Source organism: Gouania willdenowi, chromosome 17 (assembly GCF_900634775.1).
Source record: "Gouania willdenowi chromosome 17, fGouWil2.1, whole genome shotgun sequence".
In the NCBI taxonomy this organism is placed as follows: domain Eukaryota; kingdom Metazoa; phylum Chordata; class Actinopteri; order Blenniiformes; family Gobiesocidae; genus Gouania; species Gouania willdenowi.
In genome coordinates, this window is record NC_041060.1 from 25017736 (window position 1) to 25160987 (window position 143252).

General features: G+C 40.3%; 8 protein-coding genes across 16 annotated transcripts; 4 read left to right on the top strand and 4 right to left on the bottom strand.

The window, feature by feature from the left end:
- Nucleotides 1-17037: 17037 nt before the first annotated feature.
- LOC114479031 (C-C motif chemokine 13-like) lies at nucleotides 17038-33454 on the top strand. Its single transcript, XM_028472448.1, has 6 exons — nucleotides 17038-17156; nucleotides 23606-23655; nucleotides 32768-32893; nucleotides 33000-33111; nucleotides 33189-33269; nucleotides 33366-33454. Exons 2-6 carry the CDS (start codon nucleotides 23631-23633, stop codon nucleotides 33373-33375), a joined length of 354 nt encoding a protein of 117 aa, XP_028328249.1. The 5' UTR covers nucleotides 17038-17156; nucleotides 23606-23630; the 3' UTR covers nucleotides 33376-33454.
- Nucleotides 33455-34740: 1286 nt separating this feature from the next.
- Nucleotides 34741-48186, top strand: capn10 (calpain 10). 6 transcript variants are annotated; one of them, XM_028472440.1, is made up of 13 exons: nucleotides 34741-35027; nucleotides 38201-38410; nucleotides 38575-38706; nucleotides 38791-38987; nucleotides 39093-39322; nucleotides 40175-40316; nucleotides 42640-42806; nucleotides 42879-43135; nucleotides 43206-43408; nucleotides 44447-44705; nucleotides 44791-44987; nucleotides 47214-47259; nucleotides 47404-48186. In XM_028472440.1, the coding sequence occupies exons 2-13, from the start codon at nucleotides 38270-38272 to the stop codon at nucleotides 47431-47433; spliced, it is 2001 nt and encodes a 666-aa protein (XP_028328241.1). In that variant the 5' UTR covers nucleotides 34741-35027; nucleotides 38201-38269; the 3' UTR covers nucleotides 47434-48186. The 6 variants fall into 6 exon arrangements, with proteins under 6 accessions (XP_028328241.1, XP_028328243.1, XP_028328242.1 ...); XM_028472442.1 differs by having other exon boundaries at nucleotides 44791-44877; XM_028472441.1 differs by lacking the exon at nucleotides 47214-47259.
- A 146-nt stretch (nucleotides 48187-48332) lies between these two features.
- Nucleotides 48333-58153, top strand: eif4e2 (eukaryotic translation initiation factor 4E family member 2). 3 transcript variants are annotated; one of them, XM_028472447.1, is made up of 8 exons: nucleotides 48333-48447; nucleotides 50472-50583; nucleotides 50656-50790; nucleotides 53442-53546; nucleotides 53952-54104; nucleotides 55052-55188; nucleotides 56979-57055; nucleotides 57142-58153. In XM_028472447.1, the coding sequence occupies exons 1-7, from the start codon at nucleotides 48428-48430 to the stop codon at nucleotides 57025-57027; spliced, it is 711 nt and encodes a 236-aa protein (XP_028328248.1). In that variant the 5' UTR covers nucleotides 48333-48427; the 3' UTR covers nucleotides 57028-57055; nucleotides 57142-58153. The 3 variants fall into 3 exon arrangements, with proteins under 3 accessions (XP_028328248.1, XP_028328247.1, XP_028328246.1); XM_028472446.1 differs by lacking the exon at nucleotides 48333-48447 and adding an exon at nucleotides 48515-48665 and having other exon boundaries at nucleotides 55052-55192; XM_028472445.1 differs by lacking the exon at nucleotides 48333-48447 and adding an exon at nucleotides 48515-48665.
- Nucleotides 58154-58283: 130 nt separating this feature from the next.
- Nucleotides 58284-76089, bottom strand: LOC114479029 (phospholipid scramblase family member 5). The gene is made up of 8 exons (XM_028472444.1): nucleotides 76070-76089; nucleotides 72823-73173; nucleotides 72662-72739; nucleotides 72395-72587; nucleotides 61182-61293; nucleotides 60969-61068; nucleotides 59127-59185; nucleotides 58284-58310 (listed from the first exon to the last, which is right to left on the bottom strand). The coding sequence occupies exons 2-8, from the start codon at nucleotides 73163-73165 to the stop codon at nucleotides 58284-58286; spliced, it is 912 nt and encodes a 303-aa protein (XP_028328245.1). The 5' UTR covers nucleotides 73166-73173; nucleotides 76070-76089.
- A 722-nt stretch (nucleotides 76090-76811) lies between these two features.
- On the bottom strand, nucleotides 76812-82147 carry chrng (cholinergic receptor, nicotinic, gamma). The gene is made up of 12 exons (XM_028472079.1): nucleotides 82023-82147; nucleotides 79774-79910; nucleotides 79656-79700; nucleotides 79417-79541; nucleotides 79047-79202; nucleotides 78540-78637; nucleotides 78261-78461; nucleotides 77970-78084; nucleotides 77780-77894; nucleotides 77445-77709; nucleotides 77236-77369; nucleotides 76812-77009 (listed from the first exon to the last, which is right to left on the bottom strand). The coding sequence occupies exons 1-12, from the start codon at nucleotides 82084-82086 to the stop codon at nucleotides 76812-76814; spliced, it is 1653 nt and encodes a 550-aa protein (XP_028327880.1). The 5' UTR covers nucleotides 82087-82147.
- A 1384-nt stretch (nucleotides 82148-83531) lies between these two features.
- prss56 (serine protease 56) lies at nucleotides 83532-93506 on the bottom strand. The gene is made up of 14 exons (XM_028473303.1): nucleotides 93370-93506; nucleotides 91473-91631; nucleotides 91137-91391; nucleotides 90846-91035; nucleotides 90644-90752; nucleotides 90385-90541; nucleotides 88729-88871; nucleotides 88429-88588; nucleotides 88149-88337; nucleotides 87853-88044; nucleotides 87547-87746; nucleotides 85993-86509; nucleotides 85756-85862; nucleotides 83532-83711 (listed from the first exon to the last, which is right to left on the bottom strand). The coding sequence occupies exons 1-14, from the start codon at nucleotides 93467-93469 to the stop codon at nucleotides 83538-83540; spliced, it is 2652 nt and encodes an 883-aa protein (XP_028329104.1). The 5' UTR covers nucleotides 93470-93506; the 3' UTR covers nucleotides 83532-83537.
- A 7984-nt stretch (nucleotides 93507-101490) lies between these two features.
- Nucleotides 101491-123781, top strand: vwa5b2 (von Willebrand factor A domain containing 5B2). Of its 2 annotated transcripts, XM_028473640.1 has the most exons (23): nucleotides 101491-101597; nucleotides 101835-102044; nucleotides 103299-103462; nucleotides 106027-106242; nucleotides 106511-106736; nucleotides 106916-107073; nucleotides 107272-107403; nucleotides 107478-107602; nucleotides 108783-108959; nucleotides 109051-109161; nucleotides 110207-110409; nucleotides 110877-110991; nucleotides 111971-112156; nucleotides 112230-112443; nucleotides 112530-112864; nucleotides 114824-115061; nucleotides 115142-115468; nucleotides 116105-116242; nucleotides 117366-117494; nucleotides 117570-117620; nucleotides 121613-121724; nucleotides 121960-122083; nucleotides 122825-123781. In XM_028473640.1, exons 3-23 carry the CDS (start codon nucleotides 103324-103326, stop codon nucleotides 123584-123586), a joined length of 4218 nt encoding a protein of 1405 aa, XP_028329441.1. In that variant the 5' UTR covers nucleotides 101491-101597; nucleotides 101835-102044; nucleotides 103299-103323; the 3' UTR covers nucleotides 123587-123781. The 2 variants fall into 2 exon arrangements, with proteins under 2 accessions (XP_028329441.1, XP_028329442.1); XM_028473641.1 differs by lacking the exon at nucleotides 117570-117620.
- Nucleotides 123782-124509: 728 nt separating this feature from the next.
- alg3 (ALG3 alpha-1,3- mannosyltransferase) lies at nucleotides 124510-135510 on the bottom strand. The gene is made up of 9 exons (XM_028472887.1): nucleotides 135312-135510; nucleotides 131363-131462; nucleotides 131128-131275; nucleotides 130216-130376; nucleotides 129952-130072; nucleotides 129654-129859; nucleotides 127741-127817; nucleotides 127411-127555; nucleotides 124510-125326 (listed from the first exon to the last, which is right to left on the bottom strand). The coding sequence occupies exons 1-9, from the start codon at nucleotides 135490-135492 to the stop codon at nucleotides 125146-125148; spliced, it is 1320 nt and encodes a 439-aa protein (XP_028328688.1). The 5' UTR covers nucleotides 135493-135510; the 3' UTR covers nucleotides 124510-125145.
- Nucleotides 135511-143252: the final 7742 nt, after the last annotated feature.

Below are 143252 nucleotides of genomic sequence, written 5' to 3' on the forward strand. Positions count from 1 at the left end.
TGAGACAAATGGAGAATTTAATTTTTTAAGTACTGTTATTATTCCCAAATGTTTATAATGCATGAGATTTAAAAAAAAAAAACAAAAGCAAATTTATTGTTCTAAGAAGGTGCTGATGCATACATCCTTTAAAGTATGTAATTATTGTTTCAATTATAAATTGGGAAGTAATTTATTTGAAAAATTACATCCATTAGGTAAAGGATAATTAATTGACACAATGCTAGGAAATAAAGAAAACAGAATATTTGTCCATATATGGCTGAGGTTAGGCATCGATGGTTGAATCTTTATTGACATGTAAGAAAACAATAACTCGTGTTTTGCTTGTTAAGGCTAGTTTATGATGTGGACAAAAGAAATTTGAGTTCATGTGACAGTTAACAAGCATTAATTCAGGAGCACAAGTAAATGAAGCGGGCCTGCGGACACGACAGGGGAGGATGGGAAGACGTGTGTACTGTACCACACACAACCATGCTTGGATGAGCATGTAGGCCATGCCAACAACAATGCATAATACAGCCTGTGGTGATGTGGGGGGATGGACAGTCACACACACACACATGCATACACACACATGCATACACAATGATGGGGCACGGAGCAGTTTATGCTCATATCAAAAGAAAGTCTTTGATCGGTGTGACAGGAAGGGCACTCGCCGCAAAGGAATTAGCCAACTATTGCCTTGCAAAGGCACATTCTGTATAAATCAAGCATGTTCGCAGAGGAGAGAAAGAGAGTGTGTCTGATATTTAACTTCATTAATATGCTAAATGTATGAATATGATTTGTTCCGGTTCACTGTCCAGAGTAGCATGTCCAGAGTGGCATGATAACTATAAAGAGCTGAATGTGCAGAAAATTAGGTTGCATGTATAATCCTCTCATTTAAACACTGTTATTCTCTACGAGTCATTTTTATATTACTTAGAAATTAGCACAACCCAAACGTATATTTCACAAAATCCAAACACTTCACTTATAGTTACACTCACAGCGACGACGAGGACACACACACTCTAGCAGCTGTGGTTGTTAGTATCTTCTCTGATCCTGATGAATATTATATGATTGTTCACTCCAGTATACATAGTGCTATCAAGGCTCCATACATTACAACATACAATATTTACGATGAATTCGAGGTTTTCAGAAAAGAAGAAGTCGTGTTCTCTATACACGGTGTCTCTGGACAAAATAAAAGCAGCCCTTTGAGCGTTTTCTTTTCATTTATTGCTTGCATTCATCAATTGTTGACAATAATTTTCAAATCATTTCAAAACAAGTTAATTGGATTAATGCCAATTACAAGTCAGTAATAAGTGTCAAGCGATAACATGAATTTTTCCAGATTAAACATGGAATCACTTTTTTTTGTCCTGATAACATGGAACAGCCTGCGGCCACAACACTTGTCACATACAGCCAAGGAACCAAAACTGAAAACAACCAGCAAGAAAGCCAATAAAATAAACCCAGGTGGACCAATGATCAGAAATGTGCATTCCTAATACTATGGGTTGATTTCCATTTAACTTTTTTTTGTCTCTGCATTTATCCAGACCTCCTCAGTCCAAACAAAAATAATGCATATCACACTTTGTTTTGTCTGAAAGTAAGGTACAACTGCCCTAAATACAAAATTGTAAAAAACAAATGATATTTAAAATCCTAGATTCACTTAAAGTGGTGCTGTTTAGCTTGAATACACGCTACATAAACATCGTCAGAAACAATTGCTATCAAGTTTAATCTAGTTAGTACACAAATATATTCAACCAACACAATTTGATAACCTTTCAATCTAATTTTCAATTTAATATTTACATTAATCTATTAAATTGAAAGCAAATCTAAAACTTTAATATTTTTTACTAATTAGTCCTAGGAAAGGGGCTTGAAAGAATGCAGACTTTATCAGAACAATTCTTAAACTTGATTCTCTTATCCGCTTACATTAAAGCAGCTTAACTTCACTCTAAAAAAATCACTTTCTGTATTAATATTAAAATATTAAAAGTAAAACTTTAACATAAAGCTCTAGTAGAGCTGCGTCTAAAATAAAAAGACGGGATGACAGAGCCTAATGGGGACTGCTTTAAAAGACGACAATGATGGTGATGGGTCTGGTTGCCGAAAACAATGAATTCAACCACCTCCTCTGTAATCCTTCCTGTCGCTTCACTCTGAAGGGAATTTGTCCTACTTTCTGAACACCAGAGTTTGTTGCAGAAGTCTTTTCTTTTGTTGTTTTTTGAAACGCACTTTACTCTGCTGCATGTTTAGTTCATGACTTTCTTGTGTTGAAAAACACTGATGCAATGGCCTCTTGAAACCTTTCCGCACCGCAGACATATTTACAAGCACTTTGGAGCAAATTTTCTTGAAGAATCTCTACATATTGTAGCTGTCATCGTACCCTCTATGCGACCTAGTCACCCAGTTCCTACAGCATGATGCTACCACCACCCTGCTTCACTGTAGGGATGGTGTTATTGAGCAGTGCCTTTTTTTCTTCAGATATGACGCTTGCCGTTCAGAACAAAAAGTCAGATTTTGGTTTCAGTAAACTACAGAATATTTTTCTTCATGTCTGAGAATCCTACAGGTGCCTTTAGGTCAACTCTAAGTTGGCTGCCATGTGCATTTTACTGAAAAGAGGCTTCCAACTGGCCAGTCTAACAAAAATGCCTAATTGTTGGAGTTCGTTAGCAGTGCTTGACTTTCTCAATGGTTCTCTTTCATAATATTTTGTTTGATGTCTCACTATGGGATGCATGCCCCTGCTGCAGCCCTCAGAAGCAACAATATCATTACACCAGTAACGATTGGCTGGTGAAACATATCCCTCCGCCGCAGGTAGTCCCACCTACCATAAGTAGTGGGGGCGGAGGATACAATGTCATTCAAACACCTCTTCTCACTCGGAGCATATCTCGCGTCTGACTAGTCAGCTTAACTGTCCGCAGACAGACCTTTTTTAGCCTCTGTCACCGGACGCTGCTAGTTGGATTCTTTTTTGCTTTTTGACCACACCAGGTTGACCAGTGCTTTCTTGCTCTCCACGCTTGGTTAGCACTGCCCTAGACGCCCCACCATGGCTGTCGAACACCAAGCGTTCACACACCTGTGAACGGCTTGGTCCAACTATGCGCTCAACGCCTCACCAAAGTGGTCAAGCCCCGGGCGTTAACACATCAGTTAACGGCCCGTTTCAGCACTGTCCTTGATGCCCCACTGTATGGCCGTCAGGCACCAGTTGTTGTTCTTTTTCCTAGGTTAGCACATCAGCTAACTGCTACGTGTTAGCGCGCTAGCTAACTGCCCTGTCTCTCTGCCTGCACACCAGCGCGTGAGAAATTGAGTGTAAAGCCCCTCACAGCAGGGGGTTCGGAGACTCCGAGGCAAGACACTGCCGCTGCGGGAACAAGATATTGGGCAAAGACACACACCAGGTTTCCTCGGGCTGCCTGGGGCTGGAACATGCCCGTCAGGCTCTTGATATCACCGGCTCTTGGTGACACTGTGTCATGTTCACGGTAAAGAGTCTCCGCAGACGGCTAGCACGCCAAGCTAGTCTGGACAGGACCCCTATCTCCCTTTGCACGGTGCTACCGTGATGGCGGGAGAAGAGACGGGGGCCTTCGTGGAGGCCACAGCGAGGTTTCAGCTGGGGCTCCCAACTTGACCTGACCGCTGTCCCTCCACACGAAGACAACGTCCTGGAACTGGACTGTGGGGGGAGATGAAGAAGAGGATGACATCTTTGTCACTCCAGGTCAAGCTACACAGCCGCTGCCTCTGGTACCTGTCAGGAGGGAGGTGAGGGAGCACATCAGCTTCTTCTCTCCTCGGCTTGGACATGCTCAACTTGTGCAAACGCGCTGCTGCCCAGCTGGCCATCCCCTGGCCCGCTGTCATGGCGGAGACCACCAGGTCCCGCTACAAGGGCAGTTTCTCACTGTCTTCTCGGAGCTGCTCAACGAGATGGTGCGTTTGTGGAAGGACAGCCCTTTCAGCAGCAGGAGCCCAGTGCCTCATGCCTCGACTGCGAGGCGATGAAGAGCCTGGGTCTGCTCTGTATGCCTCCGGTGGAGCCATTCGTTTCAGCGCACCTGTTTCCGTGGCTCCCTGCTTACAGCTTATCAGGCGGAGCTCTCTGAGAATTTTGGGCTGACTCAGGACCCGGCCAGGTGAGAGGAGATTTCCGTTGTAACCAACCTGTGCCTCCGCATCCCCGCAGCAAATAAAAAAAGCGGTGGGGCCCCCACGGGATGTCTCAGCTTCGTGCATGGCACGAGCGGTTTTGCTGTCCTGATTGAAACAGAGCTTCCCCTGTGTGCTGGTGTATGCGTGATAAGCTTGTCTGCAATACGAGAGCTACCACATCACATAGTGAGACATCGAACAAAATATAATGAAAGTGAAATTTAGGTTATTCACATAACTCCGGTTCTCTGATTGATATGAGTGTGATGTCTCCCCAGACAACCCTCCTTGCTTGGGAAAGTGAGAAGAGGTGCTTATTTTGAATGACGTAGTATCATCCGCCCGCGCTACTTATGATAGGTGGGACTACCTGCGGTGGATGGATACGTTTCACCAGCCAATCAGTATTAGCGTAATGAGATTGTGGCTTTTGAGGGCTGCAGCAGTGGCGTGCATCCCATTGTGAGACATCTCACTCATATTACTCATAGAACTGGGGTTATGTGAATAAACTGAAGTTCTCCTCGATCCCCAAGGTAACACAGGAGCTCAACCCCAGTGACTATTTTGTCCTTCTTCACCTCCTTCTTCCCGCTTCATCTTGGTTGAACGGGCAGTCCCAAGGAGGGTCTTGTTGGATCCAAACACCTTTTGTTTCTGAATGATCAAGACCACATTGCTGACTTTCACTGCCACTAAAATGCTTTTGTATCCTTCCCCAGATTTGTGCCTTGATACAATCTATGGCTTGCTAGGGAGTGAGTTTCAACCCCAGTTAGGTTTTATTTAGAACTATTTATTATTTAGATTTAGAACTTGTTTTTCTTGTGTTTTATTATTTACTGTCTAGTTTTTAGGTCTGTCTTGTTTGATATTGGAATCCAGCCTTTGTGTGATTCCAACAAAATCACTGTGAAACTGTCACCCGATTTCAAACCCCTGTTGCTCCTGTGAAAAGAAGGCCCTTGACCATTGCATGAAATGGAGTTATAGAAAACGATGGGGTCCAGCTGAGAAGAATGGGTTGGTTTGCATTAGGGCTAAGGAAAATGTTACGGATTCAGTGTTAGAGACTAAGGCTCTGTCCACATGGAGATAAAACGAAAACACTTTCCCTTAAAATGGGTAATTATGTGTGCATTCACACAAAAAGGTGGAAAAAATGTAGTAAATATACCAGGCCTGTATGTGGCACTGTACCGCTGCCACAGAAATACACCGAAACAGGGAAGAAGACACCGAGCATGCGCATAAAACTTGTGCGACACATAAACTGTACGTACAAAAGAAAAGTGGAAGGAGATACAGACAAAGACAAGAAATTAAATTTGCTTGTGGTCTGACGACAAATTAAATTAAACTGGGCTTTAAGCCTTTATTTATCATGTATATATGTTGTTACACATATATATTGAAATTTATCCTCTGCAATTTAACCCATCCCTGGGGAGCAGTCGGCAGCCATTTTGCAGCGCCTGGGGAGCTGTTCGGGGTTAAGGGACTTGCTCAACATCCCACAGTGATGGCCCAGGTGAGGCTTGAACCGGGAAGCCTCTGATTACAAGGCCAGTGTCCTTAACCACTAGGCCACCACTCCTAAGGTAGAGCTTACTTTATTCCTAATGCTAATTTAATTCTGAATTAAAGTTAATTCCGAATTAGGTGGCTGGTTAATTCCTCTTTCTAACAGTTAACAACACGCTTTAAGTTCATGCTGGTCGTTTTGCGCATGTGTGACTTGCGGCAATGACATGTTTGGTGACAACAGAATCCAACATGGCCGCCCGGACTACAATACGCGGATATAATGAAAAAAGGGGATGAACGGAGGCATAAATGTGCTGACATTAACACGAACACATGGACTGGCTTCACCAGAAGGGTGATACTAAAACCCGGAGACTGAGTAAATGCGTCCCCATACTGCTGCACAGGCTGGAATATCACCAAGTTTATCACTGTAACGGTTGTTAGAGCTACTATCTTTACCAGGGAGCAACTATTTATTCCTGGTTCCTATCTCTCTTCCGCTCCGTGGAGCAAAATGTGTTATTGTTGTACAGTTGCTTCAAAACTACAATCAAAATAAAGGTGAAAACAGCCGTCGGTGGTGGTTTGTTTTCCCGCTGACAATAAAAGGTTTGTTGTGTGTTTATCCCGATAGATGTGACACGTCTCCCCTGTCTAATCAGAGCCTTCCCAACCCCCAGACCTAAAGCAGAATTACCCAAAGCCGAATAAACCGGTTTTCCATGTAAACCTCAGTTCGGGAATTACTATTTCCATGTGAACACAAAGCAGTCAACACTTTAATTCTGAATAACTAATTCCGAATAAAAAAAACATCATGTAACCGTGGCCATTGTTACTGTTGTTGTTGTGGGGGTCAAGCATGTGAGTTAAAAGAGAGGTGGAGCTATGGCATCATTGTTTGCAGAGCATCCGTCCACATGGTGACCCAGCAGGTGGCGTTTATTTACAGCCTTTCCAACTCTGGGACCTGTTTTCAGAAGTTTTCGTATTTGGCTTCCAAATCCTCGTTGCCGTGTGGACGCGAGGCATAAATGATAAAAAACGACTGTTTACATTATAACCTGTTTCCGTGTGGATAGGGCCTAAACATAAAAGGCAACGGCAACAGGACATTTTTACTTACTACAATTACCTATTTTTTTCTGCTTGTTGATTGAAATAACTTCCAATTGAATATATACCTTTAAATAGTTGTAGTCTTTTAAAAAACATCTAATTGAAATTTGAATTTGAATTTTGCCAAGTGTCACAAAAAATTGTCCCAAGCAGCACTAAAAAACTGGAGAAATCGTGTGGCACGGACAAAACAATAGGTTGATTCATTGACATGACAGTTTCACAATCCCCAGAGAGACTGGGCTGGTATTTCACTCCCAGTCTTGTCAGTGTGTGTCTGTGCTGTGAGTGATTAGGCTCCTGCCTGCTTTGCACTCAGGTGTACTTAATTCTTAATCAGCCTCCCTCTCTGTTTAGATGAGTGTTTGGACATTGAATGGTTGCTGGTTCATTGTCACTGTAGCAGTTTGCCATCTCATGGTTAAAGGGCCCATGTTACGCTAAATGGACTTTTCTGTACGTTAAACATCATAAAGTACTATATGGGCTTCATACACATGCCCAAAGTGTTTTTTTCGTTGATTCCCTCAATCGTTGGTCAGAGGGTGATTTGCTCCTTTCTTACTGCAGGGTGATCCCAAACACCTCGCTCCAATTTGGTGACGCGTTCCCACTTTGATGACAAATTTGACGCGGCACTGAGTTGGAGGAGCCTCCAGGAAGCTGTCAATCTGTGATTGACATGTAAACAGACACGCCCAGGAAGGTGAACATCTCAGCATCCTTCACGCAGTGCTATGTATGTATTTTCTACAGTCTATGCATGTACCGGCGAATGCCCTGCCCCCACGCTCTGTTTCATGTTTATAAAGCAGCATGAGCTCAGCTACGGAATGGGCGGGCCATCCCCTGGCCCTACGTCACCGCGCGGGAAGGAGGAAGTCAGTGCCGTGTCTATAGACACGCCCACTCATGAATATGCATAAGTAGGCCGCAAATCAGCCTTTTTGTGTAGAGTTGCTCAGAAAGTGACTTTTCAGAGGCTAAAACTCTGGAAAACAGGCGAGTTTGGGAAAATAAACCTCAAATACTATGTTTTTGTGGTTCTTAGAATAAATGGAGATGGGTGAAAAATAGCGTGACATGGGACCTTTAAGTATAGTCTGGTTTTGTTTCCTTGTTGTATATTTTACTTTGTACAAAATAAAAAGAAGTAACATGGACTATATGAGTGCTATTCCTCACTGCTGCTTCTGCAAATGTGTCCTAACCTACACAAATCCTTTTTTGAGGTCCACAGACAAGTTCTTGGACCTCATTGTTTATATAGACAGGTGTGCGCCATTCCAAATCAAGGTTCATTCAAATGAATTCACCACAGTAGTGATAGGTTCATTTATGTTTAAATTTAAAAAAAAAAAAAAAGTTTTATCATTTACAAAAAGATAAAGATAAAATGTTCATTAAGGGCTGTTTTGGTGTAGTGTTAATAATTAAAGGAAACTATGCTAAAATCAGTTTTAGGATAACTGTAACTTACTAAAATGTGTAAAAAGTAAAAGGGGAGTGAATGCTTTCCTTTGGCACTTTAAATCTACTACTTTTGTTGCTCTTTTCTTCTGTCATTTGGAAAACAAATTCAGTTTGCAGCAGCTGCATGAAGAAAACTGTTAAATAACAAGACAATATCTCCATACCTTAAAATGAACTAATATTGACCCTGATCTGCTACAGCCAATCCTATGAGACACAGCTATCCTTTAACCAGTGATTACTCCTGAGTCCACTTTTCTTTGTTTCAGGCAATAATCCTAATTTGAGCTCATGACTGTTTAATCAGTGTTCAATATTAAGTTAGCGATCGGTTCTCTCTCTATTGTTAATAAATGGTCATTATTTTAAAGAGCCTCATTGCTTTTAAATAATTCTCACAATTGTGTTTTTCTATTAGGTTGTACTTTGCCTTTGCTGTAAACTCTCATTTCCTACACATATGTGATGCCAGCTTTCATGTCATCCCTCTATTTCTCTTTATTTCTTCATTTTTTCATCAGGTTGAATGTTTTGCAGAAGTCTCATATTCAAACTAAAGGAGCAATGAAAGGAGAGAATAGAAAACAGGCAGGAAAAGAAATGAGTTATAACCTGCATCGGGTGGGCAATAAACAGAACTAAAAGAATAAATGGATCCAATCTGGCTTCACGAATAGCTGCCCGTCCAAAAGTCATTGCCCAATTCAGCATGTCACTTTTGTCCATCTTTAAACCCTGCGGATGCTCTGCTTTTACAGCAGATGCACAAAACCAAAGGATGTGAGGCATGAAAGCAATGGGAAATTCATTACATATTCCTACCCCCCTCCGTTCACCATAATCACCACAATTAGCAGACATCTGCAGTGACTCGAAAGCTGCGAGTGTATTCAGGCAATCAGAGCAGCTTCAGCCGTGCCGCTGACTGTAGTACCCTCTGTGAAGGGCCTCATCCTGGAGGGAGGCTTTCCATTAAAAACTCGGCGATTAATTGAGACACAGAATTTGCTCCTGGCATCTAGTTTGAATGACTCCCAATGGGAGGCATTCACGATGGCAGTTGTTGGTGAAGGTGGCCCAGAGATGATGGCAATTGTGTTGATCTGGTGAAAGGAATCACTTACAATGAGGTTTACAATTATCTGCATGAGAATAGTGCGACGCAACTATTAAATGGAGGGTTTTGACCCATCAAGTAAACAAAACCTGCATGTGTCTGAGAATGAGCACATTTGATTACTTCCTGCAGCACTATCTGTTGCTCAATTTCACTTTCACTTTTGCCAGTTGAATTACTAGTAAACCATTGTAGGCATATTAGTTTACACAAAAAAAAAAAACATCGTGTCATTATGACTGTTGAAAAATGAAGTTATTTTAATTGATTATCTTCTAGTGAGCATTTTTTATTCATTTATTGGAGGAGTTTAACTACTCGGTCAGAGTATGTGCAGCTTTGTGATCAAACTGTTCACAGCAGACTGCAGCCATCAGTTTATAATGATAAGTAAGTGTCATGGATGCCAGGTTTAATATGAAAGATGAAAGCTGGCATTTTACAACGAAGAGCTCAGTTAGGTGGCTAGCACTTTTTCAGAAATGTCAGGAAATTGTAAGATCATGTCCAGGTTTGCCTCCAGCACACGCCGCCTATATACTGCCACTGCATAAAGTGACAGGTTAAGTAGGTTTTTAGAAATATGGGATTATTTCTTAAGAGTCCTTTTAAGAAATGTGATTTAGTGTGAATAGTTTTCTTTTACAGGCTTATTCAGACCTATTCACCACTGAAAGAAGCAACAATAGACAGGTGGTTATTGTATGTAATAGATTTTCTCTTACATCACATACGATGGCACCCTGATGCAGTGAGGATAAAGAAAATGCAGGTTGATAATCTGGACCAGTGGTTCTCAAACGCTTTTGGCTCAAGTACCCCTTTTCTCTTATTTCTGAATCCAAGTACCCCCCTTTGTCCGATTTCAACATTTTGCTCAAAATACTATGAAAAAACTACTGTAGAGCATAATGATGAAATGAATGAGTGATAACACACATTTAAAATAAACTCATTTAGTAAATAAGTGGAATTAAACAGTATTTAGTGGCTAGTGAATAGAATTATTTTTTTTTTTTATAGTTTTCAATCATTTCTGGTCATCTCTCCACCTGGTGTGGGACCAAGACTGACCTTTGTATTTTCAGTTAATTTTTCTAATCAAGATCATTTCCATCATCATTATTATGATTATTGTTTTTACCTAAAAATTAACGTTATGAAACCCCATGTTTTTTATCCTTTCATTTGTTAAGTTTCCACTTTCTCCCTCTCTCAAGTACCCTCTATAGTGCCATTGTGTAGAGTTAGTGTTACACAAACCCCCATTTGAGAAACACTGGAGAATGCTCTGCTGCAATTTTTGGGAATTTTTAAGAAATCCATTTGTTTAATGTGAACGGTGGTCGTATGCAGGGTTGGAGTCAATTCCATTTTTCAGTTACAATGACATTTTTAATTATTATGTTCAAGTGACCAGCATTTTTCCCAATTACAATTCAATTACAATAATTGTTTCATCCTCAGAAAGTCAATTACAATTATGTTCTCCATTAATAAAGTTAAATTGTAATTAATCACAATTACTGAGCCTGAAATAAAGAACCTAATAAAAGTTAACCTTCCTCTTGTGTTAGCTTTTTGTTAGCATCTCTGATGATAACAGGTCCTAAATCAGCTGTAAAATACACTAAAACCAAATATCTATCATATAATTTATTTTCTATGTATTGGTTACATTGTTAGGCTTCCTAATTAATAAAAATATTGATATAATTTTTTTTGTGTGGGTGTCTGAGCCTTTTTTGTGTCAGTATACCTCCAGATTTCATTTTTTTAAAGGGTGAAATGTGGGTAAACTTGATATGAAACATGTTTTAATAATTGTTAACTACATACGTGTAGAACATAGAACTGTAACATGGTTCCCCAGTTTTGCGTTAAATAATAATTGACCAATTTTATTGAATTTTCATGGCAACTACAATTACAGTCAGTTATCTAAACTCAATTACAATTTAATTACAATTACCACAGCGACAGATTTTCAAAATTACCATTTAATTTAGAATTACGCCATAATTGTAATGAAATATCAATTATGTCATTACACTTATAAAGGACCACAACCCTGGTCGCATGCAAACGTGACTGAAGAAGACTTTTTAAAGCGTTTCCAGGTTTGAAACAGATTTGCTCAAAATGTGTCAGTTTTCTTTATCCTAACTTTTCTTTTAGCCTCATCCATCCTTGTAACTGTTTGACTGATGTTGTTATCTTAAAATCATCATTTTTAAACCAATTTCTAGTACACACACTGTTTCACTGGTCAGTCCCTGACAAACACAGAAAATCTTATTACCAGAAGTGTCAAACGACTCCTTTAAACTGTTTCTGAGTGAATGATTATCAACAGTGTCGAGTGGATCTGTGTATATTTTCCATCTGTAGAGGATGTCAGCACGTTAGACAGCTCATTACTGAAGCAGTTGGAGATGTCACTCTTACTAGGCACAGTATGGCACAGGCTGCCATGGGTTTAAGCCTTAGCTTAATGCGTTGTCATGGAAATCCACAGTAACACATTGGACACTTTTCATTTGGGTCGGGTCCAAAGTTGGATCACACGCCGACATGAGTGTAAATACTGAAATCAGTCTCGCTTGCACAGACAGAGCAGTACATGATCCATGTCCTCAAAATGCCAACTTTGACAGACACGTTTCCACTCTGACAGACATAAGCCCACTCATTTTGTTAGTTCATTGGATGTATCTGCTGTGTGTACTCACTGGCATTATGTTTAGAGTGTTTACTACAATTTTTGTAATAAGGATGCATCCATTATTTACAATTATTACGGTAGTTTCCCTATGGTTTGTGTTTTGTTGCCAGGTAAGATGGAGTTGTTTATCATTCATAGCAACAATATTTAGCAGTAAAAAATATTCAAATCAAAGGTTGACCTTTAATCGATGAATCGAATTTGTAGATAAAAACGATTTTTATTTTGCAAATTTGAGTTTAAAAGAAAAAAAAAAAAATCATAATAATAATAATAATAATAATTTATTTTATTTTTTTAATTTTTTTTTTTCCACCACAGTTTTTTTGGACTTTTTTGCGTTCCAATGTGAGCCAGCCCCCTCTTTGTTTACATGTGTTTACCCTTTGAGTAGGCTATACAGTATGTGTGCCACAGGCATGTTAATGTTTAATTCGCACTATACTGAGATGCTTAGGGAAGAGTTTATTATTTTTTTTAATAATAATTTTATAGGTTATACAATATGTAGTTATCTGATTTCTTAATCAGAAAATTTAAGCTACTGTGAAGTTGCTGTTGAACTTTTACTTAAACCTGGGTTAAAATTGTTGAATGACAGAACCTCATTTACTTTTGATTTTGGGATTTTTCTCTACATTTTAACTCTTGAGGACAATCACAACAATCTGAGATTTTTTTTTTTTTTTAGGCAAAATCGCCCAGCTTTAGGTTGACTTACATATTTACAATGAGAGTTTAGCAGATGCACTGCACACTTTTATTATTTAATGCCATCGATGCACTGAATGGATTCCTTTTCTCACCCGAAACAATTTTCTAAATTCTATTGATTACTTTAAATTTCCTGCTGTTCTGACCTATCTCTTTTAACTTTATGGAACAAATGCGCAACTATTTGATCTCAAGTGGGCTGAAGCAGAAAAATTAAAGCACTTTTTAAAAATAATTTGGAATTTTTACAAATTAGTGGATCAATTTTGACACAATCACATGCTTTGTGATAGCCACTAATAGTTCCTAAAGTGTTAAGGTTCAATCTCATCAAATTATTACTAGGGGTGTTTCGATCCGATACTGATATCGGATATCGGTCCGATATCAGCCAGAAAACAGATATCAGATTTTATCAGACTGCATCTTAAATCTTCGATATAAGCTCTCCGATAAGTTTTTGTTGTTTTTGTCCCCGCCCTCATGTGTTCAATCACATACTGACAGTAAAAATAACTGAAGTGAACTTGAATTGCTGCCTATTGTTCTCTGTTTGTGTAACATCACTTGAGCCTTTTCTAACATTCCACACTACAAAATAAGTAATAAACGTATGTAGGATTTGTGCTGATATTGTATTGGCTCGATAACGGCCAATACTCAAAGCTGCAATATCGGTATCGTATCGGAAGTGAAAAAGTTGTATCGGGACATCCCTAATTATTACTGTGTTCCCTGTAATCGTCCAGTCGAATTTAGCAACAGATCCTCAAGTTTGACAGTCACGTCTTACATAACAGCATGAACAATAACATTTTGAATTAATTTGAGGAACATGAACCCTTTTATCCTTATAAGACTTTGTCAATTATATTGAAATGAAAGAAGACATTTTACGATAAATAAGATAAACATTGTGATTGTCCAATGAATGCAATGGCTGTACTGTATGCATATTCAAATCCATCTTCTTTATCCAGTGAGGCGACATAATCACTTTTTTTTCAAGGGGTCTGAAGTAGCTTTTTTTAGAGCAGAAGAAAAATATTGATGGAAATAATATATCAATATACAAATCCACCATCGTTATCCAGTGTTGTTAAGCCAGAAATATTGTCATTAAATCACCAATTATTGTCATAATTGATTTTTTTTTTTAACAATACATAATCGCTATTTTAAAGCGGTCTAAAGTAGCTTTTTATATATATAAAAAGAGGTCAATGGGGACAGATGGCCTTACACACATATATATATATTATGGAATACTAAAGGATTCGTCCGCATTTACGCTCCTAAAACCAATCTTTAGACTAGAAACATATATGATCTGTTGTCCTAAGGCAGGGGTCTGCATCCTGCGGTTCTGGAGCCTCATGTGGCTCTTTGACTCTTATGAAATGGCTCCCTATAGCTTTAAAAAAAACTATTGAAATAAATAGTTCTTTTTTTTTTTTTTTAACAGAGGCTATTAATGATTAATGAAAAATAAAATCAAGATATAACAATTTGTTAACCTAAAATAAATCATTGTGCAATGACTCAGCACCTTCCTACTTCACCTCCTGCAACATCTACAGACCATCAACTTTTCTTCCACCTGTGCCAAACCTTCAGTTTTAAATCCCTGGTAAAATAACTAAACCAACAAAAGCACTATTCTAGAAGAAAATAGATGTTTTAATTGTGGAGGAACAGATTCTTTTAACCACCAATGTGCAGGTTAAAAATGCATGTTTTATGTGTGACAAGAAATGAGTAATTAGCATGTGTTGACCACATGATCATGCATTATCAAATTTAAGTTACTTTTTGTAGTCTTTCAAATACATTAACTATAAAAAACTTCTTTATATAACATTGTGTTCATATAAACTGAGATGTGTAAGAATTTGAAGATGTAAGATACTGTTTTATTTCTTGATGTCAATTTATTTATTCTATTTTATTTTTAAGTTGCCATTTACATGATCAATATAAATCAAATTAAATTAAATCAAACATTATTCTATATAGTTTTAACTGTATAGAATTTAATACACTGTATTGTCTTCATTGAAAAGGTATTTTTTGGCTCCTGGAGGACTTTAATCCAGGTGAGATGAGGTTAAATGGTTCCTTGTAGAGTCAAGGTTGCAGACCCCTGACTTAAGGAGATGGACAAAAAACTTTAGGATCCCATAACAAAGAATTTAAGGTTATATTTTGCATCCCCTGTGAACAGAGATCTTAACCTAAAACAAAACAAGTGTAGGCACATAAATTACAAGGTCTTTTCAGCAGTAATTAACAATGTTTGCATCCTCAGTCAGATAAAGGATAGACGATGATATAGGTGATGAACTAAAAGCATCAGTTTAAAATGTGAGTCGAGCACGGGGTTGAGCTGTGTGCAGTTCAGAAGTAGAATTGGCAGGCAAAGTTATTTTCAAACACAGAATCCTTAAATGTCTTTCTAGCTTTGGCTAAACACTAAAAGTCAACTTTATTCAGAATGTGCAGCTATGTTTATGCAAAGCCTCAAAGAACTTTGTGACCCTTCAGCTGAAAAGTAAACATGCAGTGCACCCAGTGTGTAATTATAAGGTTATTGCATGACAGCAGTCATACACATAAACACCCACACTGTTAGATTGGTGGAAGAGCTGCGATTGAAGTTGCTGCTAAATTAAGAGGAAAGAGAGATTAGAAGCTTAAGGGAAATCAAGGCAAGGATGTTGCTCTCGTTTGGATGTTTGAAATTAGACTGAATAATGAATGAATAGGTGGCGTACATCTGAGAGCATCGTTCCCACCAGCTATGCAAATGAGGCCCCACGTTAACACAATAATAGAATGATGTGCTGCTTTGTGTGAGTTTGAGTGTGCTACCTTATTGATTTAATGGAGAGCGGAGCAAAAAAAAAAAAGGAGCTAATTTGTGGCCGGTGGCCTCCTTACTGTCGTAAAATTGTAGAGTAACAATGAAATGGGTGTGTGATCATGCACTTGGTGTTTCCTCCTTTCCATTGCAAGGGTCTGGGCCTAATAAAGGCCTGTGTGGTGTGGAGTAGACAGACAGCCTCTGCAGAGTGGAGAAATGTGTTCAATCACCATGGCTACCAGTCGGGGAAGAGCCCCCGCTGTGGTCGTTTGGATTTCTGTCTGTTCTGACCATCTTGGAGTGCATGCTGACACATCACAGTCCGTGCTATGAGCTGACTGTGTTTGTGTGCTCAGGAGGTCAAGGGTGACATCATATTCTAATCACCCAGCTTGTTAAGTTATTTGAGCATCCCTCTCCAGGAAAAAAGCAGCTGAAATGCATCGGCCTATGTCCTCTGCTGCCTGCAAACATGGCACTGATGTGAGAAGGGGGAACATGAGAAAGCTTTGAGCAATATTGATTCAGCCGAGCACTCTTTGAGCGACTACCAGAGGATCTGAAGAGAGAATTATCCATGCACCATTTCCTCCTTCACTCCTGTGTGGAAAATAGTGCTGTTACAGCTTTCTCTTAGCCTAGATACAAGCCAGGCACATATGAGCTACGTGCCTTTTTGCACAGACAGTCAGTCATGTGCACATAGTGCTGCAAAATAATAGTTGTTTGATTTATGGATAGTCATCCTGTCTCTCGCTGCATGTCTAAATATTCCAAAAATAGGACAGGGAGCACTTCAAAGAGACATTCACTGCAGTGATGGTGTGAGTATTCACATTTTGCTTGCACTGGTGTTGATAAATTAGCATTATGGGGTTGTTATGATGAAGCCCGTAGACTATATTAAATGCACTGAGGTCCTCTTAAGCAGCAAAAGCTCACACACTTGGGTTAAGTGCTCCAATTTGACTGCTAGACCACATGAAGGGATGATGGGAATCCATAAACTGCACTGGATTACTCCTTCATTGAAATCTGAATTTCTGAGACATGGGGCATTGTCTGCATATGCTGCCTTGCCCTGAGTTTATCTCTCCTCTGCTCCCCACCCGGCTTTTCCTCCTGAATAACACACAGCGGCCCCCTCCTCTCCCTGTTGGCCCTGCTGTCCAATGACTGAGGCGCATTTTTTATCAAGCTATCTCCTATGAGCCAATCCCAGTCATCCCAGTGATCCTTTTTAAACAGATGCCCTCCCTTTTTTGCCCCTCAATCAGACGTAGTCAGTGAATCAGAAAGGCAGGCGCTCACACGGAGTGGAGTCGGACTGGATTGAGGCGATGAGAGCACAAATGCAACGTGGGCGCAGCCGAGGACGCAGGGAGTGGAGAGGATGTCTTGTGAGTATGAAAACACACGAAATGCTTAAAGTATGCCCCGAAATATGGAGATAACGTCGTTTAGTTTACAACTACTATTACTACTACTACTACAACACTTAGGGTGTGAACGAGGGAGACGCGTTTGAAGATGTGGGTTGTGTAGTACCCATAAGAGACCACAGGATGACTGCGTGCGTAACTCTGACAGAGTTTGATGGATCGTGTAACACTTTAACACAAACTAATATTCCAGTTGCTCCGAGTCTCAAAATTCACCTAAAGTGAACTTTGCGTCATATATCTGTGGCGCTTCAGGGTAAATGTCTCCCGTTTCCGCCGATAAGAATGTCTCCCTCATTTGCGCACTTGAACTTTTCCTGTCCTCTTCCCTCGGAGTCAGCCAGTCGCTGGTACACGGTGTACAGACGCGCGCCGCGCTCCTTTATACTGGGAAAGTTTGGAGAGATCTCACCACAAGTCTTAAAAACCAGATAACTTTGATTTATTTCACTGTGCTGAACGTGCTCTGTTCACTCCCAGGGCACTGGGAGCCGGTGATAAATGGTGGCTATTATTTTCCCCCAAGCGAACAATGCGCACCGGCTTTGTTCCTGACCATCTGTCATCGCATCGACATTACAGCAAAACGAGACACCTGAAGAGCGCAAAACAGACGGCGATCACTCAGAGACACCACCCGAGTCTCACCCAGACCTGATTCATGGCGTGTGTGCGTAAAAACCCACCACAGTTATTACCTAGTGGTTTCAATGCACGTCTGCTAAATGCGCACATTGCATGGACAGACGAGAACGCGTCCTGATTTCTGGGAAACAGCCAGAGCGCGTGTGACTTCCTCTCTGAATTGTGGTCCATTCTGGACATGCATGGTGAAGCAGGCAGACTGCCATTTTCAGGGTGGGAACTGGGAGAGGATGCACAGCACACTGGATGAATTTAAAGCACCTCACTGTGGGTATGGGGCACATCTTCATGGACATGCATGCTATCAGTGCTGGACGCACGATTACGCACATCATTAGTTAAACGGGCGGTTTACGTCAATTCTGAGGGTCTGATCGGTCAAACATGCGGCCCGCGGACCAAATTTGGAACATCAGATAGTCCAGTTTGGCACTTATGTGGGCTTAACTCAACTATTCAACATTTTTCTTTGTGTGTGTGTGTGTGTGTGTGTGTGTGTGTGTGTGTGTGTTTTAATGCCAAATGTATGAAAATGTAATGCTTTATTAATGCAATTGATGTAGAAAGCTTCCAAATAACTATTTAAAATGAATACACTTTAAATAGCATGATTGATAAAAAAAATGTTTTATTTGCCTTTTGTCATCTTTCAGTTAATAGGTAAGTTATGATAAGAATACATTTTTGGAGTAGTTGAGACCTTTTTTTGTTTTGTATTTCTGTTATTTGCGAGTATAAAGGAAACATATAAAATGTGTGTTTTAGTTTTTTTTTTAAATTATATTTAAAAAAATATGTAATAAATTCTTGATTTGTAATTAATTTTTTAAATGGTTGGACTTTTCTTGTCCGCCTTACTCAAAGTTAAGTTTGGTTATTATTCTAGACACTTAGAGCAGCACTACTGCTAAATGCCAATGGTTTGTAAACAGCCTTTTTAATAAAAAAAAAAAAAAAAAAAGTACCTGCTATGTAAACTGCTGAAGCAAAACTGCACGCTTGTGTTTGCATTTTATTCAGAAACTACTCACTTCCTGTTAAATCCTCAACTAAGGAAGACCGTTGGGGTTCATGACGTGATTGGCTGTGATCTGGCCTCACTTCCCAAATCTCTCATTGCTGAGTTACACCTAATTCACATTAGCTTCATCTCTCCCGATTGGAAAACAGCAGCAACATTCTGCTCACTCACATTAATGTCCAAGTGCATATTGGTTCAATTCAGTTTGAAGTTGCGCTCAGAGAGTTATCAGGCTTAAACGTTCCTGCCTCTGTGTCGTGGGTGGCTAAATGTCGGCTTTTTCTCCGCTTCCTGCCAGAGCTATGATCATCATTCCTGTGCAGCTCATTATCACATGTGATGAGTTTCATCAGATGCACCGTGCAATTATGTTGAGAGGCTCGATTGTCCTTCATTATGCAGCATCGTCTCCACAGCACAAAATCTACACAACAGCTTGAAAGTCCACACAGCCGCAGTTGGGCTTTGGAAGTGAGACGGTACTGAAATTCCTACACATGATGCAAACATTATGGAGCACAAAAGTGACAAACTTTGCAAAAAGGATTCAGTTATTTCCATCTCAGCCTTTACGTGTGCTAAAGATTAGAATGACTCCATGTCGACCTAAACCTGTGCGTTTGTGCACCCGCCCCCCCCCCCCGCCTCAGGCATTGCAACATACTGCCTATCAAGATGGCGGATGACCTGTGACCCCTTGTCTAGCCAAAGGCTCGGGTCTGCTTGGGTCAAGCCAGGTGGCTTTCATGAGCCTATTGGTCCGTTCAGAAGCACATGACATTTGAACTCTTGCCACTTTGGGGCCAAATGCTCTCTTTTTGGGTTGATTAAGAAACCTTTACAGATTGTGTGTATGGTCTAAAATTTTAAGATCATCTATAGGAACTATACTAACTTTGGTCCTCACCTATTGTTGATGAAGCTGGACCGAGTTAAACTTTGGCTATTTTTAATGCAAGGTTCAAAGTAACTAAAACAAGAGTTTCAGGTGAGCCACCAGACTTCATCTCAGCTCATTTCTGTGATGGCTGCTCCATCACAAACAAAGCCTGATCGTGTCACAACTGAGAGAAGCGGCCTTGTCTTCATTGTGCGACAACATGCTTCCCATTTTTACGCCGTGATAAAAACTCCCCATGGAAATTTTGGAATCTTTCCCATTGTCCCGAAAGGAAAAAGGGGGCTTTCATATGGAAGTGGGGAACGCCAGGAAATGACAGGCATTCTTTGTGGACTGTTTAAAAATAAACTTGCGGGTCCTCGCTTCCCTCTCCACAACTAAGTAAAACTAGAAATAAAAAGGGTGTATAGTGCTTTTTACAACCCCTTCTCATATTTCTTGCTGCAATTTGTCCTCAAAGAATGTTTTTCTTATTCTGCGCACATGCAGTCAAGAGTTTCAGCTAAAGAGCTTTACTCGAGAGCTTTTCCCTTTTTCTAGAATTCCTACTTTCCTGCCTGTTTGTCCTTATTTCGCCTTATCTCCCTTTAGCTTTAAACACAGCCCCGCTGCTTCAGCTCTGCTTTATGAGGTGTGACAGTGTGGTCTGGCTGCTGAGGCGGGCTGCGTTGGCTGCAACGTATAGCTTTGCATTCATGCCGGGTGAATTTGGGTTCGGGGCGTGCTTAAACTCACTTCACCCCTATATGGTCCCTCGTATACAGGAACTGCCATCATTGTGCTGACTTGACATGAAATTGCAGGACTGGAAGGAGGGGAAAGGGAAGGAAAGCAGACATGCTTTGTCACAAGAAAAACTGGTGAACATTTTGTGAAAACTGTCATCAACTCATCATTGATAATCTTTCAAAAAAAACATTTGCAAACAAGATTAAATACATGTGTTTTATGAGTCATATACGTTTACCCTGTTCTTTATTTTTAAGTGAACTCTCTCTCTCTCTCGCCTTACCTCAGATTAACCCTCAGACCGTATCTGCCCTCCTCTAAATCAGCGTCTCACCCTCCTCCTCCTCCTGTTCTTATTGTTTTTCCTACCAGGCCAGTGGTAGTTCCCAGGTATTTGACCAGTGTAGCGTAGTCTGGAGGCTGGTTGTTCTGTCCACTGTGAGACAAAGGCAGCATGGCTCAAGGAGAGGGGATGAAAGGAAAAAGGGCCGTGCAACCACTTCTTTTTACAATGGGAAACCTCCTCAGTGAGGCTGTAGAGCAAATAACCACCTTCTCTCTTCCTTCTTTTAACAAGCTCCTGGACTGTGAGAGCATGTCTATGTTTTTTTTTTTTTTGTAGACGGAAGAGAGGGTCACATGTATTCAGACATGTGTGTAAAGAGGAAGGAGTATTTCCCCCCCCCCCTCAAAGCTTTCTCTTCCTTACACCTGCTTTTGAGTGGACAAAGGGCACCATTCTTTGTAAACATGCTTTCTGTCAAGATGTTTGTAGTTTTGTGGTTTAAACCTTGGAAAAATCCATGAAAAAGAAAAGATGTTTTTAAAGGAGCTGGAACTCATTAAATTGAAACAAGATATTTTGCTGATATTTTGATTATCGCTATCATCATCCTCTGAGTAGAGCAAAACTAACCCTATTTTAATTTGACTCGTAAAAAAATAGTCTGTGTGTATGTTGGAGCTTTCATTGATCATGCAAAGCATATTAATGTATTTTTAATGTATTTAGTTTTTCAAAAAAGTATAAATTAAGGTTTCTTTTTTTACTTCTTTATTTCTAGTGTCTTTGTATTAATTCTTATCATCAAAGTAGATTTTTATTTTTTCTCAGCGTCTCAGACATCGCTCACCCTTTAGTGTTATCATCCTCAGTGGTAGTCAGGGGGAGGGAGGGGAAACCCACAGGAGTCTTTTATGACTTCAGCTCCAGAGACAACCTGTTTTCAGGAACTTTTTTTTCCTGGCACTTTTTTATGACATCATAAATTCCTCCATTTCCTCTGACCAGCCCTAGGTGGGTATAAAGGACATACCTGGCCAGTAATTGTCTGTCTGGCTCTCTCATCTGTCAGATTCCTTATACTCACGCTGGCTTCCTCTGGAGCCAGACTCTTCAGCCTGGACACAGATACACAGATCTCTCAGATGTGGATAGCGGACTAGTAAAAAGAGGTTTATTTGAAGGGTGGTTGTGTTAAAAGAGGCTTTGATGCAATGGTTTTTTTTTCTTCTTAAGTCCTATTAACGGTAACTGTCTTGGCCCTTCAGGTCAGTGAGGTGGCCTCTCTGTTATTGGGGTCTTTCTTCAGACCGACAACAGCGACCTGCTCTCCGACCTGTTGATACCTTTTGTTTGTTGAAGTCTGCGGATTAAGAGCAGAAAAGAAAGGATTAGTAGAAGAAAGAGGAGGTTTTTTGTGGGGGTTAGGGAAGCCTTCAGCAACATTCAGCACTCGCGTTCATTTGATGCTCGTCTGGACTGGCCTCAGGGAGGCTGGAACAATACACGCACCAGCATGACAACATTCCTTGAGGGTAAAAAGGTAAGGGGTCACCCAGTGACTCAACCCTGCCAATCAGTCCCAGGGCTCTAACTCCACGCCTTTGTTTTTGCTTTATGTCCACGCACTTGTCGAACAGACTCTGCATCTTGTGTTACAATGTGCCCTTTGCTCTCTGATGGGTTAGATTGGCATAAGGCCTTATTATTCTTTAATGGTGCTAGTCAGGTCACTTCAGGCACACACGTTCAGCCCGTGTAAAGAAAATGTATTGTTTATCAAGTTTATGCATTTAAAAAAAAAAGCATAAATACTACAACAATTGAGCACGGTGAATGTATCAATAATGCACAAGCTGCACAGATTAAACTAAAATATACAATTTGAAATGTTGCCAATGGCTCTCAGCCAGATGTTTGCCAAGTCCAGACATATCTATGGTAGAAAAGGGAGCCACCGCAAAGCAGGCCAACTGTAATTATCCACCACATTTTAAATGAATCTATTATTTGATAAATGAGTCCCAAAATGGTAAATTATTAGTTTAACATTAGATGTACGACATAGATCCTTGCTCATATTTTCCTCTCGTTTGTGTAAAATCCACAGCGTACTTTAAAAAGTCCTGAAGGTCTACCATTAAAGTGAAGCATATGTATGTGTAGGCATGGGGTGGCATGTGAGGCCCCTTTAGGCAGACTGCAAGTCTGGTAGTCATTAGCAGTGAATGTACAGTATACACTGGAGTGGACGCGCAGCTACACCCACGGCTACATCAGACCACCCCAGAGATGCACCGCCGGCACTTCCGCCCGCTTCCACTGCTCAGCCTCCAGGGAAGCACGGCCTGGGACTTCCTGCTGGACGCAACGGACACTAATCATGTCCTTATAAGGGAACTTTGTAATGATTATGAAAATATTGAAGTTCAAAAGCCTGTTTGTGCTTTAGTGCAGGGGTTCTGAACTGGTGGGTCGGAGCCCAAAAGTGTGTCATGGACCTGTACTGGATGGGTCGTGGACAGCTGGTCAAAAATAAACAAATATTTAATGTCTCTCATGTGGGGCTTGTCTTTTATTTTGAAAGAAACTTTTGTTTTGACAGGCATGCTGTGAAATGCATGTTGCACAGGAAAATATTTAGATTTTTACTTTATAAATGATTATATATGTGTGTTTTCAACAGCTATATTTGAAAAACTAAATTTGGTTGGTTGAATTGTAAAAAAAAAAAAAAAGTGGGTCGCGATTTAATGACCGTGGAAAAACGTGTATCTCTTTAACTGTTTAGGTTTTTTTTTTTTACACTTTCTTTTGTTTTCTTTCAGGTTCTTGTGATAATGAAAGACTTTGATGCTGTGGGGACCATTTCAACCAGGTATACCAGCACAACATGGACAAAATATGAACACATTCCACACTATTTACCATGTGCCACATTCCTTTGTCCTCCTTGATGGAGAAGCATCATAGAAACTGTACATGGCCATTAAAAACATTTCTGATTCTGAATGATGACTCTAAACCCTCTGAATTATATCCCCCCACCCCCCCCCCCCCCCGGCTAAATCGGCTTACAGTGTGGGGAAGGAGACACGGCTCCCTATTAGTGTGCAGTCACAAATGAGAGCCTATATTGCTGCAGCTGTGAGGAAGCTACAAAGATTGGAGAACGTTTATTATAGAGAACAAATAGAGGCCTTTTTATTTTGTCTAGCAGCTGACGCCTCTCCCCACCCACTCCACCATAGCTGCTTTTGTCAGTAGCGTGGAGTGGCTTGCTCGAGCGGGAACAAGAGACCACGAGAGTTTGAGAGAGGAAAAAAAAACTTGGAGAGCGGAGTTTGCGATAGGCTCGTGAAGCAAAGGCCCGGCTGTTTGCCATATGGGGCAATTATCTGCAATTTCAAAAAGATTATCTCCCTCCGTCAATATAGAGTTTAAATGTACTTGTGTGTGTACATTAGTGTGTGTGTGGGGGGGGAGGATTTGATCTCTGGTCTGCACCCCAGATTCTGTGGTCTGTAGCTTTGCCTCCTGTTTAAGCCTGGGCTAGCTATGATCTCTAACCCCAATCCCTCCCCCCATGTGGTCCCTCTCACACACACATACGCACAGAATCTCTCAACACAAAAGAAATATTCAGCTGAAGAGAGGGGGGGGTCCTCTCAGAGGGCATGACATTGAACTGGAGGGGATTAAGGAGAAATGGCTGGCTGACACTGGGGTTGCCATGGCAAAGCCCCCTTTTCTCTGCTCCCTCGACCCTCCGCCTATTTTTCATTTTAGCTCTCATTGTGTGCGTGCGTGTGGGACGGCGTCAATGTAATACGGTATTGGATTTTTTTGTCTCCCCCCCCTTCTTTTTCCTTCACGAAAGCAGTCGGATCATTACTATGTCATTAACTAAATGACGGCTCACACAATACATTGTACTCAGATGATATTTACTCGTGTTATTTGTGCAGTTTTGCATATTTATGGGGGGGAAGAGCGTCACAGGAGAACACAGCATCAATAATTCAAGCGTCCAGCGTTCTCACGAGACAAAACCCAAATTGTCTGCTTTACGACCTTCTGAATTATTGCTGCAATAATGCAACACATTCTTCATTTGTTGTTGTGAGCCAGTTATCACGTTCACCCAAAGTTCGCCTCCCGGCCCTGGCAGAGTGATAGTGGATACATGGTCCAGCCATTTGATGACATCAGCACATGAGAGGATGAAATGGGTGCGGCCGACGACCGTAGATCAGCGTTTACTACGCTGACGTCAGTCTGAAGTGACACTGTGGCTCATTGTTCCTCAGTCACTGTCTGAACAAAACGCAACAATACACATGCTCAGATCTTTTACCAACTGACATCAGATGTAAATAAAATAAAGTGGAATATTTAGTTTCTGCTTTGTAAATGATTACATATAATTTATGCTCCATCAACATAATAAAGCCTTTATTGCGTGTATACACTGTACATGAGGGGAGTGCAGGAGGAGACACTACTGCCACTATTCATCAGTGTATTCTTCAATGCCCATAATATCAGTCTACCTAAGCTATAAAACATATACAGTATTTGCATTACAGGATTTGTTATTTCATTCATGATGGATGAATATAGTCTTTATTATTTTTGCACTGGCCAAAATTTTAATGTCATCCTGACTCTTTGTGAGACTTTTTAGGCTGATATTTTGCTCTAATTTGCTAAAGACAAATTAGTAAAGGAACATTAAGAAAACTGCAGCTCATAGGATATTTAAATGCAACTGTTCTGAAAAGGAGAACTAAACTATAATAAAGAAACCATTGGTAATGCGGTGTGGTGTTCTTGTTACATGACCATTTCTACATCCTTTGGTGACATATTTACTGTAATTGTGATTCTGTAGTTTCAAGCATAACCAAAACATTCACTCACATAGACAATTTTCCAAAGTATATGTAATATTTTGTTAGACTTTTAAATGTGTTTTTTTTTTCTTCTTCCAAGTATTAAAACTGACGATAGCTATAATATTAAGCCTTGAGTAAATTTCAGGTGATCTGATCGTTTTATGCCTGAAATGGGAAAACGTCCTGAAACTCAATAAAACCAAAGATCAAAGATTCTTCCCACTTTACTAGGTTAACATGCAGGTAGACTAAATATAAGGTTCCTTGTTCTTGTCACCCAAAGTGAATTCAACAGATCAGACACCCATGCAAAACTACAGACAGTGCTCTCTGCAGCTCTTAGATGTAGTTTTCATTGCAGAAATAAAATGTAAAAAAAGATGCTCCTGCAAATGTTTTTGCTGTTTTAATGAATACAATTTGTATTTGTAGCTGCGAGTGCCTAGATTTCCCTGTGGAGTGTTATCGCTACGGATCAAAGAGAAATCCTCTTCAAAAAGCAGGGCCTAAAGAGTCCATAACATTTAATTCTCCATGTCAAACACATATATCAGCTTTTGTAATTTTAGAGGAATTGATTCTTTCACGCTGCTGTGTTAACAGCTTCCCTTAATTATTTGTGTTTCAGATCCCGCTCTCTTCTGAGGTCTTGTTCAAGCTAAAACATGCTTCATGTTGTTTTTCATGTTCAACCTAATCAGAACTGTCAGTGCCCCGCAGACAGTGGACTCATTCTGCCACTGTCTCGTGTTGTTAAGTTCTCCTTGTTGCACAACCTGACCTCTGCGGTTTGAGCAGCGTGCTCAGCTGAGTGTGTGTCCTCGCTCCTATACGCCCTGAACTGTCCATCGGCTCCGCTCACAGTCAGCCCCCCGCTTGCCTCGATGAACATTCAACGCTGTCGGTGAGTTTGGATTACTTTAAAACCATCGACCGTTGACTGTGCCTTGTGGCTCGCAACGTCCAACATCCAACGAAGGGAAGATGAGAGCAAAATAACAAACTAACTGTGAGCGATAAACTAAAGGGCAAACGATGGCATGCAAATCCAGAGAGGGAAAAAATGCTCACACTTGTGCACAGAAGTGACATGCTCTTTCCGCTGCAGCTAAAGACCAAAGGTCACAATCAACATTCATTGCTGTCGCTGGGTTGGACTGTGTAGAAAAGCTCACTGAACAATGAGTGCAACTGTGGCCCGGATCTGCCCGACTCTAGCCTGAGCCAATCAGCCGACCGGATGTGAAGAACTCTGATTTCTTTATTTATATACTTCTTGTTTTTCTCTTCTATTTTCCTCTCTTTTCTTCTCTCTCCCTGGTGCTGGGAGACTTACGGGCAAGAGAGGGAAAGAAAGAGATAAAGACACAAATAGACTTCTGGCTGCCTGCTTGTCCTCATCCTCCTCTCCTTCTAATTGATGGTTATGTGTGCAGCAAAGGGGAAGGAAGCAGAGTGAATGTGTAATCATTTGGAGTCTCTTCTCCTTTAGATGTTTCATCCCTCTCTTCTTTGTTTGTCTAATTATACACTGAGCCCAGTTAACTCTGTGTTTACTGCTAACTGTGCTGGCAAGACAGGAACTGACAAACTGGGAGGAAGAGAACAGAAAACTGAGTCCAACGCTTTCTTTTAGATCCTGTTGTAGATGTCTGAGCATGTACGCGATGTTTAAGTACATATAAGAAGATCGATTAGGCTCTCTGACGGAGGAATTTTTATGAGAGCCTGTCCGGCTTCCTATGTGAGTGCGTATGCTGTGATAAAAGACCAGTCTGCAGCGTTCTCAGCACACTGTTATTTACAGTACCTGCTGTAGCTACTAAAGTCCTTCCTCTCCTGGGAAATGAAAACTTGTCTTTCTCTACGTCTGGGATCGGCCATCTCATTGTAGCTGCTCTGTAACGCCTTGTCCGGGGTCACTTGTTGCGAGGCTTGCGTAAGTGTTTGGGAGTTTCTCTGGTTAACTCAATAAAGCCAAATAAAACCAATGCATTGAAGTCTTTTTTCATTATTTCCTATATGGTTCCTATCACTCATCTTAGACTCATCCATCTTGTGTTTCTGTCACACGCTTGCCAACAGTGCGACCCCCCCCCCCCCTCCCCCCGTCATTTAGTAACATCACATTCCCCACTCTTGGGTATCTCTGTATTATTCATAGGAAAGCACTCTGTGCAGTGGTGCAGACGAGTGGAGGTGATGTAATCGTGCCTGTGAGCGTGGCCCGTCATTTGGGACGGATTCCTGTGACAGGAGAAAACGTTCAGTTCTGTCTGCTTTTGTTGGAGCCGATCACCGTAAAAGTCAATGATTGGTGTCGACTCGTACTAGGATTTAAAATGGTCATTTCCAATTCGGGAAAGGGTGATTAAAAAGTTCTGAAAGTCTCTCCAGCATTAGACTTTAATAGAATATTTGATTTAATTTATTTATTTATTTTTTATCTCAAACATGAAACAACATAAAACAATCATTGCTCCCTTAAAAGAGCCCCAGCAATGTTAAAGAAAGGGGCAGAAGGAAGCTTAACGCGTATCTAGTCCTTCCCCTACTTCCAAATTATTTCACAAAGAACATAATAACTGACATTTGGGCAAATGCATATATATATATATATATATACATATATAACAAAATTCACACAAATTTAAACAAAAACAAGCATTCATAGGCCTACCTAGACTTGCATAACATCAACATCCACATGTCCACCTACCCATCAGATTCTAGTCCTTGTACTGACTAATAAATTATATACATTCAATACAAATTCTGCACAAGTTTTATATATACTGTACATTTTATACATTCACATCAAACATATATACGTACGTACACACATATGCATACATACATGTCATGTACACAATGTTAATATGTTATTTCATATTTAAAACACAAATTCAATCAATTAAATTTAGAGTGGCAATATATAAATTAACACAAACCTTTTATCATGTTTAAGCATTAATATATATTATACCATTATATACATATTGTATATTATTGTTGTCCTAGGTAAAATTGTAATAATTCATGAATATGCATATTTAGCTCATTTGAGAGCTTTACTCACATTGGATGACAAATTGAAAGATAATCATAAAAAATGTTTTCCATCCATGGAAACTGGAAGTATCTGTGAGAACCCTGACAAGCATAGGAGAACATGCAAACTCCTCACTATATTTGCTACGTTTTGAAGCAAATTAGTGCCTGTACAGCACTTTTTATTCCCAGAAAGGGTGAATAAATACTCCTATTTGTCAATAGGGGGCAGTAGTTCACACCAAAGCTTACTAACCAGGGCTTTGCAAATATCTTACCGGTTATTTTTGTTATGTTGTTAATAGTCATGCACATCTGAACTTCCTCCAGTGTTTAATGCAGCAGTTACAATAGATTCAAGCTATTTATTCATTTAGTGACATGTTGGTCATTTAAGCACTTTAATGCAATTATAGAGTCATAGAACAATTTAGCATTGATGGGTTGGAATGATTACAAAAATGAGATGACTGGAATATTTTTCTGTTGTTATTTAAAGAAATTAATATTTTGTGCTGTTTAGGCATTAACTTTAAATCCCAATGGACGAATTCCCCATGCTCAGAATGGACAAAATGTAGTTTCATACAATTATGGTTATGGTATGTATAGATTAGGATTGTGATCAGGATTAGGGTTAGGTGGTTTCGATTGATTATCTCATCAATTGTTTCATGCAACTGAAGTAATGTAAATAAGGTGTTAAAATAATGATCAGGTGGTGGCATAATAGCAATAAAAAAATAGGAATACTGGGAATTTTGTCCACTTTTCTAAGAAGGGGGTGGATTTGTGTCCATTGTAATTTTGTCCAATGCAACCCTTATTCTTGCCTTTGTGTCTCATTTGATAATGTGGATATTTTATTATCAATTTCAACCTGCAAGACTCCCAGTGTGAAGGTATGGAAATAATAGTGATATTATGGGAGATCTTTTAAACAGTGCCTTATTTATTACAAAAATTACTATTCATCACATGGCAACGTACTGCTTTATTATTCAATTCATTTTAACTTTATTTATATAGCGCAAATTACAATAGTCATCTCAAAGCGCTATCAAACTATAAAATTCTTGAGAAAAATAAAAAAAAAACCCAGCAAATCAAAATGAACATGGATATACAATATATTGCCAAAGGACTTCATTCACCTGACCAAATCCTTGGATACAGGTGTTCCTACTGTACATCTCCATGCTCAAAGCTTGGGACGCAGACTTCAACAATTATTTATGAAATTAGTCGTGAATTTGACCATCTCTGGAACTCAGTGAACTCCAGCATGATGCCATGATTGGTTGACACCTGTAGACTGCATACATTCAGTTGTGAAATTCTCTTACATTCTAATGGATGAGCCGGAATAATTAAAGCCAACGTGCATTATTTTGGGAAGAAAAATGATGCGTTTTCAGGGAGATAATGCAGACTTGGTACATACTTTATGCAATCTGGATATTTTATTTGAGGCATAACGATTCAAAAACACTGATATTCCATCCATCCATCTATTTTCCAACCCACGTGCTCCTTTTGGGGGTCATAGGGGTCTGCCGGTACCTGACCTAGCTGTAAGACACTGATATTGTTGTGTTTAACATTGTTAATGTGCCATTGTACAACAAAACAATTGTTACAGTTTGCATAATGGCACAAAACTTGTGTTTACTTTACATCTGCACTCCAAATGAGATTCAGTACAAATATGTTCTGTCACCAAAGCTGGGGGAATGCAGTATTTCTACCATTTTAGACTGAGTAACTGGAACGAACTCTCTGAGCCCTAACTTTCCGGAACGTCTGTAATTTTGCATTGATGGAAAAAAATCAAGTGCGATAACAAGGAACTAACGATAAGGTGAACACATGACGTAGAAAGGACAATGTAAGAGACGTGCAATGTACCATTTTAGGAGTTTCTCTCTTATTTTTTAACAAAACATTGTAAAAACATCAAATATCTTTTAATTTTTTATTTTGCTTTCAGATTTGTGTCTGGGATTCCTTTTTCCTTACACTGATCAAAAAAAAGTTATGCACATAAAACATCAGAACTAAACATAATACAATCAATTTTTTAATGCAGACACTGCTTGGCACTGAGAAGTTCTTGATTGCAGTGAATGACATATTCATCAATTGTATAGAAAAATAAGGAGAGAATGGATTTTTTCTGCTGCAAAATCCAAGGAAATGATAGAATTAGTGGACAGTCGTACTTAAATTAGAATGAAATAACGGGAAACATCAGTTATAAGAACAACTGACTGATGTGCTTATGGTCAGTTTGTAAGTTTATGATTATAGAGAGATAACCTATTCAATGCCTATTGTTTGAGGGTACATCTTAGTATTTCAAACATAAAAGAACTTACAGGCAATGCTAATTATCTTTGAGTGTATTTGTCAGATGTCTGGCATTCTCCATATATTTAAACTACACCACCACATCATGAGTGTAACCTCATTTTATATGAATTGTTTGGTGATGATTATAAATACCGACCTTTCTGATTTATGAAACATTTTACAAGTGTGTGAGTTTCCCGTAAGTCACAAAACATCAAAAGATCTAAAAATAACTGGATTTTTTTTTTCCCCACTACTTGTTATTTTAAAGAGGTGGTGCACTTTAGGTTTCTAAAGAAGCTTTGTGAAAGGCTTGGTGTGGGCTGCAAAATTTGCTCACTCTGAGGTTATTTTTTTCAGGTCAATAGAACGCTTGTGTTACACCTAAGATCCGGTATACACCAAAGAAGAAGCACATATTCAAATGCACTAAAAAATACTATTTCAGATAAGCTTAATTTACCTTTATACATCATTGATAATTCCAAGGAGGTATAGATTTCTGACATACTAAGCCATTATGTCGCCCTATAAGCTATTACACAATATTTGTGCAAAATGATAGTTAATGATAACCAGTGATCATCTTAGTGTGGGTATGAAAATCAGCAATATGTTAATGTTTTATTTATTCAGACAACTGTTCTTCAGGAATTTTATTTTGATCTCCTGACATGTTTCGACTGTCAACTGCCAGTCTTCTTCAGAGGCGTCTGCTGATTGCTTTGATGTTTCCTTGACTTCAGTGTGATAACTCCAGCAAGTGTTTTTTGTCTTCTTTTTTAACAATATGTTAAGGTTTCATTTATTCAGACAACTGTTCTTCAGGAAATTTACTTTGATCTCCTGACATGTTTCAACTTTCAACTGCCAGCCTTCGTCAGATTGGTCTGCTGATCGCTTTGATGTTTCCTTGACCTCCGCGTAATAACTCCAACAAGCTCTATTTGTCTTCTTTTTGAACAATATGTTAAGGTTTCATTTATTCAGACAACTGTTCTTCAGAAAATGTACTTTGATCTCCTGACATGTTTCGACTGTCCACTGCCAGTCTTCTTCAGAGGCTTCTGCTGAATGTTTTGATGTTTCTTTGACTTCCGCGTAATAACTCCAACAAGCTCTATTTGTCTTCTTTTTGAACAATATGTTAAGGTTTCATTTATTCAGACAACTGTTCTTCAGAAAATGTACTTTGATCTCCTGACATGTTTCGACTGTCAACTGCCAGTCTTCTTCAGAGGCTTCTGCTGAATGTTTTGATGTTTCTTTGACTTCCGTGTAATAACTCCAGCAAGTTCTATTGGCTTCTTTTTTAACAATATGTTAAGGTTTCATTTATTCAGACAACTGTTCTTCAGGAAATTTACTTTGATCTCCTGACATGTTTCCTTAACATGGAAGGATGGATGGAAACACAACAACAGGTGTTTCATTATTTTATAATATTAAAAAGAACAATCTTGTCAATATCTGAAACACGGAGCAAACGATGTTTATTGTTTAAAGAACTGAAACCTGTACTTTGAAAGAAGGTGCTGATGGGTAACATTGGACGGGGGTTTTGTGACCCCATTGTGGGTGAAAGTACTGTGTCACTTTTCCCATTTGACCCAAATACGATATTGCAATGGCTTCATGGTTTGTGGTCACACATCTTTCCTTTCCTCTTCTGCTTTATTTAAACGACAGAGCCACACAAGCCCCCAATTAAATGTGTCCATTGTTGGAGAAGAAACACAACTGTGAAGATGGTGTCAAAGCTTGCTCTGAGTGTCCTGGTGATGACGGTGGTGCTGGTGGCTCTGAGTGAAAGCAGTGAGTATAGGAATACGCCTGTGTTGACTGATTTATGAAGTCCACATGATTTATTCAAACGACTGCTTTTTCTCACTGAGCTGTTTGTGATGTCGTTGCCCTGAAGGTCCCAAAAAAATGTGCTGCACAAGATATCAGAAGAAACAAGTCCAACTCAATAAGCTTAAAAGCTATGTGATCCAAGAGATTACAGGTTACTGCAATATGAAGGCAGTGATGTAAGGAAATATACATTTGCGACAAAATAAGTAAAGTAAAACTTGATTTGACGTTATTTAAATGTTTGTGTTTACAGATTTAGGACAGTAAAAAATAGGTGGTTCTGTGCTGATCCTAAGAAAAAGTGGGTGATTGAAGCCATGAAGTCTCTGCCAAAGTAAGTTGGTTCTTATTAGTTAGTATTTGCTGGAAAAAAAAGGAGAGATTTATGCTATGATGGATTTAATGTTTTCCTGTTACCTTGTCTTTGCAGAGAACGCTGAAAAACGGCAAGTTCATCGAAGGCTAATATTTTTCAAAATAAAAATTGAAAAAACACGGATGATGGAGGAAATGGGATGCAAAAAAAGTTTTGCACTTTTATTTGAAAAAGTATTTAATCTGTTTTAAGTCAATAAATACCTTGTTATCTAATAAAAAATCTTCTGAATGTTTTTTTTTTTTTCTTTTTTAATCAATGAGCTGCCAAGCAAGCATTATTGTTCTTTGTCCATAGAGCAGTGATTCTCAACTGGTGGGTTGGGACTCAAAAGGTGGGTCGCGGACAGCTGGTCAAAAATACATAAATACTTAAAATTAATTAAATTAATTAATAAATTACTTACTCACATGTTAGACGTGTCTTTTGACATGTGTATGTTGCACAGGAAAGCATATAGATTTATGTTTTTTTAAAAAAAAAAAAAAACATTATATGTGTGTTTTCAACAGCTATTTAAGAAAAACTAAATTTGGTTGGTTGAATTAAAAAAAAAAAAGGGTCACGATTTGGCAAAATGTGGGTCCCAGGGTGAGACCAGTTGAGAACCCCTGTCATAGAGCATATAATATGTTTACACATGATATTACATTATCATCTGAGTTACCTTCCAAAAAACTACAACAGTTAAAGTTGTGGGTCATTCCAGATCTGGAGGACATTTGGAAAAATGAACCTTCTCGTTTTCAGTTTCCTGTTATGTATTCATCATTAATAGGTATTAGGCATTAATGATTACAAGTTTTATTTGTTATTTGTTGTCTTATATACCATAATATCAAAGAAAGGGAACTGGAGTTGCTTTTTAAGTGTTTAAGTTGAGGTTCAATTTGGTCATCGAGGGGGTGGGACAAGAGAAAAATGCTATTTTAGGGGGTACTCCAGATACATTTGGTGTTCAAAAAATATTTTCAATCAAAAATTTTATTTCAAAAAGTTTATTTAGTTTTGGTGCCAGGACAAGTACAAGTTAAACTAATTGTTGTAAAAATGTGTGCATGGATTTGACGAAATGCAATGCCTGGGATGTAAAATCTCCTAAAATTCTGGAATATAAGTAAAAAATACTGAAACATTATACATTATATATATATATATATATATATATATATATATATATATATATATATATATATATATATATATATATATATATATATATATATATATATATATATAATTAATTTAATTTTTACCATATCATGTTTTGGGCTCCGTATTTATCTGCTGTGCCCTCTGTTATTGCTAGAATAAATGATTGTTATATTCTTATCTTCGCAGGACAGTAATATTTCCATGTGGGCCACACATTACAACCTGTAGTTCCGTGTACATACAGTGGGGGCAGTAATGAGCCACACAAGAAGGATTCACTCACTGCCTGTCACAGCTGCACTTTGCTTCCTGTCCGCCTCGGTTTTATTCCTAATTTGTAGCAAAAACCCGTTTGTGATTCACACAGAACCACGATAGGATGATACAGACCGTGTCATGGATACTGTTCGGATGGTCACATCACAATGAAGCGACACGGAGGGAGCAGCACACCTGAACATGTGTGCACTAGGAGCTAGCTGCTGCTAATGCTAACTGCTAGCTGTGTGCTGATGCTGACTGACAGCCTGAATGAGGAGAAGATGCTCAGAAACAGGTGAGAAATAACATCATAAATACTGCATTGTTTACATGTTCAGATACAGTAACTGTTTGTCGATGTGATTATGCTTATTGCTTATTATGATATGAGATATGGACCTAAACTCATATCAAAATATTTTTGCTCAAAATGGCGCGATATTAATCTCGATTTATTTATTTATTTATTTATTTTTTAACTCAATAAAGGTTTCATTTGCTGATGAAAAATGCCACATAGGCACATTTAAAAAAAAAAAAAAAACAAACAAAAAAAAACCAGTTGCACAATATGTGCTTTTTCTCCTCTAATGGACAGCATGTGTGAGTGAGTGAGTGAGTTCTGTAGTGTTGCTTGTTCATGCATTCGGTAATACAACAAGTGTGATTTTCAAGTGACAAAAGCAGTGACTCTTAAAGCGAGTATTTTAATCCAAAATATCCTATGAAAATATATATCTCAGAAATATGGGGAAACTGTAAAGAACACTGTTTGACTGTACTCTATGAATAATATTCAATACTTGCATGTTGTGATTTGTATTGTGTGATTGTATAAATAAAAGAAAGATTAAAAAAAAAAATAGGCAATATATTGTCATTTTCTATAGGCAGTGGCTATCGGTACGTAATACGTTCAATTGACTGGCGCTCTATGCATACGCAGCGCCCCTCATTGGCCAGTTTAGGTCACGTGATAGGTGCACCACGTGACTTGAAGTACCGTCAGTTTTATTTTAGCTCATATTTATTTTTAGCTACCCCGCTAACCCTTTAATTTTAGCCCTAACCCTATCCCTAACCCACTAAATACCCTAAAATGTTTATTTTTTTTCGTATATGTAATTTTAAAGGTGGAATTTGCCATGTTAAATATGTTAAAATAAGAAAATATATATGTCAAAAGTGGGATTCGAACCCACGGCAGCGGAAGGAAGAATCCTTGAGTAGGATAGACTGCTGGTATAGATACGTATTACGTACTAGAAGACACTTCCTTTTCTATATCGCTAAACTAGAAAATGAATCACCATATATTGCCCAGGTTTAATATATATATATATATATATACAGTATATGGGTGAATTAGAGACACAAATGCGGAAATGGTATCCGGGCCTGATACCTTTTAACACATTTTTTTCAGGGATATTTTTGAAATATCAAGTATATATTGCTTAATAAAGCTGAAGAATCTTAGCTTTCTATGACACAACTCTGGGTCCCACCATTGAAAGAGGAATGAACTTATTTGCATGCTATCTACGCATATAAGCCATTGTATTGTCTAGTATCACCATATGTTTGATGCACAAAAACTTCAATGTCATTTCACACTCAAAAAAAAAAGTAATTTTAGTTTGTGTCACAGAAAACCGGTTCCCCTCCGTTACCCTAATGAACTAAAAAAAAAAAGTAGCCCCTGGTAAAAAAAAAATAAATAGATTGTGTAACACCCATAGCTACGGACTCTGGAGCTTGTGTGCATGCACACAGCATGTCATGTATTTTTTCTATTTTAACCAGACAATAAGGTGGTATGCTTTTTCATTTACACTCTGTCATCATCAACCGTATCCATGGAAACCCTATTACAACAGGAACCATTGAGATGTACCTCAGTGTGGGATGGCTGTGACCCACTTTCATGTTGTCCATTCCACTCCGTTACCAAAACGATAACGGAGTGGAAAAATTCAGCACTGCTGCAGTTCCATGATTTTGAGCATCTCAAATGTGACCCTAATGAAAATTTCGCCCACGAATATATATATTTATATATGTATATTAGAGCCAGGACTTAAAATAACAGAGTTAATTGCTTTTTTTCTTTTCTTCGTAACCTTTCTCATTTCATTAGTCCCTTGTAGGGCTGGGCAAAAAAAAAAAATGATTTAATCAATTTATCGAATTTGTAGTTAAATGATTTTAATTTTTCAAATTCAAGTTTAAAAAAATAAATAATAATTGTTAAAAAATTTTATTTTTTTTCCCCCACAGTTTTTTTTGGACTTTTTCGCGTTCCATCCTTGTGGGTTACTGTAGCGTGATGTGAGCCCGCCCCCTCTTTGTTTACATGTGTTTACCTTTTGAGTAGCTACAGTATATGTGTGCCACAGGCATGTTTCATTTTTTATTTACACTCTATTGAGATGTTAAGAGAAGTGTTCATATTTTTTTTAATTGCAATGTTATATGTTATAAAATATGCAGTTATCTGGTTTATTAATCAGAAAAATTAAGCTACTGTGAAGTTGCTGTTGCACTTTTGCTTTAACCTGGGTTAAAGCTTGAAATTGTTGAATGACAGAGCCTCATTTACTTTTTATTTCAGGATTGTTCTATGCATTTTAACTCTTGACGACAATCACAGCAATAAAGTTGTACTTTTGACAATATATCTGATGTCTGTAGTCATTTTTAGTGCATTGAAAAAAATAAAAAAATCGAATTGAATTTTTAAAAATCTGAGATTTCTTTTTTAGGCAAAATCGCCCAGCCCTCCTGGTATACCCATAATAAATATATGTATATATACTAGGAATGTGACGATATCTTGATACGGCGATATATCTCGATTTTTTTTTTTTTTCTATATGTTTTTTCACTAAAATGTGCAGGTAGGTCTTCACAGAAATTTTGTCACCGTTTGTTGAAGGAACCAGTATATTGTTTACTGGAATATTGCACTATTATGGTGCCACTGGTAAGAAAGACCCTATTTTTTGTTTACAAAAAGCGCTATTGGAGATACTTATTTATAGAAATGTTGCACTAAAATAGTGTCACTGTTCATATGGACACTTTTTCAATTTATTGTCTTTCAGAGATATAAAATAAAAATTGTACTTTTTCACTTAGCCTTTTTTTTTGCTTGTCATGTCATAGATTATCATAGATTGATTTCTGACCAATATATCGATCATCGCAGTATCGTCATATCGTGAGATAATCGTTATGGTGAGCTTTGTATCGCGTATATCGTATCGTATTGTGAGATACCCAGGGGTTCCCACTGCTAATATATACTCTGGGAATATATGGAATGAAAGTCTGACTATACTGTATATGAAAGTTTGAATACATAATATAAAAGGTCAGAAGGAGCCTATCTCAGCTGACCCTGGGTTAGTTTTTAATATATATATATTTTAATCTTATTTTTTTTATTGTAATGTATTTGAACTGTTGACATACAGACAGTGGAGACATCTGGCTGAGGTTCACCTCCTGACTGGCTAGGCTAACTGAAGGCAGGCACCATGAAAGAGACTACTGCTGAGAGTGGAGCTTCAGCTCTGTTTGAGGACCCGGACTTTCCCTGTGAGGTCACGTCTCTGTTCTGTGACTGTTCCACGCCTATCGCTAAGCTAGAGGAGGACATCACATGGCACCGCCCACAGGTAAGACTGGGATATCAAATGGCACACTTATCTTTGCCTCTAAAACCCACTTTGTGTTTGTTTTTGTTGTATTTTTGCCGAATGCCATGATCTTGTGATTAGCTCAAGTCAAAGGTTTTTCTGAATTCAAAAGATTTGGTCTGGCCTCATTTTCCCACGTCAAGGTGATTTGTCCGTCACCAGCTCTTTTCCCTGGCAACATTAACGTGGGCCATGCCAGGCAGGGCTTACTTGGAGACTGCTGGTTCCTCTGTGCCTGCAGCTTTTTACTGAAGAACAAAAAGCTTTTAAACAAGGTATATTTATACCATTTGGTTCAGGCTGCAACCCATTCTGCCCATGTTTCCTCACCTCTGCTCTCCCACTTTGAACCAGTGCAGGTGTTGCCTCCAGACCAGCCTCAGTGGGGTGACAGCAGGTACAAAGGCTCGTTTGTGTTTTGCTTCTGGCGTCACGGACACTGGACGGAGGTGACCGTTGACGATCGGCTGCCCTGCATCGATATGAACCTCTGCTTCTCACGCTGCCACTCCCCTGGTGCCTTTTGGGTGGCCCTGTTGGAGAAGGCCTATGCTAAGTATGTAGCCTGCAGCTGAGCAATTTCAAGACAACATATGAATAAATACATTCTCTTATTTCTTTTGCATATTTCTCGCGGCTCATGAACATCATTCTCTGTCAGGCTTCACGGCTCATATGAACGACTGTGGGCAGGGCAGGTTTCTGAAGCTCTTGTTGATTTGACGGGCGGCCTGGCAGAGCGATGGAGCTTAGCCGAATTCACCTCGGAGCAGGAGCTGCTGGTGGAGCAGGACGGTGACCACATCAGGAGGATCAGACCAGACCTGAGCTGTTTGTATGCAGTGAAGGAGGACTGTGCACTCAGCTGCTCCACTCTCACTGCTACTGAAGGTCAGAAAAGGCTTTGACTGTGTCTGAATAGTCCCTCCTATCTCTTTTCCTATCCACTGTTCCTTAACACCCGGAAGTGTTTAAGTGGCAGCCATGATAAGTAGCATTCGAAAGCTCTAAAAGCTAGATGCTCGATGCTTCTTTTATAACCTCCTTTAGCCTAGGAAACACTGATGCATCCTTTACCAAAGGAGACCAGATAATGCTGACCCACAATTCCTTGCAGCGACAACATTTAAAGGGACGCCCACACCCAAGCTTATGGAAATTCATGATGACCGACATGAGACGGAGATCATGTAAGTTACCAATGTAATAATATGCCTTGAACAACTTTAAATAATCTAAAACCCATATATTATTACATGTAAGCCATATAATCAGATTATAACTGACATAAAACATAAAACTCTGTTTTCTCTATTTTTGAGTGAAAGGTGAGTGTGAGCGACCATTCTCAATGTGATGTTATTTTAGTTTTACTTTTGTTCCTCTTAGCCTTGTAGCCTCTTTTCCTTTGATTTACATTCAAACTTTGTTATTTTTGAGATTACATCAGCGGACAGTGTTATAAATGCGCGTTTAGTCGTCCATTTTTTCACCACGGCAGACGTCACTAACCTTCGCGGCCATCGGATTGTTACGCCACCTAGTAGAAGTGCGTCTGATTGTCAGAACAAAGGTGATCGCCTTTTCCTAACACCTCTGTTAACACCTTTCCTTAACCCCGTGACATCATCCACGGGGTTAAGGAAAAGTGGATAGGAAAGGAGATAGGAGGGACTATTCGGACGCAGGCTTTGACTCCAGATCATGTGAAGTTTCATCACCTGTGTCAATCTGTCCCTGCAGCTGCTGGGGAGCAGGTTTCGTACCATGCTCTGACAGTCATGGAGTGGTTGGATGTAAAGGTGGCGTCAGGCGGGGAATTGAGACTTCTCAGGCTCAGAAATCCCTGGGGGCGAAGCTGCTGGGGAGGAGCATGGATACAGGGGTACGTTACACACTGCTTTAACACATAAAGGAATCAGTAGCTGGTAATGGAAACTCCATGAATTTTGGAAAAACGGTCATATATCACTAAAAAGTTTTTACACTTTGATGAGGAGGTATTTCAGACGTTTCAATATTGAAATGTCACAGAAGCGCCATGAAATTTTTGCAATTACACGACACATGACATGACCTACTTGGTCACATGACCACTCCTCTTAGAGAGAACATGGTGGGGTAAGGGTAGACAGAAGAGGAGATGGAGACATTTCTCAACATTATACTTATAATATTGCTACCTCATTAGACAGCAAACAACAAATGAATGTGAGTTATAAGGAGTTTTGGAGCGTCCATTTTCCTGCAGTGAAGTCTCACGGGATGAGATTCCACAGGAGTTATGAGGCTCCTTTTCAAAACAGCCTTCAATGGAAACACAATGAAAGCGCAATTATACTTTGTTAGGGTGACCATCCGTCCGGATTTACATGGACATGCCCTCTTTTCACGTCTACTGGTTTTTCCAAACTCATCAAAATGTCTGGGTTTCCCAGGGATCTTGAATGCATCTTGGGGAAGACGTTAATTTAAACGACTGTAACTCTGCTAATATTTGCTCAATCCTATAAATTCCATCACTTTCTGAAAGTTAAGGAGTTGCTCTTTACAGCCAATAGACATATAGTATAGACAATATTCATTACAGTAATTTTACTCTCATTTGAAGGAAACATCAGAGGGGCAGTATATGAAAAATTCACTGTATAATGGTTTTGCTACAGTGATATACATCCCTTTAGCCTCATTCAGAGGGCCAAAGTTAAAAAGTTATGTTTTCTCCCTCCCTTGCTTTTCCACTTTTTGTAAAAAGTCAGCTCCAAACGGGCGAGTTGGATTTTTCTCCGTCACCACCTCCTCCTGATAATTTTGGCTCCTCCTACCCTATAAGAATGTGAGCGCCTCCCTCTCAAACTACCTCACAGGTATAACAAAAACTGTGGTTTAATATAGATTATACATTATATATTATTGTTATATATGTAAAGCTACATTAAACCCCTCCCTAAGGAGCAGTGGGCAGCCACGGTGTAGCGCCCAGGGAGCAGCAATCAGTTCCATTTTTAGTATCCGTTAAACCACCTTGTATCTCCTTTGAGATGATCTGACGTGTTTGTGACTCAATGCGACACAGTGGTTGGACAAAACAGTTGACCATCGTCTTGAATGGACTATTTCTGTAATCAGTAGTGGAGAGGATGACAAGAAAGCGACATAGCAGCTTCAGTGAGTGTTTGAAACAGCTGACTCAGATGACAGACTCCACTGCTGCTACTGCCTCACAAACAACATGGAGCAACGTTTGTCTGACTCACAATCACAATAGCCACCTAAATTGCTAAGTGTTTTACTATAATGTGCAGTTTTTTGGCTGAAAACAATAACAAGTGTGTGCATAGCAAAAGAAAACGCCATGGTGATAAAGCTGTTGTGTGGAGTCAGCGTCTATAGGCACGCCCACTCATGCATATGCATGAAGGCCCCAAAACAGGCCGTTTTTAGAAGCGTCATTAAACCTACTTTTCAGAGGGCTAAAACTCTGGAAAACAGGCGAGTTTGGGAAAATAAACCTCAAATACTATGTTGTTGGTGTTCTTAGAACAAATAGAGATGAAAAATAGCATCATACTGGACCTTTAGAGATTGTTTTGACAAAATCGTTACACATGAGGAAAAGAGAATAGAGACTAAAGTCCAAGATGGATTGAAAGAGACCAAATACTGGCAGATTTAATATCAGCAGGAAGATCCTCCTGGATGGAATGATGTGATGCAAACCTTCACAACTGTTTATTATTTAAGTGTATATTTAATTATTAGTTACTGTTCTGAAAGCTTTGTTTTATTTTCTTCACTTTTTTATTTCTTTTCATTTCTAGAAGGGGATGTTTCTCATTGTTTCAATGATTGAGATATTTTAGGAAGTTATAGTATGAGATTTTTGTTATAATGCATAAAAAGTGATTGACTTGAGTACATTTTTAAGTCTATGTTATAAAGAGATAAATGACTTTTTAAACCTTATGGACAATTTATCTACTATATTGCATTTTGCTGTTACAAGGTAGATTAAAAAAATGTTGAGTACTTAAAGTATGCCGAGGTCAGCCTAAGTGCTCTGTTTTATGGAAATGAAAATATGGTGACACTAACTTTGTCGACATTTAGAAATATCGCTTTTATTTTGCAAAAATCTGTAATGGAAACACAGCTTCTGATATGTTGTTGAGATTTATTTAATTTTTCATTTGAATGTTTTTTTCCAGGGGTGCAGGCTGGACTTCTGTCGATCCTGTTTGTGCTGCAGACCTACAAGCCCGAGCAACAGACGGTGAATTCTGGTTGGATGAGGATGAATTTGTGTCCCAGTTTGATGACGTCACAGTAGGATATCCCATCAGTGAAGAAGGCCATTTAAAGAGCATCTATACAGGTTATTCTTCATAATATAATTACATCCGTTTGGCTTTCAGGGGCATTGTTAGCTCACTAACTGCTCCAACAGGAGCCGAGCTGCCACACATGCATCAGCTGCCTGGTGGCTGGGTAATGGGACACTCTGCTGGCGGCAGCAGAAACAGCAGCAGCTACAGCAGCAACCCTAAGTTTTGGCTGAAAGTCGAGGAAAGAGGAGAAGTGCTAGTTTCCCTGTTGCAGTATTCAACACGGAGAAACACACAAAAATCCACTAAAGTCCGACCAGAACACAGAAAGAACACACAACACCAGCACCATCAGGCCATCGCTCTGCACATGTGGAAGGTTGGTTTCATCAGCAAATGGGTGTCAGTGCAGTTCTAAATCATATTAATCCACATTTACGTCCCACCAGGTGGAGAAGAAGCGTTTCAGTCTGAGTCGGATGTTGAAGAAACCCTCTTGTGCTTCGACTCACTGCCATGCCTACCAGAGAGAGGTTGTCCTCTGCAGGCAGCTGGAGCCTGGATATTACCTCCTCATTCCCAGCACATTCCAGCCTGGAGCAGAGGCTCACTTCCTCATCAGGGTCTTTTCTTCCTCCCCCACATCTTTTCGGTGAGGATGGATTAATTGAAGGACAGAATCAGGACAGTTTTTACATTTTGTCAAATAAAAGATGGGAAAACTATCAGGATATCCAGCTGTTCTTAGGGCTGAGGAGCTAGCTTGATGTATGTGCTGAATGAAAACAGCTGGATGTAAAACAACGCACTAAATGGACAAACCAACTAACATTGGTTTATTTTGTCTAAAATTTGCAAGCTTTGTTTGACATTGTGTAATTCAAGCATTTTAGAGAACTATTTATTTATTACATTGATTAAATTTAGTCTTTAAGGCAGGGCCTTTTTTTGCAAATGTTTATTTGGTAGAAACTTGCATAAATGAAATAAGTTAAGTATATATTCTTAGGATATACTCCATATACTTTTCTCTTTTTCCTAAGGTGGTTTTTTGTGTATACAAGTGATCCTCAAACATCTGCTGCGCTCTCCTTTAAGTAATTAACATTTTTCAGCCCCCCCATATCCCAACAAAATTTAAACGAAATGTCAAAAAATGGAAAACACTTAAAACTGACTTAAAATTTACTTAAAGTCACAGATTTTAGAACAGCAATATCAAAGTCATAATAATTAGTAAAATTGTAGCGGGGCAATGAGAATACGCCCTCCGTTATGTTTTCGGGGCGCACCCCACAGTTTGAGAGCCACTGGTGTATACGAAATGACATATAAGTGAAACTGGTGCTGAAATTTATAATGAAAGGTTGCTGGACAAACAAACTCTAGAAATTCACAAATTGTCTGTCCTACATTTTTTTTTTACATTTAATATTTTGTCTAAATGTTGTACTTTTATTCAAATAAAGCACATTGAGTGGCCTTGTATATCTTGAAAAAAAAAAATTTCAGATTCTCAATGAGACTCTCCTGGTTAAATAAAGGATGGGGAGCTTGTTACTAATGCCATTTAGACAAATTACAGTGTTTGGTATTGTTTTTTTCAACTTTTATTTTGTGTCTGTAAATTAAAGTTGAAATGTTTTGTTTTTATTAAATGATTCAGTTGTTTTTTTAACTGTTTTCTCAGTGCTGTAAAAAGCTCCGCACCCTCACTGCCACTAACAGCAGACAGCGAGTGGGAGACGAGTTACTTCCGAGGCTCGTGGGAGAAGGGAACGACAGCCGGAGGAAGCAGGAACTTCCATTCCCACTGGGAGAACCCCTGCTTCCATTTCTCACTGTGTGAGGACCCAGTCACCTCTTCTTCAGGAGTTAATGTCAAGATCAATCTGCACCAGAGCCAACCTGACACAGATCTGCATCCAATTGGCTTCCATGTCTATAATGTGAGTCAAACAGTGGAAAACTGGGCCGTCGGTCTCTGTGCAGTGCCACTGACTCACTACTGGTGTGTGATTTAACTGTTTCCAGATACCAGCAGCACCACCATCTAAACAGATATCAGCCAGGGACCAGGATCCTGTGGCCAGTTGTGTCCCACACTGTTACATGCAGGAGGTGAGCCTGTCCTGCTCTCTCCCTCCTGGAGCGTACACCATAGTGCCATCCACATATCAGCCTGACTGTGTAGCAGAGTTTACCCTCAGCCTGGCCCACAGAATACACAGGTTAGTCATTTTCAACCACTACACACCTAATGACATGGAGAAGCGTCTGTTTACCTTACCTGTTGCCATTACATTAAAGGCACTGATGACAAAAATAAATGTATTATTAAAAGGAAACAATAGCAGAACATTTTTTGTTGACTTCTGGTAACATTTGACAGTTTATCATGGCACTCGTGTGCCACAGCACAGTGGATGACAACTATGTTGTAGTTGAAATCAGGTTATTTACAAGGGTTTAACGATTCATCCATTAGATTGATTTAAATTCCGACGATCCATTTATATTGATTTGTGCTTGGAAAGTTGGCTTTCTGGATGACATTAAAGGTAGGCGATTTTCTCCAGATAAACTTTAAGTTTTTGGTTGAATTTGTCTTTATGCCCTGACAGAAATTAAATCTTATGTGCTCTGAAAAATGAACGAATAAAATGTATCATCTGTAGCAGCTGTAAATTTGTAATAACTTCAACCAATGGAAAAAAAACAAACCTTTTTTTTTTTTTTTAAAACAATCACGTCTCCCTGCTCGTTCTCGACCCCCCGCATGCACAAGTTCACACTAAAAGTGCGTCACTGGTGACGTTAAAACAGTTTTTGGTCACGTTTTTTTAACACATATAATAATAAAGTTAATTGTTCATTTACTGCTGAATGAGACATGAGACAACAAAGTTTCTACACAATACAAGCGATGAGCTGAGCTCCTCTTCTGCAGCAGCTGTGCGCATGCATGTGAGTGAGACGGAGCACAGAGGGGAGGTGGAGGGGGGGAAGGCGGAGCCATCAGGGAGGCTACATTCAAAATCATGCTAGCTTTTGAAAATTGCCTACCCCACCTTTAATTGATCTAAAAATCCTTTTAAATGGTGATTGATTGATTTTGTCGATACAAGGAAATAACATTGAATTTAAGCACTGCAGACTTTATATGAATGTTTTAAAAGCTCTTTTAATTAGGGATGTCCCCATACGACTTTTTCACTTCTAATACGATACCGATATTGCAGCCTGGAGTATTGGCCGATATTGATCCGATATGATATCAGAAGGAATCATTCATACTTTTATTACTTATTTTGTAGTGTGGAATGTTGGAAAAGGCTTGATGAAGTGATGTTACTCAAACAGAGAACAATAGTCAACAATTCAAGTTCACGTTAGTTATTTTTTACTGTCAGTTTATGGTGGGAACAACTGAGGGCGGGGACAAAAACAACAAAAACTTATCGGAGCGCTTATATTTTAGATGCAGTCCGATAACATCCGATATTCGTTTTCTGGCTGATATCGGACTGATATCAGATATCAATATCAGATAGTTTATTTAACAGGGACATTGTGAAATTGTCAATTGCACCAGAGTTAGCAAATAGCTACTTTACATCTGCAGTCCCTGGGCAGGTAAAGAAGAACATACAAGGTAGAGTTACAAGGAAAGAAACAGGACAATCCATAGTAACAATTGAATGACAGAATAAATTACAATTACATTTCCTGGATTTTCATCAATAGCCTGATTAATGAATCAGGCTATTGATGAATTTTTGCTGAAGCCACAGTGTTTCCACACACTGGAACCCAAAAGCACATGTAGCGTTAGCTTGTTAGCATTAACTCTGCAGAATCTGCCTCAGGCTCACCATAGAGTTAAAAGGAAAAATATCAGGTTTAACCACTGCTCACCACTGCTCATTTAACCTGAACAGACCTTGGTTGCACTTGTTTTTTACATTAATGTATTTTAATGTTGAAAAAACAAACAGAACTGTCAGGTAAACCTAATACAATATGTATTTTTTATTGAAAACTGAAGTGTTCGACTTTACTCAAATGAAATGTGAATAGATTTGCCATTAAATAGTGTTTACTTGTTTGTTTAAGTCCATAATTAATGTATAGAGGATTCCCTTACAAGAACCATCAAGAATATATTAAACCTCACCTGCACTGTCCAGTCTTAAGGTATTTATTTCACTCATACTGGTTCAATTATTACTTTGACTAAAAAGTTACTAAATCGATTTCAAGTCACTGAATTGTTTCGGATTAACCAACATCATCCTTGAATCGAATCGGCAACAGCAAATCGTGATTTGAATTAAATCGTTGTTAAAACGAATCGTTACACCCCTAGTTATTTATTTATATCTTATGCCTCTGGTTTCAGTTGTGATTGTGAGTTGCAGACATGATGGTGTGTTTTGTATGTGCGTCTTTTTCAGGAAAGTGGTAAAAAGCCAGGAAAGGCTCAACAAATCCCTCCAAGAGGTTGGTTGAAATGTATTCCGCCCCCAAAAATTGGGGTTTTCTAAGTTTATATTCAGCGCCTTAAGTTGTGTGTAGCTCTAAAGATGGTGGGCAGGAGGTGGCAGCACTGAATAACTTCCTGCTTTGCATCCCTCTGTGCCACAGGTCTCTCACGTCTCGCTGATGCAGAGCTAGTTTTCCCAGAGAACTGCTGCTGACAGCGACTCACGTCCTGGCTCACGATGAGAAGCACAGACTCTACCGTGTGTGTGTGTGCGCAAATATGTACGCATACCACGAGCGGCGGGAGAAGGCGAGCAGGCAGACAGGCATACTTCAGTGGGAATCCGAGAAACCGGCTTTTATCCCGAACCGCTGAACCTCTGTGCTGATGAGTGGCTAAACGCACTGATGGGTGATTAGGACATCAGAGGCTGTCGGTGGGCTGGGCTGCTAATGAAGTATGACGGGACTGGTTGGTGTAAACAAACAAGCAGAACTGAAGAAGACCGCTGCTGCTCTCTCCCATTCACTCAGTCTGTGCGCCCGCTGGTTCAGAACAAAGAGTCTCCTCATGGAGGTCCTAACAGAGCACAGGGTGCAGGGTCCGCTGAGCCACACCATACTATACCATGCCATACTGTCCCAGAGTTATCCTTCTCCTGTCTTACCCGTAAACATGCATCATAGCAAAGGATTATTTTTTTCAATATTTTTTCACCTATATGTTTATATTATGGGAATAAAAAGTCCAGACTCCTCCCTTTTTTCCCCTTTGGTGCCATCCCACATGGTTTGTGTGTCTGAAGTCATTGAGGAGAGGTGGGATGCGGTTCATCAGAGAGATGATCTGTATGATGAAGCCGCTGTGTGTGCGCGTGCGCGCTCTCACTCATGTCTGATTTTTCATGATTCAGCAAGTTTGCTGAGCTCTTTAAAAACCTGATGTTTCGTGTCGAAGTGTGAGAATAAAAAGTTTCAATAAACTTCTGTGTGCCATATGTGTCTCGTGTGTGTGTGTGTGTTGGCTTAATACACACGTGATGATGATGATTGCCACTGTAACCTCTGACCTCACCAACGTTCATCATCACTGCCGGCGCGTCCACGTGTTCGATGTGCGCGTCACCGTTGCTGCGGATCTCAGGAGGCTGTGGTCGGACTCCAAAAGGCTCCATTCTACCAAATAATGAACAACAAATTTGACGCGTGAGTATAAGTCATTTCCCGGTAAACATGTGCGTGAGTGTCGGGCTCCACAGTTGCCCCTGCAAACCCACTGTTGGAGTTCTACTGGGAGCTGTGGTCAGACGGAGAGGTGTGTCCGCTTGGTTTCATGGACGTGCACGCTCTGTGCCCGCATGTAAACACATGAGTGCGACACCGGCACATTTATCTGTTGTTTTGAACTCAAACGGTCAGATAAAGTGAGTTAATGTGAGTTTGTGGGAGGAAATGTGGTGTGGTATTAGCATTAGCTTTAGCTTAGCCCTGCTTTATAGAGACAGGCCTCAGGTCCTCGGTGTAGTGGTAGTCAGGAGGCCGGGGTGAGTGCATGGTAGCTCGGCTTTATGCAGACACACCCGGAGCCGAAACATTCAACCATAATAACGAAACAATGTGTTTTACAACTGTGCTGCTTCAGTGTGAGCTGGAGGTTGTGTAAGTGTATAAATACACCTAAAAATGACAGTTTGTCAAGTTCAACCAGTTTTAATTGATGGCACACCGACAGTGTAATGCAGACTGAGATTTTTTATTTTATTTGACGTTGAAGCTTTAAGTTACTTTAACATCAGACATTTTCTACATTTTTGTTTTGAATTTGACACCGAGGCTCAAAAGGTTTTAAATTTGAGGATTGGGCAACAACACATTTTTAGCTTGCTACTTTTTTAATGCAGAAAAAATAAATACTTTTTTTTGGTTCCTAAAATCTGCTGATCCAAATTCTTTTGTGATACTTTGATTTATTCGGATTGTATATCTGCAAACGTTTTTTTTTTAATAATTGCAAATATACTTTTATTAAGATTAATGAAGCTGATAGCTTAATTTTTTCTGCTAGTCTATGATGCTATTGTAGCTGCTAATGCTGCTGCAGGATGTAAAAAAAGAAAAGAATGATTGATGGTTCATTGAATGTCTGTAAACCAAGTGCTCGAGCTGGGCGATATATCGAGATTCAATATGTTTGAAGTTTTTTATTTTGGAGATCTGAAAAAGAAAGTGTCTAAAGATACGTTAAGTTATACCCATAGCCCCCGAGATTACAGGTATGACCGATGACGTTGCTGGACCTTTTCTTCCTTCCTCTGCTGTGGGTTTGAATCCCTCTTTTGATGTTTTTTTTTTTTTTTTTTTATTAAATTTAATTTTAACATATTTAACACGGTAAATTCCACCTTTAAAAAAATATATATATATCACAAAAAATAAACATTTTAGGGTATTTCCTGTGTTAGGGTTAGGGATAGGAGTAAAATGAAAGGGTTAGCGGGGTAGCTTAAAATAAATATGAGCTAAAATATAACTGACGGAACTTTAAGTCGTGGTGCACCTATCATGTGACCTAAACTGGCCAATGAGGGGCACTGCGTATGCATAGAGTGGCAGTCTATGGATACGTTTAACGTATATCCAGAGCCAAGGCCTAAAAAAAATTACAATATCGCCCATAACTATATATATATATATATATATATATATATATTAAAGCTTATTTTGTATGACAATACTTGGTTTAAGAGTTGCTGCTTTCTCTACTTCTCAGAACAGCATAAAATGCACAGTTTGATGAATTGCTGAGTGCATCCTAACCCAGACCTTCCACTAAATAAGCCACACTACAGAACTCACTCACTCGCACATGCTGTCCCTGGAGGTGAAAAAGACTAATGTGGCACATATTTTGCAGCTGTTTGTTAGTAATTGTGTGGCATTTGGATCATCACATTTAACCCCGAATTTTCTTTCAGGTCAGACTTCATTTGAAATGAAAATATTGAGATTTATATCGTATATTGCTATTTTGAGAAAAAATATCGAGACATGAGTTTTGGTCCATATCGCACAGCCCTACTGAGCGCTGATCCAAAGAGGGCACTACTGAATGTATTTGAATTTCACCCAAATCTCTTGCAGAGCTGATAGTACCTGCCACAACTACATATGCCCTCATGACATGCAAATATATTACTAGAAAACACAAAGGTTTTTCCTTTGTTTACCAGTTTGAAAGACGATGACAGTGGAGATCACGAACAGGACCAAGGCTCATCGAAAGACAGTGAAAAGGAAAAAAACGAAGACGAGGACAAGGAGCAGAACTCTTCAAAGAGAAAGGTTAAGTCTCGCCCATTCATGTATGTGTACGTCTCCTCGACGTGATGCTGAGGTTGGATGTTTTTGTTGCAGATGGTGGTTCCCGGGGCTGGAGAGCACCCTCTGCAGTTTAATTACTCCTTCTGGTATTCCAGACGCACTCCGGGGAGACCAGCAAGCACGCAGAGCTACGAGCAGAACATCAAACAGATCGGCAGCTTTGCTTCGGTTTGTTACTCTCTCTGACGTCCATATAAGAATAAATAGACTCTGCTTTTATTATGGCACATACACTGTTGTCACACCTAGCTAATAAAAATTGGGCCTCGCTGTTTAGAATCAGAACCATTTTTATTGCCTTGTATGTTTGCACGTGCAGGGAATTTGCTTTGATGTTTTGGTGGCATGAATGAAACCAATATCAAAATATCAAGCAGTGTAAATAAATGTATTTGCAGGGACAGGGAGTCAGTGATACGGAGTGAGTTCAGGGTGGGATTGTGGGAGAGGGAAAGAAGCTATTTTTGTGGCATGAAGTTTTAGTGCTGGTAGCACTAGTTTATGGGTGGGTTCTGCTGCTGCAGAGGCCATTGGAGTAACCAGTGAACCTGAGCCATTCAACTAACCAGTGTAGATGATTAAAGCTGTGTGACAAATAGGGCTGTGCATTGCCATGAATCTGTCCGTGTCCGAAATGACGCACTTCAAGCCCTCGGCACTACCCACTCCAAACTAGGGTTTACACTTCCCACCGAAGTATACTTCTAAGTATCCCCTAATTCTTTGCGAAAGTACATCGACAAAAAGTGGAAGCACCCAGAGTCTAAAATATCTCAGTCAATTCTCCACCTTTTGAAAGGTCGGAATACATTTTAAGTAGAGGTGTCCTGATTTGATATCAGCCAGAAAACGAATATTGGATTTTATCGGACTGCATCTAAAATCACCGATATAAGCTCTCCGATAAAATTTTCCACTAAAGCACTTCTATCTATAGGTAACTGTGGTTCACACTCCAACAAAGTAACCAACTGTTGCTGATTATTGTTCTGTTTGAGTAGCATTACTTGATCAAGCCTTTTATTACTTTTTTGTAGTGTGAAATGTTAGAAAAGAATGTATGATTTCTGCTGACATCGTATCGGCCGATACGCAAGGCTGCATTATCTGTATCATATCGGAAGTGAAAAAGTTGATGTGAGAATGTGTGTGCTGATTTGATCCATAAAACTCGCAGAAACACATTCTATGCCGACATTCCGGAGATCCTCTATTGTCCTACTGACAGAACTTCCGGTTAACTTCAAAACAAGAGCCCTATTTACTAACACGTTTAAAATTACTAGAAGACAGGAGCAGATGCTTTTGTTTTGAAAAGGGGGTGTTTGATTTTTAGCTTGAAGCCGGTCGCAGGACTATTTTTACATTCCCTGGTAACTTTCTGCCAATCTCTAAAACTGTAAACGGTGCCTGGTTGTTTGTACTTGTATATATTATAATAATTTATAGAACCAATAAAAAAAAACACTAGAAACTTACATTTATATCTTTATCCCTCCGGATGTTGGCTTGGACCGGCATCCACCGTATTAGCTGTGGCAATCGCAATGCATCATGGAGTGCTTGAGTGTGCGTAGTGTGTCCAACATGTACACTTAAGCGTATAGTGCGTAATTTCGGACACAGCCATAGTGTACATTCACGATGCACTAAATATGAGTGAGAATAGTTCTTTGTGTGCCATTTCGGACACAGCCTCTGACATTACGATACAATTCACGAATTGCATGTCACGGATACTATATATCCCGGTACTAAACGATACAATGTACATTGCATTATCAATAATTACAAATTTCACCTTTACAAGCACAAAATGGTATGAGATACAATGTTTTTCTTTTTTTTTTTTAACTCGCGAGAACAAATAAATGGTAACCAACTGTAATTCATGCACCAATATCAAAAACAAGTATTATGCTTATCAAACTGTCAAATTACAAAAAGTTGAAACTTTTGCTTCTACATCAAATTCTGATTCTGTTAAGTTATTAAATTCTTCAAAAAGAAAAAACTAACCACATCTATAAAAGTGCCCAGTATGTTTTTATGATGATAAAGTGCAATCAACTTCCAAGCTAAAATGTATTGAGGGGTGAGGTAGTTTAACAAGGTCAGACGCGGTTCACTGTAGGGCTGCCAACTTTGGTTGTTTAGTTGAGTATTTGGTCAATGCAGTCGTGGTTGACCAAAATTTTCATTGGTCGACCAGCAATGGTATCAGTTTCATTTTCGTAAAAATATGCAATGCACTTATGTAGGTGATAAGGATTAAATATCATTATATGTCTAGCAAAACCTGTGTGTGAGTGCTTGCTACATGTGACTACCGGGTGTTTACGTGCTATGTTTATGTTGGCGTAATTAAATGCTTTTTTTGTTTGTTAAAAAAACATGATTAAAAACATTGATTTCGACATTTTTTGGATCAATACAATAATCGCATGGTGAAATATCGCAATATTTTGCCAAATTGATTTTTTTCTTACGCCGTTACTGACAAGGTATTTACTACTGGAATTACCCATTACTTTGGTCTTTAAATGACTGACAAGATTGATAGCAATTCTCAACAATGGAAACATATTCCCTATTACAGTCCAATATATTTATGCTGAATGGATTCATGTTTCCCAGAAAGTCGGACTCTGAACACTGTATTTAAACTTGTGAAATGTAGTCTGCTATAATGTGTAGTTATTGAAAATTGGTAGCTTGTTATTTGACTAAAAAGAAGAAAAAAAAACATTGAAAAGTCATATTTAAGTTGTGTGTTGTTATGAACTTAACCATTTCCCCATGCTCTCTCCTGTTTCCAGGTGGAGCAGTTCTGGCGGTTTTATAGTCACATGATTAGGCCTGGAGATCTAACGGGTCACAGTGACTTTCATCTATTCAAAGAGGGCATCAAACCCATGTGGGAGGTGGGTATGTTTACTCAGGTCTGGTATAAACATTACATGTGTTATAGCAGCAGGCCTCTGTGTTATATTTAGTCATAGCCAAAACATCAAATATATGTAAATACTGCATTTTAGCCAAGTTTGAGTCATTGTTAGATTAGAAAAGGTTATATACATGTGTGGAAATGTCATGATATCATGTGATTCTAGAATGTCATCACTTCCTGACTTTGGTTGTGATTATTTACTTTTCTCATATAAAGTGTTGGCAGTAGTCCAATCTTTACTCAGGGATTCTAAAGACTGATTGACAATAGATTAGAACTGATATTGTTTATTGTTTTTAGTTTTGCCAGTTGTAGACGGATTATGGTTGGCTAGTGCTCTATTCAAATCACAATAAGGTAAACTTTCTCTTCTGTTTAGGATGATGCCAATAAGATGGGAGGGAAGTGGATCATCCGACTGAGGAAAGGACTGGCGTCCCGGTGCTGGGAGAACCTGATCTTGGCCATTTTAGGAGAACAGTTTATGGTCGGGGAGGAGATCTGTGGAGCTGTGGTGTCTGTTCGCTTCCAGGTGAACGTCTAAGTCATGACCGCTCAACAATTCCTCCAATAAACAAACTGAACCAGTTGTTTCAGTGAGCTCAAGTCCAAATTTTCAAAGTACAAAGTCGCCCGTGTCAATTCAATTCAAGTCTATATTGAGGTGATGTGATGCTCACAAATATGTTCAATTATCATTACAAAGTGTTTATTGTGTGAATACAAGTGGGCGTGCACTGTAGCTGTTCCCACTCAACATTCTTGAAGCCAAAATACGGCGCTTGGGGGCGCTTCATCTTGCAAATTTGACGTCATTTGGAGCCAGAATCTGCGCAGTAGGGTCCGGCGGGAGGAGCCCCAGTAGCACGCCCCGCCCATTTTGCGTACTGCCCAATCATCGGCTGTCATTTATCGTCAGATATGACGTCAAATCCCATTTTTCAACTTCAAATAATGTATTCAGACACATAGACAGGTATAGACTGGGATCAAACCCCCAACCTCTCAGTAGACGACGACTCTATCACCTGATCCACAGTCGCCCAATAATGACATTGAAACGTGCCAGTTCCCACCTACATCCAACGAGAGCTGGAGATGGGCACCAGCAGACCCCCGTAACACTGAAAAACAGCAAGCGGGTCAGAAAATGGATAGATTGATTTAAATGCATTGGTTATTGAAACACTGTGGGTGTGTTTAATAATAGTTGTTTATTAGGCCCTTATTTAAAATGTGCCCATTTACAAAGTCCTGTTTAATTATTTTGTTAGATTATTGTATGTTTTTTACAGTAAAGAGTTCAAAAGGATATTTGTGGCTCGTAAATTAGTTAGTTATTGAATAAAATCAAGAAGCATTAAAACTGCAAACCATGTGATTTCTCTTATATGATTATTTATTGAAACAGTTACTGACAGAATAGTTGACTGCAGCTTTACTAACACTCTTTGTCTGCTGCTTTTCCTGCTCCATCAGGAGGACATCATCTCCATCTGGAACAAAACAGCGAGTGACCAGGGCACCACGGCCCGCATCAGAGACACGCTGCGCAGAGTCCTCAACCTGCCGCCAAATACCATCATGGAGTACAAGACGCACACTGACAGCATTAAGTATGTATGTCTCTTTGATTTATTATTTACTCTCCAACTATTCTCTTTTAACTTTATATGCATACTAGTATTTACACACCCTTTCTTTGCTTAAACACAGTACTGTATTTTCTGGGGTATAGAGCGCACCGCTGTATTGGCCGCTTTACAACAATTTCACAATTCTTGAAAGATCAACGAATTAGCGACATAGGCCGCCCGCACTCTATTGGCTGATGAGAGAGCCCTTCAAACAACTCAGCCAATCAGAACGTACGTTTTCTGATGAGTTTCGACTGCTGAGTTTCCATCTACACATGAAGTCACTGCTCCATGTCTGCATATCAGTCTATCACCAGCATGATGCCGTTCTGTCAGTCTGTTCTTCTTATCGTGTGCTATATCTGCGCAATCGGTGCAGAACAAACCTAATGTGCGATTTGGCAACTTTATACCGTTTTTTCCCACTATTACAAACTGGCTGACATATCTTACATTTTAAACCTGAACGTATCTTTTCGTTACGCTCTTCCTGCCTTAAATGCATATGAGCCCACAGCCCTCTCCAATCCAGACACTTCAATTTATGACCAGTATTTGCTTTTTTACTGAAGAAAGCGCCTTATTTTAGGCATAGAGAATGAAAACAAACATTAAACAGATGTATGACTTCTGCAGTCATTCGCTTCCACTCATCTTTCCTCCACTTGGACGCCTTCCTGCATACGAGCCACGTCTAATCCGTCGTGTGTTTCTAAAGCTGTGTGTGCATCACTTTTCCACAATCTTCGAATCTCTTTTTTGAACGTTCAGTTCACAGAGATGTGCAGTGACTGTACCAGTTTAGTCCTCCCACCAGAGCTGATGGTCAGTAATATTCTGCAGACTTAGCGCTCTGCCATATTGGCTGCATCCTAGGGTTGGGCGATGTATCGAGATTCAAGATATATCAAGTTCTCTATTTAGGCGATATAATTACAATATCGCCTATATCGATATATATATATATATATATATATATATATTTTTATGGCTCATTTAGTTTTAAATACTCATTTTGAGTCGCTGCTTTCACTACTTCTCAGAATAGCATGAAAAGCAGAGTTTGATGGATTCCTGAGTGCGTCCTAACACAGACCTTCCCCTACACAAGCCACACTACAGAACTCACTCACATGTGCTGTCTCTTATTGGAGAAAAAGAAGGCAAAAGTGGCACATCAGCAAATTTATCCCTAAATTGTCTTTCTGGTCAGACTTTTGAATTTTATATCTGCATTTTGAGAAAAAATATCGACATAGTGTGAGGTTTCATATCACCCAGCTCTACTGCATCCTCAATTTAAATTAAAAAAAAAAAAATAGCGGCGTATACGATGGTCGTTAAAAAACCTTTAAAATTTTTGTACATTTGTTTTAACTTAGAATTAAAAAAGCATTTTGTTGTGATGAAGACGTTAAAGTTCTTTCTTTCTCTTTCTTTCTTTCATCAAATGTAAACAAAAAGTCCAAAGGGATTTCAGCCAAATCATATTTTCTGTAACTTTGCCCCTTCATTGTGTTTAAGTACAGTAAGGATAAAGCTTTATCTTTCTCCTATTAGACAACTGTTATGATAGTTAGTTCATCTAATGTTGTTACAATGTTTTCTACTATTTTGTTATTTGTTGCTAATCCAAGTAATTAGGTAATCACAGTACAGGAAACGTCTCCGTTGTTTGAAAATGTTTTAAATGAGTCCACCCGTTAAAGACATTTCAAACGTACTTTACTGTGAATGACGAAGCCCGGCGTCCTTATGTCTGTTTGCAGAGCATGGGAAGACTTCCATGGTCTGGTGAATGTTAGCGGCGCACGTTAACCCCTCGCACAGAGCGACTCGACAAAGAGTAAGGACTCCTAAAGTTTGTGGAGTTTATGCACAGTGTGAACAATTTGGGCGTGTCTGACGTCTGTCCACTTTGGGCTCGTGTAGGTGTGTATATGCTGCATTTGGGAGAAGACGAATCCAAGGAGAAGTGGCTCGGTGAGGACGACGTCTGTGTTACACTCGAGGGAACAGAGCGGAAGTCGGGAAGAGGAGAGCATTCCTTCTTATTGTCAAATTGGAATTAAACGAAACCAAACATAAGAGGAGAAACATTTTTCTTCAAACGGAAGAACAAAGGCTATTGCTAAGCTTTTTTATCCATTTTTTTAATTTTGATTTTTAGATGCAAGTTGTAACGTTTTACTTGCCAGCAGAGGGAAGCTTTGTGACTGTTCATCAATTGTTAACACAATGTACTTTAGAAACAACAGGAAACACAGTTATTCGATTTGGTTTCTTTTGCAGTGAGCAGTTTGGTTCATCTGCTTTATTGGGACTCAAACAGGGTTATGGGTATAAGGGATTTTTACCACAGTGCTGCATTTTATCTGCTTTTCTGCTCCGTTTGAACAACAATCGATACTATGATAGTGCACAGTATATTTGTAATTACAATGGACTTTAAGGTCTTGTAATTGATTCAGCATTACTGAACTCTAAAGGTTGCAGAGTGTCCCGTGTTGGGCAGAAGCTTGTATTCTGTTACAATGAACTGCCAAGCTGCCTACATCACTGTGCCTGTCCTCAAGCCCCAACTGAACCAGGGCTGCCCTCACCCCACCCCGCCCTGGCCCATAAAGAAGCCAAGGGAAGGGCTCTGCTTTCACCAGCTTGGTGAAAGTTTGTGCAACAGTCCCAGAACTCTGATCATCACCCTCCTTTCAGTTTTGTAGTTAAACAAACCGATGCGGGCTGTAACTATTTCGTCTCATCTTTTCCTGTTCTTCCTTCTTTTGTGGACTCGTGTCAAAGAAGCGCCTGGAGTTTGTTGAAGAACTGTAATCAGGTGTATTTTGGCTATTATTGGTGCAGGTGTGTGTCAAAAGTAAATGAACACTGTTGAATGTACGCCTGGTGGATTATAGCAATAAATGTTGACAATGCATCTGCTGCTAAATCTGCTTCAGTGTCACTTAATGAGTTCTTGATCCTGGAGACAGAATGTCTTAGATAGAAATGGACACAGGCTGATGTTTCTAAGGGGAGATCTTCAGTGAGAGTCCAGTGTTCAGCCAGACTTTGTTCCATCAGCTCATCTCAAAGTACATGTGGTTCTGCAGAGGTAATGGATTTTAAATTGTTAGAATAAAACATTCAAAGGTTACACAGAATTTTACTTTTAAAAGGTTTAGTCCTGTGCTGAGGACTGTGGCTCAAACTATAATCCCAATATTCCACTTTCCACATTAACAATTAGCTTCATTTAGTGTCTAAAAATAAGTCGCACAAGATTTTAACTTGCTGTTTAATTGTGTATGACGTCAACTTTGATGACGTGCGTTGCTGCATTACTTCCCAATAACGGGAACCATTTTACAAGGTGGCACAAACCTTCACCTACATCAGGGGTGTCAAACTCATTTTAATTTGTGGGCCAAATACAGACCATCTCTAATGGGCCACAGATTTTAAGCTGAAAAAAGAGCAATTTGGACATTATTGTGCCCTAGTTTGCACTTCCAGGTATAAATTACATATAAAGTATATGTCCATAATCCAAGCATTAAGTGACCTTAAACATAAATATAGTTAATTTCCTTGACATTATGAACAATTATTTAATTTAGTTGAATAATTTTAGGATATTTGCAGGGTTTTGAAAATTTTTTTCATCAATTTGATGACTGCCATCACGCGATATATAAGCGTGGGAAATTTGTATCCACGTGTATTTGGGGGCTGAGATAACTACAACTGAATTATTTTTGTAATTTACACAATGATACATGTTTTTTCTGTCATTTTTACTTTCTCCCGCAGGCTGCATTAGATGCTCTAAAGCAGTGGTTCTCTCTTTTTTGGCCCATGTACCCCTTTCTTATTGCAAGTACCCCTTAGCTCCTCATGTTATACATGCATTACTCACTCACCAACAGGAAAGTGGCTGCCAGGAGCAGGAGCTTGGTGTGTGGATGCACACATGGTGGCACTAGAAAACACACACACGATGAATGAATGAGTCTCTTTGGGAGCAGAAGGTTTTGAATCCCACATCAACTGCTGCCACATTGTTTGCAACCAACAAGGGATGAGTGATGCGTTCATTCCTAATTTCTTGGTTATTTTCCATATGTTAAGTACAGTGCATACGGAATCATGTTACAGCCTTATTTCAAAAGGGAATACATTTGTTTTTTTCCTCAAAATTCCACACATATTACCCCATAATGACAACTTAAAAACGTTTATTTGAGATTTTTGGCAAATTTATTAAAAATAAAAAACAAAAAAAATCACTTGTACATATGTATTCACAGCCTTTGAGATCAAGCTCAAAATTGAGCTGAGGTGCATTCTGTTTCCACTGATCATCCTTGAGATGTTTCTACAGCCTAATTGGAGTCCACCTGTGGTAAATTCAGTTGATTGGACATGATTTGGAAAGGCACACACCAGGCTATATAAGGTCCCACAGTTAACCGTGTATGTCAGACTACAAAACAAGCATGAAGTCGAAGGAATTGTCTGTAGACCTCCAAGACAGGATTGTTTCAAGGCACAGGTCTGGGGAAGGGTACAGAAAACATTTCTGCTGCTTAAAAGGTCCCAATGAGCACAGTGGCCTCCATCATCCGTAAATGGAAGAAGTTTGGAACCACCAGGACTCTTCCTAGAGCTGGCCGTCCCTCTAAACTGAGTGATCGGGGAAGAAGGGCTTTAGTGAGGGAGGTGACTAACAACCCGATAGTCACTCTGACAGAGCTCCAGGGTTCCTCTGTGGAGAGCATCGCTGCAGCACTCCACCAATCAGACCTGTATGGTAGAGTGGCCAGACGGAAGCCACTCCTTAGTAAAAGGCACATGGCAGCCTGCCTGGAGTTTGCCAAAAGGCACCTAAAAGACTCTCAGACCATGAGAAACCAAATTCTCTGGTCTGATGAGACAAAGATTGAACTCTTTGGCGTGAATGCCAAGCGTTATGTTTGGAGGACACCAGGCACTGCTCATCACCTGGCCAATACCATCCCTACAGTGAAGCATGGTGGTGGCAGCGTCATGCTGTAGCGATGTTTTTCAGCAGCAGAAACAGGTAGACTAGTCAAGATTGAGGGAAAAATGAATGCAGTAATGTATAGAAACATCCTGGAAGAAAACCTGGTCCAGAGCGCTCTTGACCTCAGATTGGGGTGACAGTTTATCTTTCAACAGGACAATGACCCTAAGCACACAGCCAAGATATCGAAGGAGTGGCTTCAGGACAACTCTGTGAATGTCCTAGAGTGGCCCAGCCAGAGCCCAGATTTGAATCCCATTGAACAGCTCTGGAGGGATCTGAAAATGGCTGTGCACCGACACTCCCCATCCAACCTGATGGAGCTCGAGAGGTTCTGTAAGAGGAATGGGCCAAAGTGGGCACAGATAGATGTGCCAAGCTTGTGGCTTCATATTCCAAAAGACTTGTGGCCGTAATTGCTGCCAAAGGTGCAACAACAAAGTACTGAGCAAAGGCTGTGAATACTTATGTACATGTTATATTTTCATTCTTTATTTCTAATAAATTTGCTAACATCTAAAAAAATGTTGTCATTATGGGGTATTGTGTGTAGAATTTTGAGGGAAAAAATGAATATAATCCCTTTTGGAATAAGGCTGTAACATGATGAAATGTGGGAAAAGCAAAGCGCTGTGAATAATTTCCGCATGCACTGTATTTTTCTTGTAAAAAAAAAAGACAATAACTTGAAATTCTTTGTTCCTGAGGCGTTGCTCACCCTTCAGCCCAAAGTACTCATGGTCCATGTTACACTCGTCATTGAAGCCTGACCATTTCTTCCATATCGTCCCGATTCTCTCCCCCATGTTGGAAACAATCTGTTGCAGGAATCAGATTAAGAGTCAGAAAAGCACTGCTGCATGGCTTCAGCTTTATTGTTTAACACATGTTAAGTCAATGTGAACAGTAACAACCATTAAAATTCAAACACCTGGAATTGCTGGTCAGAGACACATCGGCATGGACAGCAGGAGCCATGGATTCTGACTGTGGATGCTCCATCTGCATCACACACTTCCAGGAGTGGAGTGAACATGCTCCACCTGCAACACACACACACACACACACATCAAAGGGGCAGTATTATGAAAAATTAACTTTATACTGGTTTTGCTACAGTGATATATATTCCTTTAGCCCCATTTAGAGGTCCAAAGTTGAAAAAGTTCTGTTACCTCACTCCCTTCTTATTCCTACCACAAGTAGGGTGGATGATACATCATTCAAAATAAGCACCTCTTCTCACCCACCCAAGCAAGAAGGGTTGTCTGGAGAGTCATCTCACTCATATTAATCAGAGAACTGGAGTTATGTGAATAACCTAAAGTTCTCTTTCATAATATTTTCTTTGATGTCTCACTATGTGATGTGGTAGCTCCCGTATTGCAGACAAGTTTATTACGCATACACCAGCTCACAGGGCAAGCACTGTTTCAATCAGGACATCAAAACCGCTGACATTTTGTAAAAAGTCAGCTCCAAACAGTTGGATTTTTCCCCCTTATGAGTAATATGGAGGAAACTCCTCCTCCTGACAATCCTCACTCCTCCTACCCTATAAGAATGTGTGTGAGCTCCTCTCAAACTACCTCACAGGTAAAACAAACTGGGTGAAGGCAGGGCATTGTCACGGCGGTTTAATATAGAATATACGTTATACTTTGTCATATATGTAAAGCTACATAAAAAAAAAAATGTTCTCTGCATTTGACCCCTCCTTAAGGAGCAGTGGGCAGCCTGGAGAGCAGTTAGGGTTAATATAAGGGACTGGTCAACATCCTAGGTGAGATTTGAACCAGTGACGCTCCGATTAAAAGCCAGATCCCTTAAGCACTAGACCACCACTGCCCTTGATCTACAGTTAATATTTTTACATTCAGTTGTTATGGCAAATTTTATATTCATCATCATATCCTCAAATGTATGTTCATGTGTACAATTTGTCATGTTTTAATACATGACGACTCCATTAATCTTTACACTTTTGAACAGCTGAATCATGATTAAACAGTACAGATCGTATTATTCTCAGTGCAGCACAGTCTCTGCCAAGGCCAGAATCTCTGCTCACATGCAGACATACACTGACGTACACACTTATCAAGACAGATAAAGACTGGAGCCAAACCTTCTCATAACATCTTCATCATCCTCCAACATTGCCACTATGGGCATCTGACTCCCTCCCTTTTGTCTCTCACTGTTGGGACCCTTTCTTATCTGTATAAAAAGCTTAAGCTTTGAAACTGTTGGGGCGGGGCGCGGCACTTCCTTCGGACGTCCGCCTGGACGGACGCTAATTTTGTTTCACTTTGTTCCATTTTGTACCTTTTTTCTTAGTTTAGAATAAACATTTTTTATATAAAATCATCAATGCTTCTCCTGGATTCCATCATTCAACCAGAGCAATGAATCATGTCTTCAAATGAGGTCAACCGTAAATTCTGCCGTAACAATTGGCGTCGACGAACTGAATCCATCTTCTGCTCTGTGGGGCGTCGATCGTGGACCAGCACTGGGTCGACACATTTGAAGCCCCGGGGCTGGCCCGCGGTGGTCCGCCCTCGGACAGAGACTGGAGCACGAACCATCGGTTGAACCGCAAACACCAATTCGGACTAAGGTAAAGCTGCCTTTATAAATATATATATATATATGTAAATTTTCATTTACATATATATTCGCTCTGTGTTGATTTTTTTTTTTGGAACCAGTCAAGCATTGTATTGATTTTCAGCTTTGAGCTTTGATTTTGATCCTCAGCTGTTCTGTGTTTTGACGCAGTGAACTGCCATGAGAAAGGCTCAAATGGTTGAGGTTCTATGCTTTTTAATGCTGTAGGTTCTCTCTGGTTTTCTTCGGGCTCGGATATTTTGTTTAGGCATAAAATACGGCTGGTCATTATTTACTTTGGTTTTGTTCGGACACCCACAGCCTGTGAGGTCCTGACCATAGATAGACGGGCAACCAAAGTTTCCAAAACATCCCAGCGGTGCCATGATCTGAGTTCACCTCTGTACCGAAAGCAAAATAGATTAAAACCCCAAATCTAACCTAAATTGTGTTTCTGAGAATCAAACAGATGAACAACCCAATAAACAAATAATATATGCATACGCATATACAATCTTGATATGATGTGAACTCAGATCATGCTTTCAGGCGAGTTTTACTTTTTTTTTTATCTTTGTTTTTATTTTGTTTAAACGTGGAATCAGATTTCTCCCTTTTTCTTAGCTTTAATGCTTTCATTTGGACAAGTGTCAGCTTTCGGCTTCTGTGCGCCTTGATTTTTTTGTTTTGTTTTGTTTTTCTCTCGAAGAGAGAGTCTCTCACACACACACACACACACACACACACACACACACACACACACACACACACACACACACACACACACACACACACACACACATACAGAGAGAGAGAAAGGGAGAGAGAGAGAGCACACACACAAACAGCGCACGCACAGGCACGCGCACGGGCGCACGCACACGCACAGCCACACCCATCCCAAGAGAGAGAGGTGGCGCCCCTCACTGGCCAGTTTAGTGCACTACACACTTGTGACAGAATAGTGCCATTACACACAGACACTATTTTTATTTTAATTTTAAATTTTATTTTGATTTCATGTTTGATGGGCAACACACACTCAAACACACACTCAAACACACACAGATGAATACAGTATTTCATTTTATTTTATTTTAATATTACTGTTACCATCATTATCATTTTTTTTTTATTATTTAATTGTCAGTTTCTGTTGGCTTTGTGGTTGCCCCCTGAAGAAACGACATCTTCAATGAAAGAATGAAATCACCTTCAACTCTTACGCTAATGGAATGTCAACATCATTCAAAGGACCAAGCATCAGAAGGAAATGGACAATCAAAGGTGTGTGACCTTTCAGGACTCAAGGACTCAACTCCCATTCAGCAAAGCAATGCTGAAATAACTCGCTCAGTCCCAAGTCAACTCTTCATCGTCTATGAATGGGCCGCATGCCAATGCTGGATTAACACATCCTGCCCCATCATCAAAGACTGAGAACCTGTGGGCGTCGGAGTGGACACTCCCCCCACCAATGAGTTGCGAGTTAAACGCCACGACTACTGCCTGAATGATGGGCAGCAACTGCAGACTGGTCACACGTCTGCTGGAAATCTTCACCAAAAAGACACTGTTTCAAAAGCCACAAGGATACCAAGCCACAAGAAGTCCACCACAGCCTTTGGTGGTAGTGCGCACGCACACGCACAGGCACGCGCACGCACAGAGCTAAATCACTTTAGCCTTGAACTTTGGCATGGAGGGGGACAACTAGCAAATAGCCAACAAGCTTCTCCTTCGCACAATACTAACCCCTCTATCTTCTGACTGTGCACTAGATTATTTTGTTTTCATTTATTCTCTCACACGCAGACAGACCAGACATACAGTCACACACCCACATTCATAACTATGAGAAACACAGAACTTCACACAGAACCCTTCTGTTTGCCACATGAGATCAAGTGTGCCCATCATTTATCTTTGCTTTTATTCATTATGTTGCTCATTTATTTACACTGCTTTGGCCTTTATGAGAAAACAACAAACAAAGGGGAAGAAAATAGTGTTACTGATAAGGTTGTTTTTGTTTGCTTTTCTTTCATTTATTTTCTTGATTGAGGGGAGGCCCCCACAATGCAAGATATGGTTACATCCGCTGAAGACAGAGCCCTCTGTTGCCTCAGCTTTTGGAGCTGAAGTTTTAATTTTTATTGGCCATGATTTTTTTGAGCTCACACGTTTTTCTCCTTTGTTATTTCTGAACGATTCTTCTTTTTCTCTTTTGTTTTTACTCAATTTCAGGAAAATTGAGACAGAGATTGAGGACTGCAGCCTCAACAAGTTTAAATTTTGACATTTTTTGACCGATACCCTCGTAAACAATCTGTACCTTACCCTTTTTGAAGCTGCTTGCGACAGACAGCCTAGTTCAACATTCATTGTTTTCATTTTGCGCGCCTCCCCCTTAACCGCGTCGGACTGTCTGGCCGGCCCAAAGCCACTCGACAGCATGGGGGGGGGGTACCAAATTTTTCCTGAGAAAAAATGTCCCATTAGTTGCTATGAGTACATAGGCAATTACTTTTCAAACAAGAAGTCCTGGTTTAATGTGCAGAAAAAGGATAAACCTTGCTAGGGAAAGCACTCTTCGGGGGATAGCAGTCCACCTGATTTGATACATGCTTGGTAACCGAATACCGTTCTGAACAAATTTCTACGTTCCCTTAGAGTGAGGGTTATTAGAGGTTGCGTGCTCCGTTCAATGTTGAGTGATATTAGAGGTGCCCAGAAAGTTCTGACAGTTGAGTTTCCCTCAGGTTGCAGACCGAGGTTGAGTTTCCTGCCGATTCAGAGGTTTTTTTCTTAGACTTCTGGAGTTTATGGTGGTTGAGTTATTCCCAAACTCTTATTCTTCAAGAGTGGCGGTTGAGTTTCCTGCCGATTCAGAGGTTTTTTCTTAGACTTCTGGAGTTTATGGTGGTTGAGTTATTCCCAAACTCTTATTTTTCAAGAGCGGTGGTTGAGTTTCCTGCTGATTCAGAGATTCTTTTTTACATTTCTGGAGATGGACAGCGGTTGAGTTTCCCCCGCGGACCGGGGTTGAGTTTGGTTATTGTGCATGGCCGTGCGATTTCTGCCTGATCAGCAGCTAGTAGACTGTCAGTACTGCAAGGGACAATACTCTAAGTGTAGACTCCGCCAAGGCGGAAGTAAAAAGGAGCGTACCTCTTAGTAATCAGACAATACCAGTAAAAAGCAATTAATTAACACTAAAAGGTTGCCAAGCATGGGGGGGCAATAAGAGCTCATTGACCCCGAGAGACGAGGTGGACTGGCTATCGCCGCTGGTGGGTTAGATGAGACCTATATTCTACTTAGACACTATGCAACAAAACCTTGTGAATGCATGGACGTGAAAATTGAGGCATGAATGTGTGCGGTGCATGAGTGACTGAATGATGACACGTTACGTATGCCTGAGAGAACCGCGTTGTGAGTGCGAATGTGCCGTGGACGTGTCATTGAGTGATTGACCGATGAATGGCTGTTTGACTACACATGTTCCTCTGTTTCACCTTCTTTTCCTCCTGGGTTCTGATGCACTTGATCTTCTCCCTGTTTTTGCCAATTATGTAGTGGGGTGTTCAGAAAACACTGCTGCTTGTTAAAAATTAAGGTTTTAGGCCTTGGGCCTTCTAAAAAGTTACCAGGTTTTAAAGGTTTTTTCTGGGTGTTTAAAAACACCAAACGACGTTTTTATATATGATACCACTTTCAGTGGAATGACTGGCTTTGACCTTGACTGACCTTACTGTTCATGTTCAGTGTCCATGTTTTTTTGTTGTTATATGTGTATACTCGTTGTGGTGTGCACTTGTCTACGTCTTCGTCTTAGTTGTTGTTATTATGTAGCTTTTTCCAAAATACAGGTCGCTGTAAGGAGACAAATCAGATCCAACTAAAGAAAAGAGATATTTTAAATTATTCATTTAAGTCTTAATGTTTTCCTCTCTTTCTGTTTCTGAGTGTTTCCTAACAGAAAATGCCACCGCCTTCTCGACTCCGATCCTGCCTCCCCCAGCCGCCATGCCTGGTCACTGCTTCTTATGATGAAGGATGAGAATTAAAGGGAAGTATTGTCCATAACTGTAACTGGGAAGCAAAGGGGAAATAGATTGAAATAGACACGTGACAATATGACATATTGTGGATGTTCTAACATAATATCTATTCCAGAGACTACAGCGACTTCCAATCCAACTGCAAAAGTGGGGACAGATCTTCAAATTTCCAAAAGGAGCGTACAGTTGACCCTGGCTTTGACCTTTATGGCTGAGGAGAAGGAGGTCGAGGAGGTTGGAGGGCACAAAGGCAGGTGGACACAAGAGAGAGGAAAACGGAGACACATCCAAAATGATCAGATAAGTGATTTTCCAATGATATTTATCATATGGTTTTAAGAATTCAAATGTATTCTTATGTAAAAAAGGGAAGGGAGGAGCCAACGTCCCTCTGATTTTTGATTTATATTTTATCATAGGAAAATAATATACCCCAAAACCCTCCAACCATTTTCTTCTTGTTCCAACAGCACTTAGCGTGCAAGACCATAAAACACCTTTACTGGGTTTAGACACTTTTAAGGGAAAAATTAAGTGTTCTCAACATTGGGTTGGTGGCCCAATCTGGGTCGCCTGAGATTTAAAAAGGGTCCTCCTGAAATTCTTGATAATTGATTGAAATAAGAGATAGTTTAAAGTTAAGTAACTTCCAAGCATTTAAGGAAGCTCTCCAAACCGTGCTGGGGCTCGTCACCCCTACGAATGGGATAAATACAGAGAGCAAAAGACAATATGATTGTTCGACTCAACTTAACTTTAATTCTGTCTAACCTTAAAGGGCCAATAATCTCGCTGAACTCTGGTTCAGACACAGAATAGGAGACACTTTTGCCACCAATTGACCTTCAAAATTAAGTAAATTACATCTCAAATAATAATTATGAGGGAAATGAATGAAATAAATGAACTGACAAATTCAGCTCTATAAAAGAATTAGGCTATGTGAATAGGTGTGGAGTGTTAACATTATTCAGAATAAATAAAGGATAGAATAAGATTTCTCCTTCACAAATAAGAGATAGCAACGAAAAATGAAACAAACAATTTAAATAAATAAATAACATTATTTATTTATTTGGTTAAACTCATTTAGCTTTCTCACATCTCCATGTCTCCCAATTGTATGTATTCATCTTGAGAAGACATGTAATCACACTCCACACTTCTCCGTCTGACTTGCATGTCCTTCTCCGTCCGACTTGCATGTCCTTGTAAACAGTGGTTCTCAAATTGTTGCTTCTCACCAGGTAAGTAGACGTACCACAGATAATCACTGCAACTCCAGCTATGCTTCTCCTTACTCCAGGAAAAGAAAATCGAATTAATACTTCCTGCTTTTCTTTCAGCCTCATATTTTCCCACTCGCGTGCGAATGCTACAGATAACATTGAGCTAGCATGGCTAAAAGCTCACTAACCCACACCTAACCATTGTGTGATTGTGCTCTCAGATCCTGACCTCTGACCTGTCTCTGCCTTCCTGGCCATACTAACTATTCATTTAGTTAGTTAACTAAACCTAACACCCCTAAACTTCTATTCTATTCTATTCTATTTTATTTTATTTTATTTTATTTTATTTTATTTTATTTCATTTCGTTTTATTTTATTTTGTTTTGTTTTGTTCTGTTTTGTTTTTTTCCCCCCCCCTTTTTTTCTGTCCAGGTACCAGCTAAAGCCTACCAGGTACCAGGTACCAGCTAAAGCCTCAGTAGTGGGATCGCGCCTGTGTTCAGGTACCAGCCAATCCCAAGAGTTCTGTTTCGGTGTTTTTCCCCCTCTTCTGTTCAGGTACCTTCCGATCCCAAGAGAGGTTGCCAGGTGTGTGGAGACTACCCTTCCTCAGACAACAACCAATCATCTACAACGCCGACCGGAAACGAACGACCCACACGGCAGTGAAGGTCGCGGAGCAGGCAACATGGATCCAAGATGATTGCCGACACCAGCTGATGCTGAGACGGAGGCTGACCGAACAATGAAGGGGGAACCGACAAGGCCACTGACACACACACAAGAAAACGCTCTAAAACAAGGGCCTAGCTTTGTTTATAAGCCACACCAAATGCTCATAGCTAGGTTGAGGGAGGACAACCTCACACCTAGCTGCAGGAATACAGTCATAAACCCTTCTGCTACGATTGAGGAAAATACTCAAGGTTCTTCACTCATGATGCTATTGGTTACCCCAGTTACCACTGAACTCAGCCGATGAAGACGAGTGATGTCCTTGATGCAAATGATGATTTTTGCTTATCTAGATGCAATAAAGGATGATTTTTGATGATTCATGCCATTAATAATAATGATGAAGAAGTTTATTTCCACATTTTTCTTGATATATCTGTGCCTCACAAAAGAAGAATATATCCAATGTATGACAATAACGATGCTAATGGTTAACCCTGACAGACAGCAAAGGTGGAATATAATAATTTTGTTTCTTGATTTGGTCGTTGAGGCGACCAAAAGTGGGGAATGTTATGGCAAATTTTATATTCATCATCATATCCTCAAATGTATGTTCATGTGTACAATTTGTCATGTTTTAATACATGACGACTCCATTAATCTTTACACTTTTGAACAGCTGAATCATGATTAAACAGTACAGATCGTATTATTCTCAGTGCAGCACAGTCTCTGCCAAGGCCAGAATCTCTGCTCACATGCAGACATACACTGACGTACACACTTATCAAGACAGATAAAGACTGGAGCCAAACCTTCTCATAACATCTTCATCATCCTCCAACATTGCCACTATGGGCATCTGACTCCCTCCCTTTTGTCTCTCACTGTTGGGACCCTTTCTTATCTGTATAAAAAGCTTAAGCTTTGAAACTGTTGGGGCGGGGCGCGGCACTTCCTTCGGACGTCCGCCTGGACGGACGCTAATTTTGTTTCACTTTGTTCCATTTTGTACCTTTTTTCTTAGTTTAGAATAAACATTTTTTATATAAAATCATCAATGCTTCTCCTGGATTCCATCATTCAACCAGAGCAATGAATCATGTCTTCAAATGAGGTCAACCGTAAATTCTGCCGTAACACAGTATAGAGATAAACAAGAGCTCATAATAAGTTTCACTTTTATTAGTAGTTACATCGCCTCATATCGACGCAGCGATAGGACAAAACAGTGGACTATCACCTTTAATGGAATAGAAGAGGTGAGGAGGACAAGAAAGCATGTGGATAATCAGCTGTGGTGTGGAGTCAGCGTCTACAGACACGCCTAGTCATGCATATGCATGAAGGCCCCAAAACAAGTTTTTTCAGAAGCGTCATGAAGGTGACTTTTCAGAGGGGTTAAACTCTGGAAAACAGGTGAGTTTGGGAAAATAAACCTCAAATACTATGTTGTTGGGGTTTTTCGAACAACCGGAGATGTGTGAAAAATAGCATAATACTGGACCTTTGACTTTACATAGCTGCAGAAGAAGCACGAACTCTCAGAAAAACTAGCCTGTACTTCACACGGCAGCGGTCATGACATTGCTCAGTGTCAGCAGAGTTCAGATTGGGCCACGCTTTATTCCAGCAAACAACCCAGAGAATATTTATAACATTTCTGGTTGCTGAAACCTCTGCCAGGTCTTTCCTAATTGGACACAACTTGATCGAGTGTGGCCTCTGGAAAACTCTATATTTGACACACAAAGGCAGATCCAGTCCAGATAGAAAAGAGGGTATTTTGGGTTGTCTGCAGGGGACAGTGCAGCCATTCCTCCTGTTAGCTCGTCCTCCCAATAAAGATATCACATTCCTTCCCCTGTTCTGTGCAATAACTCTTCCAGGTTTAGACGACGTGCCCGCTGCATGGAACAGTGAAAGCCCTCTGCTATTTACAGACATCTGTTTGGTGGCCAACGAATGGGAATGACATGAAAAAGGCTCACATGACAAGTTGTTTTATCTGAGAAGACTGATGGAAAAAGAAAGTCCCTCCAACAGGTGGCATATTTTGAATTCTAAAAGGTAATTAAAAAAAGAATTATTCAATGGTTTGATGTCTATTTTTTCTCAGGCTCAATAAGCATACAACCAACCATATTAACCATTAGTAGCTATGATTACAGCTATACTACAGGCCAAAAGTTAAGTTAATAAGTTAACCTTCCCATTTACTAAGCACTAGACATTTTCTTTTGTTTTTTCCCTCATACCTTTTTAACCTTAGATATGTAGATATGAAAAGTCCAACTTCAACTTTTAGAAAGTAAAAAAAACCCACTATATTTTAACTGTGTCCTAGTTTCTCAGAAACTATGGGAAAAACAGCAAAACTTCTCATAGAACAAAGGACATGAATGAATTAGTCCAGTCCAGGATTCCAGGGCCTTTTATTTCTTTGATTTGAAACTTATTTTCTCATTTGCTGGAGTTCCTTATATGTAACTTCCTCATCCAACAAGTCTTGCGTTAAGTCCTGGAGGTGGTTTTGATACATATGGGGGCTTGTCCAGACAGTTACTTTTAGGTCTGGTCTGGTGTTTTTTTTTTTTTTTGGAGCATTGCATTAGTTGCATTTGTCTTTTGTTGCATTTATACCTATGAGTTTTGATTACAGTGATTTGGTTTTTCAGAGCAAGTATGTGTGACACTGATGGTTACATTACTTTGGTTTACTGTTTCAGGCTAGGGATTGCCAAATGTAAACATTTGGTGACACTTTTCTAGCTGATATATTTTCAATATTTTGCTAATTTTCCTCCCTTTTAAGACAGATATTCAACAATGTATGTAAAAGATAAATGTAACCTTCACTTACAATCAATGGTGGCCCGCAAGTCAAAGTTTGCCCACACCTGATCTATGCCATACTGTTTTTAAAGACAGAAGAGGTTCCATTAAACCAACATATACCATCCATCCATACATTTTGACACCCACTTGTTCCTTTTCAGGGTTGCGGGGGTCTTCTGGTGCCTATTTTCAGCTGTCAGCAGTCGTTAGGGGGGGGATACACCCTGGACATGGTGCCAGTCCGTCGCAGGGCAACACACACAGACAGACAGCCACTCACACTCTCATTCACTCCTACGGCAATCTAAAAACTCCAATAAACCTAACAGTCATGTTTTTTTATTTATTGTGGGAGGAAGCTGGAGTACCCAGCGAAAACCCGATCAAGCATGGGGAGCACATGCACACTCCACATAGAAAGGACCCAAGTGTCCACCCCAGGGCTTTAACCCAGGACCCTCTTGCAACACATACACTTACCTGAAATTTTTTTTCTTAAATTACTTCTATGCATTTGGGTTTAGTTGTTCCGATTCTATCCAGCATGTTTTTATTACTCTGATCTACCACACCTGATAGTAAAGGGTAACTCATTATCAAAGTTTATGTAGGGCTGCATATTGACACCATCATTAGATTCAGATGTGATATGCTAAAAATATGCTGTTTAAACAATTTCAGCTTGAACTCATTAATCTGTGACATGAAAAGCTTACCTCTGACAGACTTTTCCAATGAGATGTTTCTGAGGTGCGTAGACCCTCATCTCCATCAGACAGCAGCCAAGGCAACAGGCATCAACCCTGAGAGGCCTTTCAAAATAAAAGACCTGACGCCCCTGGCAGTCATAGCCTCGTATGAAACAGGCTCGAGCCGGACCGCAACACTGGAGGCACACACATGAACTCTCTGACACAAGAGTGAGAAGTTTATTTACACTGAGAAGAAATGTTGAAGCTTCTCCTGTTGGGATGTACAACTACCTTCCACCGCTGCACACATCTGTTTCCTTCTGTCTTCTGCAGCGATGCTGTAGATCTTTTGGGAAACACATTGTGGACCTGCAGTGAGGAGAGATGTATAGGGCAAGGATATGTTTTTAAATTTTCTTATATAGTATACAAAGTTGATGTCTTCCACCCACCTTGCAGCTGTGGCCTGGCAGTAATATGAACCTGACTGACCATTTCAAGCTCAGATAAAAAATCTGCATCTCTGAAATCCTGCTCTTCTCTCTGAGCTCTACTCATCATCTCATGAGCTTTCTGCTGCAAGTATTCCTTTCTTTTGTTCCCTGCATTCAGACCTGGCAGCTCCACGTTGGGTCTATATTCATGAGGTTCTAGGCTGACTCCGGGTTTGGGGAGGTGAGCCCGGCTTATACAGGATGGCCCACAGCTGCTCTGGAAAGTTCTGAAAATCATCTCAATGTGCTTTTCTCGCTCGAGTTGCCCAATGGGAAGAGGCTGGTTGGTCACAGCTGACATGATGATTACTGGGAAAAACCAGATGATATTTGTCAGAAAGATTGTTGTCTGAATGCGAAGAGGTAATGGTTTGCAATAAGTCAAAATGAGGGCTACAAGGCCTTAGATCCCATCCTTTTTACACCCTGTCTATCTGTCCACAGTGCATCTTCCTCAACCCTGACTAAATATGACAGCTATAGCAGCTGTTCCCTTGGGTTATACTGTTGGATTTGAGTTATTTTCCTTTTTCTTTTTAGAGTTTTTCTAATCTCATTGAATAGAAAATTGTGTCAAACTGCGGAAAGTAAGACTGGTCTGTTTATACAAGCCATCAGGCTCTAGCTTTGTCGTAATACTTTTACGATTGCTTCTGCCAGAGAATCTGTGTGAGGGGAGCAAGTTCCAGAGGTGGAGAGTAGATTGGCCGAATACTCTGCTCCCCATGGTTATAAAGTGGGTACGAGTAAGAGGGACAGAGGATAATTGAGAACAATATAAATAAACTCTGCCTCAAACAAACAAGTGTAAAGTCACAGAAGACATTAAGAAAATTTGGTCTAAAAAAAAGAAAAGAAAAAAAACACATTATAATCATTCCCATTTAATATCTATTAAGGAGCAGTGTTTGGAATAACGGCGTTTAAAATAACGGCGTTATGTAATGGCGTTTGTTTTTCAGTAACGGGGTAATCTAACTAATTACTTTTTACGTCGTTACAACGCTGTTATCGTTACTGAACGTTAAATGCGGTGTGTTACATGCACTGATTGAATAAACAGTTATCCGAAAGCAACCCTGGCTTCTTACTCAGCTGTTGTGAGGAGGTGGGTTAAAAACAAGGTGAGCGATTATGATTGGCTTAGGTGGCATCATGTTTCATGGTAGCCAATCAGAGCCAGTGTTTTTACACGTGCCAGCAAGAGGAGGCGGGTTAAAAACAAGGTGAGAGATTATGATTGGCTAAGGCAACGTGTCAGCACACACACACACGCACACGCACACGCACACGCACACACACACACACACACACACACACACACAGCAGATTGGGATGAAGCAGCAGAGATGGTGAGCGTGGAGCAGTCTGATGAAAAGTTGGCATTTTTAAGGTGACGATACAAACACTACTTTAAATTAATTGTGGTCAAAGGCAAGAACGTACATGTGGAGTGTTAATTATATCCAGGAGAGAAGACTTTGTCGACATCCGTTGTAAGCAACTCAAATTTAATGAAGCACCTCACGACACACGCATCTAAAAAAATGTGAATTATTTGACATAAGAGAGGGAAGGTAGTCCACACAGAAGGGGTCTCAATCCCAGAAGGAACAATAGTAAACATTGAGGACAGTTACAAGTACCTTGGAATCCCACAAGGAAATGGCAACCTCGAAGAGGTGACAAGGAAAGCGGCTACGGCCAAATACCTCCAAGGAGTAAGGCATGTCCTAAGAAGTCAGCTCAATGGCAAGAACAAGTCCCGGGCAATAAACAGCTACACCCTGCCAGTAATGAGATACACTGCAGGAATAATAAGTTGGCCAAAGGATGAGATACAGACCACAGATGCTAAGACACGAAAGCTCCTAACCATGCACGGAGGGTTCCACCCCAAATCCAGCACCCTGAGACTGTATGCTAGCCGTAAGGAAGGAGGCTGAGGACTAGTGAGCGTGAGAACCATTATCCAGGATGAAACATTGAGGATCCATAAGTACATCAAGGACAAGGCTCCAACAGATGACGTGCTCAGTGCTCAGTGAATGTCTCAGACAATGGGGAACACAAGATGACGTGCCGGAGGTTCCATCATGAGAGGTCAAGCCCCTACATAGGATGTACCACCAAAACATAACTGAAGTGGCGAATATCAGGAAATCGTACCAATGGCTAGACAGAGCTGGACTGAAGGACAGCACAGAGGCACTCATCATGGCTGCACAGGAGCAGGCCTTGAGCACCAGAGCAATAGAGGCCCAGATCTATCACACCAGACAAGACCCCAGGTGTAGACTGTGCAAAGAGGCCAATGAGACAATCCAGCACATAACTGCAGGGTGTAAGATGCTGGCAGGGAAAGCTTACATGGAGCGCCATAACCAAGTGGCTGGTATAGTGTACAGAAACATCTGTGCAAAGTATGGGCTGGAAACCCCAAGGTCACAGTGGGAAACACCTCCAAAGGTGGTAGAAAATGACTGAGCTAAGATCCTGTGGGACTTCCAGATACAGATGGACAGAATGGTAATGGCGAACCAACCAGACATTGTGGTGGTGGACAAAGAGCAGAGAAAAGCCATTGTGGTTGACATAGCATCAGACATCTCTGTCCAGAAAAGTGCAGTGCTAGGAACAGCAAAGATACTGCGCAGAACCCTCAAGCTCCCAGGCCTCTGGTAGAGGACTTGAAGGAAAAAGAGACCACCCGCGGTGGGTGAGGCAGAGTTTTTTTTTTCTTCTTATAATCATAACAATCTGGTGTGTAGATCATGTGGATCTTTTTTTTCTGAACACACCCTCGCAATATCTCTTGTATCCTCAACAATACATCTTGTGACATTTTAATATCGCAATGTCTTGTTGCACAATATATCGTCTCACCTGTACAATCAAATATGTAACTGCATAAAACAAAACAAAAAACCTTTACAGCCGCAATTAACTCACATCCTATTAATACTATAATCACACCACAAAAGCCATTTATCATACTTAACACTTAGTTTTCAACTGCATGCAACAATATATAATCTGAAAATTTGAGTATGAAATTTTCCAAAGTTTACTTCGACTTTTTACTTACTCAATTATTATGGACTATAACTGAACATAAATGCTCAAAGTTGGGTCTCGCAGTCGAGCTGCTAACGTAATAAATTACAAAGAGGAAAAAATTGAACATTAAAAGTCTTCTACTTACCTTTAATGTCTAGCAGACAGAGCTCAGTCTAAGGTTGGTCATCAACCAACTGCTTTTGGCTTTGTGAGTAAGTGTGTGCATGAGTGTGTGTGAGTGTGTGTATGTTCTAAACATCTCTCTCTCCCATCCCCTTGTCTCAGCCCCTTCTCCGTTCCCATCCCAACCAGCCGGATCCACCTTTTGTTGGAATAGAAAGCCAACACTCATCCATGTAATCTAAATCCTGCTTCCAGAGGTGGAGGGGAAAAGCTGCAAAGATGCATTTAAACGTTGGTCAGTAGCGTTCAGCCTCTCTAATGACGTAACAAATAGCACTAAAGTGGATGAAATAAATGTATTTACAAAATCATCTAGCGTTATATTAACTTACAATGCTTTGCAAAAAATACAAAAAAAAACCTACAGTAAAGCTGCTCAAGTGTTTTTTTCTCATAGAGCAGCAAACAGCACACAAGCCTAACTTTCAGCTACATAAATATGAGATTATCTGTAAAGATGATCAATCATCCAAATCGAGGCTTATCAGCCAGTACTAGTCACATTTTGAACATTTATTAAAAAATGCTTTATCAGTTTTCTTGCATTCACATAAGAGGTAACGCATCTTGAAATAAAAACAACCATGAACAAACTGTCCATAGTGCCAGCCCAGCCATGAAAGATTTGCCAAAAATAAAAATGGAAAAAAAAAAGATCGATCCAACAATTGATCAAAATGTTGGATTGAACAGTCTCGTCCTGTTCATTTCACAGAGAGAACAGTCAGGTTGTTTACAGGAGGAAGATACTTCTTTGGATCAGCAGGAAAAGGTGAAGAGGGAGGCTGATTAAAATGGCCCATCAAAAAAATCCCAATGGTGCCGATGGAGAACAACAGAGCCATAATGATGAAACAAACCCTGTCGATAACTCGGGCCACCAGGAACCACTCTTCATTTTCCTGTGGATAGGAGATAATCTAGGTTAGGCATGTCAGAATAGGGACTAGCAAGATTGGTGAGTGTAAGTTTTTGCAGTCTACCACTTGTAGACCAAAGAACTAAACAAGAGGTGAATTAGTTACTACTAAGCCCAGGGATCTAAGCAGGCATTGCTGGACTATTGCTATCTTTCGTCTGCCATTTATTAAAACTATTGCAATGACAATAACAGACCAACACACTTACACTCTGGAAGTTGTTCTGCTGTCTTCTAGTCTCAGCTATGCGTTTGCAAGAGGCCACACATTGCTTCAGCTCTGGAGACACTTTTGCAAGACTGACACTGAGCTGCTCAGCCGTGTCACTTTCAAGGCCGTCATCTAGAGCCAAAACAAATCAAAAGATATAGACACGCCTTTCTGCAGGACTAGACAAACTAACTTTTGAATACTCACAAAGCTTCTCCAACACTGACTTCATCAATCCATTTCTCTCTCTGAGTCGGGCAAACATGAGTTCTGATCGAGCAGTTTTCATTACATATTCCTCTGCTTTTCTGATAACAGTAATGGAGCTGCGACGTCGTGATGGCATCATAAATGCATTGTTTTCCTCTACAGACAAGGTTTCATTGTTGCCAGGTTCAAAGGCGTCGTCAGAGTTTGGTGTCCAGTGTTGCATCCGCATTCTCAGCAGTCGTGGCAGGATGTTTAGAAAGATCTGTGAGTGGTGAGACGATTTGTGTGGACTTCTCAAAAGATCCTAAAACATGATCTGGAGGCATTCCTACCTTCCTGACTTTGTCAGTCATAATGTGAGTGTTTGGGGTTCTCAGAGATACATTGAGGACAATCACACAGGTTATTACGACCATGGTTGTCACTGACATCACAAACATCAGATACCTGTATGTGCAAGAATATAAAAACTTCACATTGGTTACTATGATCAATAGTAAAACACAAGGTTCAAAGACTTACTTTACAATTAGAGGCACTGCCTTGGAAGTCTCTGGGACTTTTTTAGCAATGAGGAGGAGGAACACCGTCTGACCAAGAAGATTGATAATGGACATGGTGCACTTCTGACCTCCAGCTGCAACCCAACATTCATCCAGGTATGTCCCACATGAGGAAAAAAATTGCTGTTTTGTGTTGTGTTGGCATATTCAAATAGACGCAAAAGAAAACCTAAACTGTGACAATAATCCTAGAGACTGAATGTGAATCACACCAGATCACAGTTTAGGTTTGCATAGTGAAGAATGGCACCTTTAGCTGGAAGGTAGAAGACCAATAGTCCAAGGGAGGAGAAGAGCACACAGGGGGCGATGATGTTGATGATGTAGAAGAGAGGCTTCCTCTGGATGATGAGGAAGAAAACCACCTGCTGGTATTCCAGCTCATCTTTAGTAAACTGAGTGTTGATCACCTTTTTGGCCGGTCTGTGTTTGATGACCCACTCCCCATTTTCTAAAAACACCACACTCTCTCTTTAATTCTTAATTTTGCTTTATGAAAGGCTAGAAATTATTTCATTCAAATGTAGACCTGTGAAAGCCTCAGGATCTATATCCACCCACTCCAGAGTTTGGTTATCCTCCTTCTTGAGGACCAGCTCGATCTCGTTGGCGCTGTACGTTTGGGAGCTGAAAACAGGAAACACAAGGTCTCGTCTCTACAACAAACACAACCATTTATTTCTCTTTACAAGGCAGCTCGGTGAAAAGGAGCCATTAATGAAGACAGCATTGTGCCTGAGAAGGATGGTAGAGATGCAGTTTTCACACAAAGGAACCTGACGTTCAGAGTCTCTATGCCCTCAAATTAACCCAAACAGCCATTTCAGGTCAACAGGTACCGAAAATTAGTTATTTTATCCATCCTGAGCCTTGGCCGAGTTACTTCAATGTGTATCTTTAGCTCCTTTTAATTTGAGTGTAATGAAAGCTTTAGAAATGAATGAAATCAAACAGAATGCAGCAATAACCATTTGTCCATTATGTTTTTGTACTGCTAAATGATCAGCAACGTCCCATAAATTACTGCTTTACGAACCGGAAGACCATGGTGCAGTTCTGCCAGTCGAAGGGGAAGTAGTTGACGGTGATGGCGCAGGCACTGCGGTAGATGGCAGGAGGCAGCCAGTACACGCAGCCGTTTGGAGACACCAGAGCATTGCAGTAAAGAGCCACTTCAAACTGACCATCTACACTGCAGATCAGAGACACTGATGGGAGTTTGATATTTGAGCTCCAACGTCACCCACAGACACATCAGGCCCCATTCATTAAAAAACACCAATTTAACTGAAAAACGTACTCAACTACTCCCTTCAACTGTTTTAGTTTACTATCGTACATCCATGAATGTTTTTTTTTTGGTGCTAAGGAAGTGTTATGTGAACTTTTGCTAGGGACCTACTCACTTATTCTCCAGCACAACGTCAGGAAGCCAGATACTTTTGGAGGGCATACGCAGCTCAGACGTGATGTTGCCATACAATGCAGACCTGGGTGGTTGGTCCCATCTGAGCCTGTAGTCACACCATTGCTGTAAACACACGCACACGCACGCACGCACACACACACACGCACACACACACAGCCTTACTGATAAACTATTTGGAAAAATGAGACGATACATTACTGCAGAAGGATTGGATACCATTTCTATCCACACACTGGTTGTCAGAGCCTCTTCCTTTTCATTCTGGTGAGAGATAGTTTAGTTAAACCTGGTGAGATGACTTGAGCAGAAAATGTCTCTCCGGTAGGTTACCTACCAGAGAGATTAGGTTTGTAAGCGTCATCTTGATGTAGACCTGAGTGACATCTCCATTCTTCTCCATGGGGCTTACATTTTTGTTGTAGCCCTTCATCAAATCCTTGAATAGTTCCCCCTCTTGGTTGATCGCAGACACTGTAAAACAGAAGAATAGTTCAGTTCACTAATAGTTGTCAATTACAACTTCAATGAGCACAATTTAAATCACATTGTGCCATAGTCTATCATTTCTAGATGTATATTACAACTTATAGATCACAAAACAAAGTCACTCATTCTCGAACAGAATATGGGCTGTTGTTCTCAATAATTATTGTGTAAGGTTATTGTTGTATTCCCAATTTTGTTGTATTTATTCTTGTTTTGTTAATACCTGTAACTGCCATCTGTTAGCTGTTAGATTACCTTAAATTGATTGCAAGGGCTCCTGATAAGTGATGACCATTCTTAGCTATTCTGAACACATCTGATCTAACACAAAGATCAATTTAAACAATTCAATACTTAGCCTAGCCATAACATTATGTTACAACTCTCATAGACACATCCAGTCAAGGATTCCCACCACACCTCTGAAGGTATGCTGTGTAAACTTTGTCACCATTTAATTAGCAGCAGATTCTTTCAAGCTGATATCCGGAGTTTCTGAGTCTGTCAATCGAAGTGAACGCGGAACTGTGCACGAAAACAAGGCCGCGCGTCACAACAGCAAACAGGCGAATATGATTTTGGCTCTTACCTGACCCATAGACCTATATCAATGTGACCTGATGCAACCTTGTTATGTTCCGCGATGCGCATGCAGAAAAGTAGAGGCGTGGCTTCTGGTAGATTGGGTGAGAGGCAGTGGGAGGAAGTGAGGCTGTTTAGGGCCTGACATTGAGACGTTTCTCAGAAACTCCGGATAGCAGCTTTAAGGATCGATAGGTTTGCTGTTATCTGGCACATCACACAGATGCTCGATTGCAAAAACATCTAGAAAACTTGGGGGCCAAGTGAACAATATCACTCTGGTTAATGTTTTGTCCAGGCAGAGTGTCATTCTCATGAAAGAGGCCACTACCTTCAGATATTTCTGTTTATATGGAAAAAACACATTCTTTAACACTTCTTAGGTAAACAGCATATTTAATATTAATGTTCTCATGGTTGATGCAACTCAGATACAACTCGCTTTGCTGACAGCTTCCCAATGCTTTCATTAGCCTTTTCTCAAAAATTCAACTTTGTGCTATAGGTTCCTCAGCTCTGTGACACCACCTGATGTTTAAAAGAATTACAATTCCAGGGCCGATGCCAGTGGGTGGCCAAGTGGTCTGAGTGAAAACCTTTGAAGTGTCTTTCTTGGTGTGAAATGGGATGACCTGACCATATTCTGAAGTGCATTTTAGGTTCCATGATAACTTTTAGACAACGACTGTGCACTGGCTGTGCAAAAAGAAAAAGAATAGTCCTAAAGTTGGCTGCAACCGTTAAGAGTTGTTATGGACTCTCTGGCGGTGTTGCACACCCTTATATGAAGTCAAGTCCATGCCTATTCCAGTGGTCTCAGGTGCTTTTGCATCTTATAATGGATTAGTATCTGGTCTATATCTTTGGTGGCAACATTGTACATTACTCCCAACAGAACCAGGAAGAACTTCTTCAATATTTCTAGTAGCTGACCAAACAGGCCAGATCCTGTATGTGTAAGCTAATAATTTACAACTGACAATGACTCTGTCCAATATTGGATGCTGTCCACTGCAGACTAGAAACACTGTACCAATGAAAGGGTTTTGGAGGACCTTACACAATTGTTCAAACACTGATCCTTGTCACATTGGCTGACATCTTTCCACCTGCTGCTTTTCTCTGTTTTGAAATAATCAACTTTACGATATTTTAACTTCCTAAAAAGTTGCATAAAAAGATAGCCAGAGTTATTCATCTCATCTCATTTAGTGCATCACAGATGGTTTCTATTTTAAAACCTTTAAATTTAGTAATATGACTGAGCAAATGTCATTTAAAAAGAAATGCGATGTTTATAATAATGAGCCTCCTTTTATATTACTGTTTTAATGCTCAGACTTGATTTCAATAATTGTCTTACTGTTACTTAGTAAGGTATAGAGCTACACTTTCTTAGAAATGAGTTGAGTCTTTGGTTGATGACGTTTGTACTCATTTCCACTACCAGACCTTTAAAACTCATATAAAACTACCCGTACATCTGTCTAATGATGTTTTCTTTGTTCTCCTTACCTGAAGCAGAAATTAAGAACATTCTCAGCAAAAGGGACAAAGTGCACCAGATTCCAGGATCCATCAGTGAATTACCAATCTGACACAGATGGACACTACTCAATGGAGTGACAGGCAATCAGATTTTGTGTGTGTGTGTGTGTGTGTATGTGTGTGTGTGTGTGCATGCTCAGGCCTGATTGGAGGCTTGAGGTTTAGGGGAGTGGCCATGTGGTCTGTAATTGTTAGAGCTACAAAGATATTTCCACTTTGGCATAGCCAGCTGTCCCAACGCACACACATACACACAAACAATACACACTGAAGGATCAGAGCAGAGCAGCCCTACATTGTTACTGTGAGGTCACTCTGTTCATTGCACCTGCCTATTGTTATTTATTGGGACACGTGGACCGAGAAAAATAACTCACACGGCCTAAGAGTCATTTAACAGCTCTCTGTCAGAAGGTGTGCTCTGTCTATACAATAATGAGATTAGATGATTAAGGTCAGTATATGTTTGAGCCAGGTTAAGATAATCTACACAGTGGAAAAGACAACAGGTGTTGATTCCTGTCCATTTGTAGCACAATGGATGTGATATCTTTCCTTACTTTATGAGAATGAATGTGTCACAATAATAGAGCACACTTACCACACACACTTGGACAGGAGTTGCTGTGTGGCAGCACAAGCATGTCAATGAGTTTGCTTAGCTGTTGCACCATCCTTGGGCTGAGGCTGAAGGGAAAATACTGGCCTACAAACTCTTACAAGCAGAGACTGCTTCACGTGTTGATTTAGTTTATTCGGCCAGTGATTGTCTTACTTGGATATCTGTTAATTCTTAGAGAAAACATTCAGTAAATCGTCTTCATCATGATTGGAGAGGGAGTCTTTAGGACTAACACAGGTTCTACAAATGATCAATCTACTCCACACAAAAGCAGATGCTTCATTTCATTGTACTGCATTTTTAGACTGTTTATCCAACTTCTAGTCTGGTAAATATGGAAACCATGTTTCCTTCTAACAGTATGTTTGGCTCTTGGGAGAACTGCAGTGCCAACATACTGCAGGATTAGCAACATTTGCTACCCAATTTAAACTTCTAATCTCAAAAGCTCCATTTGAACACATACTGCCACAGCATCACTTGGAACTTTATTTATACACAGATTTTCTTTACAAAAATACAAAGATTTATTTATATAAATAAATATTGTAGAAATACAGAAAAACAAATGGCATACACAGTAATGTATGCCTCTCAAGAGGATCAACCCCAAGACAATGTGAATAACTTAACAGATTCATAACTTAGACTACATCTCCATCCACAAAGAAAGTGAAGGTGTGACTGTTGGTCAACCATTAGATCAATACATTCATGTTTGCAGTCACAGTCTGGCACTCAGACAGGAAAGTTCATCTCAGGAGACATCCGAGTGTAAAGTTTGTTTTTCTGTTCCAGCACCATAACAGTGCCAGTGTCTGTCTCCTTTTTTTTAAACGTCTTTTATTGGCTCCTTCAAGCTAAGTCTTTAGCGTATCCAGTGCCAGAGCAAGAAGTCTTGGCATGCTGCGGTAAAATGAATCATTTTCCAGGCCTACGAGGCCGTAGAAGGTCACAGCTCGTCCTCCCACCATGGCTCTGATTCGTGCCTGGTACAGTCCTTGTTCATTTTTGGAGCCCAGATCAACTAACACCTGGTGGGAAGAAGTTAAAGAGCCATTCACACAAGTGTTAACATTGTTCATTGTCTTATTCATCGTTAGAGCTGAGTAAAAAAAAAAAAAATGATTTAATCGATCTTGAATGAAGTTTTCCAAGAAAAAATTGATTTAGGGATATACCATGATATTTCACTGCATTATTATTGTATTGATCCAAAAAAAATGTCCAAATCGATTTTTTAATCATGTTTTTTAACAACAAAAAAAAACCATTTAATGTCACTAACATCTGCATCGCGTGTATACTCCCGGTCACTAGGTGTCAGTGAACGCACCATCAGACCTTGTTAAACTACCTCACTCCTCATTGCATTTTAGCTTTATTTTCAGAAAACATACTGGGTACTTTGATAGATGGATGTGGTTACTTTTTAAAGAATTTAAGAACTTAACAGAATCAGAATCTGTAGTAAAAGCAAAAGTTAAACATTTTTGAAGAATGTAACTTGACAGTTCTATAAACATACATCTTGTTTTTGATGTGGGTGCTTGAATTACAATTAGTTACCATTTACTTGTTCTCACAAGTAAAAAATGAAATACACTTTCTGCCATTTTATACTTGTAAAGGTGAAATTTGGTATTATTGATATCGAGATATATCATATATACTCAGATAGTGTGGTTTTGAACCAGTGTTGTGTTCATAACCACACTATCCGAGACCAGAATGCACCGAGACTGAGTCAAGACCAAGACCGAGACAAGCCGAGACCAAGACCATAAACATTTTCTTTTTTTTTAAATTTAAAAAATATATAAATAAAATTATGACAAGGTTTGACAGTTATACAACATTCTCTCTTTAGTTTTAGTTTCTTTTAAATACATTTGACAAAAGGTGCCTGCAAAAAATTTTACTAAAATATTAAAACTACTACTGCTACTGATAAATTCACAATTATTGTACATATTTGAAAACAAGATTTTTATGTCAGCTGAATGTACAGCAAGTGTTTAAAAGTATTTCTGCCAAGAAATAACATGATTGGTCACCTACACACCTCAGAGTGTTTCCTCTCTGCTGTGCTTTTACAAATGTTTTCTTTGTGGTTCGTGAAACCAAATTTCACAACCAACATGTTTAGCTCCCGCCTCTCTCTCCTGCTTGTGTGTGTGAGTGTGTCACACACGTCACTCAGTCACATTAAGGAAGGTTGCGGTCATTATACGGGGTGGATTAAATAATGAATAAAGGATTGTTTTATCCCATTCTTCTCCTTGTTATTATCACATTATAAAAAAGTTTAAAAACAGCAGTAATTAGTGCTGGTCTCGAACGGTCTTGAGAGAAAATCCCAAGTCCGGGCAGCCCGAGTCCGAGACAAGACCGAGTCAAAATACTTCCAAGTCCGAGACGAGACCGAGACCTTCAAAATTTGGTCTCAAGACCGGTCTCAAGACCAAGACTGGTCTTGACTACTACAACACTATTGTTTAGTGTCGGAATATATTGTATTGTGACATGCAAATTGTGTATTGTATCGTCAAAGCCAGACCAACTAAAGTCAGAAGTTTGGAACCATCCAAGTAAAATTTGAAAGATCAACACTGAATCGAAATTGAATCGTAATCAATCGATTCAAAACTAGGGATGTCCCGGTACAACTTTTTCACTTCCGATATGATACCGATATTGCAGCCATGCGTATTGGCCGATACCGATATTGATCCGATACGATATCAGCACAAATCATACATACCTTTATTACTTATTTTGTAGTGTGGAATGTTAGAAAAGGCTCAATCAAGTGATGTTACTTAAACAGAGAACAATAGTCAGCAACAGTAGGTTACTTTGTTGGACTGTGAACCATAGTCACCTATGGATAGAAGTACTGGAGCGGAAAATTTTATTGGAGCGCCTATATTGGTGATTTTAGATGCAGTCCAAAACAATCCGATATTCATTTTTTTGGCTGATATCGGATCAGGACACCTCTATTTAAAACCTTATTAATCAAAATTGAATAGATTCAGGAAATTGGCCATGATACTCAGCTCTATTCATCCTCACCTCTTGAAAGTTCATTCGTAGATTTCTTCTTGGGATGTTCAGGACCCAGCTGTAGGAGTCTTGGACTTGACTTACTTGCATTGAAAACTCTCTAACTCCAGGACAAACTGAGGAGTGAATACAACACTTCAGTATTTACTTTAGGGATTAGCGTCCACACTTAAGCACACACAGAAATCAAATAGATCATGTTCACCGACCAAATGTAACATGTTTTAAACAGGATGGGCTACTTACTTTTTCCTGCTGGAAGCTGCCTCTTGTGAGGGAGGCTCCTGTGTTTCCTGTGAAGACGTGACCGTCTGACAGCTTTCGCACTTTGTGTCTGAGCGTCTGTGACTGTCTGCACGGCCGCAGTCGACTGCACGGAAAATGGAAACTCTGTAGATTGTAACCCCGTTCTGTCTTTGTCCTCAGTAAATGTTAAATCCTCTGAAGTGCTGCTCCACATGACATCTGCAGGAGCCTCTCTAGATGAAGTTTGAGGAGCATCATCTGCCACTATCTCTTCTTGTGTCTGTAGATTCTGAATTTTATTGATCCAGGCTGTCAGAAGTGACCAGGGCGGTGATGGATTGGTGTGATCAGTGGAAGAAGTCAGAGGAGGAGGTGGAGGGTTGGACGTTTCTTCTTGAAGGTCGCTGGTGTCCAGGTGCAGGATGGGAGGAGCAGCTCTAGAATTTAGTTTGGAGAATAGAGCTGAGATGACAGGTCGGTATTCCTCTTCCAGCCGTTCGACTAGAGAGTCTTGTGTCTGGACATAAATGTGAAAACATATATTTTAACTCCAAATTCTTCTTCAATCCTTGACGTAAAGTTTGCATTTGGATTATAAAGCCTAATAGAAGTCAATTTAACATTTACAAATAGCTGTATTTAAGTTAGTCACTTTCTACATTTACAGATATGGCACAGTCCATTTGCCAGAGGTATAAAGAGTACTGATATATCTTACTCAAGTAGAAATCCTGTTACTTGATTTAAATTGTACTCAAGTACAAGTAAGTCATGCATATACTCTAGTACAAATGAAGTATCTCAATTAAATAGTACTCAAAGTTACTAGTTACTTTCACCCCCGACATTTATTTTTTGGTAATAAATATTGCAACGGTTCCCTTGCACATAGTAAACATCTCATATATACATTTTAAAAGAAAGAGACGAAATCTTATATAATTGGTTTGTCAAATTGTTAAATTCTAAAATAACTCAAATTAATTCAATTAAAAAAAAAGAAAAAAGACGTTATTTATACAGCGCAAATTACAACAAAAGTCATCTCGAAGCGCTAATGCCAAATGTACCATGTGGGTATCAACATAAAAGGTAGAAACCCCAACCTGAACTGAAGAAAGTGGCTGGGCATTGATCAGAAATTGCACGACTAAGAACATTTGGATTATGCTGAATGTGCCTTTTTTTGTGAGACCATGAAATAGAAATAAAAATATAATCACAAAAAAATAATAATGTACTCAGAAATGGTTAGGTGTAGAAATGTAACAAAAGACTTTACTTCTTTTAAAACGTACTTAAGTACAAGTAAAATTACTGATTTAGAAATATACTCAAAAAAGTACAAGTAGCCATAAAAGCAACTCAATTACAGTAAAGTAAGTACTTGTAATCTATTACTTTTACCTCTGCCATTTGCATATATCTTCACTTAAACTGCAGCTTGCAGTAACAGAGCCGTGTACAAGCAAACTGTGGTGAAAATGCGTTCTTCATACTTGAACATAACAGTCAGTCATGGATGGGATGGATGGTAAATACTGAATGGTTTACCTGTAGGAAAAGGGTTTCCTCCCTTCTATTTGTTGTGGGTGTGACGCCTGGGAAAGCATCAGTGTGTTTGTCCATATCATCAGCGATGATTCCCAGATATTTCTCCCAGTCCTCCACTAAAGGCCCAACATCTGTGAACAAGGCTGGAGGAGCTGGAGAAGGACTCTGCTCTGTTGGTGCCACAGCTCCACCTAGCTGTTCTACATGTAATGAAACATCCATTCAAAATGGCTCACAATAAGAATCTCGGAGGTCATTTTAGCGTTTCTTTTGAATATGTTTGAATCGCACGTTCTATTCCTGTACCTTTAACCAGTGTAAGGCCGTGGCTCAGGCCCAGGTCTCTCCTCTCTCGGCTGTGAGTGAATGCTGTACTGTAGATGTGCTCTACAAGCTGAGGCAGTGTCTGGGTGAAGAAAGTCAAGTCCACTTTGTCCCTGATGTAGTCCTCGGCCCTTTGAAGCAAGTCCAAAAGAGTCTGGAGGAATGAACGCAACTCTAGAAGAAGAAGGGTAAAGTCAAAATCATTAATCTACATTAACCTCTGTGGCTTCAAACTACAGTCTTCATTCATCTTCAGAAGATCTTCTAACTTCACTTACGGCATTTCTTGAAGCGGTTGAGGCATTTCTCTTCAGCCATTTGGTTGCAGGTACTTGCTGGCTGACCAGGAGGACAGGTCAGCCTGTAGAAATGACACAGAGAGCTAAACTCTGACTTCTGCTCTTCCTCCGTCATCTCAGCTGTCTTTAGGAGCTCCAGACATGTTGGCTCTCTGCTCCTGATTGATTCTTACAAAGCAGAAGAATAAGCCATATTGGATAAATATCAGTCTTCGTGATCTAATTCTTCCATAAAGAGCTGTTGCTTTTTCGTTCTTACTGTGTATCTCTGCCTGGATCCAGTCAGAAAAAGCTGCCACTCGTGTGTAGACTCCAGGCTTCCCTTTTTCACCACAGCCATCCCCCCAAGAGGTGATGCCGTACAGCTGGAATCGGCCTGAAAGTCTGTCCTTGTAGATCAAAGGTCCTCCAGAGTCTCCCTGCAAACCACAGAAAGACAAAGTAAGAAATATTAAGGAGTGGTTAATACAGACAGAACAAATCTTTCAAGATCTATTATGTTTTTAAATATCTGACTGGACAACATGAATAAATCCTGATATACTGTACTTTTGCACACCTGACAGGAGTCGATGCCTCCAGAGAGGTAGCCAGCACAAAGCATGGTGTTGGTGACCAGGTCTTTGCCCAGGGCGCTCTTACATGTGCTTTGAGGCAACAGGGGCACCTTCGCCTCCATTACTACATCAGCTGATGGGCCATCTAAAACCATAAAACAAGCACACACTACTGTACTGTAAGAAAACTCATATTTGGGCAACACTTTACTTGAAGTTTTATACACAAGACTGACATTATGCTGTCATAAAGTGTTGTTTAAATAAATTATGTCTAAATTATTAGTATTACTGTCTAACTTATGACACTTTTTTACTAAATTATGACACCTTTGGAGATATGCTACCATTTTTTAGGTTAGGTAGGGTGAGGGGCAGTGCAAGGATTACATGTAATGGTGTTACGTGATTAGAGTACAAATTATGAATAACTATAATCTGTTACAGTTTAAATAGTTGGTAATCGGATTACAGGTACAGTTGAAATTAATGGATTACTGTACGCAACGTTACTTCTCTGTAAAATGACAATGCAATGCATTTCCCAGAAGCACAAACGTAAATATATAAAAAAGGCAGTGGCTATCCGTACGGTTGTCGTATCAATATGCTGACATTCTATCCGTACGCAGCGCCCCCAATTGGCCAGTTTTGGTCACGCGTTAGGTCAGTCATTGGCCAGTTTAGGTCACTTGACTAAGACTAAACCTAACCCTAACCCTAAAAATTGTTGCGATATAGGGTTATAACCTAACCCTAACCCTAAGATGCTACGTACTTGTACTTCGGTAACCGTACCAATACCACCGGGGGTTGTCCGTACGGCAACAGTACAAATAGACACTCTAAAAAAACTATGTGCTTCGGTCACTCAATCTAATAATATCATAAAACGAGCAGTGGGAGATAGATGTCGAACCAGAGGCAGACCTGGAGCCCGAACTGCTAAGACTGCGTTTGTTGGTGGTCTCTGCAGCACGGAGCACAGAGGATGCTGTGAGATGAAGGCCCTATACAAACTTCCTCCATCTGCAAATACTTTCTGCTGAAGTGTGACAAAGTTTTACAAACTTTGAGGCTAAATTTCAACCGGGCAACCCTTAGTACACAGGCTGATCACAGTTGGCAAGCTAACGTTAGCTTCGCTTCTATGTTGGGTAGAAGACTTCACATGCTACATTTTAAACAGATGATTATTATGAGTATGTGTTGTCGCTGTGAAGTGTAATATCACCATCAGCACCGAGAATGTTGTATTTATAACAGTCCTTTTTATTCTTTTCAATGATCGCTGCATTACGACACTTAAAAAATCTAATTTAATGTGGAAGTAATCGAAGTAATCAGATTATGTTACCCAGATTAAGTAATGTAAAGGATTATGTTACAAATAACATTGTTGGGCATGTATTCTGTAATCTGTAACTGATAACATTTTGAAAGTAACCTTCCCAACACTGGTTAGGAGTTAGGGTAACAAAGGGTTAGGGTAATGAACGACACTTAATGATACCCTTTATGACACCTTATTCATGCTAAAGACAGGTGTCATGTCATAATAATGATATAAAACGTCAAGTAAATTGTTACTCACACTACTACTAATAACTATTGATAGAAATTCCATACAAATAAATTTGTATTTGTCTTCCTCTCACCTTCATAAAGTGACCCCCAGCCTGCCACAAGGCATGGGCTACCAGTGGGGGGCTCCGTAGCAGAGGGGAGGCACACGGGGATGACGTGTTCAGACAGCACCACAGGGGATGTGAGCTCCACCAGGGCGATGTCATTGTTGAACGTTTTTGGGTTGAACTGCAAAAAAATTATAGAGTTGGGCGGAATAATATACTTCAACAGATTTATGGGATTGTAATTGCAGTGATAATAGTTTTCACTTGATGTTGAGTCTTCTACCTTGGGATGAGAGAGAATGCGGTTAACTTTGAGAACCTGCTCATCAGGGTCAGTCTTAGTGATGTCAAACTCGCCCACCACAGCGGTCCAGTAGCTTTCACTGCGGATGCTGCAAAAAATGAAGAAGAAAAGAACATTAATTGAAAATTCTACAATGATGTGTTTGGGTTCTTAAATATGATAGTGACACGTGCTGCCTCACCCTGCAAAGCAGTGTGCAGCAGTGACCACCCAGGAGCTGTCTACCAGGACGCCTCCACACATCAGACCACCATCCAGCTGCAGGTTAACTAGCCAGGGCCAGCTGCCCCGTGGTGCAGGGGAGCCACCGATGATCCTGGAGCGAGGCTGTGTAATGTTGGTCACTGTGGATGACCTCTGACCACACACTGCTGCTGGGACACAGTGATGGACACAAAGTGTAAAAAAATCCTCCACTGATCTGTCTTTATTTACAGTTGATATGACTTCAGGAAAGCATGCGGACCCCCACCTTGTGCATGTGTCTGCATCGCAGGTTCCAGGTTCTGCATCGTGTTGAGCAGGCTGCATTGGAGCACCCGTGCACTACAGCTCTCGCCCATGATCCTGATGCAGCTCTCAGAGTCCAGTTCACCAGGCGGACAACGATGTTGATAGTAAGCACATGCCTGGCTCAGAGCCCAGCTCCGCTCTGCTTCACCTGGAAGTTTCTGGGCTTTTGTGATGTTATCACAGCCGGGCTCTGACAGTAGATCAGAAGGAGAAGCTGTTGCGGAACAGAAGATGTGATGCACTTGGATGTTCCATCACTTTTAAACAAAGAAGTAGAACAAGCGGTTTTACTCACAGCAGGACCCTGAGAGCTGTCCACAGTTCTGAAACAGACAGGGAACACACCCTCTGCAGCCCGCCTCTGCTCGGCTCCTCTCTGATGATGCTCGCTCCAGAGTGGACAGGGCCCTGGTCATAGCTGCTTCCAGGACAACAGTTCCCCGATCAGACAGAGCTGCAGGAGGAGAAACACTGTGAAACTTGAAAGCCTATAAAACAACATATTTAGGGTTCAAAATAAGACAAGAGACTATTTATTTTAAATTTGTTAGTTTGAGGCCTTTTTTTAATAAAGGATATGTATAAAATATACCCTAATAACTTTCACTGAAAGTACATATTATTTACAGCTGTGTGGTCTCTGGGAAGACATAAGAATTCAATTTATTGCATAAACAGTAGCAAGTGACTGAGAAGGCCAAACCTGCTTCAGAAAATGACCTAGATTTGGTTATTTGGAACATCCAACATCTGTAAAAAGTTAAGTCATGCGTTAAAATCTTTTCCGGAACACCTTCCTAACAAACGTGATTATGCAAAATCCTGAATACAATTTGCGTTATTGATGCAGAAACACCATTTAAGTAGTGTTGTGTGCTACTTTTATCATAGATTTTTATATTGTACATTTAAAACAAATATTCTGCAAACTCCCAACCAAAGGCTCCAGATGACCAGGGGCCTGGTAGGTTAGATTAAGCCAAACAGACACTTAATCTGCATTTACATAAAAAGAAGATATTGATTAAAGGGTTTAAAGTGGGACAACATGATCATTAAAGATTGCCATTAGCTTTGGGAACATCCTGTGTGAGCATGAACTAGTGCAACTCGTCTGGTATGTGTGCCCAGCCCCGTTTTTCTCATGCTGCACTTTGAGCTCATTGGCAGCATTGTCGTGGTGCTAGCTCACGCTCAGCGCGCTGCAGAGGCTTCAACAGACACACTTCAATCAGGCCGCCAACCCTGCAGCCCCCCTCTGTCCTGCACCACATCACAGGATCTGCCACTAAGAACAATAATGCTGATTGAAGTCTTAATTAGAAGGCCAGGGCTGAGCGGGCTGAGGCTGGTGGGCAGGGACAGGCGCTGAGGGTACCGGCTAGCAGCCCAGGGATGGCTGGGACCCAGAGATGTTTGTTTGAAATACTCCAAACAGACGGCCATTACCAGATACTTCTAGACAGGCTCTGCTGTATGCAGCATTGACCTAAAGATGTAGATTTCCTTCCACACTGAGCTCTGAAACCAGGCAGGAAATCTCTATATTTACATTTACACAGACCAGACTATTGCATAATCTTCTTCATATAGCTGTAGAACTATAAGGCAGCAGGCATCATCTAATTTAAAGAGGTATGATTAATATTCTTGAATGTATTCATGTTTTGTGTATAATTGTATATATACAGTAGCAATGCGACACGGACACAATTATGTCATGAGCTTTTTTTGCCCGGTGCTTCATTACTGTTAATTCCTGTCTAATCTAGAACAACTATTATTACAACCATAAACCAGTCAATTTCAGTGAGTATTTTGAAATGGTTACGCTGGTTAATCATCTCAATATGTTAATTCCTGTCAATAATGATGTGCAGTGATTGGCAGAGAATTGTGTAGAGACTTGGGTAAATATTTCATTAATCAACTACTGTAAATAGATCAAATATTAGTAAACCACTGATTCAGGTTTATCATATTATTAGTTATTCAGGTCCAAATCTGTGGTGTTTTGGAAAAGGAGCCAATCTAAAGTAGTTTACGTTAAAACTCAGATAAAACTCTGCATTTCTGAAACATCAACAGCTTTAAATAAAGTTTGATTTCCTAAAAAAGACAGACGCTCATAATAAACTTGAAATGAAAAAAAAAAAACAGTATAAAAGCTTTAGTAAGGATAGAGATGATACCTTTGAGTGCGCTTTGGGGCATCCTGTAGACCTCTCTACCTGCAGGGGCACCCAGCAGGAAGTCCAGCCCTGTGAACAGCAGTGATATTAGCAACAGCATGGTGTCAGAGCATTAGACGTCCACTGGACAGTGAGCTGGGAGGATGGATGGGAGTGATGCAGAGGTGATGCTGCTCTCCGTTGTCTGGCGGTTCTTTGCAGTCACAAACCAACTCCCTCCTTCGGGCTCTCTCGGCTCTCTCCCACACTATGGAGCTGGGCATCTGTCATTGAGTTTACTTGGAGGAACAATAGGTGCCTGGAGTGGTCCCTGGTTTATATAGAGTCCCCAAGGGAACACCAGTTTATGAGGGGGGAGAATGAGGGAAGGATTGGAAAGCTACAAGGGAGGGGAGGCGGGAGAGATGCTCCCATGGCCAATACACAAACAGATGAATTCATTAAGATTGTGACAGCAAATCGGGTGCAACTTGCCAAGGCTGGACATTACAAAGAGGTTTGGTTCTCTGAGCCAGAGGGAGGGAAAGAGAGATGCAGATAGGGAGGGCAGTGGGGGAGGCAGGGAAAAGCAGAGCGATTGGCCCGGTAGTGTGGGGGGTGCTGTTTGAATTAATTATTCTGTGAGGAAGAGGGACAACGTTACACACATAAGGATATGTGTGGGTGTGACACCAGAGCTAGGGAACGTGGAGTGATGGGAAGTCCATGAGCATCCCAGCAAAATAAAAGTCATTTTGGTGGGAGACAGAGGGCGATTGAGTGACAGAGTTAGAGAGCAAAATCAAGGGAGAGGGAAGTGTCTGCCATCCGCTCTGCCCCATCAATGAGGGCATTGTCCCCGGCATCCCTCTGATGAAACCCACATCAAAGCCATCCCAAGGCATCACTTGGTTGCCGCTTCCATTGATCACTTACATTCCTTTTTTCCACCCATTAAAATATTGTCAGTTCACATCACATTTGTCTTTCTCTGGTGAACTATAATTCAGTTACATAAAGATACAGTAAAATCATCTATCAAGCCTATGTAATAAAATCCAGATAAAAGTCTTTATTGAATACATCATTAGATTTTTTTTAGGATTGCCACCTAAAAAAAAGAACATTGAACAGTGAATACAATTGATACATCCATAATCAATATATGAGTCCAGATCCCCTCCAAAATATAATGGACTGCTCCATGGCGTAAGGTCTATATTTGGTGAAAATGTTGTCAAAATCCAGTGCTTTTGTTTGTCATGCTTAAATTGGAGGACAGATGAAGGTTTAGAAAACAAAATGTTCTGTACCTTTATAGGCAGCAAACACTAGCTTTGTCTAGACTCTAGATGGGCACAGACAGCGAACCCAAAGTAGGATTACAAATTGGAGTCAACGCTGAGCCAACTCACTGGCTGAATGATAAAAGGAGCGGTGGCTCAATCAAAGAGAGCGATCCACTGCTGCCACAAGGCAGCTTCAACAACCACATTCACATTGACTGCAGTGTGTGTTTTACTCTGTCTCTAAGGCAATGCAGCTTAATGTATAGGGAACTGTCGATAAAAAAAAAACATCTAACAACCTTTAAAATAAAGTGAGGCAACTTTCAGAAATGTGTCATATTAAAATGTAGTTCCGAGCATGTTGTGTGTTTCAGCCCCCTTCATGTACCCATGTGATACAATGGCCCTGAAGATGTGAGCGGCGGCTCAGTTGGAGCATAGCAGCTTCGTCAGGGGACAAACAAGCGGCACTCTTTCATTTCCCCCCTTCTCTCCTTTCATTTGGCTTTGATGTCTTTTGAATCATTTAACATCTGCTCATTCTTCCTTCATCTCTAAACAAGGAGCCCTCTGTTTCTCCAATCTTAGTGTTATACCTAATTTTTCTTAGACAGTGCTCAGACACAATAAAGTTTTTTTTTTTTTGATTCGGGGGGTCATCTTTTAGCCAGGGAACTAATTTATGCTGATGAGGATTATTTTTAAATACCTTATTCAACATTGTTTTTTGTTTAGTCACATATCTACACAGGCGTTGAACCTATTGTAGATCCATTGCTCTCTTGTGAGCACTCAGGTTTTTAACATGGGAGGTCAACCAAAGACCAAGTCACCCTGATAACTCAGGATATGGAAGACAGTTTGGGGCCGCCTTTGTGGACCTGACGGCTGCCCACAACACCTTATTGCACCGCGAATGGTCATGGAGCTTATCCAAAATTGCAGCTTTACCCTCAACACTGGTAGCGGACAGCGCCTTAAGAATGGTGTCCCTCAGGGATCTGTTCTGGCTCCCCTCCTGTACAACATCTACACCTATGACTTGCCTGATACAGCCTGGCAGAAGTATGCCGATGCTGATGCTGGAGACTGGCAGTCATTGGATGGGACCCTAACACCGGATTTCCACTGGATGTGTAACTGCTCCTTGCTGCGCCATTCTCCATTGCCTCTGTCTGTGATGTGTACTGTTCTGGCGAGGACTCAGGAGATCTCGTAGTCAATACAAAGAGAACCATAAAGCCATACAAACAGTTAATTGTCTCCTTTGAGAAGAGCAGAAAGAAAATGCTCTACATGATTAAGCTCCTGCATATCTTAAAGACCTGTTAGTGCCCTATTGTCCGGGCAGATCACTCCGCTCTCAATTTGCTGGTCTACTGGAAGTTCTTAGCGTGCTTAAAAGTAGAACAGGAGGCAGAGCGTTTAGCTACCAGGCTCCTCGCCTTTGGAACCAGCTTCCAGTCTTAGTACGGGAGGCTGCCACCCTCTCCACTTTTAATGCTAAACTCAAAAACTACTTATATGCTAAAGCGTATATTGTATAATAGCGTTAACCTCAGGCGGTCAGAATCTCGTCTGTAATGGTAGCATTTCAGACCATGGTAGAGGCCGCAATACGTTAGACGTTAACCTAACCACTAGGAATGAAGCCCAAAACCATGCAGGCAGACCTGCTAATAGTGTATCATATTTTTTTTTAGTCTGTACCTTCTCCAGGCCCTTCTCTCTCTTTTCTGTTTCAGGTGTCTTGAAGCTGGAGCTGGCAGTTCCTGGTTATGGAACTAGTCTGACACTCTGATGTTCTATCTCTCTATCATGTTCTCTTCTTTCTGTCCACTAACCCCAACCAGTTTAAGCAGATGGCTGCCACCTCTGAACCTGGTTCTGCTGGAGATTTCTACCTGTTAAAAGGGAGTTTTTTCTTCCCACTGTTGCTAATGCTTGTTCATGTGGATCTGTTGGGTATTTTCCTTTACAAATTCTATATTCTAATCTGATTCTTTGAGATTAATTTTGTTGTAATTAGCGCTATATAAATACAGTTGAATTTAATTAAATTTGTTTTAGTTGGATGAGGGTAAGATCGGGTGGATCAGGATGAGGAAAATCAGGGCTGAGTCAAAGGGAATAAGACTGACTGCAGACAAGCAGAATGACAATGCGTTCTTCATCCATTTATCCTTCTCAGGGCCCAGTCAATATGGAAGACCGTGGAGCAGGTGGTAGAGGGGTTGTCTTCTGATCGAGAGGTTGGGGGTTTGATCCCAGTCTATACCTGTCAAAGTGTCCTTGGGCAAGACAGACGGGGAGGGCTCTGACGGCCCGGACGAAGAGGGCTCTGGTGGACTGGTGCGGGGAGCTGGCACTGGCAGTAACGTTGGCAGCCTGGTGCAGGAAGCTGGCACTGGCGGTGACGTTGGCGGCCTTTTGTGGGGAGCCGACACTGGTCGCGACGTTGGCTGGAAGTTAGGAGACCCAGGAATATATCACACACAACCATATGTCATCATCTATAATTTGTATTAACGTTATTTTTATCATTTTCTATTGTTTTTTAATGTATCATCCAAATACTACTGATGATTATACTTGACCATTAGTGCCTTGCAGATTGCACATATTGTTCTATTTCAAATAAAGGGGGGACGTCACGTAATCCTTGTGGGATACAGTATATTCCATTACCCTCGTTTTACCGCAAGACTCATTCAGTGCTGGCCCAAGTATAAGTTAATTGACCATTTGTATTGTTTTTCATTTTATTGGGTTTGTTTTTTTTTTTTTTTGCAAAGAAATGTTTGTGGCGTCTCCTACAGACTGTTATTATACATCAACCTGCTGATATCACAGACATTTGATATACTTTAGACATTTATCAGTCATCGTTACTTTTTTCATGGTATTAGGCAGAATAATGCATACATGGATAAGTTGGTTTATAACTATACCAATTTTTCTATTCATAATAATCTGCCCAGTAGCTCCTTCCTCCATTATAGGTAAGCATAACTCTGTTCTTCTAGCTGCTGAGTGAGGCTACAAGAGAAACACACAACGAGAACCTAAACAACAATCATGTTAAACAACACACAGGTTTTGTGTTTGGTTAAGAAACCCATTAACCCATTGTCTGTGGCAGAAAACAATTAAAATGTAGGTCAGTGGGCTACGCATGGAGAAGAGGTTCCCAACATCTCAGCACAGACACTTCAAGCCACCAATAGTAGAGCAGGAACAGCTCATCTATTCTATATTGCCCTCCATTAGGCCAGTGTTAGACACGCTGTTAATTAGATCTATTATGGCCTGAACAATCACGTTTAATGTCATTGAGTGCATAATAGCAACCAAGTGTTTGATGAGACAATTTCCACTTTAATAAAATGAGGTCTGAATGGTTGACTGGATAACAGGAAACAGATTATCTGTATTAATGTATGATTTAGTTGAAAATCCTGACTCAGTTAAAAGGTTGGAAATAAAGCCCATATTCAAATTGCATTTAGAAATAAAAGTTTAACTTTATTCCACATTTTAATTTTAGCACAATGAATGAATAAATATTAACTGCATTGCTCCAGTCTAGAGTCAGGACAAATGAAGGTAATATTGAGGTCTTATTTGACTAAATAAAGCTGAATATGAGGTATTATATCCCTGTTTCTATTCAACATTTGTCATGATGAGTAATGGTGTTGTGCTGAGGGCCCTTCAAACCTTCCTTCACTCAGTCTGACCCCTGGTGGTTTATGTGGAGCATCACACTATCTAAACCAATAACTAAAAAGAAAAAATGTTAACTTTGTAAAAACTTTTGGTAGAAAATCTCCTTTTCATATTAAATGTAATCAATACAAAGGAGTCATTGGGTGCTAAAGCAAACTTTTGATTAAAAAAAATAATGTTATACATACTAAGGCAAACAAGCAAGGTTGATATAGGCCTCAATGACATGCAAATAATACATAAAAAAAAAACAAAAACAAACTGTTGATTAAAATTGAGAGTATGTTCAATATTAGAACACCTGACAAATATACACATGCAACAGCCAGCCCTTGTTTTCACACTGAAATATTTGGTCTGAGCATTGAGAAACATGCTAATGCTAATGCTAGGTTTAAAATGCTGCTGACCGGTAGGCAAGGCAAGGCAAATTTATTTGTATAGCGCATTTCATACACAAGTCAACTCAATGTGCTTTACATGATCAACAAGTGCAACAGAAAACATTCAACAGCTTAAAATCAATAAGAACATGAAAGTCGGTAACACAACATTTAAAATCATCAGTAAAAACAGTAGACGGCTTCTACAAGTCATTCGTGACTTGAGGTTTTTCTAGTGTCACATTTCTCAGTGATATTACATTGAGCAGCGTTAACAGAAATTCATTTGACTATTATTTTTAACTATTTAATGTTAAAGATTTTTAAAAGTCAATCACAAATGATTGAAGACATGAATTGACTAAAATGATAATCAAGTTCACCTGTTTGACAGTAAAGGGCCCATTTTAAGCTAAATCAACTTTTATGTGCGTTAAACATCATAAAGTGCTATTAGGGCTTCATACACATGTCCAAAGTGTTTTTTTCATTGATTCCCTCAATCGTTAGTTAGAGGGTGATTTGCTCCTTTCTTACTGCAGGGCGAGCCCAAACACCTCGCTCCAATTTGATGACATGGGACCTTTAATGCAAAGGCTATTACTGCAAAATATGAACCACATACAGAAAAGTTATCATCTTTGATTGAGACAGACCATTTTCTAAGTCTGCTCATCAAGACCAGGACCAGAATGAGAAACACTGACCTTCTCATTGACCATTAAGCCACAGAGCAAATATGGCATCTTAACTTGATTTCTGAGAAAGTATTTTATAGAAATCCCCTTTGTAGTTTTTCTTACATTAATTCTTCAATCATTAATTTGATATTTTTTCTGTGTGCAGTACTTACTTATGTACACATGCAACAGTTTGTTATGAGTCACCACGTGCAAACTGCTGTCACACACTGGAAGCTGGGGCCTTCTTTAAATTACAGTGGGTTCAAGATACGGAGAACATGTGTTAAGTCGCCTACTGCTGATAATACAGGACAATTTTAAACAAAACATTAAACATGTAAGAAATAGTCTGAGCTGGCACAGAAAAATTAATGAATTAATTCAATCATTCATTCAGCATTAACGGAAAAAACTAAAGAAAAGACATCTGAAAATCCAACAAAGGTCTATACAGTACATGACATGTTTACTGTATGCAAGGGAACCGTGGCAAAATTTATTACCAAAAATAAACATGGAGGGTGAAGGTAACTAGTAACTTCCACTGTGAGTACTATTTAATTAAGCTATGTTTTACTTGTACTTGAGTATTTTATGTAAATTAAATTTAAAGAAAAAAAATCAGGGGCTTTTGCTTTTATTGGTCATATATGTTAACACATACATGAACATTGTCCTGTGCATTTGATTATATTGCTGTGCCTGGGGAGCAGTTAGTTGTTAAGGGATTTGTTCAACATCCCACAGCAATGGCTCAGGTGCATTTTTAACTGGTAACCCTTCAATTACAAGCCCAGCGTCCTTTACCACTAGGCCACCACGAGTATGACTTACTTGTACTTGGGTACATTTTCAATCAACGAACAGTACTTCTACTTGAGTAGGATATATCAGTACTCTTAAACCTCTGCAAAGTACAGTCCATGCAAGTATATAATCATTAATAATTATTATTAATTATAATTATATTATACTTCATGAAAATGTATCATTCGAGATATGGGGAAATAATCGAACCATTGTTAAAAACCTGTAGTTCATACTAAGGCTGCAATAGATCAAATAAAGCAACAATCAGGTGTTCAGTATTCAGTTTTTTAACTTTTTATTTTTGGATACTTAGTTTGGAAATTGTTCCTAAAAGTTTCATGTAACTCAAATAAAAGTTTTTTCCAACAGTTTCATGTTTAAATTTCGATGCCTAGTTCATGTTGAAAGTCTTCCCTTCCGGTTTAGCAATGCTTCAGCTACTACATGTGTTTTGTACTTTTAGGACAAAGTGTCACTCATCTTCCTCCCTGGCCGAGGTGGCAAAAGTACTAGTCTTCTATAGTTAAGTAAAAGTATAGATGCTTGAATAAAAAATGACTCTGGTAAAAGTAAACAAAGTAAAAAAAAAAAAAAAAAAGAAAGAAAAGGAAATGCTACAAAATGTACTTAAATAAAAAATTAAAAAGTAAAACAAATGTCCCTTCATTAATAAGACAGGATTTTTAAACCACCAAATCCCATATCTTGTACTTTTTTAAAATTGTAGAACACTGATACATGGAAATAAATAAAATCTGTTACCCTTTAGAACACCTGGAGAAATTAGCACTCATTATACTAGATACAATTTTTAAATAAAAGATTTCAAGAATTTTTTTTTTTCAAATGCTCAATTAAACTCGGAGCAGCTTTAAGTTTAACTTTTTTAAAAACGTTGTGACGTCATCTTCAAAAGTCTTAAAAGTAACAAGCTCATTTTTAAAATGTAAGGAGGTGAAAGTACAGATATTTGTTTAAAAAAGTAAGGAGTAAAAGTAAAAAGTCGCCAAATAAATAAATAAATAAATACTCAATTGTAAAGTACAGATACCTGAAAAACTACTTAAATACAGTAAGAAAGTATTTGTACTTTGTTACATGTTACCTCTCCTCCCTGGCCTGTTGCTATATCTGACTCTGATGGACCTATAGGGAGAAGCAGAGCCCATCACCTCCCTCCTCCCACCTCTGTCTCTCCAGCCAAGCCACTAACCATGAATTATGGTGCTGCTAACATCACCGCCAATTGTCTGGATGAAAAGCAGGCTGTGCCTCATTTATTGGGCTGTGTTGTTGTTGTAGCTGGTGCCAGGACTGCAGGTCCATAGTTTCTGATCAGGGGAAAGTAGGAACAGGTAAGCAGATGATGACATCAAGTTGGAGTTGTAACATTGTGTAGATGACGTGCATGCTTAAGATTAGCAAGAGTCGTATGATTATTGGGACATTTCACCCTATACATGCATGAAAATTACACAACATTGAAACCTATCTTATAATAATATATTGAACTGTATTATATGACTGGATGCTGATTTTACCATTATAGGTCCAGCACGCACTGCATGTTTAATATATAACTGTATTTTCAGAGCAACTCATGGCTTTGTGAAGAGAGAGAGAGAGAGTCTGTGTGTGAGAGAGAGGGAGGGAAAGAGAGGAAGAGAAGAGGAGGGGAGTCCAGTCCTGATTCCAGAAAAAAAAAACTCCTGATGCTGTATCACTTGGAAAGCTGCAGCAGATGTGGTGGCGGAGTGATGCAGAGGCTGCACAGAGAGACTGATCGTCAGACACTGCACCAAGTAAGTGATTCCCATCCCTATGATTTTACTCACTAACTCAAGCTAACGGCTGATATCAGAGGACTGCAGTGATTCCTGGAATCAAAACTTGGCCAGCTCTGCTCCTGCAGAAAATGAAGATCATATATTGTGAGACTTTTGAGGGGAAATTTAAAACCCACACCCCCCACTTTATACATTTAAATAGATACATAAACAAGTACAATAAATCAATAAATAGGTAAGTAAATAAATTAATAAATAAATAGACAAATTTGCACAAATCTCCAAATGGAAGCAAAATATATAAATATTAGTTTTATAGTTTGTGGTGATTTATAATATCCAGAATTTGAATGTTAGGTAACTTCCTTTAATTTATCTCACCATTTGTGCACACATTTATCTTGACATGATACATTTCAGGTCAAACTATTCCTCAAAAACTAAACTCCCTCACTTTTTGTAGAACTGTGAGTTTAAGTAACATGCATGGAGTGTTAGGCCTTTTCTGCCGTGCACGTGAACAAACCAGGCATTTAGTTGTTATGTGCTGTGAGCACAGTAGCCAGATGGAGGCTGTTGATCTCGTTACAAAGGGAGATGTGAAAAGACCATTACCTGGATCACGGCAAACACACTCAGACACGTGTTCACACACACACACACACACACACACACACACACACACACACACACAAAGAGGGAGCGAGAGAAAGCACCTGTTGCACTTAAAGTTATTAAGTGGTCAGTCATGAAGAAATATTGGGCCCAGGCAGAGCTGTGTAAATGGAAACTAAGGGGGAAAATCAAGCATCAGCTGCTCATTCATTATCACAGCTAGGATAAAAACAAAGGCACACACTCCCCCCGACTCCTCAGAGCAAGATAAGACTTAAGTAGGAAAGACCAGAGTTGCCAATAAATGCAAATTTCCATACAGGCAGACGGTTGATTACAGGTGCTGGGTGTGAGGCACAGGGTAATAAGCCTTGACCTGCCGTGTTAATGATTGACCCATCCTGTTTATCGCACTCTTTCAAAGGCTGGTTGCTAGGAGCTTGATGTCAGGTGAGAGCTTGTTATACAGTCAATCACAGATGTTCAAACATAAATAAACATCTGACTGCTGTAAACGTAATAAGGTATTCTATTCATTTACTTTAGAAAATTATTTGATTACAAACTTGGAAAATAAGAATTGTGTTCATTATAATCGCATTAAAACCGATGCACAAAACAATGACTGATGTATATTTGTTTGTGTGCACTCAGACGAGGGACCTTTGGTGCTTGGACAATGGTGGGGCTGAGAAACCGCTCTACATGGGAACCACTGCTACTTAAGGCCTCCTGCATTAAGTCATGTGCAAACGGCTGCTCCATGGGCATCAATGCACAGCTGACTTATGCTAATTCTGGTGTGGATTCTGTAGAAGGTGAGCAGGGAAAAGACACTGAGCAGATTTAAAGCACACAGTACACTATAAAACTCACAGAGACATGGACTTCAGTGTGAAATAAGTAGCTTTACTAAAATATTTTGTATGCCCTAAACTACAAACAAAGAGAGCTCTTTTTTAAGTATAGAACTCTTGTGGGAAAAGGACTGTGTCCTGTGGAGCACCACTGTTATTCTATACACAGTATGAGTATAAGGGTGCTTTCACACATATAGTCTAGTGGACTCGGTGCTATTCAGGCGGTGAATCTGCAACATTGTTGCATTTTAATTTGGTCCGGTCCGCTTTCACACATTCTGTTTGCCAAGCGCACCAAACCTTCTGAACAACGTCATGCTGGCGAAACCGTTGGTCGCTGATTGGACAGAATACTTCAACCTCCAATGCCGTGACGATGTGGCGCTGCCCTGTCACTACTGACAGTCGCGCCGTCACGTCCTATATTTGGTCTCTCTTCCTACGTTTTCCAAAGGAAATCCTAAAACAATCCCCGCAAAAAAGTCATTAATAATAATTCAAAATAACCCATAATCACACGATGCCACAACCTGCGCTAATGCTCTACATAAACACAGGGATGACTCCGCTCCGTCTCCATTTGTAAGTGCTCAGAGCCGTCATGTTACCGGTAACTTACCGGTAAGGATGTGTAATATATGAAGATATGAGAATATATATGCAGATAAAACAGAGCAGTCAAATGTGCAGCCATCGCTGATCATGTGAACAGTTTGGGAAAACAGAGATGAGTGAAATAAATGAATGATGTGGGAGAAATACGAAAGTGAGTGAGGAAATGTAATGTGTTTTTTTGTGTGCTGACAAAGCAACTCTGAAAATGGATGGATGGATGGATGGATGGATGGATGGATGGACTGATGGATGGATGGATGGATGGATGGATGGATATGTGTGTGTTGCTGCTGGAGCACTGGGTTGTGACTGTGTGCTCGTGTCTGTTACACGATGGGCACGCCCATTCGTACCTAAGGCACGAGGTATGTGGAAGTGTGTTTTGGCGGGCGGCGTTTCAGCTGGGACGTCGTCGTGGCCGCCGTGTCCTCTTTACTTACAGACTGTTGGTGGATGTTTCAAACTGCCACCTGATGTACACCCTCTCTTTTGCTTCCTACCCCTCCATGCTGGGGGAAGGGGTGGGGCGCTTTGTCAAACACGCTGGCTGCCAGGGACCTGTATCAACGCCTGCTTGCTAAATTCTCAGACATCACCACGCCCACGTTTTCGTCAGTGGTGGCTAAAATTGGTGTGGAGCACTACATCACCATGGCGGGCCCCCAGTCTACGCTCGAGCCCGGCAGCTCAACTCTGCCAAGCTCGCAATTGCCAGGAAGGAGTTTGCCACCATGGAGCATCTTGGCATCGTGCGCCGCTCCAACAGCCCATGCACTTGTCAATGTGGACCTGGTTGGCCCACTTCCCTCCTCCCGTGGTTACACCTACCTCCTGACCATGGTGGACAGAACCACCAAGTGGCCAGAAGTTGTTCGCCTGTCCTCCTCTATGACAGCCAAGGTGGCCCGGGCATTCATCATGGCTTGCCCGCTTCGGTACGCCGTCTGACCTTTCCTTGGACCGGGGTCCGTAGTTCACATCAGAGCTTTGGTCTGCTGTCGCTTTCGTCCCCATTCCAACGTCTCACCATGGCCTCCCCCAGTCCTACGTTCCCAAGGCTTTGCCATCAGCGAAGTAGGTTTTCATCCGCCACAATGGCCATTGTAGCCCGCTACGACCTCCCTACGATGGGCCTTTCCGTGTCCTGGTGGGGGGGTCTAAGAAATTAGTTGTGGATATGGGGGGCAAACATGAGCGGGTGGCTATAGATCGTCTCAAGCCTGCTCATGTGGATGTTGGCGGACCACTTCTACTGGCCCAAGCCCCACGGCGGGGGCGCTCCCCTGCGGCCACCCTTGCCCATTGCCCCTCTCCGGCTAAGTGCAGCCGTTATGGCCACCCAGTCCGTCCCCCCTAAGCACTAATTTCTCTGGGACTGTTAAGTGCTGTATTGTTTTGTTTTGCACTAGTTTGTTGTGTCTTTTGTTTTCTTTGAGTACCTGTTTGGTCTGCCTGTTTTTAGGGGTGAATTCTTGGGGGGCTTGTGTGGTGACCCACAAGTAAGACTATAGAGACATTCACCAAAGGACTGTACCTTTATGGGAGGGATGTTATGTTTTGGTGTTTCCGGGTTTACGTGTGTGAAGTATCTTACCTCTCTCGCTACCGAGTCTGCCTGACATGTTCAAGTGGAGAGTAAAGTGATCGGGGACACATCGCCGTCTCTCGTCTCCTCACTTATCACACTCCACAGGTTAGTTGAAGCCAGCTAAAGGAGATTATTCCAATCTAGATTTGTAACATAGGCCCTTTGGGTCATTTTGTGTAATAATGATGATTTTGTTTTTGGGGCAAATTTGTGTGTTGTCTTTGGAGAGGCGCACAAAAAATCTACACATTTGGGCCCCGTGTTAAAGAAATATCTGATAGTTTCTAACACTTATTTGCTTCTGCAATCCTTCCTCCAGGTGTGTTTGTGTACCCTCTTGGGGAAAAGGAGGTTGTGGTTGGCTTTGAAGCTGTGATCGCTGGCCGATTGATGGGGGTCCAAATCCAGAGCCGAGGGAATCTAAAGGAGTGCTGCCTGGATTGCTGTCCTGGAGCTGGTTTGGAGGGTCTCTGTGAAAACGGCCGTGAGTGGGGCTGCTGTGGGAACTCCAGCCTTGACATGCAGTGCACCAATGGTGAGGAAGCTACATGCTGAGGAGACTTTTTGCTTCCAGTTGCCATTGATCAACAAACTCAAAGCATAATCTGATTTAATGTAATTGATATGGTTACAGAGAGCAGAGATTGATCATTGGGATTCTCCTCTACTGTCTATGCTTTACTAAACACAATGGCTCAAGTTCCTTTTGTACCAAACAAAGCTCATCATTATTCTTCTTTCCAGATGGAAAATGTATATGTATATGTTTTCTAATGTATGTTTCCGGTGATGCTTGTCTTAAGGACATCTTATCTTGGATGAGGACTTGGAAAGAACCACCTTCATTGTGGGCACAGGCATCATTGGCCCCAGGGACATAGTGTCCATCATCATCAGCACCACACTTGAACTCCCCACCATAGAAAACGGAGCGATCCGCATTGTTTACCCAACTCTGCTTACGCCCATCGTCAATGAGCAGATGACTCTAAGCAAGAATGAAAATGGGCTGAAAGCAGGCGATGCAGGGTATGCATGACTAAACACATATAGCGCCATATATTTGATGCTCTGTATGCACAGAAAATATATGACTGACTGCTATATAGTTTTCATCCATTTTTAGTGTGTGACGTGATGATATTTTAACCGAACTTTTCTACCCCTTATATGTTTGAGGCTTTTGGATTTACTGCGTTCCTTTATAGGGCAACAAGTTGTTTTGGTGCCACCTCAGGAAAACCAGATCGGACAATAGACCCGGGACAGCGCTGTGCCTATGCCATCTTCACCAATCCAGCCTCCAACCTTCAACCTTATGAACTCAACTTCCAGCTGCTGGTCAGAGGAGCCTGTCTGCTGGCTGGTACTGAATTCAGTGACTCAGGAAAATATAAGTTGTGGAAAATTTTGTAAAGAAAAAAATAGCCTTATGATTGTGTGACATAGATGTGGAGACGTCCCAAAAAATATACTGCAATAATCATGTACAAGGAGTGATGATAAATTGTCATTATATTTGAACAAATTGGAGTGCTGTTATTTCTCTGAACGAATCCTTCAGGACTAGAGAGCCCCACTCATGCTCTGAGGGCCGATGCAGATCCCAGTGCCCAAAGTGCCTCCTCCACCTACATCACATTGGCTCAAGAGCATCCGTACGACAGGCATATTGAGATAATTTTGCACCTCAGCGGTGAGCAATCACGAATCATGCTTTTAAAGTCGGCTTTTAGGAATCTTTGATTTAAAAAAGTTTCATCCTCATAGAACCTCACAGCCCACTGGTCATCTTAGAGAGAGGACGACTCTCTTTCTACCAGTATGAGCAGCAAATCTGTGCCCGTCGTGATTTTATCAGATCCACCCGAAAGGACTCTGATCCTGAGAGAAAGGTCAGTCAGAACATTAACACTTAAATGGCGAGTTGCTTGTGCTGGATTATATTTTTATATTTGTAATATACCTTTTTATGTTATTCATATTCATGAATTATAAAGTATTTAAATCTAATGTGGGCAACAATAAAAAAGTAGCATTTTTGATGTTCAGATGAAAATTTGGTAACACGTTACTTGAAGTTTTATACATAATGCTGAGATTACGTTGTCATTATTAGCATGAATAAGGTGTCGCTAAATTATGACATCCTTGGAGCTATGTTGGCATTTTTAGGTGGGGTTAGGTGGAAGGATCTAGTGGGGTTAAGGCGGACATACACTGTACGATTTTTGACCCATTTTGAGCCAATTTGCCACTCGTGCGTCTATTTTTCGGATTGGGCCGACTTTCTGCTAGATCGTGTCTCGTGCATTGAGTAGTATACAAGGGGTTACGAGAAGCGATTAACACCTCACGACCTGCTCCCAATCAGCAATCATATGGTCATAAGAAAATAAAACATGTTTGAAATCCTGGTCGCCCCTCGTGAAGGTATCACACTGTTGAAGCAGTGCCGCAGACCGGCTTACTTCAAACTCTCACACGTTGGAACACTGTAAAATTGACAGACCGTACTGCCCACATCTGTCCAGCCAGTTCCTGGTCCATCACATTGCCACCTTTTTTTTTTTTTTGAAGCTTTTTGTTGAGATTTGCAAGGGTCTCTCCACTTTTGGGTTCTTCTTCTTCTCTTTTAATGGTGATGCTTTAGAGTTGTTCTTCTTCTTCTAATTTTTACGTAGCATTTGCAGAAACAAGACCCCGACGTGTCGAGTATGGACGTACAGTGTGAGCAGTCAGGTCGTGTCAGAGTGTCAGTCCGTGTAGTGTGAGAACATGAATAGTGAGCTGCAAACATTCGGACTGCAATTTCGTTGCACAATTTCAGCTGGAGCTCAGTGCAACAATTGAAAAAATCGCACAGTGTATGCCCGCCTTTAGGTAGGGTTAGGGTTTAGGATAACGAAGGGCTAGGGTTAGGGTAACAAACAACATTTAATGACAGCCTTCATGACACCTTATTCATGCTAAAATCAGGTGTCATGTCAAAATAATGACAGCATAATGTCAGTCTTTATGTATAAAACTTCAAGTAAGTTACTGAAAATTCTTCTGCTGATGTTTACCATGCAGCTTGAGTTTGTAAGGAGGCGACACCACAAGGACATCCTCAATAGTCCTGTCCTAATGCTCAACTTTTGTCCTGACTTGCTGTGTGAACCTGTGGAGCTGCACAAAGCCACACGAGAGCTTCTGTTTCTCATCGATCGCAGCGGCAGCATGAGCGGCACCAACATCCACCGTGTAAAAGTGAGCAATGATTACCTGTGGAAAAACACTGCTAGGTTTTCATTATCCCACTTATTAATTTCATTTATCTCTCTTTTTGTTGTTCTTACAGGAGGCCATGGTGGTAGCTTTGAAGAGTTTACCTCCTGGCACAATGCTCAACATTGTTGGCTTTGGTACAACCATCAAACCTCTGTTCTCCTCCAGCAAGCTCTGCACTGATGTTAGTTTTACCCTGTGGCATTTGTTCAAACCCGATGTATCTTTATGATTCTCGGAAAAAAAAGTCAGATATAGACTGAGGTGGCAAAAGTACTAGTCTTTAGTACTCAAGTAAAATTATAGATATTTGAATAAAAAATAACTCTGGTAAAAGTAAAAGTATTGAAGTTGCTCCCTTATTTGAGTAAAAGTATAAAAGTACACACTACTAAATGTACTTAAGTAAAAAAGTATAAAGTAAAATGAATGTCCCTCCAATAATAAGAAGTTGTAGAAAACTGGTACATGGAAACAACTTAAATCTGTTACCTTTGAACACCTAGAGTAAGTAGCACTCATAATAAATAAATTGGGTAAATAAAATCTGTCAAGAAATAAAATTGCAAATGCTCAATTAAAATTAGAGCAGTTTTAAGTTTAACATTCACAAACCTTGCATCATTTTACGATGTGTCATAGAAAGTACAGATATTTGTCAAAAACAGTGAGAAATAAAGGTAAAAAGTCGCCAAAAAAATCAATACCCAAGTAAAGTTCAGGTCCCAGAAAAAAACTACTAAAGTACAGTAAATAAGTATTTGTATTATGTTACTTGTCACCTCTGCATATAGGACATATACTGTAAACATTCAAGCAAAGAAAATGCTGGGAGCTTTTGGGTATCATTTCCTCCACTCTGGTGTTTTTTCAACAATGCAGGTGTCGGCTTTAGTCATCTTTTTAATCAGGCAATAGGTCAGTTCCATGGGTTGCCTTAGCAGCAAAGTATTGGGTTTTATCCAGAGCAGGGCCTGTGAGGACAAGCAAGTCTTTGCACCATATGGTGGCCTTTCATGCATTTTCACAGAGGCAGAGGATGTCCTGTCCAGCCGGACATGTTGATTCTCAGTATTAACTCTTTGCGGTGTGTGCTAACAACCTGAGGAAATCTGACAGCAAACAGCTAATTTATCTTAACAACAAGGAATGTTTGCGTAGACAGAGCAGGTGGACAGGATGCTGTTTGCCTCGACCCCCATTTACGGAGTATTTGGTGTCGCCTATAGGTAACTCTAATGCAGGCCAATGACTACATCCAGAGGATGAGAGCAGACATGAGAGGGACCAACCTGCTCGGTGCACTGTCCTGGCTGTACCAGCAGCCCATGCAGCGCTCGCATCCTCGGCAGGTCTTCATTGTTACAGATGGAACCATCAGCAATGTGGCTAAAGTCTTAGAGCTGGTGCGGAGGAACATGTGTGCTGGCAGGTATGTGAACTGTGAATTGCACAAAGAAAGATCAGGGTGAAGTATAAATGTAACCTGGGATAAAAGGTGGTTAAATACTAGGATGCATAAAAATAAGCAGTGCACTGCGAGGAAAGGAAAGGAGAGGGTGAAGTCTTCATCAGCACCGCCCACTAATCTTCTTAAGTGCTTTCTACTGCAGTGAGAGCCACGCCCCTCCAGCTCACTGTTGAATAACTCAATTTAAGCATCATCAGTATTCTCCTGCTGGACTGACTTTATCCACCATATTCTGTCCTTCTGTAAATTACAGGCATAGAGGTGTGCATTAAAACAAAAGAGCACAGTGGGTAATTTTTTTTCTGCTGCTTCTTTTACCCTCTCTGACAAACATATGTTGATTTTATGGAGCCTAATACTAACACTAATGGTTATATCTTCTCCTTTTGTGTACAACACTGTAACACACACTGTTTCCCTGCTTGTAGATGCTTTGGATTAGGTCTGGGTCCCAGAGCCTGCAGGAGACTCCTAATGGGTGTGGCCAAACTGTCAGGAGGCATTACAGAGTTCTTGGATATTGAGGAGAGACTGCAGCCAAAGGTTTGATGCAAAGAAACACTACCACCTACTGGAGAAATTTTAGTCCAAAGCTAAACAGCTTTTGTCAAATTTATGTCCTAAAAATGCAAGTTGAAAACATTAAAAATTTCAAATTACTGCTATACAATGCTTATATAAGTTTGTCATTCAATTCATTCTAGTTCAGGGGCCACATACTGTAAGGCCCTGTTTAGTCTCAAGTGGCCTTAACCAAAAAAAAAACCATTACAAAAATAAAATAATAAAAAGATTAAAAAAAAAACACACACACACTTCCACATGTAATTGTTGCATAACTTTGTTGTTTTTCTACTGTTTTGAAAGGATACTAATCATTTCTCTCACAAGATGCAGCTCTAAGCCTCAGGAATCAATTTTATTGATTGATCTTTATTCATATGTAGAGCTAATACAAACAATATCAAACACAAGTCACCATTTATTGCATTCAAGCTCAAAGCTCATATTCTCCTGTGGTTTATTCATCAGGTCCACCCACATACTGTACATTGCATATAACAGCACTACACAAACCTGTAAACCTAGGTGCTTACATTTACTTTGTTTATGTTATTCCATCTGCTATTGAATAATAAGTATCTATAGCAAGCTCTTACTGGAAAAAAAAACTCAATCTAATTAGTGGTATTTACAATGTTATATGAAGAAACATGAGTTTAAAGTATCCCATGACTTCAAAACTGGCAGTGTGTATTGCACACACCTATTTATTTATATTCTATCTTTTTATTATGACCAGAGTTTCATTTGTAATGCTTAAGTAGCAGTTCCAGGAATGTTGTGTATGAAATTAAATGTGCTTGAATAAAATTGCTACCAAATGAACAAAGGTTCCTCCACAGAAAAATGCCATTCCAGAAAACGATACAAAACATTGTTGCTGCAGAATACTTGTTTTCATATACATTTTTAGCCGCTTTGCCGTGTGATGCAACCAATTTTCCTTCTTTTTCTGCAGTTAATCAAGTCACTAAAAAAGGCTTTTGAACCTGTGCTGACCGACGTACGCATCGACTGGTACCTGCCAGAACACATGGAGGCTCTTCTTTCACCCAATGACATCGCTCCACTTTACCCTGGTGATCGCCTCATTGGATATTGCACACTCTATGACATGACGTTTTTTAAAGAAGAAAATACAGAGGTATTCACTAAAGTGACCAGCTAACATCAGTGTGTGTGTGACCAATAATTAATCCACATTTTGTATTGTATAGCCTCAAACTCAGAGTTATAAAGGTCAACATAGTGGCTCCACTGGTTCGGTTTTTGGCCAATCCAATGATGAGCTCTCCCCTCCGGGCTCAGAGCTCATGCCTGTGGTAACATCTGTGGATGGTGGAGATTTGGAGGAGGCTCTGAGGGAAATCTCCAGAGAAATTTCCACAGAATTCTCCTGTGCAATAGACACAGAGCCTTCTACCAGTCCAGGTCTGACTCTTCTCATAGAGGCAAAGTCTTTCCAAAGGAGCACTTTCAAGCAGAAAGCTTAACATCTAAACGTTTCTCTACTTCAGGAGTGAAGCTAGACTGGTCCAGTGATGTTCGGAGGAGGATCCAGGAGACTTCTTACATCCAAGAGCAGTATGTCCTGACTCGCTGCTCTCTTAGCAGTGAGCAAAGTCTGCAAACGCGAACCCACTCCCACTTACAGGCCTCAAACTCACACTCTGCTGGTGGGGCTTTTCTGCCTAAGCAACGCTCCTCTGCTGCAGTCTTGGACACTGGGTCTTTGCCCCAAGGCCTGGAGAAGGTGGTCCCACCAGAGCAGAGGTCGTCATTGTCTCGCTGGGCTGACACAACATGGGAGCAAAACCTCTCAGCTGAGACCGCTGAGAATGTAACGAATAAGGTCAGACCACCATGGATGTTTTTCAGCTATAGAAGTTGCTTGCTAATAGGGATGTAACGATTCACTCAACTCCCGATACGATTCGATTCACGATACTGGGTTCACGATACGATTCTCTCACGAATCATTTTACAAAACGGGACTGTACTTAAATGATTGAAAAATATTCAATGGAAAATACTGTACTATTTTCCTTTTATTTTTCATTGTCAAAATAATCCCTTGATAAACTATTCAAAACAATGCAATTTAACTAAAAATAAATCTTGAATGAAATAAATAAAGGAATAATACAAATGAAGAAGCCTATTCATTTAAATTCTGGTTCCATAGTAAACAATTCAAAACTGCATAATAGTTCTTTTTCTTTTTAAAAGTGCAACTGAAAATGTATTTTGTGACTTAACAATTGGACTTAAAAAAAAAAACAGTCTGCACTGTATTTGCGCCAGATATTTGTTTGGACCAGCAGAGGGCGCTGGCATGCAGCTAAGTGCAGTGAAGAAGAGATGCTATGCTAGCAGACAGAGGTAATAGAAAAACGTGACTTTTACAGATATTGACGTAATATTACAGATATTCTTTTGGTGCTAAAGGGGTAAGGAATCATTTATGAACATGTTTAAGAGTAGAAGGCGGCCAGAAAGAAAGTAGTAGCAGATTTCGCTCGCCGCCATGACTTCTGGATAGCGCCCTCTGCTGGTTAAAAAAAGTCCTGCGATTTAATTTTCACAGCATCGATGTGAACCTTGAGACCTATGAATCGATTTTTAACTGCCTTACGATTAATCGTTACATCCCTACTTGCTAATATGGCAAAATATGGTTCTCGTATCGCCAACCACCTCAGGAGTTCAGTATTAATATTGCTGATGCTACATTCAAATCTATTTTAATAAATCCAATTCACTGACTTATGTATGCTATTTATTATGGGCGGGGATTCCAGTGCAGTTAGGACACACCCAGTTTATAGTATAAAATTTACATAGAAGCTATGCTAACTACCTACTCAGTACCTACTATACCTCTCTATTCATAATTCTCTCAATCCAACCTACTCACCACAGATTGCAGAATCGACAGATGCTAGTTTCTATAGGAGGGGTGGTGTAAGAAACCACCAAAACGTCACAAACCGAAAAATTGTGATCGTATTAGCCAGGTTTCAACCCATAGAGGACAGTCACCCATAAAATCAAAAAAATATGCCAAAAATTGAAACAACAAAAATACATCAACAACACAACATATACAAATACGTTTGGATTTGGCAGAAAAAAAGGGGTTTTGGGTTAGTTCCTCTTTTAATTTTGTACCCATTGTTGATATTCTTTTCTATTTTATGGGTTTTTTCTTCTTCTTTTTTTCTGACAATAAATTGCTGCTCATAAGAATTTCTTTCAACCTCCCTTCAGTATAGTGACCAACAAGTACTGCAGATTTGCAGTCGCCGTAAATTTTAACAGTCCATTTTTTTTTTTTGCTCTGAGCCAATACATTTCGAGGACATGTTCAGTTGTTAATCGATAAATGGCTCGATAACGAGTCAGAGAAAAAGAGATAATGATGGCGTGTGGCTTGTCTGACATATCAATGGTCGTAGTACTTAATGGTGTGTGTTATGGTGGTTCTCAATGAAGGATCTGAGATGGAGTCAAGCTTAGATTTGTTTGGTCAAATGCGGACTTAGGGTTTGTTGTCAAAGACCACAATGGGAGAATGTGTCCCTGCGAGAATCTGCTGCCGTTTGGTGCTCTCTCTGATAAGGTGCGTTGCTAATAGCGATAGTCAAAACATGTTCAAATCTCAGTTTGCTGCTGCTTTAAGGCAGTCTGACCAGAACTGACTAGGAAAGAGATGTGTTGATATCCTAGACAATGAGGAGAAAAGATATTTAAAAAAGTTAAAGACCGACCTTTCCTTGAATCCGTGTGGCTTTCCCTCCTTTACAACCAGACTGGGTATGTGGATGGAGGTGAGGAGTTGCGAAGGAGGAAGAAAGATCTTGCTCGTTCCACAATGGCAGCGAGGAGTTTTTCATCCCCTCAGGGTGAACTGGAGATGCATCGCCTGAGGAGAGCTCTGGAAAGAGTTTCCTTTGACCAAACCCTGGGAGGGAGGCTGGATGAAAGTGATGGGGAGACCAAAGCCCCATCAGGAGGGACACTGTCCCACAAAACTCTCACCAACTCTAGTGAGCGTCTGAAACATGAAAGCAAGATCAAGGTTTGTTCTCTTAACTCCATCATGTCATTTTCACTTTCTGACCTTCAGATGGACTGTTCCCTGCATCCCCCATGGACTGGGACAGCTTTGCAGACACAGAGTATCATTTCATGGCTGCGCCAGTAGAGGATCCTCCACCAGGTCAGTGTAGGTCAATGATCCATGGCCTCCTGAGTGGCAGGTCCATGTCCTGGGTGGCTGGTGTAGACCTGAGTCAGCTCTGGTGTGAGGAAGAGGAGGAGGAGGTGATGGAAGAAGGAAGGGAGGAAGGAAGAGGAGAGAAACCCTGGGAGCAGATTATTCATCAGCTCACTGCTCGATCAGTTATAAGGGACTTTGAGAAAATGGCAGAAAAAGAGGGCGACACTGGACATGGTGAGGATTCACAGACACACTTACACATTCATACATGCACCAATTACACTGATTAAAAAAACATAACAAAACAAAAAAAAAAAAAAAAACTGTTGCATCCCGGCTTTCCTTTGCTCATTTTATTAATATTATTATTTTTTTTCTTCTTTTGGTCATTTTAATTTCTTAGTTAAATAAAAACACTGGATTGTTCCAGAAAAAAGTGAGTTGATGCTAATAAATCCTAAGAAACAATGAATATATTGAATAAAGTTAGAACTGTAGATATTACAACCTACTGATTAAGGGTTTACTACTAAACTGTTATCGTCAGATTTATTTATTTTTAAAACCTTTGTGTTTTAAACTTTAATCATTTCAACCATAGTCCTTATTTTATTATAACATTTTGAGAAGAAATGATCCCTAAAACACAACTTTCAGCCTTACAGCAGCTACTATTAAAAAAATAAAACCTATTTTTACTGTGTTGCTTCAAACGACTATTTTGTTCATCTTGGTAACTCAAATGCAAATGAATACTGACTACATTTCTAAAGCAGCTATAGATAATTGTCATTTTTTACGAGTTGGACGACTTGGTATGCTGGTGTCCTGTCAGTGACAACCTGATAAAGTTGTTTTGTGTTTCCTCAGGTTTAGCCAAACGTCATCGTACAAAGGCTATTCAGACCAGCAAGCATTGTAACATCATCTGCATGTACACAGCCTTCACCACCACGGACAGCAACCCCAATAAAGGCTCAGCAGACAATACAGATGTGCAAAACACAGGTGACGCATGCGCGCACACACACACACACAGTCAAAAGTTTAACCATGTTTATGTTATCAAGTCTCTGTCAAAAATTGAAAGCGAATCAGGTCTTAATTGGGTATAAAGGATGTGTTGGAACTTCTTGGAGCAACCGTGGCTGAGGTGGTAAAGGTGTCAATCTTCTGATCAAAAGGTCCTGGGTTTGATCCCAGTCTATACCTGTCTAAGTGTCCTTGGGCAAGACACTGAACCCTAAGTTGCTCTCAGTGGTCGACTAGCACCTCGCATGGCAGCTCAGTCCCATTGGTGTGTGAATGAGATGATATGTAAAGAGCTTTGAGACTACTTCAGTGTAGGGATAAAACGCTACATAAATCAAGTCCATTTACCATTTCTTAAAGTAGCCTACCAATGTATATATAACACTATTTGACAGGGGAAGCTACAGAATATTATTGTAGTTATTTGTCTATTCCCCCCCACACATTTTTGTTTTTTTGCAAATATCTTAAATAGAACTATTACCTTTTAAATTGAACACTTTACTATTTTCAATACCATAAAAATGAAAAAAAATTAAATAGGATAAAAACAAAGAAAAAAAACTCATAAATAAAGTTATAACTTGGTGTGATTAATTAAGTCGGACTTCTAAAGAGAATTGCAAAAATCTAGAAATATTCTTCAGCTTTTATACTACAGTGATTTGGCCCAAACCCTTAATACAAACCTTGACATTGATGAAGCGACATTGTTTAGGAAGTGTTTGAGGAACACAACAAGATCATTTCATCCAAATTCCCCATCTTCAATCCAACCGATTTTGGAATAATGTGGACAAACAAAGATCCACAGAGCCCCAGAGCTTTTGACCTACAGGAGTTAGGGGATCAGCGGCTAAAAACATACTTCAGCTTATAACAAAACACTACAGCAAACTGAATGGTTTTCAACAAATGCCTTATGTTAAAGATCTTGACAGACTTGGGTTGCAGAGTGTCTTTAACGGGGCTGAACACGAAAGACAATAATACCCATGCACATATTTACTCCGAGAGTTGGTTTAAATTACTATAACCCCACACACTTCAAGAAGAAACCCAGATGTCGGCATTGACCCTACTTTTGTTATTTCTGCAGGGATGCATCTGGGAAGCAGGCAGAACTCTCTGTCTGGTAGTAGGAGACAAAGGTCCTACTCCATAGGTCTGGGCCGACGGCGCTCTAGCAGAGACAGTGAAGACGTGGAAGATGCCTGGAACTCAACAGGTAGAGTCAGAATGACACAAACGTCCATTTTTGTTCTGAAGACTGGAGGTCACAAGCAATTTTTGTATCTCTCAGATAAAGATGACACTCCTACCTCTCCATGTAGCGTAACATCCTGGGACTCCAGTGAGTATGGCTGAACGCTCAATCAGAGAAAGCAAGAGGTCTGAAACTTATGAATTCTTACCTCTGAGGTACCAGCAAACCTGGCACCCAGTACATGTTCACCCACAGTTTTGATCTATTCAAATCAGGATTGTAAAGAGGTTTATGGAGAGCTGTCACAACTCTTTCATCTTCCAAAAGTGGAGATTCGACGTGTGCTCTGATGAATATCTTCTGGTCCTCTGGTTGAGTGTTGGCTGACTCTGTTTGGTATACAGCACACACAGCAGCTGGATCTGATATTTCCTTCATGTGCAAAAGCGTAAAATTAAAATAGTCTACTTCCCCACCCCTTCCATTGTCCTACTCTGACTCCCTCTTTCCTGTTCCCTTCCCCCTCACCAAGATGTAACACTGCCCTCTCCTTTAATATTCTCACTTTAATAAAGTTTTTCCTACTCTTCCTTAGGCAGGGCTGGTGATGGTCACAATTATGCAATAAAATACATTCATTTAATTGCAATAATAAACAACGCATTTCTGTCGCAAAAAGATTGCCCTACGTATAGTATAGTGTTGACCTTCGACAGCATGTGCAAACAAAAAAATTAATCAGTTATAAAAACAAGGGTTTTCTTTTGAAAGTGGTATACTTAACAAAGTACAAAAATATTTATGTTATATATTATTTACAAAAAATAAAGTTTAAGAAGTTCAAGAAAAACATGGCTAAAAAAAGACGTACAAAAACAGAAGTGATAAGCTCTGTTCGGTCAGCAAAAACAAAGACTGACCACTATGGCTGGGTTAAGAAATTGCCTTTGAAAAACAAATCTGAATGATTAGAAAGTTTGTGCTCTTATTCTGAATTTTGGGAAAGCTTTGACCATTTGGACAATTTTTGGCGCCAAAGAAGATTCCAGAGGTTAGATGGGTACACAGCACAGGTCCTGACTTTGACAATAACTAAGGCCCATCGTGCGAGCGACGTTTATGAGGGGTGATCTAGGGTGCTCTGGGAGGCTCGGCCGGTGGGGAGACTTATAGCATCCCCTTGGGTCCCCAGGCGGCTGCTGCCGGTGCTGCTTCTGTTCCGGTTCCTCTGGCCTGGGGTCCGGTTTCTGCTGACTCTGGGCCCGTCGGGGAGTGCCCGCTGGCTGCCTGTCTGGAGTGGTTCCGACTGTCTCCTGGGCGTGGGCCTTTACTCCTACGCTAGGGTTTCGGGAGGGGGGCTCTCTGGGCCCTTTCCTCGGGGGGTTGGGTGGAGGTGGGTGGTTAGCGTTGGGGGCCTTAAGGTCGGGGTCGGTAACGGGGTGCGCTGGATCCTCGGCTCCTTGGGGTGTTCTCGGGGGTGTGTGTGTGTGTGTGGGGGGGGGGGGGGGGGGGGGGGGCGGGGCGGTGGCTTCTTCTCGGTCTGGGATCTCTGGGTGGCAGCTTGGTCATAGGAGGGTGGTCTGGGGCTCCTTGGCTCACATTGTTTCTGCCAGCCTGGCTGCATCTTCGGGCCCGGGGCGGTGCTTAGGTTCGCAGAAGCGGTTCTTGCACAAACGTTTTTCATGGATGCACTGGTATTTCTTGGGCAGTGGGATAAACTCATACTGGGCTTAACCTTAGACACGTTGATCCCAAATACCTGTTTTAGGTATAAACTCACACCTTCCCTCTGTTCATGGCCACCACCATAATACTGGCTGAACTGATTACACAACACCAAAAGCACAGTATGCACATCACATCTCACTCTCACTTTAAAACAGTCAACTCTTCCCCACCCCTTGCATTTCCTATCCTGACTCCCTTTTTACCTGTTCCCTTCCTCCTCAACTAGATGTAACTCATTTTTCTACCCTGACTCCCCCTTCCCTGTTCCCTCCCCCCTCACTGAGGTGTAACACAGCCCTCTCTTTTTATACTCTCCCTTTAATAAAGTGTTTCATAATCAGGCAATAAAATAAATTAATTTATTTAATTGCAATAACAAAACATGCATAGCTGTCTTAAAAAGATTGCACTTCTTGTAGTGTTGACCTTTGACAGCATGTGGAGACAAAGCAAAAAAAAAAAAAAAAAGATTGGTGAACAACAAGGCTTTCCTTGGGATGTGATGTGTAAGAAAGTTACATTTCACATTACAGTTAAATTGACACTTCAGCAAGGTTTTTTTCACGCTGCCCGTAAATGAACACATTAGGTCTGTTACAAAGCAAATGTTGTGACAGAAAAAAGCTGCTCAAATGGCTCATTGTCCTGTTGTGCTGCAGAGCTCTGTGGCCTTCCTAAGGAACCTTTTTGTTTTTCTTTCCCAACCTTAACTTTCTGCTCAGCTTTATAGGCCAGAGGCTCCATCTCCTCAATCTTTGCCTATCATTTTTAATCAAAACTCAACCATTTAAAATGACAACAAAACAATAATTTCACAAATTATTTAAACCAGAACATTGTCTGACAAAACAAATGAAACATGTGTATGACTTTCACCTGCACAAGAAAAATACCACTAATTCACTTTTTAAATAGGGAGCTGTTGCTTCCTAACAATGTCAAAATTCTAAACGTATTATTTTAACAAGCAAATGAGAGAAAGAACATTCACACTCAGATGTGGTTCAGTTTCTTGAGAGGATATTAGAGAGTGATTATATCATTGTTTTAAAAAAAAGAGATTTATTTAACTAATTTCAAAGAACGATGAGGACTTCTTAGATTCTTTTCTTGCAGCTATCTCAATGTAGGAAAGTTCTCGTTGTCTCTGTCAGAGGTCAAAACTCAACTTTATTTATATTGCCCTTTAAGGCAGCAAGACCTGGCACAAAGTGCTGTACGCAATAAATAAAACGTAGGGGTGGAGGAACTCAGAAAAGTAAAGTGGAGCGAGACCATTTAAAAACTTAAAAACAAATAAAATAATTTTAAATAGATTCTAAAATGCACAAGCAGCCAGTGAAGGGAAGCCAGGATGGGGGTTATATGCTCGCTCTTACATACTCCAGTTAGGAGGCGAACTGCTGCATTTTGCACCAACTGGAGAGGTGTGAGGGATGACTGGCTGACTCCAAAATAAAGTACATTACAGTAATCCAGCTGAGATGTAATGAAGGCATGGATTACTGTTTCTAAGTGCTGTTGTGAAAGGAAAGACTTCACCTTTGCCAGCTGCCTAATATGAAGATTTCACAACAGCACTAATTTGCTGGTCTAAATTAAAATCACTGTCCATCTTAAAACTGTTGGCTTTGCATAATTTGCCAAAGGGCCCAAGTCAAAAGGAGGGCAATCACAAGAACCACTGGGGCCAAACACCACTACTTCTGTTTTATTGAAGTTTAAAAAGTTTAAGGCTAGGCTTTGATATCCTTAAGACATGCCAGAAGTGGTATGAGAGAGAAAGCATTTTTCTATTTCAGCGGCACATTTATTTGGCTGTCGTCAGCATAGCAATGGAAAGAGATGCCATGCTTTCTCAGGATGGAGCCCAGAGGCAATAAATACAAAGAGAAAAGCAGGGGCCCTAAAATCAGCCTCTGACAGTGGAGAAGGGCTGGACACTGAGTTAAAAGTTAAAAGGGAGCATAGGGAACGGAGTGGTACAGTATCTCCTGGCTCTTCTTCTAAAATGTCAGTTTCATGGAGGAAGAGGAGGAGGAATATGGATGTTACAGCATTCTAGAAAAATTTAAAACAAGGCTAAACGCACAGTCCTGTAGTCTGTCTCCAACATTCCAAGTGTTGCTAAGGAAAGTGTCTTCTCTGGGTCTTTGTGTGAGGACAAAAATGATTGTCTGCTCCCCTGCATCAGTGTGAAGCAGAGTAGAGCTGAGGGATAAAATACAAGTCATCTAAAACATGCAGGACAGCAGCAATACAAAAGTTGATTCAATACATGCAAACAGCCTATGAATGAATGAGTTGGTAACACATGCATTTATTTTTACACAATACAGAATAAATATAGTAACTTTTAGACACTTATAGGCCTTTTTAAAAACTGTTTATTGTTTTCGTTCTTGTTTCAGGTGTTGGAGGCAGTGCCTACGGTTCTACGACTCCAACAGTAACAGCTGGATCATCTACTCGTTCACATCGATCCATTGAGAGCAAGTCCATGGAGAGCTTCTTTGGCACTAAGTAAATAACAGTCACATTAAAATCATGATATCCACCAAATGGTGGGAAAATGTTAGTGGACGGAAACCTTAAAAAAAAAAAACAACTAACATTTGTCTTTAAAGTTGTTGCAAAAGTGAGAAACGATACTGCAGCATGTGTTTCAGGATGTGTTAGTTTAGTTTATTCTATTTTCCGTGTGGTGTTTATTAACTACTTATCCTATTTTGTTATGTTTTTTCCTAATAAATTGTAGGTTCCCACTGGGCAAACTGAGGTCCTCTTTTTCATCTGGAAAGCAGGTTCCTCTCAAGTCACATTGTTTATCTGCAGAAACTGAAAAACACGCAGACGGTAACACTCCAGATTATCTGCCACTGGTGAGTTCTATCATTCTGACCACACAACACATGACAGAGAAGGTCAGACACGAACTGAGGATGGAAATTAATCATTCATACAAACCTAATAAGTACCGCTGGTAATATTGGGACATCCCATGCTTTTTGTCATCCATATCCAACTATCGCGTATAGAACTGCAGGAGCTGAGGCTGCGATGTTCACTTTGGATAATATTCAGAAGTAAAGACTTGTTGAGTAATGACAGACTGCTTAGCAAATGTTTGCAACCAAACTCACTAGCAAGGTAGCCTGGCGATAAGCCACACCCACTTCCTTACTTTTTGTAAGAAAGCGTAATCGCCTGTATTAAACATTGAATAATACAAGGAGATTAGGATGGATTCCAGCCAACTAGAAAAGATCCCCAACAAAACCATTGGAAAAGTTTTGGGAGTGCTTCTTCATGTGTCAAGACTGGCACCAGTGAATCTATTAATATCCATTGATACAAATCAACCAGTTTGGAGTCAAGAGACATTACAAAAACCTGAATTTACCTGATTCTTATCTGGTAGCAGGACCAGATAAGAATCACTACTACTTAACTGTCTTAACTACTCTTGGAGCCCCGCCCATAACCAAGGCATTTTTAAAAAAAATGTACCTCCTAGTGGTAGGTCAGGAGAAAGCAGTCATTTAGCTACTCTTTACGTGGCACTATGTGAATGTTTGCTTTATAGTGTATAAATCCCTACTGTGTCTGTGATGTGCCCTTAGGTGCGTCTGCAGCTGGCATCAGGAGCCTTTCTGCTTTCAGAAATTTACTCCGACTGTGTCCAAATCCCTTTGGATCGTCTAAAGAGAGCCTCACCATACAGTCTTCACCGCCGCAGTCTGAGTCCAGCTTTCCGCTGCACGTCTCCCAGCGCTCCATCTCTGTCCACTACTGGCAGGCCTCTCAGTGCAACCACGAGTCACCATGTAACATTTTCGCCCTCTGCCTGCTCTTTTGTTAAACCAGCTGCTCCTCCTTTTCACCACACTCCAGGCGACAACCCCCTGAAACTGGAGAACAGGTTTCGTAAGAGACAGCTGTCTGATCGAGACCCTATCACCTCACCCACAGACCTCCCAAGTTCTGAAGAGGGCTCCTTGGACGTGTCTATCGGCCCTTCTCAGAACCAGAGCCACGGCCAGGTGGACAGTGGTCGTGGGTCGGAGACAGATGTCTGCGAAGGCTTCGCAACAGATACAACCGAGGTCCAGGGGAGTAACCAGCTGGCCCAGGATGACCTGGAGGGCTCCAGCTGGGCCACAGCCGTGGCTCTGGCCTGGCTGGAGCATCGATGTGCCGGATACTTCATGGAGTGGGAGCTTGTGGCTGCAAAAGCAGACTTTTGGCTGCGTGGTCAGGAGCTGCCAGAGGGAGTGGACCTGTCAGGGCTGAAAGGAGCAGCTAGACAGCTTTTCCTGCTGCTACGCCACTGGGACGAAAACATCAAACTGAATATGCTTTGCTACAATCCTAATAACATGTGAGGCAATCAGAGGAAACAAGGCTGCTGACTACAAACCTAATCACCAAAGATAGTAATAGAAACCACCATCAAGACAAAAAACAAGTCCTGTATTGTTTTTACAGCTTCACCTAATGCCACGTTCATTCAAACATGACACTAACCAAAGTTGCCTTTATTATCTTAATCCTTTGTGCAATCAGAGAAATGCTCTTGACCATCTGTAAAATATTTTCTAGTCTAGTTTGTGGATTTTATGTAGTTTTATCGTCTCAAATGAGTGATTTCGTCCAAATTATTTGGTTGATAAATGAAAGATTGTGGTAGACATTAGCTGAGTTTCCTTTACAGATTTTCGCAAAATAAAAGTGATATTTCTAAATGTCAACAAAGTATAATTGCACTTTGAACGTGTCTCCATTGAAGGTTGTTTTTGGCAGGAGCCTCGTAACTCCCGTGAAATCTCATCTCGAGGAAGAGTTCACTGCAGGAAGACGGCCGCTCAGAACCTCCTTATAAAACTCTGTATTCCTTTGTTGTTTCACATCTAATATGGCAGTAATATTTTTTAAGTCTAATGCTAAGAAAAGTCTCAGTCTCCTCTTCTTTTTACACGTACCACGCCATGTTTTCTCAGAGAGAAGTGGTTATGTGATGTGTATTTGTGGAAAAAGTGTTTCCATAGCCTTTTTGCAACACATTTCAACATTGAAACGTCTGAAATACCTCCTCACGACAGCGTCAAAACTTTTTAGCAATATTTGAGTGTTTTTTTTTTTTCAACTCTGGTGTTTCCATTACCAGTTTTTATTGCGTTATTTAGATTTTGCGCATTTCCAAAGGTAATGGAAACTCATCTATTGAAGCAACTTTTAACATTTAACCACCAGCTGTAAAAATAAAGCAAATGTTTATCTAAATGTAGGGAAACATAAAAATGTAAAATATGTGAAACAGTCTGTATTATTTCTGACGTCTCACTGGGACAATTTGCATTCAAACACACAAAAGTCAAGTGACCAGGATTGTCTACTGTTCACTGTTACACATTTAGATCCAAACACTGGAGACTACAGTCAGGAAATGTCTATCAATAATAGGCCTAACCCTTTAAAGTCTCCTGTTCCTGTTTAGGATAAACTACATTCATCGGTACACTGCATCTGTCACACAACTATTGATCCTATTTACAGCCCAACATACTTTAGTATTAATGAACAAACCTTTAAAGCCAAATACATTTATGGGCATCGTTTTGAGGTACCTCCCACACCATGTAACAATCACATTTTCTCGCACCATGCTCCACCTATAATTTACGAATCAGTAATTAAACCTGAGTAGCCTTATCATCTCCCTTCATACTTGAATGATTGTAGTCAGTTCCCTCCTGTAGGAGTCCATCTGCTGCCAGCACCTTTCACCTCTCAGCAGTGAGCAGAGAAGCATCCGACGGCTCCTACAAACAGTCCACCACATTTAGCTCCCTCTGCACTGGCTGGTTGTTGGGCAGTGCATGAAAAGGAGGAGCGTGGAGGCTGTTCGGCAGCTGATTAGACACGATGCAAATCAGGCTGCGACTCATTGGCGTTTGTCTTTGTGAGGTTTCTGTTCTTGTTTTTCTAACGGCGCTGAAGACAACGGGGAAGCCAGCCAGAGACACAGAAGGATGATGAGGTGGCAGACATGGAGAGCGGCTGAGCTGCCGTTAGTCGAAGGGTAAGTGTTCCACGACAGCTCGATCAGACCGAGGATCAGGACCCTGCAGATAACAACAGCACTAGTTAATGTGACAATACTCAAACTTCTAAAAGAAAAAAAAAAAAAGACACGTTCAAACCCGTCAACGTGACGTTGTAATTTTGCTTCCCTATGGAGCGATGGTGCCCCCTACGCTCTGCTTTTAGCAACGTAGGAGGATTTTCTGTTTATTTTTTCCTTTAATTTAATCGATACCGTCATAATAATTGTTGCCCACTTGGACACAAAAGGAACTTCCAGCCACTTAGCTGCTCCGAAGCTGCCTGTCTGCATCCTCCGAGTAATTACCGTTCAATATAAATGATGAGCTTCAACTGGGACGTAGCGAGTAGTGACACATGAACCAGCTCGTCATGTTCAAACGCAGAACGGATCATTCCACATGCACGTGCACGGATGTGAATACCGTCTGGTTGAAACGTATTCGGGCATAAAGAGACATCGGCTTCATTCTGGTCGGACAGGTTCGGGCCAGGACTTCTTTTTTCGGCTCGACTGTGTGCGTCCTCTGCGTGTGTGTATCCTCCACGTGTGTGTGTGTTTGTTCCAATATCAGTGCAGGTCCCACATAACTCATTTAAATTTGAAAAGCGCATCTTGGAATCAGTCTTTTGAATAAAATGTTATTTCTTGTCTCTACAGTGTCTGTTTATTCGTATTGAAAATATTAGTCAATTTCTAGTGGTTGGTAGCACAACAAATCTTTTATATAGTATGAAGTGTGTGCCACTGCTGATAAATGCTGCAAAAACTGATTTAAAGTACCATAAAGGCTTATGAGGCTTTGTGTAATTGATAAATTACTTATGTTACACTTCTTAAACTTGCCCCCAAACTCTTAACCATATATGCCAAACCAATTTGCCCACTTTTTATTAAAATAAATGTGTACCATTATATCGTAAAATTAAAACCACTAACCCAGGATCATGAAGGTCCTATGCCTTTGAAAGGCCAAGAAACCTCTGAAGGTGTGCTGTGGTCTGACACAGATGTAAGCAGTGGTGGACAGTAACAAAGTAAATTCAGTATTTTGGAGTATTTTTACTCTACTTGAGTATTATTTTGGGCAGGATACTTTCACTACACTATATTTAAGAACTTTTTACTCGATTACATTTCTATGGTTGCCTGGTTACTCAATACTTTTTCTCTCCTGTCAATTTAGGTTTTTACATTGCTTCAGTTCTGATACTGAAAAGTTTCCCAGGTCAACCAAACCTTTATTTCCTCATGCTTGTCACTGCAAGAGCAAATCAGAGAAAGGCAGGTCACGTCTAATAGCAATGTTGTTTGGACTCGCTTTGGCAGATATTGACCCTGAGAAGAACAAAGAATGTCTGCATTTTAGGCTGACATTCAAGGTTTATGAAAACACAATCTGCTATCACGCATTGTTATGCACTAAAAAGGATCAGCACAGGGAAACACAGATGTTCATGCGGTGCAACGCACTTCGCGGATATGGTCACAATGGTAGCATTCGTGGAAGATTTTTTTGACACTCCAAGAACTTCTCCACGAATCACACGCGCTGTTACAAACCTTCTGTGGTCAGGTTGTGCTTGGTTGAGTGTCACAAGTCATGCAGATTTGACATAAGTAACATGTCGAGGATCTGTGTAACCCGCAGCATTATTTGCAATTATGATAATGAAAATTATTTTGGTGAATCTTAATTACCTTCAATATTTAAAGCCACACCGTGGACTTTTTGACCCAAAGAGTTGACTCGAGTTATTTTAAATGATTCCTCAGGCCAATATACAATATTAAAAATCCTACAATGTGAATTCCTGGATTTTTTTTTCACATTCTGTCTCTCACAGTTGAAGTGAACCTATGATGAAAATTACAGACCTCTGTCATCATTTTAAGTGGGAGAACTTGCACAGTTGGTGGCTGACTAAATACTTTTTTGCCCCACTGTAAATAAACATACAGGATTTAGCCCAGAAATCTCCTGAAAAATAAAAACATTTGTCCAAGCATTTTAAAGCTGTCTATTAAGAGGTGTCCTCTTATAGGGTGAGGTGCCCAGCTCTGGACTCACAGTCCAAAGTTTAATATTTCAGCCCCTCTTGCCTGAGCAGGTGTGCCATCTTCTTGACTCCTCCACTCCAAAGCAGGTAAGGCAGCGTGTGGAAGTACCAGACATAAAACTGGTAGTGCAGTGAACGGCTGAAGCACATGCCGATGAAATTAGACGTGAAAAGAATCAGCACCATCTGTGATCGTCTGTCAAGGTCTGATAACAATGAGATGGTTCAGTCACTCCATCTTTGGCACTTTTAATGAGCGCCATCATAAAACTGAAAGAGTCTTTTGGTTGACAAGTGAAATATTATCAAGAGAAACTCTAATCCTCACCACTGACAACATACACAGACATATTCAAAGGTGTTGAAAGGATATGATCCACAGAAAGTTTTTGGACTGGAATTTTCCTCTTGCCTGGTTCCTTTAGCAGGTCGAAGATGCTCTCATCATGTCTGGAGAGAGAAAAGCAAAGTTAGTTCTCTTATTTTAGGAAGGGCTGATCTTTATTCAAATCAAATCAAAACTATAGTCGGTGTAGATGCCACTGGCTTTATTTACATTTCTTTCTTAGTGGCATGTGTTTGCCATTTCCTGCAATTCCTTCAGTGTTTCTACAGAAACACATTATTGGGCAAAGATTAAAATAATGTAATAATCAATTATAATTCTAATCATGTAACTGGTAATTAGTTACAATTATGACAAAATTATAGTTGAAATTGTAATTTAAAAAATGTGTTGCTGTTGTAATCATAAATAAGTTCAGATAATTGGCATGAACATTTTATACAATGTAATTAAATGTAAAAACTGGGGAACCGTGTTATAGTTCTATCGCTTACACATAGGCCTATGTAGTAAACAATTTTTAAAATATGTTTCATATCAAGTTCACCCATTAGTGCTCTTGAGGATCATTGTACCATCTATATATAAATACAAGGAAGGTGTGTATGTGAGGAAGAGTACGTTTGATGATGAAGATGATCCTATTTTACTTTGTACTCGCACATATACAACTTTATAACACTACAGAGTACAAAGTATGTACACCTCTTTGTACATCCAACCTTCAAACACATACTCATTTGGCCATACTTGAATGCTCCCACTATATGAATACATACGTCCGACGGGCACTGTACTAGTTTTTTTAAAAACAGTTTAAATCTAGTGTATTTTACAGCTCATTTAAGCCATGGGTCAAAACTGAAACCTCACACAAGAGGAAGGTTAAGTTTTATGAGCTTTTTTTTTTTTAATTAAATGAGCAGTAATTGTGATTAATTGTAATTGAGAACGTAATTGTAAATGATTGGATGGGAAAAAACGTAATCATCATTGAAACAAAACTGAACATGAATAATTGAAGACGTAATTGTAATTTAAAGATGTAATTGACCACAACCCTGATATTTATTCTACAATGACTGTAATGTATTTATTTCAGTATTTAGGTACAGGAAACACCAGCAAATGAGATATTCGTATCTCCGTGTTAAATTTCTTTAATAACAATTAAACTCTGTGTAAATTCAGCCGATTTCTTCTAAACACAATAAATAGGTCATAAATGTATTCCTTAAAAAAACCATTCATCCATTTATAATTTCATTGAGGAGCAAGGCTTCACAAACTGTTTCAAATTTCTGTGTTCAGGATTTAATGGGCGGGTCAGAAATCATAGTCACGCTACGTAACGGAGCCCTCATTAACATAAACCCTACCCTGCTGCTGAAGCACACCAAATTTCTGCAGCCTCCAGCAGGCGCAATTGGGCCCCTAGCCGAAAACAAACCACATATTTGGACTCGGGAATAAAACGCGTACGCTGGTGCAACATTTTTCCATGAAATGAGCACTTTTTTTGCACCGTGATTTTGTTTTTCACCTCTAGCGGGCGCAATTCTGACTCTACCAAGGGGGATGCACATATTTGGACTCGGGCGAAGCAGACCTTTCCGCTGACACCTTGTTTGGCCAAATCCGAGCAGTATCAAGCCACTTTTACACTGCTCTCTCCCATAGCCATCGTACACGGAGGCGGCGCCCTTCCTGCTCGTGGGCGTGGTTCCAGCGCCTCTAACTGACACACCCCCAGCGTTTCAGAGCAGAGAGCAGTGCTTGTTTTTCCATGACGGAGACCTAATTTTATATATTTTTCATCTTTAAAATTTGGCTCAGTGGAGAATGACACATTTCTGTGCTGTGACAAACTCATAACACAAATTTATTTCTGCTTTACACAAACTTTAAGACTAAGTGATAGAGTTGAAGATCAGCTTCACCTCTTCCACCGACGCAAAGCGAAGAGCAGCAGGGTGAGCAGATGAGCAGCCAGCAGCAGGATATGGAAGTGACGATTCAAGAAGAGCCATTCTGGTAGGAAGCGCCAGTTGACTGTCCACTTAAAGATGAACTGCCGACCGAGGTCAAAAGCCCGACTCATATAACCAACAGGGTTCTCCAGCAGGAAAGGAAGGCCCAAAATAAGCTGTGGTGACAAGAGGAAAGAAATACACATGAATGCAGTTGACATGACTCCTCACAATGTGTGTGGGAAATTAGATTATGGATAATACTGACTTGTATAGCAGCACATAGCGACAGTTTTGGAATCGTCTTTACGAGACCAAACTCAGACAGGAGAAGGAAAAGTAATCCAGGGGCGAAAAGAAGCACGTTCATTTTCACAGACACTGCTAAACTGTCAGAAAGAGACAAAGGACGAGTTGAAACGTTATCCTGTTGCTCATACAGTAGTTAAACAGGAAACACTACCAAAAAAAAAAAAAAAAACTATAAATCAATGTGATTATTATTACTAATTAATAAGGAGTTAACACTTGCCTGTAAACGCTACATCCAAGAGTCCAGTGTCCATCCATGAAGAGATTAACAGCTGCAAACAGCAACATCATGGCCACTGGATCGTTGAAGAGGCGCAGCACAAAAATGGAGTGGATCCGATAAGAGGCGCAACACACGAAGAAGAACACATAAGGAGGAACCTGGGGAAAAAAAAGAGATTCATTATTTGGAAAATTGAAAAAGAAAAATTAAATATCTCCACATGACGGTGACACTAGGGCTGGGCGATGTGGACCAAAACTCATCTCTCGATTTTAACTCAAAATGTTGATATACAATATAAATCTCTATTTTTAACTCAATTAAGTCTGACTAGGAAGACAATTCTGGCTCAAATTTGCTGATGAAAAATGCCACACAAGCATATTTATTAACAAACAGCTGCACAATATGTGCCACTTTTGCCTTTTTCTCCTCTAAGGGACAGCACGTGTGAGTGAGTTCTGTTGTGTGGCTTGTTTAGGGGAAGGTCTGGGTTGGGACGCACTCAGAAATCCATCTAACTGTGCTTTTCATGCTGTTCTGAGAAGTAACGAAAGCAGCGACTCCTAAAACAAGTAATTTGTTTCCTAAAACGACTTATTTTATTTTTTTCCCCCCATTTTTTTTTTTCTAAAAAAAAGTATTACAATAGAAAATTTGCTATAAAATACATATCTCAGAAATATGGAAAAATTGTAAAGGACACTGTTTGACTGTCCTCTGTGAATAATATTAATACTTGTATGATGTGATTTGTACTGTGATTGTATAAATCAAAACATATCTCGATTGAAGATATTGTCAATTTCTATATCGCCAAAATTGAAAACTCAATATACTGTATCTTGAATCACGATATATTGCCCAGCCCTAAGTGGCACTACACTACATACAAATCATAGTAAAAACCTTCTTTGTGCGATAGTAAATCCTGAAGACAAGCAGCAGTGTAACAAGGTAGAAGATGGCGAAGATGTACTGGCCGAGGCGAATGTTCACTCCGTGGCTGGTAATGTAGTACAGAGCCGTGAAGACGTATACAAATCCAGCCGGGTACCTGCAAAAACAAAACAAGGTGCAGAGTTACCATGGAAACCCTGAGTGGGAAATAAGCATCTCTTTAAAGGGCTTTAATAAAACTCACACTAAAGGCCCTGTGTCTCCTCTGAGCTGGGTGTAGTCATAGGTACCATTGATCACTCCTTCCACTTCATCCATATAAGCCTTCCAGTCAATCTCAGTGTCTGTAATAACACATGGCAATGAACAGAACTGAAACTAAAAACAACTACATTGGGTCTAATATCCTAAAAAAACACCCAGTTGACCAGCAGCTGTCCTCAGTGAGCAACGTTTGTAACAAAAGGTGAGTAATAATATTAATAAATTGCGCTTGTGTGTGTGTAATTCAGAATTTAATTTGCATTAAGAGTTGAGTATTTACAAGGTCAGTTTAAAGAGGATTTAACTTTTATTCTGAATTAAAGAAGAATTAAAGCTCCCATGTAAACCATCCATGAAAAAGCTACTTAACCTCCCACTTTTCTATAGCAAGACATACTTCCTACGGGCACTGCACTAGTATATAAAATGCAGTGTACTTTAGAAGATGACAGTTGTCTCTGAAAATGACATTGTTAATTAATGCAATAAAGTATTCTTAAAAAAGATCAAATGACAAACTATTACAGCTTTATCAGAAACCACTAGGCCTGGGCAATATATCAAGTTTTAAGATATATATCAAGTTTTCTACTTTGACGATATAAAAAAAATTACAATATCACCTAAATCAACATACATTTTTTTACAGCTTATTTTGTATTAGAATACTCATTTTAGGAGTCGCTGCTTTTGCTTCTTACAGCATGAAAAGCACAGTTGGATGGATGGATGAGTGCATCCTAACACAGACCTTCCCCTAAACAAGCCACACTGAAGAACTCACTCACATGTGCTGTCGCTTAGAGGAGAAAAAAGCCAATGGTGGCACATACTGTGAAGGTAGTTGTTAATAAATGGGCCTGTGCAGCATATAACCCAGAATTCTCTTTCTGGTAAGGCTTTTTTGTGGTAAAAACATCCAGATTTATATCCTATCCTAACCCTAGAAACCACTAGAGCCGACTTCAGCCAACGGAGCCACCATTTTGTCAGGTCACAGATTTTGTCACAACACCTACGTTTTGAACATAACGGGGGCCGACCTCCTGGCTGCTCTACAAAGACTTTTAAAGGGGACATATCATGGTTTTAAATCCTTCCTTTTTACATATAAATCATACAGTTGTGGTCTATATAAAGCGGAACTGCAATGCTTGGGTCTGAATTCCTCATTATTATAGCTCCACCCCTTTTCTACCCCTTTTCTGATGTGCTTCTAAGAGCAACTCGTTTTGGTCTCTTTAAATGCAAATGAGACACTCCATGCCCCGCCCCCTCTTCAGGTGACACTCGGTTCAACTCCACCCTGCTCTGCCATTTTTGTAGTTTGATAGAAGAGATACGGCTATGTAGCGACGCATAAACTTTTTATTCAGAGGTTATTTACACAATGTCAACAACAGAAGACTTGTCCATCCAGCCTTACATGTTTGAGCCAGAGTCTGACCCGGCGGAGCGAGATGAAAATGAAGATGATGAACCTGCAGAACCCTAACAAGTGAGCTAACACAAGCACCGAGCTAACGCTAGCACCGAGCTAACGCTAGCGCCGAGCTAACGCTAGCGCCAAGCTAACGTCACAAAATGCATTTTAATACAGTCTTTTCAAAGACAAAAACGGCAAAATGAAATGACTAATGAAAACTTTAGACTTAAATTAAATCACGTAGGCCATATCATCAAGGATCTAAAACGAGCACACAGCGCTAACATATGAAGTCTGAAGACGGTGCAACTGCTAATGCTAACAAAACAATGACAGGGACGTCTTATCATCACACTTTTTAGCGTTATTTACAGCTTACCGAATTGCTCTGTTCATCGTCTCCAAAGATAGAAGGAATTGAACCCTCAGTCAGACAAAGTCTTTCGGCAAATCCTTCTTTATACTGGCGAAGCAGTCATCCTTGAAGTGCTTTGCGCACACAAAAATGACCTTACCCACAGATGTGGGTACATTTCTGTGAAAAATAAAACTCAACCAGGCACTTTGAAAAGGTTCTGATGCTGGGAGACGGTGTAATGAAGCGTGTGGGTTACTACATCCAACAACCAAACATTTTGACTTATCCTCTCGTAACTTCGGCTTCCTTGAGCTTGGACTACAAAATAAAAGCGAGAAATAAAAATGGCGGATTGCTCGAAGTGTTGGGCCTGGAGTTGATGTACTAATTTGGCAGTTCCGCTGCAAATACTGTGATGTAATAGTTCAAAAAACGTAATAGAGAATAGAAAAATCAAAAGAGATTGAGAAATATGAGCAAAACAGAATATAAAGATATCTACGGAGCACCTGAAGAGACTAATTTGATTTTTTCTGTACTTCTAAGCACTCTAAATATACAACAAAATGCATTTAAGGGCTAAAAAAGTGGATTTAGCATGATATGTCCCCTTTAAAGAAAATAATCTGACTAAACCTTTGGTATTATATGCAATCTTTTCATAGAGCTTGCTATTAAAAAAATACTCCTCTGAAATGTCTAGTCCAAAGAAACACCAGACTGAGTTTAAATCACAACAGAAGCATGCGAGGAAGGTCACTCAGTCAAAATTTAAACAGTGACGAACACAGAAATGTAGTGCAGAATATGCTGTGACAGATCCCATTCTGAAAAAGCAAAAAGCTCCATGAAAGTAGTGCAAGCAGCAATGTAAGGTGCTAATCGCTGGCCTTGTACATCCTCATCGTCAACCATTCAGAGAAAAATAGTCAGATGGAGAGTAATGAGGTTGACTTTCTGTGGGATAATAGTAAATGTTGGAGTTTAAAAGGCGTTTTTTTCTACTTGGTTTTCAGATATCTGTACATTTAGTTTTCAGACATTTCATTAAAAACCTTCTTATTCTATAAGGCTGTTAAAACATACACTTTGTTCTGCTGCTTCTATCCATTTTCAGTTTAAATTCAAGTACAAGTCTTTATTTACACATCCCAATATTTTCTGCCTTTAAGAGTGAGCACAAAGCAATGACCATGGACCAAAGTGGACCCCTGCCTATAACCATTTAAGTCATAAATGCCAGTTTCAAATTGTTCAGTTTCTTGTCGTACAAAGCTGTAAACTGAAATTCACATCGAAAACATGACTATTATTTTCCTCACAGAATAACAATTAAATTACAGTCCACTTGGTTCAACAATGACATAGACAGTCTTCTACTAATAATAGCTTCATTTTAGGGCTGGGCGATATGGACAAAGACTCATAACTCAATATTAATTCTCAAAAATGCAACATTCAATATAATCTCAATTAAGTCTTACTAAAAAGACAATTCTGGGCTAGATTTGCAGATGAAAAATGCCTCACAGGCACATTTAATAACAAACAGATGCACAATATGTTCAACTCTAGTATTTTTCGCCAATAAGGGACAGCACGTGTGAGTGAGTTCTGTAATGTGGCTGGTTTAGGAGAAAGTCTGCACTCAGAAATCCATCTAACTGTGCTTTGTTCTGAGGAGTAGAAAAAAAGCATCCTAATACAAAATAAGCTATACAAATAAAACATACCAAATAAAGGTGTTATAGTAATTCTTTATATCGGCAAAATAGAAAACTCAATATATTTTGAACCTCAATATATTGCCCAGGTCTACGTTATTTCAATGTGTATTTGTTAATCTTTTTGTCAACCTTGCTGTGAGATTTGCATGTATTTTATTTGTTTTAGATTTAGATTCATCAATGTTTATTGTTTACATGTGTGAAGTTTAGAGAAATAACGCAAAATCTGCTGAATTTCTCTGTGTCAAGGCAGATAAAGTCATTAGACAAGGCTGCACGACTTTCTGTCACGTTTCATTCCCTCTGACAGGTGGCACTGTACCTCCTTGGTCTGCTAACGCTAACTACTTAGCATTTCAGTGCAACCGAAAACATACACGAATGGCTTAGCATGCTAACTAGCAGCACAGCTACTTACATGCTACTTTCTGTATGACCCACACGTTGATACCGATCTCCAGAAACCATAACACCGACACTACCAACAACATGTAGTCCGTCCTGAACAGGACCACGTGTTTGTCCTGCCACAGAGCCTGAAGCTTCCCCCACACTGGGGACGGAGGCGCGCTTGACTTTTTCCGCACACCTCCTGCCATTTCTGCACCGCGCTGGGACGTGGGATGAAAGCCGTAACGCGCATGCGCCTACTTCCTCCTCCTCCTCCTCTATCTCCAAATCTGTCTGTTAGGAGACCTGACTATGCTTGATATTCCAGCAAACCAATCACAATCCATCCTTGCGGCACTCGCCATAGCAAAAAAAAAAAAAAACAATAATAGTGAATTGGAAAGAAAAAAAATTGTTAAGCATAAACCAATGGCGAAATCTCCTCATAGAATTTATTTCCATGGAAAAGATCTCTGCTCTCAGAAAAAATAAAATAACCTGCTTTGAGAAACGAAAAATCAAGATTCAATGCAAATACAAAAGGATTCCTTTTCTAATTGCATTGGATCTTGATTTTTCATTTTTAGCCTGATGATCTAGCCTACAAGCAACTGCCAGCACCACTCTTTAATAACACACTGATCTAACTGTAGTCCTGGACCTCCATGGGCCTGTGGGGTGGCCTTGACCTGGGTGGCTTGAGTGGTTTGCTGGGGTGTTTTGTGTGCCTCTGCGTGGGCGTGCGTCCCTTTCGGGTCCTGGGCAGTTTGGTGTTGCTCTCCTGCCCCCTTCGTGCACGTCTGGGTGGCCGTTAGGGCTGGGGGCCTGCGTGGGGGCCTGCGTGTTTCTCTGCCACTCTTTCCTCTTGCTCTCTGTCCCCCGCTGTCGGCCCGGGGACTGGCCGCGGTTCAGCAAGGTGCCTCGTCGCCTTGGGTGGGGTGGGGCTGGTGGCTGCGGCCTGCTGTCCTCCGGGCTGTGCTGGCGTCAGGGGTGTCTCATGTCGGCGCGTGGGTGATTGGGGTGGCCTCTGTGGGGGGGGCTCTGCTGGCCACGTTGGTGTGGGGTTGCGGTGCCTGGCTGGGGGTGCATGGGTTCACCTGCCTATTGGTCCGTGGCTGGCGGGGTGGCCTTGCTTGAGTGGTTGGTGGCGTCCTCTCTCGTAGGGGGGGCCGGGCCATCCACCTGTGGAGGGTGCTATGTTGTGGTGTCGTGCGGGCCTGTGCTGGCCCTGGTGTAGGAGCTGGCCTCTCTCCTGCTCGGCCGCCACCTGCTCTGACTGCCCTACTAATCCCTCCAATTTTAATTACACCTCAACACACCACCCCCCAGAGGGTGGGACCACCACTTCCACCCTCCGGAGCTATTGCACCACATACACATATATACACATAGGCTGGATGGGCTCTTCCGGGTCGGGTGGTGCGGGCCGCGCCCTGCCATGCCTGCAGGTGCGGCGCCGGGTGGCCCCGGCTTGGGTGGCGCCCTGTGAGCCGGGCTCTGCGGGGTGGCTGGGCCCTTTGGTGGGGGGGGCTCACAGAAAGGCAATCTGGCGCGCTCTGGGGTGCTTGGTCGGTGTCCCTGGGGGCGCTGCTCTCAGTGCTGCTTTCGTTCCGGGTCCTTCTGGCCTGGGGTCCGGTCCCTTCTGGCTCTGGGCCCGCCGGCGGTCGCCCGCTGGCTGCCCGTTCGGTGCAGCTCTGGCCGTCTGCTGGGCGTGGGCCTTGGCTCCTCTGCTGGGGTCTCGGGCGGGGGGCTCTCTGGGCCCTCCCCTCGGGGGTTGGGTGCTTGAGTGTGGGTGGGTGCGGGGGGCGGGATGCTGGCGGGGGGCCTTGGAGTTGGGGGTTGGGGTCGGTGGCGGGATGCGCTGGGTACTCGGCTGCTTGGGGCTTCCTCGGATGTGTGTGTGGGGGGCAGTGGCTGCCTCTCGGCCTGGGATCTTGGGGGTGTCTGGGGGGTTGCTCGGCCGTGGGGGGGTGGCCTGGGGCTCCCTGGCCCCCACTCTTTCTGCTGGCCTGGCTGCATCTGCAGGCCCGGGGCAGTTCCTGGGTTTGCGGTTATGGTTTTTTGCACATATATTGGTATACGATGCACTGGTACGCCTTGGGATGTGGGATAAAACTCATATTGGCCTAACTTTAGACACGTTAATCCCAAATACCTTTAGGTACTACCATTCACTCATTCCCCCTGTCCACAGCCACCACCATTATAGCTAAGCTTCACATTTGTCACCATACTGGCTTGATTACACAACATAATAAGCACAATATATTCTACAACTTCACCTCTCACCCTCACTGTATAACAATCTTTTCTTCCCCACCCTTTTTTTTTTCCTATCTTGAGTCTCTCCTCCCTGCTCCCTTTCCCCTCCCCCTCCACTTAGGTGTAACACTGCTCTCCTTTTTTATATCCTCCCTATGATAAAAGATTTCTTACCCTTCCTTAGGGAGGGCTGGTGATGGTCACAATTAAGCAATAAAATAAATCAATTTATTTTATTGCAATCACAAAACATGCATTGCTGTCATAATGATTGCACTTCTTGTAGTGTTGACCTTTGACAGCATGTGCAGACAAGAAAAAAAAAAAAAGATAGCAGTGACGTGCCGTCAGGGTAGGCAATGCCTACCCAAGGGTGAATTATTATTTTGATTATTTGTTTTAATTATAATAAAATTATAAATTATTTATTTTTCCATTTCCAATAGCCTACAGTACCTATAAGTTTGAAAGTGTCCGCATTTTGTGCATTTCATAGCCCAAATTACTAAACAGCGCTATTTTCTGGAACAGCTGCACACTCTCATTCCGCTGTATGGCAGAGGGAGGCCACGCCCCCTCCCAAAAGCACTTTGCTCCTCTGCCTCAGTTCCCATTGCATGTTTTTACGTGTTTGCGCATGAGCAGTCAGGTCCCCAAGATGACAACCATTTACGTCCAAAGGCAGCGTAGAGAGCTGCCTTTGGACGTAACCGCGCATATGCTAAATGCTATACGTAAGTTCACAGTGCATTAGTGAATCGATGCCATGTGACCGCTCCTGCTACGTTCTCTAGCTAGTGGGCGGGATAACACTACAGTCAGGATGACAGCGCTAGAGATGATAAAGAAACTTTCTTCTGAGGAAAAACGACAGCTTTTAAAAGATGGGAGACCAACACCTGAGTTACCAAACCTTCAGCAAAGGTAAAGTCAGAAAATGTTTCATACTTTTCACCTTGAATGGTACAAAAGGAAGGATTGACTTTGTGGGTGCTCCTCACTGAAGCTGTTCTGAGTTGTTGTTGTTGACATTTTCTCCGTGTTTCTGTGTTTCCAACACAAACGATGGATGCGTTGCCGTTTCATGAGATATATCTTGTTGGGAGAGTATGGAGGATATACTGAATAATTGTTTATGTTTCTTTAATGGTGTTTTACGATGTTGATTATGTTAGATGGCTGAATGCTTGTTCATGTGGATGTTGTTGGGTTTTTTCTTTCTTATTATGAATTTTATATTTTGATAAGCGCATTGAGATGACTTTGTTGTAAATTGCTTTATACAAATGAAGTTGATTTGAACTGAATTAACACTTGCCAGCAGAAACATATGAAATTGTTATTGGTGGTCTCAATTTGCAACATGCCTACCCAACCCTAGTGGTCACGGCACGTCACTGATAGGTTTTCATTGACAACATTGTTTAAGGCTATACATTGCATTTGACAATGATTACAATTATTGTATAATTGTACTACTACTGTATTATTGTTATTGCTATTCTTATAAAGATGATTATATTCTCATATTTATGTATTATTATTTTTTATTATTAATATTCTATATTATAGTTACTGGTATTCTCATTGTATTATTACTATAATTATTTTTGCTATATTATTATTTATACATTATATTATTATATTACCTTATTATCAATTATAATAATAAATATTGTTTATTAATACTTTTATTGTTTTTATTATTATTACTGGATTCTTATTAAATTATTTTGTTATTGCTATTATTATTATTATTATTATTATTATTATTATTATTATTATTATTATTATTACTATTACTATTATCGTCTAAAAAAAATAAAAAATTATTACGTCACCTAATGGAAGTGCATCTGATCATAGACATTATATACGTTGGCATCGAATGTAGAGGGACACGTAAACAGCACCGGCATCGGTGCATGGACATTACGACAGAAAGAGGTATTTCTCAATTTCTAAGTAACCCTTATAAGAACCTTATTAGGGTTACTCCAGGAGAAAGGGAATTGTGGTTCTGCTGATATGTTTGGTTACCAATTCACTTCAGTGTATTTCAACCATTCCCCTCCTTTCTGCCGCTCTTTTAGGTACAGTGAAGTCAATCGGTAAACATTAGGCGTGTTGCAGAAATTTACATTTCGTGAGCACAGGCGCCCGTGGAACAGCTGGTCACGCTCATGGTGAGAAACTGAGTCAATGAACTACACTACAAGTGTGTTTCTGTGTTTTCCAGTTATAATGCACAGTCGTTTGACGTAGCTCAATAGGTGTGCTTTCCAAAAAAGTCAAATTGAATTAATTTCTAAAATGCTTTAATTAAATTAAAGGTCAATAAATATTATATCAGATTCCTAAGGAAGAGAAAGCAATCTCACAGTTCTTAGTGCCTTGTTTAAAGTGGCATCATATGTTGAATTTCAAACCAGTCTAAAAGACTAGGGATGCACCGAAATGAAAATTCTTGGCTGAAACCAAAAACCAAAAATGAGAAAACCAAGACCGAAAACAAAAACACAGAAATAAATTATTATGCAATTTATAAGTCCAATTGCATTTATGCCTCTGAATGTGTACTAACCTCACTAAAATTAAAACATTGCAATTGCATGAATTAATTAAATCAATTAAAAATATGAAAATATTTATTTAGCACTGACATTCCAACAATGCACAATATTAAATACAATAAATACAATATTTAACTTGACCCCACTTATACATTAAATAATATTGTATAGGCCTTTAACAGACTGGGCTGCTGAAAGAGTCAAATTAAACATGTTCTCTCATTAAAACACAAAGTGCATTGATATTTGTGATAAAATCAGCTTCTTAGCTTTATTTATTATCCAAGCACACAGAGCTCTGTATCGTTATAACGTGAACCAAGTACAGTTGTGATAAAGTCCAGAGGATCTCTGAGAAACGAGCGCTAACAGACTCTGAAACCAGAAGCAGAAATTGCAATATGACAGAGAACATACCCTCACCTTCATGTTTTGGGCCAAGGTTACGCATTTAGATGATATTTACCACCAGAAATCTGGCAATATGAAACGGTGTCTACTAAGTGCAGCAAAAACAGACATACGCCAGCACACGCACTAGGTATTTGGACACACTTCTACAGCAGAGAAATATGAAATTAATAACAATAGATTAACTCAGTTTACGTATTAAGCATATTTGGCATGTTTTCAGGGAACTTAACTCATTCAGTGCCAGCCATTTTCAGATTTTCTACCCCCCTCAGTGCCTGCCGTTTTTGAGCATTTTGACTGATTTTATAGACCTACAGAATATTTTCTACTATGACTATCTATCTGAAATCTGACACCAGATTCTTTCAGAATCTGGTGTCAGATTTCAGATAGATAGTCATAGTAGAAAAAAACATTTGTTTCTTGTGCGTTTTGTTCTTTTGTAATCAGCTGTTAAATAGAGCAAGTTTTGCACAAATCAGTTTCAGAGCAAAAAAGCTGAGAAAACAGCCTTTTTCTAAAGAAAACCCTGTCAGTGACTTTAAAGCTATTTTTTTTTTTGCTTTAGTGACAACTCTAACATTTGAACATTGTTTCCTTATATAAAACAAAAAAACAAACAAACAAGGGAAATGGACTTGATTTATATAGCGCTTTATCCCCACACTGAAGCAGTCTCAAAGCACTTTACATATCAGCTCATTCACCCAATCACTCTCACATTCACACCAGTGGGACAGGACTGCCATGCAAGGCGCTAGTCGACCACTGGGAGCAACTTAGGGTTCAGTGTCGAGCCCAAGGACACTTTGACACATAGTCAGGTACTGGGATCGAACCCCCAACCTCTCGATCAGAAGACGACCCTCTACCACCTGAGCCACGGTCGCTGACACACTGACACAGGGCTTTTGATGGCAAAATTATTATTATTTATCTATCTGGCTCAGAGTTGAATTGATTTCTCTCTCTCTATTTGTGCATAGTTACGCTCTGCAGGTGCCAAAGAGCGTGATGCAAAAGCAATGGGGCATTCTGAGCCATCAGTCATTTTGTGTGACAAAACAGCACCAATGCCGTATGGTGAAGCGTCACAAGCGAGTCACAGGGGCAACTTCGGGTCAAAGTGTGTCAAAACTTTTTCTGACACAATGAGTCTCTTTGCCTTTTTAAAGGCTTGTTCACAGTCATTAGTCCAGCTCCATTTTGTGTTTTGATGGAGACCATTGAGTGGGTGCAACAAAGATGACAGATTTGGCAAAAACTTGTGATAGTAATTAATGAGGCCAAGAAATGAGCGTAGTTGACTTACGTTTTCAGGTTGAGGAGAATTCACTATGGCCTCGATTTTATCTTGCGTTTTGTGTAGTCCATTTTTGTCTATCCTGTGCCCACAGCACTCAATGCATTCCTTGAAAAACTCACATTTCTTTTTGTTAGCCTTTAGTCCATAGTCCTCAAGTTTTGTGAGAACTGCATCCAAGTTTGCTAAGTGTGAGTCTTTGTCTGAGCCAGTAACAATGATGTCATCCAAATAACATTGTGTACTTGGGATCCCTTGGAGCACCTGGTCCATTGCGCGTTGCCAGATTGCCGAGGCACTTGTGATGCCAAACACAAGTCGGTTGTATTGGTACAGTCCTTTGTGAGTGTTTATGGTGAGATACTTGTGTGAATTTTCGTCCATCTCCATTTGTAGATAGGCCTGAGCAAGGTCTATTTTTGTAAAGTGCTTACCATTTGCCAAAGATGCAAAAATGTCATCAATGCGAGGAAGTGGATACTGGACTGCGTGTAACATTTGATTAAGTTTGTTTAAGATAGTTTGAACTGTATCACCTGGAATACAGTGTGTATTGGCATTAAAGAATCTAATTTTCCTCGTTATTGAATCGCCGATAATGAGTGTAGTTTGCGGAAAAAGAGTGTTAGGAGTGGGTGTACGCGTTCAGTCTTATTACATATAATATAACTTTACTTCATTTTGCAACAGTTGGTGGTAATCAAATCGTTTTACTTTGGCTTCAAACAAGTGGACAATGGCTTTATTTCTCTTATAGTTAGGAATGCTTTAAATATTTTCCAGTATCAATGCTGACACAGCTGATTGGATGGACAGCACCATTCATTTCAAAGTAAGCTTAATAACAAACCGTAAGCTAACTAACTGGTAACAGCTATGTGAAGACATTACCTTGCTGTCCTGGTAGTAGTTAGAAAATGTGTTTGCTGTTCAATAAAAGCTTGAGATTCTGTGTCATTACTGACAGGGTTTAGACAGTAACATCGCTCCCCATCCTTCTATAGTTAGACAATCATGTATCTTGTTTCTTCTTTTTATTATCTGATGAAATTATTTTCAATACTGCTTTAAAATCTTGTTTTTGTACTACCACTACATTATGGCTCTCAGTGTGTATTCTTCAGCTTCAGGGGTACGCAAATTGTCATGGAAGGACATCAACAAAAAATAGAAAGATATTTGTATTATTTTCAGATATTTTTATACTGCATTTTATTTAAACTAGATTTATATTTCAGAAAGTGAAGGAATACAGTTGTTTAAAATTGTTTTTTGTGTATGGTGTTATATTTTGAAGAGTAATAATAATTAAAACATTTATTTTCAATCAGTTTTTTTTTTTTTATTGTTATAAATTAGACTTTTCAGAAGATCCCATTTAAAACCCAGTTGACCGCAATGGGGCCACGTTCCCAAC

Coding starts and splice junctions, on each gene's coding strand:
- prss56 (XM_028473303.1), bottom strand. CDS start 93,469: ATGCTGTTGCTAATATCACTGCTGTTCACAGGGCTGGACTTCCTGCTG. Junction 88,872..90,384: donor CTGGGGGTCACTTTATGAAG/GTGAGAGGAAGA, acceptor TTATGGTTTTAG/ATGGCCCATCAGCTGATGTA. Junction 88,045..88,148: donor CAACCGCTTCAAGAAATGCC/GTAAGTGAAGTT, acceptor TTCTTCTTCTAG/AGTTGCGTTCATTCCTCCAG.
- alg3 (XM_028472887.1), bottom strand. CDS start 135,492: ATGGCAGGAGGTGTGCGGAAAAAGTCAAGCGCGCCTCCGTCCCCAGTG. Junction 127,818..129,653: donor GCTTTGCGTCGGTGGAAGAG/GTGAAGCTGATC, acceptor TTCTCTCTCCAG/ACATGATGAGAGCATCTTCG. Junction 125,327..127,410: donor AAGATGGCACACCTGCTCAG/GCAAGAGGGGCT, acceptor TGTTATCTGCAG/GGTCCTGATCCTCGGTCTGA.
- eif4e2 (XM_028472445.1), top strand. CDS start 48,610: ATGAGTGCGACACCGGCACATTTATCTGTTGTTTTGAACTCAAACGGT. Junction 48,666..50,471: donor AACTCAAACGGTCAGATAAA/GTGAGTTAATGT, acceptor TTTGTTTACCAG/TTTGAAAGACGATGACAGTG. Junction 55,189..56,978: donor ACGCACACTGACAGCATTAA/GTATGTATGTCT, acceptor GTCTGTTTGCAG/AGCATGGGAAGACTTCCATG.
- vwa5b2 (XM_028473640.1), top strand. CDS start 103,324: ATGGTGGGGCTGAGAAACCGCTCTACATGGGAACCACTGCTACTTAAG. Junction 107,074..107,271: donor AGGAGCCTGTCTGCTGGCTG/GTACTGAATTCA, acceptor CGAATCCTTCAG/GACTAGAGAGCCCCACTCAT. Junction 121,725..121,959: donor GAGAGCTTCTTTGGCACTAA/GTAAATAACAGT, acceptor AATAAATTGTAG/GTTCCCACTGGGCAAACTGA.
- LOC114479031 (XM_028472448.1), top strand. CDS start 23,631: ATGCTGTGGGGACCATTTCAACCAG. Junction 23,656..32,767: donor GTGGGGACCATTTCAACCAG/GTATACCAGCAC, acceptor TTTAAACGACAG/AGCCACACAAGCCCCCAATT. Junction 33,112..33,188: donor TGCAATATGAAGGCAGTGAT/GTAAGGAAATAT, acceptor TTGTGTTTACAG/ATTTAGGACAGTAAAAAATA.
- capn10 (XM_028472437.1), top strand. CDS start 38,270: ATGAAAGAGACTACTGCTGAGAGTGGAGCTTCAGCTCTGTTTGAGGAC. Junction 38,707..38,790: donor ACAAAAAGCTTTTAAACAAG/GTATATTTATAC, acceptor GAACCAGTGCAG/GTGTTGCCTCCAGACCAGCC. Junction 39,323..40,174: donor CACTCTCACTGCTACTGAAG/GTCAGAAAAGGC, acceptor CTGTCCCTGCAG/CTGCTGGGGAGCAGGTTTCG.
- chrng (XM_028472079.1), bottom strand. CDS start 82,086: ATGGATCCTGGAATCTGGTGCACTTTGTCCCTTTTGCTGAGAATGTTC. Junction 77,895..77,969: donor GCAGTGCCTCTAATTGTAAA/GTAAGTCTTTGA, acceptor TTGCACATACAG/GTATCTGATGTTTGTGATGT. Junction 77,710..77,779: donor TGACTGACAAAGTCAGGAAG/GTAGGAATGCCT, acceptor CACCACTCACAG/ATCTTTCTAAACATCCTGCC.
- LOC114479029 (XM_028472444.1), bottom strand. CDS start 73,165: ATGTCAGCTGTGACCAACCAGCCTCTTCCCATTGGGCAACTCGAGCGA. Junction 72,588..72,661: donor GATGTGTGCAGCGGTGGAAG/GTAGTTGTACAT, acceptor CTCTTGTGTCAG/AGAGTTCATGTGTGTGCCTC. Junction 61,069..61,181: donor TCTCTGACCAGCAATTCCAG/GTGTTTGAATTT, acceptor TTCCTGCAACAG/ATTGTTTCCAACATGGGGGA.